This window comes from Neltuma alba, unplaced genomic scaffold, assembly GCF_004799145.2.
Source record: "Neltuma alba isolate B1F8T4 unplaced genomic scaffold, ASM479914v2 tig00010189_pilon, whole genome shotgun sequence".
Classification (NCBI taxonomy): Eukaryota; Viridiplantae; Streptophyta; class Magnoliopsida; order Fabales; family Fabaceae; genus Neltuma; species Neltuma alba.
The window spans coordinates 655,357-761,300 of NW_021635128.1; the positions used below are offsets into that span (position 1 = coordinate 655,357).

A 105,944-nucleotide genomic window follows, 5' to 3' on the forward strand; every position below is an offset into this window, starting at 1 on the left:
TCATTAAAAAGCTTGGTTAATCACAATTCACCCTCCTTGCCCAAACATTTCCAAACTTCAATAGGAATACCATCAAGCCCAATGGCTTTACCAATGTCCATTTTCTTGAGGGCTGCCTTAACCTCTCCAATGTAAATCCTGTGGTAAAAAGCCAAATTCCGATCATCTTCGCTAATTAGCAAATCCCGTAAGTCCTGAGCCGCACATTCGCTTCCCTCATTAAACAACTTGTAAAAGTAAGTTTCCCATATGTCTTTAATATCACCATCAGTAACTAGCACTTTACCATCTTCATCATTTATACACTTCATTTGGTCCAGATCTCTCTTTTATCTCTCCCTTTGCTTCACAATCTTGTAAATATTTCTTTCCCTTGCCTTTGTTTCTAACTCCCCATAAAACCCCTCATAAGCTTTAGTACATGCTTTGTTCACTGTTCTCTTCATCTCTTTTTTAGCCAAACGATATTTTTCCCAGTTTTCTGTACTATTGTACAAATATATGGCCTTAAAACAATCTCTTTTCTGTCTGACTTTCTCTTGCACACTCTTATCCCACCACCAAGTCTCCTTATTTCTTTGACCACGACCTTTGGATTCTCCTAAATTGCTTTAGCTACCATACGAACCCTTGTAGCAATCTCTTCCCACATCATTTTCGCATCTCCTTGCAACTCCCAGATCCCTTCCTCCAAAAGGGTCTTTTTGAATAACTCCTACTTCTTACCCTTTAACTGCCACCACTTAACCCCGGGTTTTACCACTTGATGATACTTTTGTCTGAAACTCTTAAAACGTACATCAAGAATAAGTAATCTATGTTGGGCAGTCACCCCATCTCCAGGAATCACTTTACAATTAGTACACAATCTTCTGTCCGGATTCTTAACCAAAAAGAAATCAGTCTGTGGTTTTGAGGCACCACTCTTGTACGTGATTAAATGCTCCTCTCATTTCTTAAAACAAGTGTTGACAATCTTGAGATTGTATGCAAGAAAAAAGTCAAGAATAGATTGTCCTTCATTATTAAGCTCCTCAAAACCAAACCACCATGAGTCCCACCAAATTGTCTTGCTTCCTTGCCGACATATCCATTAAGATCCCCACTGATAAAACTTTTTTTCTTTAAATGGTATGCTTTGAACCAACCCCTCTATATCTTCCCAAAACTTATCTTTAAGGTGTGCCGCTATCCCAACCTAAGGTGCATAGGTACTAATGATATTGATAGTATATTTTCTAACAAATACTCTTTAAAATATTACTATGTCCTCAAACCTTTTAACCTCCACCATATTCTTTTTCCATATTCCACCAACAATGATACCAACACCATACCTTGCACTTGCCTTTCTTGTGTACCAAAGTTTATACCCTCCAAGTTCTGCTGCAACTTCTCCACTCCATTTGGTCTCTTGGAGGCACAAAATATTAATCTTTCTGTCCCTCATAACTCCTACTACCTCTATGGATTTCTCATTCAACGTCCCAATATTCTAAGTGCCAAATCTAATTTTGTTCTCATGAACTAACTTCCTTAGTCGCCTTCGTCCAAGAGAGTGCGATAGCCCTTGTTCATTTAATACTATATCCGAGCAACAATGCAGCAGCTCTAGTTCAGTTATCACTGTACTCGAGCCATACAGCGCGTCACTTCTGGGCAACGACCTAGCATGAGCATAATTACTTCGTTGATCTATGTTCATGAGATTCAACGGGTTTTTACGTTGGCTGTCAAGGGCATAACACAACCCTTCTCTTTTATCTGGGCTTGTGACCGGCTATACAATATAGGCAGAGTTAAACATATATTATATTAAAATTATTTAAATTTAGAGCAAGATAAACATAAAGGATACAACTTAAGGGAAGTTCATTAAGTCATTTATGTCCATTGTTCCAAATATATTCGGTCTTTATTTTTATTTTTTTTTACTGTTGTTAAATTATACTATTCTAGTCCTTAATTTAAGATTTATTTAACAAGTTTGATTAGATTAAAAAATCAGTTTAATTAATTAATTATAATTCATATTGGTATATTTTTCCTAAAATATCCTTATTTATAATTTTTTAAAAGTGGCATTTGAAAAAAAGGTAGAATTGATGCATGTGCAGCATCAAGTAATAGGCATTACTTAACCCAATATGTTTGGTATGAGAGAAATTGAGAGAAAGAGAAGGGAGTAAAAATGTTAATGAGCTCGATTTAAAAAATTAAAAAAGTGAAATTTTAAGATTTTAATAAAATGAAATTATAAGATAAAAGAGTAATAAAAATTAATTAAAAGTTTTTAACTCTATTTTTAAAATTTTTTAAATTTGGCTCATTAAAACTTTTCCTCCCTCGCCTTTCCCTACATTCCCCGAACCCTAAATTTTGGGTCGGCTTCTTCCTTTGGGTTATTTGGGCTTTGCTCAAATAGATCTCATGATTCTCATGTAACTGGCCGGCCTCTTTAGTAGTGTAATTTTTTTATTTGGACTTCACATAAAATTCACTTTTTATCAAAAAGAAAAAAAGAAGCAACAAGCATCACTCATTTGATAAAATACAAAAGTGTGTTATTAAATTATTATTATTATAGTTGGAGTATCAATATTGCTAATTTAAAAAATTAATAAATATGAGAAATAAGTATTAGATTAAGTCTAATTAGACTTAAGAGCGAATGAATGGTTCGGTCTTTCTTTCTATTTATATATACACTTGGGGAATATATTAATTGGCTAAAGCTCCCTTTACTACCTATTTATGACATTATTTGTGCTTTGTTACAAGTTTTGGCTCTGATTAGTGTTACAGTTTTAAATTAGTCATGATTTAGTTGTATTTTTAAATTAAATTACACTATTATTGTTGTCATGGCCGGTTCCATTTTGATTTTTTACACTATAATGTGATAACTTCCCATTAAGGGTGTTCATGGGCTGAGCTGGACAGGACATGACTCCTGTTTGATGCCTAGTCTAAAGAATAAAATGCAGCTCGATGTCCTGTCCTGCCCAATAGAAGCCCTAACAACTTTGGGTAGGATATGAGCGAGTTGGGCAGGACAGGCTTCCCTACCTAGATAATAACACCTTGCTCATTAGTATGTTAAAAAAAAATCTCTAATTATATCTTATAAATACTATTGTGAATTTTAATTGCATTTCATAATTTCATACCTTGAAATATTTCAAAAAAAGCGTACATTTTGAGTCTTAAAATTTAAAACATAATGTAAGCTAAAATTGGAACAGTGAAAATGTTTATCACCTATACATTGAGGTTATTCGTGTATTTATGATGAATTTACTTGTATTGGCCAAAGAAACTATGATATATAGATTACATTGCATGTAAAAATATATAATTAAAAATTATTAAAATTGTGGATTAAAAACTACTACTTCCCCCGATATATATTAACTTCTAAGGCTTTGACAAGAAAATAACAAAGATTCAGTTTTGATTATCCTTACCCACAGTTCGTCACTTGCTGTCGCAATGGTTTGGCCTCAAGGTTCAATCAATTTGGTTAAATTAATGAGGAAGAGTTGGATAATACACTCTCATAATTTTTTTTTTTAAAAAAAAAGCTATCAATTCACTGAAGCAATAGACAAGTCAATGAACAAAAAATTGATATTATGGGAGAGTGCAAGCAGCAAAAGGAGATAATTTTTCTGGCCAAAATTAAAAGGGATAGTGGTTGAAAAATAATATCACACTATATATTATTATAATATATATAATTATTTTTTTTTTTTCAGGCAGGGCCAAATAGATAACGCATCTTGCTCAATACCCTGGCCTGCTCGTGATAAGCTCAACCTGAAAATGTCCATTTTTGTTCGGGCCTCTTTTTATTAGGGTGGACTGGGTATTTTTTCTGCGAGTTTGGACGGGTATAACTGGCATATGTACTTTATGAACACCCCTAATTCCCATTTTTAACATATTTCAAGAATATTTTGAGCATATTGAAAGAGTTATCAATATAAGTTCCAATGATTTTTAAGAATTTATTAGAGAAATAAATTAAAAAAATTTAATATTCTTTTGCCATTTTTTTAATGTAAATATCATAATTTTTAAATGAAAATATAAATAGTTTAGCTTAAAATAAAATAATAATAATAAGCCGGATAATTGAAGTCTCTAAAATGAAAAAAGAAGTTTATGTTTTATTTCATAGGGAATTCCACGAAAAGAAGCTTGATATTACTAAATCCTAAATAAAAGATTTCTAAAAAAATGTGTTGTTATTTGAAAGTATATTATTGTCAAAACTTATTAAAATATTGTTACCAAACATAATTTCAGATTTACTAATTTCAATCTTCTTTTTGTGAAATTCTCCTTTATTTTATACAGTACTACTCTCTTTGTTTCTTATTATAAGAAACAACTAATAAAATCACATGCTTCAAAAGTTAATTAAATTTAGTTAAAAATAATAAAAACATAAGATATGTATATATTTTTTCAATTATACCCTTATTTGTCAAAAGAGTAGATGAGTAATAATGAGCAAAAATTTATTGCAGAAAGATGATGATGATGATGATGATGATGATATATTTAATAGGATAAAAGTGAAAGAAGATAAGTTTAAAATTTCAAACAAAGAGCTTTTTCTTTTTATATTTAGGGATACTACAATGCGGAGAGTATGTTTCTTATAAATACATGAGGGAGGGAGTACTTGAAAAAATCACAAAAAAAGACTTTAAAAATTAAAAAAAATTATATAGAAAGATCCGTTTATAAAAATTATTGTTATTTATTTATTAATTATTGTCAAAACTAATAGTAATATTATAATAATTCTTATTTATGATTTTTCCTACTCTCTTCCTTTTTTCTTTTTTTTTTTTCCCCTGTTGTTTTCTTTTTCCCCTTTTTTCTTCGCGTTTGAGGAGATTCTGGCATCCAAGACTTGGAATTTGAGAATAGCTAAGCGACCGTGGTTTTTGGAACGAGAACTCCAAAAACCAAAGCTACTTGTTCTGTTGTCTTCGACGGATCTGGGAAGGAGACGGAGGAGCTGCACAGGACCGAGGCGCCGACACTGGAGAGCTCTTCTTCTGCTGTAAGGTGCGCCGTCTAAGGAGGGGAATTTAATTGCTGAGAACCTTCTTCGTGGATACGCGATTGGTTTCAGGGGAGAGCTGGGAGGACGCCGTTGACTTTGGGATACAGAGGAAGCAGCTGTTGAGTTCTTCTTCTTCTTGGACTGGGAGCAGCGCGAAGAAAGGTGGTGCTGTGTAGTTCGACTGTGTTGAATGTCTTCTTCGAGTCGGGAGCCGGAATCACGAGCTGGGAGGCGGCCTCCGTTCTGCTGAGCTTCTTCGACGAGCTGAGGGATAGAAGGTCGCCACTGTTATTCATCTCTCCATGAGATTGGCGAGGACAGAGACCCATGAGCTGGAGAAGCAGATTTAGTGCCGGTGACATTTTGGTTCAATTGATGGTGAGATTTGGAGGTAGGAAATGGTACACCACAGTGTTTATTATCCCTTTTCTTCTTCTTCTTTTCCATTATGCTATTTGAGGCTGAAATTATTGTAGTTGACATGGATTTGAGATGCGTGGCTGATTTTTCCTTTCAACGAACTATGAGCTTATGAGCTTATAGGTGGAATAGACTTTGTTTTCACTGGTTAGTTATGCCTAATGTTAATTTTGTTTACTTCATCTTGTTTATAATTATCTATTTGATGACTGGCCTGCACTGAATATGAATTTGAGCATTGGAATTTTCCTCTATGAAGGTGTTTTTAATTAGACTCTGAGATTAAGTAATATGGGATTAGGGTGTGATTTAATTTGTAATTAGGCTAGACATACCTAATTATTGTCCCATGTAATTGCTGATAAGCGAGTTAGAATTGTTTTGCCTCTTGCGTAATTAGGTTACCCATAACATTATATACTTGAGAGGGATTATAACAGGCACTTTTAGCTAATTATATTCTAGATTAACAAAATTGAGCTAATTAATTAAGTGAATACAAGTTTATGAAGCTAGTAAGGGATTAGTGACTCTAGATTGTTCAATTTAATATTTGCATTCATTAAGTTATTAAATTCTTCGCTTTTATTTAGTTTTAATTTCATTTCACTCATGTTGCATTCAATTTTGTTTGCTCAACTTAAATGAAACAAGGAGATTTAATGCCTAATCACCAATTATTTTGATTCTCTGTGGGATTGATCTTGACTTACGAATTATTATTTTATAGCCCATACACTTACAGTGCCTGTCAAAATTTTGGTAGCATCAACATGTTTTCGATACATAATGTGTAACATTTTTGGAGAGCCTGTTCTGAATGCCTAGCTTGTTTTCTTTAATTGAATCTCAAGAAAATTTTATCTCTTGTTTTTGCTTAGGTTGATCACAGTTATTTCAACTCAGGATCTTCCCCAGCACGGTAATTTTGGAAAGAAATGCAGCAATTAAAGGGTACATAAGATTTATTTTTTAGTCTCATTGAAGTAAGAAGACTTTTGATCTAAAGGATTCCGCAAACTGACATTTTTCTAATTAAATTTGCTAATGAATTTTTTGGTACTTTCAGTTGCGTACAATTTATTGCTATGGAGACTTGTAATTTTTATCGCTGCTAATGTAAATTTATCCTTAGAACTTACTGGTTTATGACAGGATTTATGCTGATGGAATTACTGGTATTCTGGTGAAACTAGAAAACCAGATGCATTGATCTGAATCATCAGTTGAAATCTTCATTTTCAGTTATTTCACTAATGTCTCTCAGAAAACCTCCACTCCCCCGTCTCCTACTCAACAATGTTTCCTGCATGAGAAATGCCCAACAAATTCTTCATCACGTGAATGTATCCCTTCATGATGGCAGTGCACTTGTTTTAACTGGCGCGAATGGCTCTGGTAAGACTACTTTCCTGCGCATGTTAGCTGGATTTTCTCGTCCTTCAGCTGGTGAAATCCTTTGGGATGGCCATGACATTACACAATCTGGAATATTTCATCAGTATAAACTTCAGCTCAACTGGCTTTCCCTCAAGGATGCCATTAAAGAGAAGTTTACAGTTCTTGACAATGTTCAATGGTTTGAAGTTCTTGAAGGCAAGCAAGGTAGGTCCCTGCCTGCCCTCGAGTTGATGGGTCTGGGAAGATTGGCTAATGAGAGGCCAAGTAGACTGTCAATGGGGCAGCGGAAAAGATTGCAACTCGCCAGATTGTTGGCGATCAATCGTCCGATTTGGTTGCTTGATGAGCCTTCAGTTGCATTAGATGATGAAGGGGTGAAGTTACTTGAGTACATAATTGCAGAACACAGAAAGAATGGTGGGATTGTGATTGTGGCAACTCATTTACCAATTAAGATTGAAGATGGTATGGTCTTAAGGCTGCCCCCAAGATTTCCCAGGAGGATGACTTTAGTGGATATGCTTGATCGTGCTGATATTTAGTCCCCCCCCCCCCCCCAAAATTTTTTTTTGGTAGTGGATAAATTCATGATATGATATTTTTTGAGTCAGGATTCAATGCTGAGTTGCCTTGAAGAAACATTGTTAAGAAATGCCTTCAAATGTTGCCATAGGCCCATTCACTGAGGTTTTGGAGAAGCAGCATGTCTGTCAAGGCTCGATTTGAGCTTTAGGGCCCTTTTTAAATTTGAAAAACAAGTGATTTATGTGTAGTTCAAAGATTCTTTTTTTTTTTTTTTTTTTTCAAAAAGTATGATCTAGCATAGTTATTTTGAAATTTGAATGAACACTTTCTAGGTATTGCATGGTTGGAGTGACAAGGTCAATAAACTAGTATTTGAACCCTAGAAAAGTGACGCCCGAAATGTAACTGGCAACGTAAAACAATTTAGGCTGTGTTTGGTTTAGTGTTGGTGAAAGTGATTTTTATCATCTGACTTTTATGAGTTTAGATAAAAGTTAGTTGGTGTAACATAATTTATATTTGGATTAATTTTTATAAAAATTATTTTGATAAATTGAAATTTGTTTGAATAAGTAATGGAAATGTAAATTTAAATATGAAATGATTGAAAAGGGTTTTGGTTTTGTTTTTTTTTATTTTTTCAAACTAATCTGCTTGATTTATAAATCAATTTATAATCTAGTGATACACGTAAATATTTTAGAAAGATAATGTAACGTGATATAATTAAATAATTTTTTTACTTTTTTGAATCTCTTCAAATTAATACATTAGGTTTTATATTAAGGACCAGAAGTAATATATTATATATAATTTGATAAATTTAATGAAAACAATAAATTAAAGTAATTAACTTTTATTTTTTTCTTATAAAATTTTTTATAAACATCAAATTATTATTGAAAAAAAATCAAATTATTGGGTTAAGATAGAATTTATTTAAATATTCTTATCTGTTTTTCATCCTCATTTTCTTTCTTTCTCCACGGCAGCAACTGAAAAAGCTCAAAATTTGAGCTTTTTTTTTTTTGGTCAAACAAAATTTGAGCTTTGAGTGCATCATGCTTTTTCTCCAAAAAATGCATTGGAGAAAAAGCCAACCCAAGCAAGCATAAGTGCCGAAGCAACCCTTCATTGCACGGCTTACACTGCCCAAGGCACGTTTCCTCCTGTATACACTGAACCAAACACGCGCTTGGACACTCTTATGCCCCGTTTGGTATGATGGAATTGGGAATCATGGAAATGGAATTAAAGGTGGAATTCAAATTTTAGCCTGTTTGGTATGCTAGATTTTAATTCCACATGGAGTCCAATTCCACCAAAAAGCCCAAAATTGGCTTCCATCACTTGGCCCATGGAATTCTAAAAAATTCCATGGAATTAAGATTTTTGACATTTCTGCCATTCATATTTTTTCAGTCATCCTTCGACTATAATCCCAACAGTAACCTTGACCTCCATTATCACCAGACAGATTGGAAAACAAAGGTGCCGTGATTGTGGATATGGGTCTTCAATCTTCATATTTGCCGGTAATGGTGCAAGCGAACGACGGCACCACCTCCACCATTCTCCATTGTGCGTCAGCATTAAAGTCACAGAAATCTCAAAATGAAGCTTCATTGATCTTCCGAAGCCGAATTCGCCGTCGACTCACCAATCATTGGCGGCAAACCACTTTCTTCTTCTAAATCGGGCTTCCATCAATCCTTATTGTCCAGTATTGTGCCCTTTTTTCTCTTCCTCCAAATACTTGGATAGATTCATAAGGGGCTTCTACATCTGCCTTTCATTTTTCTAGTGGAGATAGATGGCAATTTTAGACTTCTTTGTAAACACGATTCTTTTTTGGGTTCCTTCCTATGCTTTGATTTTTTAGCCCTCATTCTCCATAAAATCTAGCTTAGTGGATGATTTTTGTTGAGTGACAACCACCGGTGATGAGCAATGGTTGAAGTTCTTGAAATATTTGGCGATGGCTTGGCTAGATCTTCATAGATGTGAAATCTTGCTGAAAAATTTAACAGTGCAGGTTGATTGAAGTTGTGAACAAGACAAAGGATTAGGATTTTTTTTAAAATTTAATTTAAGAGGGTATTTTGATCTTTCTATATAAAAATTAGATCTCATTTCCACACCATACCAAACATACTTTTAAACCTCATTTCCATTTCCATATCTATCTCCATATCTATTTCTATTTCCATTTCCATTTCCATCGAAATCAATTCTAATGTACCAAACAGGCCCTTACATATTTACGGTTTTACTATTCATCAATATCCAATTTTATATTTAAATGTGCTTATGATTATAACAAGTATTAATAAATTTCAGTGAAATTCGTTTGCCCGATTTCTTATGATTTGATTGAATTAGATTATTGTATCAATTTATTATTAAAAAAAATACAACTTCATCATCCTAGGAAAAAAATGTCAAACTTCCTTTATTTGAAAACCCTTAAAAAAGGATTGTTCGGTCAAATAAAAATTATTGATACCAATTCAAAGAAAATATATGAAAACATCAGAGCAGGCATTATATTCTACATAATGTAAAACGTTATTAATTAATGATAAAATATCACAGATGATGAACAATATATAATATGAAATTTATAATTTTTATAATACTTTTCATGTCTTTAATATAAGACTTAATTAACTAATTTGAGTAGATTAAAATGTTAGTTAAATTAGTTAATCTCATTTTTTTTTCTAAAATACCTTAATTATTTTTCTTAATTCTCTCATCCTCTTTGGTACTTGGTTATTGTTGAGAAAATATCAATCGATTCAATTTAGAAAAATATTGATAAACATGTAAAATTGGTCTTATATATAAAATTAATATCAACTCTCAAATTAGGTCCTATATTAATAACTAGAGGAGTAATATCTTACTTAAAAGTCAAAACAAAATACTTATATCAATATTTCTTGGATATTATTTTTTGAATTAATTCACACTCAAGTTGCCAGACTTGATGTTCAACCGGTAAAATCGCGAGAACTCGAAGCATGAAATTACATGTGTACTTCCGACAGTATTCCGAGCCGTAAATTTTCATAGAGATCGGAGCCGCCGCTCTATCCTTACCATCCACTTCCCCTCTTCCACCCAAAACTACGCCATTTTGAGCGTCAAAATTAAAGGCTCTTCACTTTTTTTCTTTACCAAATCAACGTCTGTTACTTTGAAGTATTTTTTAGTAGCATCAATTATCTTAAAATAAATTTTAGTATATGTGACATTCAAAAATATTTTTCAATACTACCCAGTACTTAGCAAGCTACATTTTAAATTATTTTTTTAGTATCACTCAATATCCTAAACTAATTTCCAATACATCTACTACCCTATATTATTTTGTTGTAATAACACTATCCAAAAATTAGTTTAAAACAATCTGCGCTACTGAAAAAATAATGTATATCTAACTTGCTAAACAATGAGTGTTACTATAAAGATATTTTAAAGTGTTAAATGTACCAACAATTATTTTATGATACTGAATGCTACCCAAAAATACTTCAGTGACAGATATTGATCTGAGGATAAAAAGTCAGCCTTCATTTTCTGAATACTAGGTGCCACTGAAAAAATAGTTCAAAATATAGTTTGCTAGATACTGACTATTACTGAAAAATATTTTCAGGTGTACTAAAAATTATTTTAGAATTGATTTGGAAACCCAAAAAAATAGAACAGAGGTGAAGGGACTTGAATATTAACACCTAAAATGACAGTTTTGCGCAGAGGAGGAAAAATGAATGGTAAGGATGGAGGAGGACCGCTTCCGGATATAGGTCAACTATTCAAGAATCTACGGCATTAAAGAAACAATTCTAATGCATAATTTTTTTTAACTTTTTTTCCATAATATAAATCTGATTAGTTTTATAATTTTAAACGTCATAAAATTTGACATTTGCCGTAAATATTATAAACAAAACTATAGCTGCTTTCTCAACCATCACAGTTCCTATTCTACTGTAGCATGTTGGTATCAAATTCAAAATTTCTTCAATCAAAATTTTCTTGTGGGTCAAAGACTCATCAGCCATCACAGTTCCTATTCTACCACAGCAGTTTTCTCCCAACCCACAAAGCAAATAGAGAATGCTTAAGATGGAATGGCAACTATTGAACAGCCCTTTGTCTTTCAGCACCATCTTCCCCCTCAACCTGCAATCATATAACAATTCGAATGTAATTTGAGTTGCGACCAGGTGACAGAGATTGCATTTCATGCATATATGAACTTGGTCGTGAAGAATGATTTGACCCATGCAGCCACAGTTTAAGATGCAGTATAATGAGTTAACGAAACCGGTCTAACATTGCTTTGTGATTATTAAAAACTGCTTCCCAAAGTAAAATGATTTAATTGCAACAAAGCAACATTTTGGCATGTGTATGAAATACATCACTAGGACTTGCTTCTATTACCATAAACTTGTATCCGTTTAGAAATTAACTATTCCTTTTATTCTTCCAAGACAATACTTCCATAAACATGATTGACATGTTACATATTATAAAAAGTATAGTTAATACCAAGGACCAATTTTTGAAACCAACTTGGTGAAACCAGATACTATCAATTGAATAACAAAAGAAAAGGCGAGTGGGGATTTGCAGATGTGCATGAAGTACTTGGAAAACACACGCATGGCCGCAGAATTAGATTATTTACGAGACCTACTAAGTTAGCGGTGTTATTTAACAATTATGCATGCCGTTGCCATTAGTTTGCTTTCAAGAGCCATGATATTTAGTTGAATCATTTTATTGACATTTATATAAAAACACACCAGCACCAGTGGCAGCTACTGATTGATTATGTGGGTTAACACATCAAATCCTGCCACATGTCCAAATGCGTATTTTCATCCTCAAGTTTTACCGATAGGCACTTGTTATTTCTAGCATGAGGCATCAACTATTTAAAATCGATAATACTTCAGGCCAAAAAAAAAAAAAAATTCAATAGTAAACCTTCTTCCTAATATTTCAAGAACAAAGGCATACTGATTGGCAAACTAGCAGAGGTACCAGAAACTAGACTCGAAACGTCAACCATAAAAATGAATTCATCGAAGCAAAAATCCAGCATCATTTAGAAGAATTGAAGCACAGTAAGTCATTACCTCAACAAGGACTCTTGCTTTCTTTGATTTTTTGTCAAGTGCATTGTTCTCGGGTCGTCTATTCTTTGCTGACTTCTTGTGAACAACTACATGACCTTCTTCCTCGTCAGTTTCCGCTGCATCACCAAATACCGATTACATTGTGCTTTTCACGGTGAGTGTGCATTTCACACTTATATTGTCTAAAATTAAAAACAGAGTTTCCTCTGCTATTTCCAACAAATTTTAGATCATGACACAAACAAATTGATGTATCATGCAACATTGTATCTGAATGATAAAATATTTAGATGCATGCATTGTACACCAGTATTAATATACATAATTTATTTTCTTTGACCAATTCAAGAAGCTAGTTATTTAACTAACCATGTCTCCATCTATATTCCCCCATGATGTCAGTGCGTGTCGTATTTTACTCGGTGTAGTTATGATCTGTGTAAGAAGTTAGCATGTTCTGATCCGGAGAGTATTTGAGTTTAGATGTTTGTCACTGTTTTGTCCAATGAAAGTTAGATGTGATTCCCAATTACACCAGTAGTCTCGTGTGCTCCCTAAGCTATTTCTTGTAACATTACCAAGGGGTCACAACATCATGCAGAACTCATTAACTTTCAGGTTAAATCCACCTCAAAGGCCAAGAACATACGAATAGAAGGTTCTGTGATAGAAATATTAGGCACATCATATGCAAATTGCAAAGCTACTGGACCAAGCTATACCATTTTCATCATCATCACAATCATCTGGAGCCTCATGAGTCCCGAAGCCAGCAAAATCCTCCATATCATCTTCCTCTTCGAGCTCATCATAACCTTCTACATATTCAACCTCAGGTTCCTGTATTTTTAGAAAACAAAATTAAGACATCAAAACAGTGAGGCGTTTTATCAAGTCAAACTGCAACCTTGTGTGTTCAATATGTATGACGGTTGACAAAAAAGAAAGGATCTACGGAAGCATACTTCTTCGTCTTCCACTTCAGCTAGTTGAAGCTTCTCCATATCAAGGACACTATTGTACTCTTTTAGAGGATAATTGACTATGTCACCAGGTCCATAAACTCCTTTATGAAGGCGTTCCAAAAGCTCATTTTCAATAGCCTATATAAAATAGATTAGCACTAGTGAGGGAACATTAGATTTAATATGCATAAAAATGAAATCAAAGTAGGATTAAGTATAACCTTGTCTAGCAATGCTGCCTTTTCAGCCTTCTCTTCTCTTCTAGCTTCTCTCTTTTTTTCTTTCCTTGGGGTCGTCATTATTTTTTCCCTATCCAAAATAACATAACAACAATGTCATCTACATGATGAATCAGGTTACTATGGTGAGAAATGAAAATTCTAGTAATTCATTATGCATAACAATCCAAATACAGATCAAGGATATGTAGACTTCTTGATCTGTAGACTTCAAGCTTGTTATCTAGAAGTAGTATTTATTACAGGGTAGAAAAGAGGCCAATAAGCAAACGCAGCACGAATTTAACCAAGCAAAATTAATGGAGTATAAAAGATGTAGCAAAAAAAAAAAAAAAAAAATCTTAAATGATGAAAATCTCAAACACATACCAAGAATTTTCAAGAAGCAAGGTAACTATTATAAAACATCCATTATTTATAATTTATAACGGAAGAAACCAATGCAATAAGACCACAATCAACCAAATACGCCAGAAGACTATAGAGACTCTACAGTGAACACAGGTCGTCAAACAAGATATGGAAGTACGAAGATCTATATTTTTTTCTTGTTTCAAGCATTGATTATTCTCATCCTTAAGTGTTTCATGAACTAGCCCATTCAGATTAAAATACTGACATTGCTCAAGCATTTTAAGATAGTGACCAAATAGCCCACTAAAAGCTCCAATAAATTTGTATGATTGACAAAGGAAACGCCATAGAGATACTTTTAGGTCACACAAACCTCAAGTCTGTTTTATATCCCTGTAGTCTACAAATAGGGCTCCCTATATACTCGTTAGAGTAATAGGGAATTTTGCCCCTCATAATATTATCATAAAAGTGATTCATTCTAATCTCGGGCAAAAATTCTAAACCCTTCAAACTTCTGCCCATGAATAGGACTCTTCCATCATATATAACCCCTTCTATCGTTTTCCCCTCAATCTGCCAGTTTAAGTTGTCACTCTCTCTGAGTCATTATGTTGAAAAGCTCAAATTGCCAGTAAAGGCAGCATGCTTGAGGCAGCTCATGCATAACAATAAAAAACACACATGACACAAGCTATATTGATGTTTTGCTTCCAATCATAATTATTGGGTGAAATGGTCAGGTCCTGAAATTTTACTTCCGATCATAAAAATCTTGCATTTTTCCCTTTGCTGACAATCATACACAAAATTACAGTCACCTGATTCTGATATACGGGATTTCAGCATCTAAATTTCCGACAGGTAAAACAGGCATCACTTTATATAGAAAAAGATGGAAAATATGATATTCTAATTTCGACCTTGTTTTCAAACTAAGTTTCCTCATGCGTATCCGCATCTGGGTCATTTTGGTCAATCGCTGCTTTGCTTTGTGTACAAGAAACTTCGGCCAATACATCTGTCCAAGCAAAAAGTTCAGGCAGATCGACCAATTATGAAAATATTAGTTAAACTTGTAAAATTAAGCAGCTGAATAGACTATTTAGATCTTCGATACCAGATGCTTGTCAATGATTTCGAGTGCTTTTTCGTAATTCCTAGGAAGCTTCACTCTTTCCCAAAGATTGTTCGGCATATGAGCTCTTTCTATAGTTTTCATGTAAAGGTAGAATACTCCTGCAGTAGCCAATGCAACTTTATCATTATTTGCATGTTGTGAAAGCAGCATGACTTGCATCATTCTTTAAGCATGCATTCGTACAGTTGATGCGCTGAAGTAAATTGTTCAACATATACCCAGAGAAAAAAAAATAGAAGAAACAAATGGCGTAAAAGATTAAGTTCAGACAGATAACTATTAGATCTCTAATTCTTAACATGATTCTCAAAAGAGGGGGGAAAAACCTCAACTAGAGTAAATTGTTCAATATATACATAGAGAAAAAATAGCAGAAATAAACAGTGTAAAGATTAAGCTCGGTCAGATAACTATTTGGTCTCTAATTCTTAACATGATTCTCAAAAGAGAAAAAAAAAACAAAAAAAAACCCCTCAACTAGCAGTTTTATTGTGCAAGTTCATACAGGTAAAACAGTCGATAATCATAACCCACAAACTTTTACTGAATGACCACCAATTTCTCGTGAAAACCAACTTTATCAATAAAATCTAAAGACTTAAGTGCAGATAAAACATATAGAGTAAGAATAGAGAAAAGAAAGATTAAGTAGAAGGTACCATTATCGTCTCTAATAGTGGCATAGCGACTATTGGCCAAAGGGCACGAGCTTCTGTTGCAAATTCCTGTCACATTATACGGGTTTCTACAGAAATTCCCCGTCGTGATTCTACAAAACCCACCATAAAATTCAGTAAAAGAAATGGAACTATTCGTGATTTGTCAAAACTACAGAGAGAGAGAGAGAGAGAGCAGAATAGCAACAAAAATGAAGGCAAAAAAACGGTTACTTGGCCATGAAACTGCAGTGGTTGTGCCTGATAACTTGCCATATAACCTCATCATGCTGCATTTTTTGAGCAAGCTTTCAGAGAACTTCACAGTCTTCCTTGAAGACTAAAACCTCGCTATTCAAAGTCCAAGAGATTCAGAGAATATGCAGCAAGCAAATACAAGATTGAGATTCCGAGGTCCTTGGCCTCACCAGTAGACACCTGAGTCCCGATATAAAAGAAGGACCCGAAGTTCAGTTGAGGGAAGAGTTGGAAGATGGAGAAAATGCCTTCCTGTTCTTTTCTCGCCAACGACCCAAACATTCCGATGCATTTAGGGTTCGACTGAAAATGAAAAAAACAAAGATATATCGGGTCGGTCCCAGTAGCTAGTCCAACGCCCGAATTATAGACCCGGACAGGGGATTTCAAATTGAACAAGGATGGTAACCTCAATGTTTTTTCAGAGACTTTTCAGTTCATATCTTTGACACTATTATCTAACTAATAGAAAATGTTGGCAAAATAACCTTCAATACTCCATTTGATCATATATATTTAAGTAACATTATTTCGTACAGGATTGATTTTGTAACCAGCTTGTACAGCCTGCACAGAGAGATGCTCCTTATTTGTTTTTTTTAATTCTCAAAACAATTTTATGAAATTGTTTTTTGAACAAATTTTGGGAGAAACAAAATTACAAAATATGTAGTCAAGCAAATAAGTAATTATTAAATGAAACACTATAAGCCACAATTTAACTACAGTTATACCTCATCAAATGTTGTCCACATATCATGCTACTACCTTCAGTTCTTAATATAGAATTTCGTTTGACTTTTATTTTGATCCTAAATATAAGACCCCAATCTATTTTATCTCTCATATTTATATTTTTTTCTAAGGTAGTCCTTCTAATAATAGTAGTTCTAGCCAATACACTTGATTAGCAAAGATATTTAGAAAAGAAATTCTTATTTATCACAAATAACTAACTTAACTTATTTTCTTAATCTTATCAAATTAGTCAACTGGCTCTTATAATTAAGACTGGAGGTAATATTAGGTAAAAGAACACAAGACAAAACCGCATAGGAGGATTCATGAATTTATCAATTTAGGATCAGATACAAATCTAAAAGAAATTCTTAAATTTAGTTTTACCACTAAAGAGAACAAACATTTACTAACAGAATTAGCAACCAAATTCAATTCCATCATCAATCTTATCATTAAAATTAGTGCCAGTTTAGCAAAAAAAAATTTCGCTGCTAATTTTCAACGAAAAAAAATTTTGTTGCTAAATTTTTAGTAATGAAAGAAATTTTGTTGGTTGATAGTCATGGCCAGTAGTGGGGTGGTGATAATCGATGGGGTCATGTGGCAGGCGGCTGCTATCACCAATGGTCAGGTTTCATTTTTTTTATGGTAAAAAAATCATTTATACCCGTTGTTGGAAAAAAAAGAAAAGAAAAAAAACCGCGATTAATTGAATTCCAAGTATTGAATTTCACCAATAAAATACGAAGACTTACTTCAACATCTTTTTCTTTATTTCGAGTCTCTAACTCTAATTCAAGATATTTTGTTTCCATCGTCTAAAAATATTTATTTTTAGTGCCAATCTATGAGGGCACGTAGCTGGTGACGGATAACTGGAGAAGAAAGGGCTTCCCCAGTTTTCAGGAAGAAAAAAATACAAAAATAAAAACAAGAAAAAATCTAAACGTTATTTTGGTTTTTTAGTCTGTAAAAACATATCATTGTTTTTTTTTATAAAAAAAACATCTAATAAAACTAAATCACCAAACAAGTTTTTTTTTGTTTTTTGTTTTTAAAATAAAAAACTATTTTCAAATTAAGAAATCAAACAAAGCCTATATTATATGTTTTTATACTAATAAACTTATATTGATGGACTATTACATGACATCGAGGAATAAAAATATGTTAATCGCTAACTTCCATCATTCAATATATACATGTAATATGCACAGTTGCAAGCCAATGTGCGTGCACATGTTCTAACCATGACAAGCACAATACAATACTCATATGTCACTGCAAGTCTATGCATCGCACGGCTAATGAACTGATACTCATACGTCATGTCTTACACTTCACAATTTCATTGCAGGCCAAATTCATTACAGGTTGATAAATATCTCCTTATACACGACTGGGGTGAAGTAAGTGAGAAAATGGCCTTGTCAAATATATTCTTTTGCTCTAAATTTAGGGAATTCATAAGATTTTGAGCTTCTAATTGTAAAGAATATTGATCATGAGTCAACTCTTGTAACATGAGATGGTTCGCAACATTAATTGGAGCAGTTTCTTTAGGTAAAATGGCAGAGAAGGGAAGTCATGAAGACTCTTTCCAATTTTTTGCAGCAAAGAATCAATCTTTCTGAGTCAAGCTGGTTTCCTTTTAAAATGGCGGTACTTCCAAACTTGTAACAATCGTGTGATTTTATTAGTAATAAATTATCTATATCAAGAAAAAGGTTGAGTTTGTGATTGGGACTTGAGAGTAGATACTTTCTTGACGAAGTGTGATAATGGTGTGGTATGTATAACAAATCTTTAAACAACAATTTCAACAATTTTAATTTGAAGTATTCCTACAAACATTGTTAGGACTAGTTAGGCAACAACATACAATGCAAACATTTTTCTCAATGAAGTATTAGAATCCCAAATGGATGTTTCTTTTATTGCGCGCGCGCGCACACATATATATATATATTGTGATCGTTTAATAGTCTAAGCGCAAAACATGCAGCTTTAATAGTTGGATGGACATCCCATCAACTATTTTTATCTCACCAATGAATGAGGACCTCTTACTTTTGTCTGCAACACTTATAGATAGTAAAATTCTCTAGAAGATGGTGATACAAGTATAATTTTACCTAATCAAATCCATTATGTCTCCGTCTTCAGTTTCAGTTAGCTTTCACATAAACATAATGATCGCGAAACCCTATATATGTTAGTGCTGCAACAAATTCATCGTATTATTTATTTATAGAGTGTTTGGGTAGAAATCAAACCACGATTTAGAAAATAACTTTTAGAGGAAAGTGATAAAAAAATTATTTTGATAATACATTTTAAAAGAATAAAAATTTTGTGAAAAAAGTAATGTTGATGAAATAAAAATAGTTGGACAGTTATTATCAAAATCACTTTTTTATGTGCAAATTATTAAAAAAAGACATAAGTTAATTTGATAATTATATAAAGGACATATTTTAATTTATATATTTGTTTAAAGTAATAAATTAGTGAATAATGTATTTTTGTTTTACCAATATAATAAATGATAAATAAAAAATATAATTAATTAATAATTAATATGTGTGTATATATTTATAAAAGATAAGATTAAATATATTTTTAGATGAATGAGAATTCCATCTGAAAAAATTTAAACATCATGCGCCATAATATTTTTAGAAAATTTGAATAAAGATATTAGCTTTGATTTTTAATATAAGAGCTACATAACTAATTTGTGAATATTAAAAAAATTAGTTAAGTGAATCGTTTGTAATAAATATATGCTATCTTTTCTAAAATATCTGCATTAATCATATATATTAAAACTACCATGTATTAGTGATTAATTATATTAAAATATCTGCATTCATTGTAGGGATTACTTGGGCGCAAATGGATAAATATGAAAAATAAAATGGATTGAGGTCTTATATATTTATAACCAAGTTGAATTTGTAACTAATTTTTTATATTAAGGACTGGAAGTAGTATGTAAAACCAATTTATTATTTATATAATTAATCACTAATACATGTATATATATGTATCTATAAAATATAAAATTAAATATGTTTTTATTTCCCCAAACCATGTTTTATACCTCCAGAGGCAAAAAAAAAAAATCACATATGAAAAACCATGATTTTATACCTCCATATATGTTTAGATGATTTTTCTTCAAACCATGGTTTTCTTTACCAAATTATGGTTTGAAGAAGTACCCAAACACCCCATATCTAAATAAGAAATTATGATACAAAAACTCTTGATTTGTCTAACGGCTGAAAAACATCATCCCTATTAAAATAAATCACATGCTTTTGATTATATTTATTATCATAAATTATAGCAACAACTCTATTATTTTCTTTACTAATGTAGCAGTCAATTGATTGCATTTTTCAACATTAAAATGAGCTTGAAAAAACATGCATAGTAGGGTAGAATTGTAAGGCACAACAAAATAGTTGTCTATGAGAAAGACCTTTTATTTCAATTAATACTTATTGCAATGAATTTTTTTAGGACAAAAGTATTGTACTTCTTATCTTTCATACATGGTGATTTTGGGCTATGTACTGCTACCACAAGGTTTATGAATCATATATATATATATATATATATATATTTTAATAAACTCATATAACAAAAGAGAAGAGCTCTTGTATGTTATTTTAGGAGAGATGACTTCGTCAATATACTCTTGGTCTTTTATTTTGTCTATTGGATTAAGGAATAAGAGCATATGAGCATGTATAGCTCTATACACATGAAAATTGTAATAATGTAATGTATAAGATAATTTGATGTGTTAGTTAAATCTCTAAAAGCAATAAGTATATATGTTATAGTAGCAAGTCACAAAGTAAGATGTAAACGAAATATTAAATTTACAACCATAAATGCACACTAACCAACGCAAACGATTTCAAAAATCATTTTATCCTCTATTGCCTCCCCGGGAGTGATTGTAACTCCATTTTGAAAATCCCACACAATACATATGGTCTATTTGAGGGATTGAATGAACTGCATTCACAAAATCTTTTAACTTCTAGTCATACGGGGTTGCAAGCGAAGTAAAAAAAAATATGTGAATGTCCTGCCCAAAGACAAATCTTTGTTGTATCATGATAATTTTGAATCATATATCTTACTCCTCTAATGAAAAATGAAGCAATATGATGCATCTTCCGATGGATGAAATGCTTTTTTCCCATTGATTAAAGCATCAGACAATTCTTAATACAAGTCAACCGTGAGCTCTTTTTTATGTGTCCTAATCTAGAGCAACTTTTGGGACTCCATTATTATGTAATCATCAAACTATGTGTTGAAGTAACCTATCGATAGGTCTTATTTTCCTTCATCATCAATATGTAAGTGAAGTAATTTCTTGCATTTTGGGCCTTTTCTTGTTCTTAGTAGCACTATGAGTCTTTTCTAAATGCTCAATATCATTCCTGTATCCATCTTCCCTAAAAAGAAACAAGATAGAGTATTGAAGAGGTGGATCAGATGCATGCAATTCATTAATATATTGAGGTGAACCTAACAATTTCTCCACCATGATATCTCTTCTATTCAATGTCATATCATCCATGCTGCAACTTCCGAAGCATTTGGTAGATTGTAAGTTCGATCTTCATGTTCTCTTATGCTAATCAAGCGCAATTTGATCTCAGAATGATGGCAATTCATTGTCATTGAGAATGTTAAACGATATTGTTAAATGAAAGGATTGACTTGGTCCAAAATTCCTTTAAGTTGTTGAACAATGGTTGGATTAATGCTTGATTCTTGTTAATGTTTGCTGCATATATGCAAGATTATACATGATTAGTATAAGTAACAATATTAAATGAAGTATCTTCATGATATTCTTTTACATACCGAAATGCAAAACTTTGATTGCTCACTTCATTCTCCGCATCAAAGATATAGAGTTGTAAATATGTTGGTCTTAAACCTTTTAGTGGTAATAATTTGCTTATGTTACGGTAATTCATCTGTACAAGATAAAAGTGTAAGGACCTTCTCTATTATTTTGGTCTCTCAAGTTTCAAATCATAAGTTTTAGTCTCTCAAATTTTTTCCAACTAAAATATTAGTCCTTATAATTTAATAAAAATCTAGACAATTTTGTCTTTTGAGAGATCAAAACTCATAGTCTAAAACTCAAAGGACTAAAACTAAAATTTGTGTAAACTTAAGAAATCCAAGATAATACTAACCCTATTAAATTTTATGGTTAAGATACAAATTTGCTTCAGAAATTTTCACTTGGGAATGTTGGGTATCCAGAAGTTTTTTTAGAACTAATTTGTTCCAAAAGTTTAAAACTGTAATAATATTTCTTCTTACCATTAAAAATATTAATAGTCAACATCACTATTTTAACAGTCAACTTAAGTTCTTTTAATAATAAAGAGTAATATTGTTATGATTTTAAATTTTCAAAGTTAATTTGCTCCTAAAAAAACTTTCAAGTATCTAATACTCTCAAGTGAAAACTTTTAGAATAAACTTGTACTTTATTCCGAAATTTTATTGGATCATAAAAAGTTAAAAACCAATATATGCTCACCTAACGGATTGACGTACCGTAGTTGATCTTCTCACCCCCTTCCGTCCCCCACTTGTATTGATTATTTGACTGGACGCGGCGCTCTCCTTTCTCTCACCATCCGTTGCCATCTTTTTCCTCAAGACCGCAGCATTTTGAGTGAGAAACGAGAGTGAGTGCCTCCCCCACCCCCCCGAAAAAATATATATATATTTAGTAGGAAAAATTGCAAAAAAAAAAACTAGAAATTATGAAATTACGAAATGGGTACTTAAATTAACAAAATACTGTCAATGGCCGATTCCTAAATATAAATTATAAAATGTTGAAAAAATATCACAATATCCGCTTCTTTTCTTTCTTCCATCTATACCCTCCTTCTCTTTCCTACCAATCAACTCCACTCCCATTCTGTATCGACCTAGAAATCAAAGCTGTCCAAGAAAACAAGTTCTTATGCGGTACTCTATGAAACAATTCAATAGCATTTGATTGTTGTCCATTTTGAGCATACCTTTTTATTATAGTTAAAGCCAGTAATATGAGTTGAGTCCCTGGATTCAACCCCCTAACCCCTCATAAGGTGGTGGGTTGGGTTAAAGAAAATATAAATAATTCATATGTAGCCTATTTTAGCCCGCGCCCACCAACCTGCAACTCACCACAGGCTAGCCCACTAGCCCTTTTTTAAAATTTTATTTACAATTTTTATTTTGATTTTAATAAATTTTTTATTATTTTTGTTTAATTTACGTATAAGTTTTATTTTGTTAGAGACTTTGATTTTAAAGTTGATTTCTATTTTCTTTATTGTTTTACTATTTTTATACTAATAAAATAATTATTAACCATGAATTATATATTTATATTTCAACTTTTGAGATTAATTTAATTATATAATTATATGAAAATATAAGAATAAAAGAATTTGATCCACAATAATTTATAAGTTAATTTTAAAATTTTAAATATAAGTGTAAAAATTTTAAAAATATGAATGTTGGCGGGTTTGCCAACCCCCCTTGATGGGGCATGTTGGCCAAATATGAGCCCGCTAGGAGGTGGTCCTTTTAGAAGTGGCCTGCATCGTCTCAAGCTCACGGCAGGTTTGCTCATAACTACTAGTGCAACATCTCATTTTTTTTTTCAAATTTAGAGATTAATTCTAATTTAGAATATAAGAATGATATATATTATAGTTTCTGAGAAAGTTTATATGTTGTAAAATTAATTTTTATCCATTAGTACATAAAAAAAATATCAAATAAAATATTATTGAAACAATACTTTATATATATATATAGACCTAGGCACTATTTTACTTTATATATATATATATATAGACCTAGGCACTATTTTATGAAAAAATAAAATATTATATTGGGGTAATAATTACAAGATTGTTGAGATTTTTAAAAGATTCAGATAAGTTTAGTTATGAGATTATTAAGATATTATCTGATAGATTAAGAATTTTAAAATCAATGCACTCAAAATTTTATAAATTTTACCCATGAAATATAGTTGTCTCTATTTATATATATATATATATATATAAATATATATCTTTAATTAACCTAATGAAGAGAATCTAAAGATAGATCTACCGTGCGATAACTCTTTCCTCCCCTTGCAGCAACCTCCTCTTCTTCCTTTTATTTTCCTTCATATTCTTTTTTTTTCTTTGGTCAATTCAAGATTCTTTTCTTTTTCATCAAAGATGTGTGCGTATCCACCAAATACATCATTTTCTTTTCTCAATTATATATATTATTCATATCTTCTTCTTTTCTCTGTCAGCATTTTTTAGTTGCCTTCCAACAATAAATATAGGCATATACTAACCCTCTTTCATCTTATTTCACACCATCATTCCTTCTCTCTTTTGATCCATTCTTTTTCCTCATGTTTTTCTTCTTTCTTTTGGTCTTCACGCCATCAAAAAACCATAAGAATGTCATTCACGCATTAGTATGCATACTTTTCTCATGCTTCGATGTCGATCTTACTGAGGTAATTTATATATTCAGTTAATATTCTTTTAATATGAAACAATTTAATTTGAAATAGCTAATATGGATATTTACTCACACAAATGTGAGAGTGTGTAATGTTGACGTTATAATGAAATTTTAATCTTTCAAGGTAATTTTAAAGTTTCAAAGTAACTTTAGAATTGTTTTAAAAAAAAGTAGTAATATTCGCAGAATTTTAATTACAAAAAATGAATGATATTTATCTTGGATCCTCTAGAGTAGTAGTGAGACTATAGAATAATTTTTGAGTGACTTTAGAATAGCCTTGGCGGAGAGCTTCTGAATATGAGCAATGGAAATTCTCTGAACGGAGTAGTCTCTGCTGAGGAGGTTGGTGTACTGAAACGAAGTGGGAAAAAGGTTTATGTGGGAGAGAAGTCAGTCTCGAATTATCGTGCTATGGTGGCTAGGGTGGAGGATTGGATGTCGGATGATGGGGATGCATCCTAAAACTGCACAGCCTTCCCCAAAGTCCTACAATGCCCAGAAAACACACTGGCCGACTAGGTTGTGGAGGATGAGGGAGAATGGTGGAGAGGAGATGGGTGGAAGTCCAGAGTGCGTGTGGAAAGCATGGAGAAAGGGCCTAACATTGGTGTTTTACCGGAATATCAGAAGAAACTGGCTAAGAAGTGGGAAAAGTCCTTGTTTGTTCAGCTTCTCGGAAGGATGGTTTGGGAGGACTACATGGGTTCCAAACTCAAACAACTTTGGGGTTGGCGTGGTGAGGTTGAAACTCTGGAGATTGGTTTAGGCTTTTTGCTAGCTAAGAAGTGGGAAAAGTCCTTGTTTGTTCGGCTTCTTGGAAGGATGGTTCAGGAGGACTACCTTGGTTCCAAACTCAAACAACTTTGGGGTCGGCGTGGTGAGGTTGAAACTTTAGAGATTGGTTCAAGCTTTTTTTTTGGTTCGTCTTAGTAGTATGGAGGATTATGAATTTGCACTTACAGAGGGGCCTCGGTAATTTACGATCACTACCTGGCCATTCAATCGTGGAAGGCTGACTTTGATCCGGATGCGACAGAGGTTACCAAGATAGCAGCATGGGTACGCATGCTGAAACTTCCTATTGACTATTATGATGAAGGTGTTTTGCACATTGTGGGTAATCAGATTGGCAGGGTTCTCAAAGTCGATAGAAATACTCTACAGCACGTAAAAGGTCACTTTGCATGAATATGTGTAGAGTTGGACCTGGGGTCTCCTTTACTGCTGGTTATTTTCATTAATGGGAAAGAGAAGAAGATTGTTTATGAGGGGTTGCACTCGATTTTTTTTTCTTGTGGCAAATATGGCCATGTTGCATAACACTGTCACAAATATGTGGTTGTTCAACCAAGAACGGCGTTGATGGCATTAGAATCTCAAGTGAACCTGTCGAAGAGTGGTGACTGTGAGACACATGCTACATCGTCTAAGGTGAATACGCTGGACTGAGTATGGTGAGTGGATGGTGGCTCTGAGACGCCGTCAAATACAACAAGGGCCACAATCATCAAGCGAGAATCATGGTTATGAAAGACACCATGAGAATCGTGGAGGAATTGATGGGAGTGAAAACGGGTCACGATTTGAGCATTAAGTGAGTTTAATGTTGCAAATTTGGTTGCTTTAAATATGGTTGATATGGTGTGAGAATCTCTGCATGACAATAGCAAAACGGTTGATAATACAATGAAGACCTCAAAATCTCAAGATATTATTCTGATCAAGAAAATTGCAGAATCACAAAATGGTCTAGAAATGTTAGAGTGGGCCGTGGATCATTAGCGGCAAGCCCAATAGAGGCTTACTTGAGGGTTAAAGAGAAAATGAATGCCCAGGACCCACCCACGTTGCAAACCCCAAGTCAAGCAAATGATGTCAATACCATTAAGTGAGTTTAATGTTGCAAATGTGGTTGCTTTAAATATGGTTGATATGGTGTGAGAATCTCTGCATGACAATAGCAAAAGGGTTAATTAATCCGCAAGTCCTTATAGTTTTAACGAATTTTGAATCAAATCCCTATAGTTTTTTTTCTTTTTATCAGGTCCTTATACTTTTATCTTTTTTTAATTAGATCCTTGTATTTATTTTTCTTTTAATTAAGTCCTTATAATTTCACTAAATTTTTAATCAGGTCCATGTAGTTTTAATTTTTATTTATTAATTAAATATAAACTTAATTAAATAGATTAATACTGAAATATAAAATATTAATAATTAAATTAAATTAATAATTATGTAATAAAAAAGTAATAGAATTAATTAATTCAAGAAATTTTTTTAGAACAATTAATTTTTTTTCTGAAAAAATTAAAATCATTATAATAATTCAATATCTTTAGAATATTATTGTTTATAAACTAATATTAAATAATATATACTATTTTATGTTTATATAATAGTACTATTAGAATTTATAAAATAAAGAATAAAAAATTCAAGGACTTAATTTAACATAAGATGAACTTATAAGGACTTGATAAAAAGAAAAATAAATACAAGGACCTAATTAAAAACAGATAAAAGTATAAGGATCTAATAAAAAGAAAAAAAACTATAAGGACCTGATTCAAAATTAGTTAAAATTACAAGGAGTTGTGGATTAATTATCCCATAGCAAAACGGTTGATAATACAATGAAGACCTCAAAATCTCGAGATATTATTCTGATCAAGAAAATTGCAGAATCACAAAATGGTCTAGAAATGTTAGAGTGGGCCGTGGATCATTAGTGGCAAGCCCAATGGAGGCTTACTTGAGGGTTAAAGAGAAAATGAATGCCCATGACCCACCTACGTTGCAAACCCCAAGTCAAGCAAATGATGTCAATACCATTAATGTAGTAATGAATAATGGTCAGAATTTTGATGTTGTCCAGCTTGCCACGTCAACCCCCAAGGTTACTCATTTCACATCTAGCCATGCACATAATGCCTCCCACCGTGCAGAAACTATTTTGGTGCTAAGGTCAGACCTTGTGTCGAATATATCGTGCCAATAATCCTATGGATCCAGGTGATGCTGGGTAGTCTATTTTTTTGTCACTCATGATAATCCTCTATTATGCATACCGATGGGGCCACATATGTGGCAGATAATTTATAGGTGTTATTGTCATTCTCGATCTATTTTTATTTGTCCCTATGAATATACATATGTGACCGATGGCGCTGGTGGTTCATCCTTTCGTCATTTGCTCTGTGACATCAATGTTAGGAACGAAGTTAATCTTTTTGCCTTGTTAGAACCAAGACAAGCAGGCAAAAAAGCATTGTTTATTGCTCATAAGCTGAGTTGGCCAAATGTACATGTTGTGGAGGCGTGAGGATTTAGTGGAGGAATCTGGGTATTTTAGGATGCGTCTGTTGACTTCACTTTGCTTGCAACGGGGGATCAATTGGTTCATGGTGTAGTCAATGATAGTACGAGGGATGGTTGGTTCCTCACTATTGTTTAAGGGCATCCAAATATTACTAATCGAAGAGGTCTATGGATCTCTCTGAATGAAATAAGTCAGTCCATGACAGGTCTTTGGGCAATCGTGGGTGATTTTAACGTGGTTGCACATCAGGATGATCGTTGGGGTAGGTCTTCAAGCACGAGTGGTGGGGTGGATAGATTTTTCAAGGGCTGGTCCTATATGTCTTGTTCTCTCTCTTCTTCATAATTACCCCATTTTATTTTTAATTTTTTCCCTAAAAAACATTGCTTGCTCTTACTCTCCTCTCCTCTTCATTCTTATCCCTTTAGGCCTCTTCATACTGCCCCAGTTTCTCACCATTAGTCACGCCTCATAGAGGCAAGTGTTATTCTGACACTGATAAATCAAGTGATCTGCATCGAGAGCTTTCACAGGTGAGTGATGAGTATAAAGTCGATGAAGGTAGGTCAAAGATAGGATCAGCTTATTGATATTAATCAGCACATGGCCCATGCTAAACCATTTGATGTCATTGCTGGTGTCGAGGACCATGCGAGTTTGACTCGGCCGCTTGCCAATTCCGACTTGGCTGAAGTACTCACCTCTTCCTTAACTCATTCCAAAGACAATAGAGCCTTACGTTTCCTCTACACCAAACATGAACTTGTTTTCGCTGTCAGCTGGGCGAAGATCTAATGGGGTAATGTGTTTCAAGGCTAGATCTAAATGGGTTATCAATAATCTGACTTAGGCTGAATCACGCTCAAGTCAAGCCAGAGTGAGAGATTTGTAATCCCCATGTGATTTGCTAATTATTTGGTCATGCATTCTTGTCAGTCATCGGGGCTTAATTCCTATAGTTGAGGACATTTAAAGAGTCCATGGTTACAAAGATGGTTGATGTGAGTTTCTTGTGGTTACTTTTAGAGCATATTTTAGTTTAGATTTTGAGGGCAAATGTTGTTTGCTTTTCTAATTGTGAAATTTCAACCTACGTTTTAGAGTTAAATCTCTACCAAATCTCTACCCATTCTTCCATTAGTATGCTTTGCTTTTCTTATGATGAATGCATATTCTTCTAGAGAATATGTAATGGTAAAATGATGATGGAGGCCTTAGTGGATGATGGTGGAAAGGCATGGTCATGAGGAAAGGAAGAATCGGATGATGGTGGAAAGGTGGTGAGGAAGAATTTTGGCGATTGTTACATTTTCTTCCAGCTAGGATATTATTATGCCATGTATGCACCCACATTAGTATTTTTTTGTCAAAATATTCTCCTTAAATGGTCAACATTAAAAGAGTCAATGGCGTGGTCATTTTTTGTCTGTTTCCAAAAGTTAATATGCATTTTTGCACCCCAAATTTTTCTATGGTGGCTGGTACTCCTCTTTTATATTACAATGGGTAAACTTGTCCTTCACCAAAAAATATTATCAAAGTACCATGTTGTAGAAGCTATTTATCAAGATACTATACTTTCAAGCCAAACCAGCTCTAAAATTGTGAGAAACTTGTTCACACCAAGAATGAGTTTCTCTTGATTTTATTCTCCTCCTATCACATCAGCTAATATTTCTTTTTGGGTTAAGGTGTAGATTTATCCTGTAAATTTTTACTCGAGTGATGGGCATCCAAAAAATTTTTGGGGTGCTAATTTGCTTTGATAGTTTAAAATTGAAGCAATATTACCTCTTACCGTTAGAAATTTTAACTACTAATATCACTATTTTAACAGTCAACATAATTTTTTTACGATAGGTGTAATATCCCAAATTTTAGATCTGAAAGTGTACAAATTAGCCTAATATGGGGAGGCTATTAAGTCCTTTTGAGCAAGAGTCCCAAAAATGTGAGAGGAAAGTTAAAGGGTCTCCAGGGACTAAATTACAATTTGAAAAAGTTCTAGGGGCTGAAGTATAGATAAAGATAGAGATTCCGATAAAGTCTTAGGGCTCAGGAATGAGAAAAGGGGATAGTTTCAAACCAAAGGCTATGTTCAAGGCATCAATAAGGTGATTTATGAGATTTAGCCTAACTCAAGTAAAATCATAATTTTGAAAAGTTTCAGGCCAAAAAGAGTAAAGACATAAATTATACCCGAAAATTTTAAAAAAATCCCAAAAAATGAAAAATGGCATTTTAAGGCCTTTTGTGAAGAGAAATTATGAAAATACTCCTGAGATGACTTTAATGGAATTTTTAAGATTATGACTTATTTTGAAGTATACAACTAAAACTAATTATTTAAACCATACAGAGGCCTCAAAGAAATAAGTAAAAATGGAAATTTATGAGTCAAGAGGCTACAAAAAATTGTAAAATCTGTTTCGTCCTCAGAAGGATAGCAGAATGACTTTAAAAATATTAAAAGCCCGATTATGCCATTTAAAGGTATTTTATGGGAAATTCAAAATATATATATATGGGCTAAGTTATGGTATGAGAAAACTTAGAGAATTTTCTCAGAATTAAAGAAAGTTTATGATATGGATAAATGAATTTTTAGAGTTCTGGATTGAATAAAATGCTTCGGTCAAATATTAAATAATTAGTGTCCCTTAAATAGGAGACAAAGATATAAGATTCATTAATAACATGCTAACCCAATAAAATGCATTTATAATGCCGTTATAAAGGCTCTGAGTCATTGTCTAAGTCACCAAAAGATATTTAAGGATAGTAAAAAAAAAATTATAAAGCAGTAAGGGTAGGGTTTACATAGTCTTCTATCTACCCGGTATTGTAAAATCTTTACTACGTGACTCAATAAGGTTGACTAGCCTGTCAATAAAACTAATTATTTTCCTCTCTGCTCCTCTATGATAGCGACAAAATTGAAGATTTTTCATTGATTAGAAATTCTAAAAAAGCATGTGAAAAAAAGAAGACCCGTAAGAGACGAATGAGACCAGTAAATTAGAAGCTTGTTAAGGAAGCTTTCCAATTCTCTCTTCCCTTCTTCATTTCATGCCACCTAAGAGCTCTTCATTGGGGGAATTCTTTCTAGGCCATGTGATGAACACTTGACAAATGGATGATGACACATGGCAAGGTCATGAAATAAATTGCTTAATCAAGAAACACGTGGTAAGGCATATCAATCATATGGGAATTAAAACTTCTAGAAGCCAAGACACTTATCATCTTTGATGGACACTTGGCCAGATCATATGGAGGGTGATTTAAGCAAATGACATGTCTTATGGTAAAGTAAATTAAATACAACAAAGTAAATGGTAACTCTTGCATTTTAAATACCTTCCCTCTCCCATTTATATGAAGTTTTTGGCTAAAGAGAGAAGGGGGGGAGGTCGAAACTTTGAAGGGGAGAAGGAGAAGAGAAAGAGAAAGAAAAGCCATACAAGATCAAGCTCCAAAATAGGCATAATTATGGTTTTTGATGTAGTAGTTTATCTTGCTATTTGTTTTATTAAGCTTAGTCATGGTTTTGATAGATTTTGAAAGCTTGAAACCCTAGGTTGGAATGCTGTTAAATTATGTTTAAACCATAAAAAAGATTGATTGATGCTAGAATCATGTTTAAAGGTTTAAAAAGAATGAGAATCAAGTGATTTTGAGATGATTTATGAAAGATTTCATGGTTGTATATCTAGGGATATGTTTCGGCCAAGGCTTGTTCTTGAGGCTAGGGGTGGATTTTGATAATTTTGATAATTTTGATACTTCTAATGAGTTCAGAAAATGAAATTGTATTGGGTTATGTTGAGAAAATATATTTGGAAGCATTAGAATTGAAAATGAAAATTTTGGATTCCAAACCCTAACCTCTCAACCTTAAGTATTTAAAGGAGAAGGAATTGGATTTTATTAAATCCAAGCTCATATTTGGATTTCTCATGAAAAATTGAGTGGGAAATGGCGAACAAAATAACTTTAGAAGTAAAAAATAAGAAACAAAAAAATTTTAAGTTAAAGAGAAACAGGTTTGAGAATTAAGGGTTGTTAGTTATTTTCATGGTCTTGATGGATTGGCTATTAATGTACAATATGAATTTAGGGCTATCAGATACCAAGAAAGATGAACGGTAAGGTTGTCCAAGCAATCTTAGTGGTTAGAAGTAAAGGGAACAAGGGTTTCCCTAAAAGTTTCAAGGTAGTGAACTTACCTATTTTGTATGCTTGAAGTGTATGCTTGTGTTTTGATGTTGTTTGATGATGAATAAAAGTATAAATAGTTAAATGTTCCTCTAGCTTGAAGTGTATGCTTGTGTTTTGATATTGTTTGATGATGAATAAAAGTATAAATAGTTAAATGTTGCTCTATTTTTTATTTAATCCATGCCCATGTGTGTTTGAAATGTTAAGCATATGAACATAAAATTCTATAAGCATGACAGTATGTGTAACCAAGTATGTTATACACTTGCATCTATCTTACATGCATAATGATAATGTCTGTTACTGAATTCTCCTAAATCTCATTTACTCTTAACCAACCATAATAGATATCATGTGCAAAGAAAGAGGAATGCATGAAGAAAAACAAAGAAAGAAGAGAAGAAAGTGGTAATTGCACTTATGTATTTAATGTAACTTTTATTTTAATATATATATATATATATATATGAACATGCCTCTCAATGTTATGTAATATGAAATGATGTGATGGCATGTAAAGTTGAGTATGTTGATACATGAAAATGAATTATGCAATGCTAAAATGATTGTATGCAAAATATATATATGCATTATTAATGCAAGTAGGGGGTAAATAATCCCTAAATAAGCCATAAATTTGTGATAGAGTGAAAATGAGGAAAACAATTGAATTTGCCTATGAAATTTGGTATACTTAAAGTAGAGGTGAGAATCAGAGCCAGCCCTTCAGGGCTGGCGGGCTTAAAAGGGCCGGCCCTCCAGGGTTGAAATTTTAAAAATACTACAATTTACTAGGCCCAGCCCTTAAGCTAACAGGCTTAGGGCCGGCCCACGGGCTTTTGGCCAGTTTAAGAAAAAATATTATTTTTAATATTTCTCATTTTTTTTTCAAAAAAATAAAAATAAACCAATAAAATTGTTAATAAAAGACATAAATATGAATAAAATTAAGTCACAAATACGAAATATCATATATAAATATCCATCAACATCCAAGAACATTTAAAACATTCATTAACAAGATAACAGCATCCAAAAGTTTCATTTATAGTGCAATTGTGCACTAAATAAACATTATCATTAATCTTTTGAAACTTCATCATCACTATAATCAATTACTCTTCTTCATGGGTATGTTTTTTTTTCGTATATCAAGTTTTTCTTCTTTATAAGAATTTTACTTTTAAATTTTGCAATCTAACTATTATTTTACTTTAATATGAGAAACATTGTCGTTGAAACTCATGAATTTCTAATTCAAATTATAGAATCACAAGTTATATAAGTATAAAAATACTCTATTATCAAATATATATAGTTTAAAAATATCAACACATATAATATAAATCAAATCATTATTAAAGTCCAAATTAACCTATTTTTTAAAAATTTAATTGGATAAATTATTGTCTAAAACTAAATAAATCATATCATTCTGTAAAATTTAATTTTAAAATGATAATAATAACTAAATATTTGAAATATTATTAACAACGTAAAAATTTAATAATATTATAATAAAATTTAGAAAACAAAAAAAATTATAAAATGGTCTAAACGGGCCAGCCCTCAGTAAGCCCTCAGCCCTTTAGGGCTAGCCCTCCAGGGCCTATTTTCCATTTGAAGGGAAAAATTTCAAACCCAGCCTCATAATTTCAGGGCCTAAACGGGCCGACCTGACAGGCTCGACCCGTTTTCCCGGCTCTAACTTAAAGTGAACATTCTGACCTTTAAAACAAGTAGTAAATCACTTAAAATCGATGTATATACTAAAAAATATGATTGCTCAAATTTAGGGCAGAAAACTAGAAAGTATAATTTTTACCAGTTTGAATAGTAAACTTTCACGAATTAACTATACAAACTGAGAAGGGTTAGGCTCTTATTTATATTTTTTTTCCTATAGAGAATTGAAAAAGTTTCAAATGAAGATTTAAATCACCTTAATACAATTTTTTTTATAATTAGTTATGAATTTTTAAAGTTAAACAAAAAATCTGAAATTTTACTGGTGAATACTAACACCCAAGGAATTAAATACAAGTTTTTTGTACATGCTTATTTTATATTTCTGTTGAACCATAATGCTTCCACATGCGTATTAAAAAAAGGTAATTAGAAGGATGTTTTAATAAGAGACGATATTGCTATGATTTTAAACTTTTATGGCAAATTTGCTCTCAAAAAAACTTTCAAATATCTAGTGCTCTTGAGTAAAAACTTCTTAGACAAATTTGCATCTTAACCTTTTTTTAAAAAAAACAGAAAAACTGAAATTGTTCTTCACGTGAAAATTTTCACTTTTTCTCTCTCCTACTCCTATGTCACTTCATCCAAAACACCACTTAAACCATTTCTCATGTTCTTAATATAAGACATAGATAACTAATTTGCAAATATTAAAAAAATTAGTTAAATTAATTATTTATAATAAATATGTGTTATTTTTCTTAGATACTTTTACTGGTCATTTGCATTATAATAAAAACCCTTTAATATGTGTAATCATTATGGAGATTATTTTAGAAGAAAATGAATAAATATAGAAAACAATATTTATTTGGTTGTGGTGTTAAAATGAATTAAATATTTTTTTTCCCGGCAAAGAGGGAAAACTGATTTATTATTTGTAAGCATGTAATAATTATGTCTTTATTTTGTTTTTCTTTTGGAATGTGGGAGGCTAAATTACAATACTACCTTCAGTTGAGTTAATAGTTGAATTTTCAATTTGATTCTAAATATAAAATTTTAATTAATTTTGTCTCATAATTATTTATTTTCTTCCAAAACAAACTCATGATTGCACACTTTAAAGGGTTTTCATTCTAATTTTATGAAAAACAAAATATTTATTATCAATAATTAACTTGACTAATTTTCTTAATATTTACAAATTAGTTATATAAATCTTACATTAAAAATCGGAAGTAATAGTTTAATTGATGTCTTAAATGAAATGGCATCTGCATAGTGGTACATGCTTGGAGAGAGAAAAGGTGAAATCATTCGCCTCGAGAACTATTTCACCATTTTTGTTTTTAAAAAAAAAAAAGAGAAAATAAACAAGAAGTAATACAATAGCAGAAGATAAAAATTATTTGACGTAAATGATTTTAAGTGTAGTATCTTGATAGATAGTTCCCACCATGTCCTATTTCAATAAAAAAAAAAAAAATTTGAACTGTCTATAGCATCTTGACAAAAGTCCCGCTTAAAGATTATGAAGACAAGTGAGGACAAAAGAGTGGCACCTAGTGTGTGCGTGTGTTGGTAATGTGCGGGTTCGATCCCGGCCCTCATGTAACCAAAAAAAAGAGAGAGCAAGAGCATGGCAAAATTATGAAATATAAGTTTTTCTGCTGTCATCTAAGTAATTACATTTGAAATCCAATCATGAATAAGAATTAATAGATATTCTAAAAAATGGTGCTATGCTTTATGAAAGCATCCAAAGACGGCAAGAATCTGTTTGGTATGAAAACTATCAAATAATGAAAGTACGGATATTATAAATATTGCAAAAGCGAAAGAAAAAAAAATTCTCTTTCTGACTATCATACTAAACTCGTCGTCAAGTTTCAGGGCTAGCAATGAATAGATCGTCCAGTCAAAGAAGAACAATAATTGTCAAGCCAAGCAGAAGCAGATTTGAGAATGCGAAGCTCACCAACTAGGAGATCCCGAGCCATTTTCCTTCTAACAGCAAGTTTTGTTGAAAGGGAAGGAGCATTAGACAATTCCAATGACTGCAAGAACAATTAGGTCCTTTCAGTAGGAGAAACAACATGGAAGATTAATTTCCTTACCTCTTGAAATTCAAATTTATTAGCAAAACATTCACTAAAAATAGGCATTGTCCCAAAATCCTAGAATTTTGAGTAAACCTCATAACATCAATATATCAAGATATATAAACACGCAGTAAAATTTATAGCAAGCCATACTATTAATCAACCACAGATAATATGGTTCATTTTCGGTATTTCATATAACACACGTCGGGAGCCAATATAGTTTCAATATATATAGTCAGGAAATCTTTACCAGAATGGCTTCAGAGTGCTCGGCAATTAATTTGTTGAATAATGAAGACAACAGCAGGTGTGCTTCAATCTCTTTGCTGATATTGCGCAATGGCCGCCTAGCGAGCCTACCATCAGTTTGTGCGGCCTCCATGGCCAAATCGTCAAGTTCTGATATTTTGTCAGTACTATTTCCATTAGTGGATAATGTTAAGTGTAGATTATGTAACAGAAATCCATGACAAAGAAAACAAAGAAATATAAAAATGCACCTTGAGGAAAGGTGCACGAAAGGACGCGAGCAAACGCACGAAGAGATTGTGGAAGTCCCTTTCCTTTAGCAGATGTCACTTCCCTATATAAGATCATAGCTCTATCAGATAGACAGACATTGACAAGTATATTGGCAACATTTTACAGTGACATATTTTACCAATATTAACATCAGGTCTTGCAGTCCAATAATATTTATATCACCAACATGAGAAAAGATCAGCATTTTCTAACATCCAAATTCCAATCAGCAAGATATATCAGAGCCTAAGCATGCAGATTTTCAGCATAATTGTATTCAAGATTGAAAATTTTATGTCATGCAGTTTAGCTTACTAATAGTTTTTGGTGTGTACACACTAGATGTAGTCAATCACACCAACAAGGAAATGGAAAATTTTCAGATGTAGATCTTTTCGCATTTTTAGCTAATCTTCACTCCGCTAAACCATGAAATCAACAAAAATTAGTCTGGGATATTTAAATAGAATTACACAAGAATTGACAAGTCAAGCAACAATACAGACTTGATTATGAAAGAATTGACAGAGTTACTCAATCCCTTCACGTCTTTGTTTGGGCGCACAAAATATTGCCTCAAGAGTTCCATCTTCAGGTCACGCAGAGGATCATGCTTAGGTATATCAAGCTGGATCTGGACCTGGCAATAGTCAACATTATCATTCATGAACGGCAAATACGTCATCAAATACAGATGAAATCCAATCATCGCAACATTTAAAGGGAACTCAAACGTGCACGCTCGTTTCAATTAGATCCAACTGTTCCTCCTGACAGTTAAAAAACTATCAGGTTTGATGCGCAAAAAGAACTTTGATGTGAATGGAAAAAATGAAAAAGAATCTTGTAATGAGAACTATGCATAAAATGACAGAGAAAGGAAAGTAATGTTCATTGCTTTCCTGTTTATTTTTTTTTTCCCCCCCGGGTCAAGCTTTCCTGTGCTTAGACTGATAGAAGGAATGCATGTATGGAAAGAAAACTCTTATCAAATTTTCATGATATCCTGAGTGAAGAAATAACTAAATAATCATTTTTCATAATCAATAATAACAAAATAATTACATTAAGTTAACAATAATAATAAAGTACAACTTTTTAATTTTTAAAAAGAAATCAATATAACCAAACATTCAACAAAACCTGCAAAGTTCACATGCCTCTTCCCAGGCAAGATAATTTGCCTGTCCTTTGACCCAAATTATATGCAGCATACGCTTTCAAGAAATAAACTGAAGGTGTGTAGAAGAGAGCAGACCCCAACATACAAGGTGACAGAGACAAGTAAAAAGAAACAAATGACCTCAGAGATGCTGGAAACTTCAAATCTGCCAAAAGACAGTGACAAGACTTATCAAGCATTGCAATCCAACTTTGGTCTCACTCTTACGAATTAATGCATGAGTGAGACACAGTTTCTTACTCCAGTGGTCCTCCTCTGGTGTTGACACTCTATTTACAACCTTTTCCACATGGTATTCAGATGTTGGTGCTACGTTTGGCTTTACGTTTTGGTTGTACATGCCTTTTTGATCTATTTCAATTCTATCGGGTTGATTTCCGCCCCCAACTTGTCTGTTCTACGTGCAGGAGTTGTTTTATGTGGTTGTGTACTGTTTTAGGTTCTGCTTGACATGGTTGGACATAGTTTGTAGTTCTGTTTCAGTATTTTTTTCAGATCTTTGGTGCTTCAGTCACTTAACTGCAGAGAATGAAACAATGGCTCTGCTTGATGTCGTTCGTGTGATGTGGACAATCATGGACATAAGCTGAATTGATTGAATAATCTTAATTTGCACTAGGCAGTTTGGATTTACTTATGAAGCATCAAGAAGGATGATCATCTCATCAAAGATCCTCCTAAAATTGGCACAAAGCACGTGTGGTTAAGGAACTAGTGAGATCATTCTTACAAATTCAAAATCCCATTGCTGGTGAGATGATTCAGCTGGAATCATCATGAGCCTGTTAACACGCCGATAGCTTATTTGGATTTTCATGAAACAGTCATCAAGGAGGATGATCATCTCATCAGAGATCCTCCTAAAATTGGTAAAAAGCACGCGTGCTTAAGGAACCTTAAATCATTCTTACAAATTCAACACCCCATTGCTGTTGAGATGATTCAGCTGGAATCATCATGAGCCTGCTAACACACCGATAGATTATTTGGAATTTCTGTATTCTGGGAAAGGGGATCTTTCTGATGGGGATAAGGTATTTAGAGCTTTTATTATCAATACAAACGTGACAGAATATTTAGAATTTCTGTATTTTGGAAGGAAATCAAGTAGTAAAAGGGATGTCACAATTAATGTTAGACAAGGCCATTCGGTTAATCATTAAGCAAACTAGAGAGACAGTATCAACCCAGAATGGCTCAGGAACCTTTACTTGAAAGAGAAGTGTTCATGCAACTTCAAGAAAATGCATACCCTCATGTGCCAATGCAGACCTTCATGCGAGGCGTTAATCACTAAAATCAATGGCCCTGGATAATCCCAAGGTAGGTGTGAAAGCTAATGGTCATGGAAAAACTAAGTTGACCCCTACCAGTGAGCAATACACTCAAAAATGGAAGAAGCAATGCAGCAAAAATTTTGAGCGAGCGCAGATGCCATGTGAATCAAAGAATGGAAAAATGGTCCGAGATATGATTCAAAATAAAATTCTCTATTTACGAATGGTAGAGGCTCCAATCAATTAATTGCTAATAATGATAAATAACTAGAAATATTGCTATAATAATTACAAGGATCATATTAATTACAAAATCAAGTCAATCCTTGTTCTTTTTCATTTGTCATTTTGACAGGTTACAAACTACACAAGTAACCACTTTGAAAAGCAACAGAAATTCTCAAAATAAAACGAACATTCCAAAGTCTAAACACCTCACGACGAAGTGGAGGTTGGGAGTTCCCCCATGTGCATAGATAAGATAGATTGATAGAATATGCATAGGAAAGTAGATAGAGGGTAGCTAGGAGAATTGTGGGAAAGGATAGCACGTGAGATCAATTTAATGCTGAAATCATTTAAGTGTCAATATTAAACACCCATGTGATCATTCACAGAACATATGTAGTAATGGACATCAGGACATGCCAAGATGAGAAAAGAACCCCATCACCCTACAACAAACCCTTCCAAATAAGAGCAAACATTACTTGACATTCAGATACAAGAAATACCTCATCGTAATTGTTGTATGGAAGTGTAAAGCCAAAGTCCAGCATCAAGGTAGCATTAGAAAATTTTCCATATCTTATTAATACCTGAAAAAAAAAATCTAGTTAAGCCTCTTAGCTGCGGGCAGTTGGAATATCAATTAGTTACTCTTAATCTTAACAACCACTGCAAATTAACAGGAGGATTAGGGAAAAAGGATATAATTATTTCTCATCACTTTCACTGTCATTCTAATAAAGTTTTTATAGGCCTCTATCAACAAATATGGATTTGGACCTGTTCAAATTCCAGGATTTTCTTTTTGGGGAAAATGTGCGATTTTAAGATAAAGAAAGATTAATCAAGATTCCATAACAGAGCTGCTTCAGCTGGCCTTTCATAATTATTGTCTACAGAAGAGCAGTCTCATGTAGTCACCCCAACACGTGTACTTTCATAATTATTTTCTTATTCAGAGGTATTTCACTTTTAATCTTCTCATAGAAAATTTTGACAATGATAGCAACGCCACTAGATGTTTGAACAACATAACACAGGGAATCAGTTGGCAAATCTTCAATCATCTTCAAACACATTGATTCAGCCCTCCCAGTCAAAAACTTAGGCCATCCAAAACTTTTGGCATTTATACTGACCTGTTCACCAAGAGCATAGTCACGATCAGCAATAACCTGCATATATTAACATTGCAAAAAGGATTGAATCAAAAGATATAAAAGGATTGTGTGATAGAAGATAAAATGTAATAGAAAGAAATTAATCACATTCACTGATGCAATGTGGTTTTAATCAAATGATCGTTTAAATAGACTGAGGTAACCATTGATAAATTTAATGCATGATAGACAAAGGAAAAAGGAGGGGAAAATAAAAGTGGAAGGAGAGAGGAAGACAACTTCTGAGTACTGTTTGTCATCATCGCTCATTACAATTGAATCTGAATCTCCATCGTGATTCAAGAAATCTGCAAAAGGAATCTGCAAAGCAATCTTAAATAACTAATCAAGGGTTAAACATGAAAACAACTTAAAATGCTATACCAGAGATAAGCCCTTCATGCTTCCCCATGCTCGAGAACCAACTGTTGATTTGGCATATAAGATGTCAGATCTGAGGATTAAGGAGGAATACAAAATTGATAATCAATGGAATGTAATAGAGAATTACGTTTACTGTTGATTTGGCATATAAGATGTCAGATCTGAGGATTAAGGAGGAATACAAGTTTGACAATCAATGGAATGTAATAGAGAATTACGTTTACAAGTGACTTTCAAGACTTCGTTTTGCATAATGCACCCAGGCAATCATATTGAATTAGTCTGGTCAGGAAGGCCATATATCCCCATACCGGGGTGAAAAAAAACTAAAACTAGAACCAAAAAACAATGCAAAGAGGGGAGAAGAACTCAGACAAGCATGGCTCTGGAACCCGTGGTGCAGGGAAAAGGAGGGACAGAAGAGAAAAGAACAAGAAGCAGAAAATGGTAATGAATAATTAATCATTAAGTAAAAATAAAAACATAGATTTCCACATTTCAATATCTGTGACAAAATGATGACTGTAATAAAGATGAACAGAATTATCAGAATATCATGACAAGCATTGTCAGCTCCAAAGTCACGAATGGAGAGAAGGTTCAACAGAATAAAACTCCTCATTGACCCCTACTCAGAACACCGCATCAGACCCACTGGTTCAGCTGGACAAACAGTGAACCGGTCCTTCCATGCTTCAGGAAAGAACTGGCCAAAAATCAGTATGGACTTGACTGGTTCGAATGGTTCATGACATTTGTTCTTTTATCCCGTTATTGAGTATTGAACGCAACGTCATTTTGGCTCCTTTTTAGGTTTTGGAAAGTGAAAATTTTTTACTGTCCCTTAGGTTATAATATAAATGATAATTATGTATTTTCTTTATTTTTTGCAATTGAAATATTTGTTGTAATGATTATTAGCGACCATCAAATATGCTATCATGCACTAGCATGAACTTATTTTACATATCATAGAGCTAAGAAAAATCTACTTAAATATATTAAAATGTACATGTTAAAAACCCGGAGTTTTCCTTCGATTAGATTACATTTACAATAGAAACAGACCCATAAACAAGAAAACGATTTAGAAGAAGAAGAAGAAGAAAAAGAAAGACTCTAGGACTTCCAGGACGGACAACACGAATACCCAAACTCTGCCTCCCAATCAACCCAACCAACTTCTTCCATAACCTCTCTTGTCAACTTACACATGTTTCCTCACCATCACAATGCCCAATATGCCAAGCAAAAAGTCAGTAAATCCCTGCCGCCCAATTTCCACTAGCAGCCCCATACACCTCTCAATCCCATTGCTTACATCGTTTGGGTTCTATGTTACTAGGTTGTCATTTTCCATCTTCGATTACTCGTAAGTAACATATATGATAGATATTTTATCCACCAAGGTTAGAAAGTAGAACGGCAAACCACAACCACTACTACTGTTAGTTCAATGGACGGAACTAATATCAACTATGAACGATGGATATGAAGCACTCAAGAACATGGACACACAAAATTTACAACATAAAGCTTTCAATGTGTATCATTCATATCCTAATTTTTTATTTAGTGACCTACAACCATGAAATCCTGACCGGGAAGGGGGAAATCCTTTATTCTCAGTATCTTTATTTTTCAAAAAGATCAATTAAGGAGTAAATATTATTCAACTTTTTGTGCCGAACAAAAATATAAGGAAAAATTCTCCGTATCTTTATTTTTCAAATAGATCAATTGAGGAGTAAATATTATTCAACTTATTGTGTGGAACAAAAATACTGGAGAAAAACATTTATTATATCATCAAGATGGGTTTGCTAGACTCTCATTTATCTTTCTACTAGATCATTTTTCCTGTTTCCAGGACCAGCTGCACCCAGGCAACGTTCAACTTTCAGACCTTTTTATGCTAACATCTCGCATGTGTGTCAAAAATGCCACTGTGGACACATCAACAATCTGGAAACTAGATGTATTCATGCTTAATAACATGTAGACAACAAAAGGTATAGATGATCCTCCAATCAACATAAAATAAATCTTAGATACAAGCTTTTCCTTCCTTCTCTCATACATAGAAATCAATCACAAAACACTATGACTGGAACCATTACAGAAAAATAACACAGTCGAGCAGAACAGTTACTCAAGTGCATTGCTTACCAAGTGTGCAGGCGTGCATGAAATCCTTGAAAGTAAATTCTCCAAAACTTTTAAGAAGACTTTTGAAAACCTGAATTTGAAGAGGAACATTTCATCAAAGTCAGTCTCAGTAAACTGGTAGCATCAATAACTCTCACTTCCCAAACATTAAAACACACAAATACAAGTAAGATGTAAAATACTCTCTGAAAGTGCCCAAGTAAAAATGTCCCCACAATAAGAGAAACTTTGACCTAGTTTATATCCATCTGTCAAAGATTAGTTGGTGGGTTGTCTAATCATTCCAATGATACTGAGGAAAAATATTTCACAATATAAAACAAGTATATGAAAAAGCAAGTTATGTTTATTGTTCAATAACCTACCTAGTGGTCATTTGGTCTGAATGAATAACAAGAGAATTTGCAGATGAAAATGATTTTTTTACCCCTTAATTTATTAAAAAAAAAAATATAAGAGAGAATCACTTTTCAATTACTACTACTATTAAGTAATAAATGACGTCCTTTACTGCAGCACAGATAAAGAAAAAAATTGTCCTTGTTTCCAAGTCATCATGTCATGCAGAACCAAGACTTTTCTATCCATCACATGTTCATAATAATGAAGAAGCATTACCATACCATAAGACATAACACAAATTCAAACATGATTAATTGTTAGGAAAAACAACCAAAACGTTAAAAAGAAGCAAGTGAAATACTCACTGGTCTGATTGCCAAAAAGTCCTTCTCAATTTGAGACTTTTGATTGATAGTTTCCTGATACACTGAGCTTAGCCGAATCATGTCCAATTCACTTTCACTCCAAAATATCTAGAAAGATTTAACATCAATCATATTGAAGATCGTGGGGATTGCTTTTATCTGACAAGTACATATAAACATTCAAATCAGAACTCATTTATGATTCCTGCACAAAGTTCCTTTAAGCCGTAGTCCTTTTATTTTGGCTAATAGAGGAATGTGGATTTTGTTCCATTAGCCTAGTCTGGTCACTTTTTCTTCTGATTTTTCTCTAGTATTTTGTAGTTCAGAAGAATTTTAAAATAAGCCAGGATTAAACAATTTAAAAAATTAAAGTTGAGAGAAAAGGAAGGACGATGGTTTCTTGGTTTTAGCTGTAAACTGACTTCTGTTCCTCTGGCAATTGCAGAGTTGATTGGATTTATACAAGGTCTAAATTTATGTTGATCGAAGGGATACAGACAAGTGTGTAATTTGTATTACACACGAATTGTGCTGAAGCCCTCTATAGTGAGGCAAGTCACCCTTTCAAGGATATTATTGATGCAACGAGGCTATCGTGTCACACAGGGATTGGTCCATTCTTCCGTTTCATTTACCTAGAGAGTCTTCGTCTACCACTGATTACTTGGTGAAACACCCCCATTCGTTAGAGAGTAGCTTTCATATCCTAGATCAACCACCTTCCAATTTAGAGGGGGAGGTTGATAAAGGAAACTACGTTTTTTGGTTATTACGTCTAGGTTTTTTTGTCGTTTTCAGTTTCTATTCCCAAAAAAAATATTAATAAAAAAGTTGCATAATAAATAGGGAAACCGTTTTCTAATTTTAAGAAGTGGAATAGCCTTTTTAATGTAACACAGCATGCACATTTAATAAATGAGAGCGGCATGGCATCTGATACAAATGCAATTTGCATTCTTTCGGCCTGGTGCAAAAGCTTTAAAATAAATGGACTTTTACACACTTTTAAACTACATATGTACATGTATGAAGAATAGGAAACACTCAAGCGCATATTAAAATATCCTAACAACATTTACTTCTTCCATAATGTTGATTATAGAAAACTACAATTCCAAAATGTATTTTTGGAATATTAAAGCAGCTGATAATCTTGAAGCATCATAAGCTAATAATTTCTTGCCTAATCAGAAATGCAATCACAGTCAATTTCTCTGCAAGGATAGTAGACCGAAAATCAAGTATGAAATTCAAATATCATTTACAATTTCCAATATCTCATGTACTTTGGCAGTGGCACACATTGTACAGTAATATAGTCAAAAGTGCCCTGAACCTCATCTCTATCTGCAATCTGCAACTATTTTCTATAGACTCTCTACATTGTGTGATTGAGAAGGATAAACAATCATTTCATGCTTGAGGTGCATGCATTTATATTCCCTCCGGTCCATAATATATGTTGGTCAGGAAAAAAAAATGTGGTCCAAAATATAAGACATTATCAAGATAATTAATGTGATTTTTTCACTTTCACTCTTATTAAATATAAGAGAGAGGAGAGAGATGAGAGATAATAAAAGTATAACATTAAAGGCAACTTCATCATTTCTTAGGGATAAAATAGGAAAATTTTATGATTTTCGGACACATTTAATGACTAAACTTCTATTTATTGTTATGTAAGAAAAGTTAACCAACTTCTTATATTATGGACCAAAAGGAGTAGTTCTTTTTCCTCCAACTGCTATTAGTGCATCTTCTATGAACTTACAGATGAAAGTCAGAATCATTATTAGCAATGCTCTTCATGATTAAGAGAGCTGATTAGGAATGAAATTAAAATGTGGTCTAAATTAAGGAGATATTATTAGGTCTGGAAAGAGTCAATGGATTTTTTTTTTTTTGGCATCATGCCCTTTAATACTAGTACGAGTAAGAGCTTATTCTAACAGAAAAGGGTAAATAAATAAGAGCTTTAGATAAATTCCAAGAGAGATAAATCTTGAGCTTGAGTCCTTGACTATTCTAATGAAACTTCAATACTCTGAATGTATTATTCGATAGCTAAAGCTCCACGGATAAGCTCCAATGGAGGAATTACAGCAGAAGAACGAAACAGAAATGCTCACGGCACCCACCTAGAGTCACATGGACCCTCCTAAACCTCACTCAGTTTTTCCCATGCCCTCCCCGCCTAGCCTTCCCACACAATATACTCACCTCTTTCCATAACTAACTCGTAGGAATACCCAAAATTACCCTTGACACATAAGAAACACTAGTCATCCGAATTGGGCTTCTTCCTCTGTCTAACATACTTCAATTTCGGCCCGTGTTCAACAATACCCTGCCCATCAAGATGGACCTTATCCTCAAGGTGAAAAGTCAGAAATTGTTGATGAATAACGTCGTAATCTTCCCAAGTACTGTCACAGTCAGATAGATTAACCCACTTAATCAGAAGTTCTATACGACCATCTGTGAGTTTGCGATGCTTCAATACAGATTTAGGATAAACTTGGAGCTCCAGATCAGCAGTTAGTGTAGGCGGAACAGAGTGGGAAATGAGACCTGGAGAAAGTGATTTTTTGAGTTGAGACACATGAAACACCGGGTGGATTTTTGCCTCTGGGGGTAACTGCAACTTATAAGCAACACTGCCAATTCGCTCCAAAACTGAAAAAGGACCATAAAACCGCGGGGTGAGCTTCTCATTAGGGCGGACAGCAAGAGAACGTTGTCTGTACAGCTGGAGCTTAAGATAGACAGTATCACCAACATTAAAGTGGACATCGTGACGTTTCTTATCAGCATATTGCTTCATATATTGTTGGGCCCGCTGTAAATTCTGCTTTAATTCATCCAGAATAGCATTTCGAGCCTGGAGCTGAGTAGTAACAGCATCAACAGGGGAAGCAGATTCCTGGAAACGAAACAATGTAGGAGGATCCTGGCCATATAGAGCACGGAAAGGTGACATGCCAGTTGACCGATTGTAATTGGTATTAAACCAATACTCCACCCAACACAACCATTTAGCCCACGTCTGTGGAGTGTCACTGCAAAAACACCTTAAATATGTTTCCAGGCTCCTGTTAACCACTTCTGTTTGACCATCACTTTGAGGATGGTAACTAGAACTATAATTCAGGGAAGTTCCTGCAGCCTTAAACAAAGCCTTCCAGAAAGTGCTCAAAAAGAGTTTGTCCCTATCAGAAACAATAGAGCGCGGAAAACCATGGAGACGAACCACCTCCTTAACAAACAAGTCAACAACATCACTTGCGGTATAAGGATGATGAAGTGGTAGGAAATGTGCGTACTTTGTGAAATGGTCAACGACCACCAGAATAGTATCATAACGTTGCGATTTAGGGAGTCCAGAAATAAAATCCATAGAGATATCTGTCCACACCTGATCTGGAACAGGAAGGGGTTGGAGCAACCCTGCAAGACTTAATGCGAGATGTTTATTACGTTGACAGGTGTCACAAGCAGCCACATATTTTTGAATATCTCGACACATACCATCCCAGTAAAAAAGAGAAGCAAGCCTCTTGTAGGTCCGAAGATATCCAGAATGACCCCCAATAGGAGAGTCGTGGAACTCACGTAGCAACAGGGGAATTCGTGGCAATGACTTAGGTAAGACTAAGCTGCCTTTGAAAAATAGATGACCACCTTTTAGTGCATAGCCCGGGGTAGCAGGTTGACTAGTAGCTAATTGCTGGATAATTTGAGCCAGACTATCATCTTTTTGAACCTCGGTATCCCAAGTATTCACATCAACTGATTGAGCCATAGTAATGGCATTGAGCCCACATTGTTCATGCTGCCTCGACAAGGCATCAGCAGTGGAATTAGTCCTCCCCGGTTTGTATTGGATCTGGAAAGTATAGCCCATGAGTTTAGACACCCAGCCTTGCTGGGAATCATCAAGAATTCGCTGTTCCAACAAGAATTTCAGAGCTCTTTGGTCTGTCCGTATGATGAATGGTCGGCCCAAAAGATAATAACGCCATTTCCTTACTGCAAAGACAATGGCCATTAATTCTCTCTCATATACTGAACATGTCCGGCGCCTAGCTGAAAGGGAGTGACTAAAGTAAGCAATAGGATGTCCTGACTGCATCAAAACCGCCCCTAACCCAGTACCTGAGGCGTCGGTTTCCACAATAAAAGGCTGTGAAAAATCAAGGAGGGCCAAAACTGGAGTTGAGGACATGGCGTGCTTAAGTTTGTCAAATGCAAGCTGGGCCTCCTCAGTCCAATGAAAAGCATTCTTCTTGAGAAGGTCAGTCAAAGGTGCACCAATTAACTCATAATGGTGAACAAACCGGCGATAATACCCAGTCAAACCCAAAAACCCACGAAGACTCTTCAGATTGGTGGGAGTAGGCCAAGACTGCATGCTTGCTATCTTGGCAGGATCTGCATGAACTCCATCTCCAAAAATAATGTGACCAAGGTACTCAAGCCTAGGCTAGGCAAAAACACACTTCTTAACATTGATCACTAAGAAATGCTGTCGCAGCAGTTGCAGAGTTAAGCTCAAATGCTGAAAATGAGTGCTCTGATCGTCACTGTACACTAAGATGTCATCAAAGAAAACCAAGATGAATTTTTGCAGGTGCTGCCGGAAAACATCATTCATGAGTGATTGAAAGGTAGAAGGGGCATTCTTCAAGCCAAAAGGCATGACCATGTGTGAGTCGGGAGACCTGATTGTATAATTTCTGTATATTTTCTATTCACAGATTGTGGGTACACAGGTTTATATATAATTTACAGGGTAGGAAAAAAGGAAATATAATCAAACCTATAACAGCTATATTCAACGGTAAAGAATCAAGGAATAATGAATCATAAATGCCAAGATAATGAGATAGAATTAGGGAGTAATCAGCGAGCATTATATCTGGGATTTCACACTCCCCCTCAAGTTGGATCATAGATGTCACTCATGTCCAACTTGCATACTAAGTCTTCAAATTTCTCTTTGTGTAATCCTTTGGTGAAGATATCAACTATTTGATTCCAGGTAGGCACATGTATGAGGGTAACCAATCCTCCGTCTAATTTTTCTCGGATAAAATGTCTATCCACCTCAACATGTTTGGTTCTATCATGCTGAACTGGATTATGGGATAGATTTATAGCAGCCATACTGTCAGTATATAATTTCATAGGAAATTCCATGTCCATCTTTAGTTCTTCTAGGACCCTTTTTATCCAGATCAATTCACATATTCCTTGGGCAACTGCCCTGTACTCTGATTCAGCACTACTTCGAGATACTACGTTTTGTTTCTTGCTTCTCCATGTAACCAAATTTCCCCAAACGTAGGTGCAGTAACCAGTTGTGGATCTTCTGTCTCCCTGAGATCCTGCATAGTCTGCATCTGTAAAAATTTCCACACGTTGGTTGCTGTATTTTTTGTACAGTATGCCTTTCCCGGGGTACCCTTCAGATATTTCAAGATCTTGTAGACAGCTTTGAGATGTTTTTCTTTTGGTGCATGTGCATGTTGGCTAGCCACATTGACTGCAAATGCTATATCTGGTCTTGTGTGGGAGAGATAGATTAATTTTCCCACAAGTCTTTGATATCTACCTTTGTCAACATCATCACCTTCGTTTTCTTCCTCTTCTTCATTACTGTCCTCAGTTTCTTTTTTACCATCTGATTCTCCTTTCCTTTTCATTTTTCTTTTTGTGGTGACTTCAATTGGGGTAGAGCTAGGCTTGCAGCCTAGCATCCCAGTTTCTTTAAGTAAGTCTAGTACATACTTTCGTTGGGATATATAAATCCCTTTCTTTGACCGAGCCACTTCCATTCCAAGAAAGTACTTCATTTCTCCCAAATCTTTCACTTGGAATTCTTGTGCCATTGCTGCCTTTATCTTCTCAATTTCTTCCGAATCATCTCCTGTGAGAACTATATCATCTACATAGACACTTAAGATGGTTTTCTTATTGTCTTTATGTTTGAAGAATAGAGTATGATCACTCCGTCCTTGGGTGTAGCCCTCATTTTTAAGAACTTGAGTAAACCTTTCAAACCAAGCTCGTGGCGATTGTTTTAGACCGTACAGTGATTTTTTCAGCTTGCACACCGCTTTTGGTTGCTTGGTTGGAAAACCTGGTGGTGGTGTCATATACACTTCCTCCTTCAAGTCACCATTCAAAAAGGCATTTTTTACGTCTAATTGGTAGATCGGCCAATCTGAATTGGTGGCAAGGGACATCAAAACTCTGACAGTGTTGAGTTTGGCTACTGGAGCAAACGTTTCCGTATAATCTGTCCCGTAGATTTGTGAGAAACCTTTTGCTACAAGTCTTGCCTTGAACTTTTCAATGGTTCCATCAGCTTTGTACTTTATGGTGAAGACCCATTTGCATCCCACAGCTTTCTTTCCTTGTGGTAGGGTGGCCTCTTCCCATGTACCATTTTGCTTTAATGCATTCATCTCTTCTAGGACTGCGTTTCTCCAATCAGGGGATGACAGAGCTTCTTCAATGGTGTTAGGAATTCTTGTTGCATCCAAATTGCTTACAAACGCTCCATATTGTGAAGATAGAGCTTTGTAAGATATGTAGTTTTCAATTGGGTGTTGAGTGCAACTCCTCGGCTTCTTCCTTAGAGCAATTGGGAGATCCAGACTTGGTTCTATGTTATTTGTAGTAGCTAGATCTGGCTCTGTGCTACCTGTATGATCTGCATCATCTACACCAGATTCATTAGTTCCCTTATTGGCAGGATCTGTCAACTGTTCAATCTCTTGGTTCTGTTGGGAGTTTGATGGTCTATGAGAAGATTTCTTTTTTCTATTGTAAACTTTGTTAATGTTTTTGGTTTGATCCTCCCCCTTAGGTTGGCTTTGTCTTTCTTCCTCAGAATTTTGTTGTATGTTTTTGGAGTTTTCTTGATCAGTTGGGAGGATGAGAGGTGGCTCATATTCTAAGTAAGGTTGATTCTTATCAAAATCCTTTTCTAAAGGTTGCAATTCACCCAAATGCTCCCCCTGACTTGTGGTCTTAGGGTAAAAGGAGTCTGATTCGTGAAAGGTAACATCACAGGTGATAAAGAGTTGTTTCTTGATTGGGTCGTAGCACTTATAACCTTTGTGTGAGGCTGAGTAACCCAAAAAAATACACTTGATTGCCCGAGGATCCAATTTACCATGATGGTGAATGTGAACGAAAACAGTGCACCCAAATATTTTTAATGGAAGAGTATTTTGGAGATATGGAACATAGTGAGTGGATTGAAGAACTTCTAAGGGAGTTCTGAATGAAAGGGGTTTACTTGGCATTCTGTTGATGAGGAAGGTGGCAGTGAGGATGGCATCTCCCCAATAGAATTTAGGAACATTGTGTGTGAAAAGGAGGGTGCGTGCTACTTCAAGGATATGTCTATTTTTTCTTTCGACAATACCGTTTTGTTCAGGGCTATAAGGACAAGAGTTTTTGTGGATAATACCGTTTTCTTGAAGAAACTTGTTAAGATTTTTGTTAACGTATTCTGTACCATTATCGGTGTGTAAGACCTTTATGGAAGTTTGGAACTGATTTTTAATCATGTGATAAAAATTTGTAAAAATAGGGTAGACATCCGTTTTGTCTTTTAGTAAATATGTCCAGCAAACACGCGTATGGTCATCAATAAAAGTCATAAACCATTTTTGACAAGTTCGATTGGGGATCCGACTTGGCCCCCAAAGATCACTGTGAATAACTGAAAAAGGAGATGAGGGTTGGTAAATGTTTCGATGGAAAGTAGTACGTTGGTGCTTAGCAACTTCGCAAATATCACAATAAATGTCTGAAATTTCTTTATTCGAAAAATTGGAAGGAAACATTTGAAGCATGTATTGAAAATTTGGATGACCAAGACGCTTATGCCATAACAAAAGATCACTCGTTTTGGAAAAAGACACTTTATTTCCAATGCTTGGTTTTATTGAGGCTTCGTCAAAGTAGTAAAGACCATCAAACTCTTTAGCATAACCAATCGTCTTCCTTGTTGACAGGTCCTGAAATAAACAATATGTGTCATAAAAATCAGCATGGCAATTTTTTGTTTTGGTGAGTTTATGGACAGAAAGCAAGTTGCATTTTAGTTTTGGAACGTGAAGTACTGCATAAAGTGTTATTTGATCTAAGAGACAGATACTACCTATACCAATCACAGGAGATAAAGAAGCATCAGCAATTCTTACTTTAAGTGAGCCATCACAAGGAGTATAGGTAGTAAATAAAGCACGATTATCAGTCATGTGGTCTGAGGCACCAGAATCGATTATCCAGCATCTACTTGAGCACAAGCTTTGAATGGTAGTTAAGGCATATATAAAGTTACCTCTATGGACCACTGTAGCAGTGGGTTGTCCTCGTGCTGGTTGCCCAGAGGGTTGGAGATTGGTGAGTAACTCCGTCAATTTGGAGAATTGTTCGGTTGATATACTATGAGATGTGGAAGGTTTCTCTTCATTTTTCTCAGCAATATATCCACGGCCTTTTCTTCTTTTGGGCTTCCAGTCTGCTGGTTTCCCATGAATATCCCAGCAAGTATCCTTAGTGTGCCCTGTTTTCTTACAATGCTCACACACAAGCTTAGCTTTCTGACCTCTAGGGTCATTTCCACGAGAGACAAGAGCAGAGGATTCAGAAATATTAATTGGTTTATCTAAGATAGGTTGTAGCATAACCTTACGACGGGACTCCTCCCTTCTAACTTCTGCAAATGCCTCACGGACAGAAGGTAGAGGCACACGACTCAAGATTCGTCCTCTCACAGCATCCAAGTCTGAATTGATACCAGCCAGAAACTCAAATAAACGTTCCTTTTCAATTTTCTTTCTGTACTGGGCTGCATCTTCTGAGCACTTCCAGTTTTCTTCATTCTGCAGATCTAATTCCTGCCACAGAGCAGACATGTTTAGGTAGTATTCATTTAAACTACCAGTACCTTGTTTCATCTGCCACAATTTGGTTTTGATTTCAAACACTTGGGAGGTATTTTCTCCATCCGAGTAGGCCTCTCGAACAGCTTCCCAGATCTCCTTGGCAGTTGGGAAAAACATGAAGCTGCGTTTAATACTGGGGGTCATTGAGTTGATTAACCAAGATGCCACCAGTGAGTTTTCAATCTGCCAAACCCGTACAGCCTGTGAATTTGAGTTGGGAGGACACGCAATATCGCCGTTGAGATACCCGAGCTTTCCTCTGCCTTCAACAGCAAGGCGAATGGACTGGGCCCACTCTCTGTAGTTGTCACCGGTGAGCCTCTCAGGTACGATCAGCACTGCGTTCCCTTCAAAGTTCTGATTCGGTGCGACGGGCTTCGAGTTCGTGGAGGTGGAACCATCAGGTTCCGTAGTCGACTTAGTCGACTCATTTACGTTGTTCGGCATTGCGGAATATGGCAGAATAGTTAGATCTCCCCCTCCCGCTCTGATACCATGTGAGTCGGGAGACCTGATTGTATAATTTCTGTATATTTTCTATTCACAGATTGTGGGTACACAGGTTTATATATAATTTACAGGGTAGGAAAAAAGGAAATATAATAAAACCTATAACAGCTATATTCAACGGTAAAGAATCAAGGAATAATGAATCATAAATGCCAAGATAATGAGATAGAATTAGGGAGTAATCAGCGAGCATTATATCTGGGATTTCACACCATGAATTCATAGTGACCATCATGAGTACGAAAGGCTGTCTTCTGTTCTTCGCCCTCTTTCATTCTAATCTGGTGATAACCAGATTTCAAATCCAGTTTAGAAAAAATCTGGGCACCCCCTAATTCATCCAAGAGTTCCTCAATAGCTGGAATAGGAAACTTGTCCTGAATGGTAACCTTATTCAAAGCCCTATAATCAACACAAAATCGCCAACTACCATCTTTCTTTTTAACCAGAAGTACAGGGCTAGAGAAAGGGCTCTTACTAGGACGAATAATTCCTGCTGTGAGCATTTCTTGCACCAATCGCTCAATCTCTGACTTTTGGTAATGTGGGTACCGATACGGACGAATATTTGGCGGGGTGGAGCCTGGCTGTAAATCAATAGTATGATCAGCAGGTCTAGGCGGTGGTAACCTCGATAGAGGTGTTTGAACTTCAAGGAACTCCGCTACTAAGGTCTGAACCTCTCTGTCCATTGAAGTATACGTAAGCTCTGTCATCTTTAGTTCAGTAAATTCCACAAAGAACACCTCATCCTCGGGTTGTGTAGTCCTATAAAAAGAATTGAAAGACATTTGAGTCTTATGCAAAGTCGGATTGCCCTTGAGACAAATCCATTCATCACCCAGATCAATTTTGAGGGTAGAATGCTTCCAGCTAACCAACACCTCTCCAAGCGATGCTAACCAGTCAGCTCCAAGAATGATATCCGACCCTCCCAGCTTAAAGGGGTACAAGGAATGCGTAAGGTGGAGCCCTTGCACAAAGAAGGAAACATCTCGACATACCCCACGGCCCCTCACATTGCGGGAGTCCCCCACTTGAACAGTAAAAGCAAAATGGGAATCCGCCGGTAAAGAGAGGGCAAGAACCAAGTCGTGATGAATGAAACTGTGAGTAGCGCCACAGTCAATGAGGATCAATACGTCCCTGCCATGGAGAGTCCCCATTAGCTTAATCGTTTTACCACCTATGAAGCCTGCCAGAGCATTCAGAGACAAAGACATAAGTTGCCCAGTGTGCTTTTCGGTCTCAAAAAAAAGGTCTGGGTCAAGCTGCTCCCGGTGAGCTGGTTCGAAAGGAGATTCGTCCTCCTCAGTCGGTTCCTCTGACATAATTAGTACTTGCAATTGTTTCTTTTTACAGCGATGACCTGGACGATACTTCTCATCACATTTGAAACACAATCCTAATTCCCTTCGCCGCTCAATTTCCGCATCAGTATACTTCTTCGGAACTGCTTTGGAAGTGTAAGTAACGGGAATCATTGTCTTCTTACTGTCGTCAGCTGATTTGTTTTCTGCAACTCGGGCCGTACTGAGCATAGAGGATGTAGTGGAATTGCTGGAAGTGGTTTAATGACTCAATCGTGTGGACGAAGCTCTCGGCCCCTGAAACCTATCTTCGATCCAGTGCCTAGGCGGCCCGGATGATCGTGGGCTATAATATTGGGCCATCACACCGTTACATTCTTCCAATCGTAGAGCCATATCCATATACGCAGCTAAAGAGCCCAATTTCAGCAATCGCAAGTCTGCCTTAATCTCCGTCTTCAAGCCATTCAAGAATGCCACGATAAGGACTTCTTCATCACAATTTCCCAGCGTAGTAGAAATTGATTCGAAACGTTCAATATAATCTGCAACATGCTTGTCTTGTTGCAAAGCCATCAACATCTCATATGAGTTACCGCATTGCGATGGGTGAAACCGGAGTACTAAGTCACGTTTCAGCTCTAGCCAAGTCGAAACAGGGGCTCTGACCTCCTTCCATTGAAACCAATTAAGTGCACGTCCTTCAAAACACAAAACCGCAGCATCTAATTTCTCAGATTCAGCCACCCGATTGAACTTGAAATAACATTCCACTTTGAAAACCCAACCAAGGGGGTCGTCTCCCGAAAACAGAGGCATATCAAGCCTCCTGTAGTGTGAGCTATCGGTAACTACACTCGCTCCACGGTCCTCGATCTCAATCACCTGAGGTGTACCATTTGTATGATTTGCTGAGTCACCCCCAGTGTCACCACGCTTGCCCGCACGCCATTCACCCAGCAATTCATTCAACAAGGAAGTGACGGTGGCGACGTCGCACTTGACCGTGGTTAAATCGGATTTAATTGTCAACACATCCCCGCTCAAACGCTCTATGGAATGTTCAGCTTGCAGGACTCGAGAATCGACAGCATCCATGCGGGACTCCATACGGGTATTTACCATTCCCCAAGAAGGTACTACTCTAATACCTTTAATGAAACTTCAATACTCTGAATGTATTATTCGATAGCTAAAGCTCCACGGATAAGCTCCAATGGAGGAATTACAGCAGAAGAACGAAACAGAAATGCTCACGGCACCCACCTAGAGTCACACGGACCCTCCTAAACCTCACTCAGTTTTTCCCATGCCCTCCCCGCCTAGCCTTCCCACACAATATACTCACCCCTTTCCATAACTAACTCGTAGGAATACCCAAAATTACCCTTGACACATAAGAAACACTAGTCATCCGAATTGGGCTTCTTCCTCTGTCTAACATACTTCAATTTCGGCCCGTGTTCAACATATTCCCTCCCTGTAATGTTTCTCTCCTCCCTCTACTCACTATCTCATGCTATTTTTCCAGTCTTTTTAGATTTCATCACAAAATTATTGATACATAGGAATTAAGAGATAGGTCCAGTCGACACGGAATGCCATACATTGCGCAGATCTTATTGCTAAGCAGGCTTACTTCATACATGAAGACATGGTTATCTTGGAGCATCCTCCCTGGTAGTGCCAAGCCCAATTGCAGGAGGATTTGATGCAGACTAGTTAGTCTCTTGGGCGTTTTGTAACTGTTGGAGATTTAATCTTGCCATTGTACTCCAAAAAATAAACAGAGAGATAGGTCCAGTAGTGCCAGATATTCACATGGTCCCCTACTTCTGGTCCATTGCATCTTGGATTCCTCCTCAATTCCACTGCATCCTTTTTCCTAACCTTCTCCTTCCAGCTTCCTCTTCTGCCCATATCTGTCTTAAAGATTGGAAGGATACATCACACTGACAAGGGTGCTTGGATTGGTTCCCTTAGTGATTTGTTGGGTGTCTGATCAACGTCCTCTAATGAAGATTCTAATCACAGTAGACTCAGCTTTCTTTCTGGTAAGACTCTAATCACAGTAGACTCAGCTTTCATTCTGGTAGAAGAGCTTCAAATTTGTTCAGACAATCTCATACGGCGATTACTTGCCATGTTCATTACTCCCATATGGATCACATTTCTAGTGACAGACAAAGGCAACCGAAAGAAAGCTCTGATATTGTTATGTGGTAATGTAGAACAGAGAGAGAAATAACCAAAACACGTTGCATATCTTCAGACCCTATTTATATTATGCTAAATTCCTAAACTACCCTTCTTCCCCACAATTCTCCTAATCACCCCTAAATTTCTAGCAACTCCTTAACTATCCCCTAACTCCTATGTATCAATTATGAGAAAGACTAAGAAAAGAGGCAGTCACTCTGTGAGTAGGCAAGAAGAGCAAATTAACTCACCAAGAAAAAGTGCAACATTCTTAGCATGATGCCTTGCAGTTTAGCACAATAAAGATGCTTCAACGATAAAGGAACTCTGCTACAAATACCAAAACAAAGAACAGACACAAAAAGATAGAGCAACTAAAGAAAAGTAAGAACACTTACTGTATTATGCAGCTGTCCTTGCTGAGGAAGACAGCTAATATAAGGGTCCCACTCGGAGTCCTATCACACAGAAATAGATATTACATACAGACGCTGCGAAATTCCTCATTTTTCTACCAAACATAGTGAGGTCAAAAATATTGTCTTTTGAAATATGCAAGAGCAAAGTTCCTGAATTGAGATAAATTTTTATCATACAAATTTGATATTAAGGTTACCCGACCCAGTTTCTGCTCAACTAGAATAACAACAGCAAGTTTTGAAATACATCCAACTTCAGTGCTGATCAAAGATCTGATTTCTGGGAGTAAATTGTCCACAGTCATTTGCTGCAAAATCAATTAGGAACACGATGATGAGCAATTTATCATGATAACAGTGAAATAAAAGGCATGAATTTTAGTAAGATTTAATAAGTGAAGCATACCACAGCATAAGGAACCTGCAAAATGCATTCCCCAGTGTGTATAATCCTAGAGGCAAACAGAGCCCTACATCCACGTAAATTTCAAGGTTACATAAGAAGTCAACATTTGAGAGACAGACCTCATCTAAGGCCTGAAATAAGGAGATAACATATGATATTCCAATGTACAGAAACGTTTTAGAAAGTCTTGAGTGTGTATTATTCTAGAAGCAAAAAGAGAGCATGATGCATAGCACAGATTAAGAGATGATATAGGAAGAGGTAACATTTGAGACACCAATGTATAAAAGCATTTACCACAATCGTTCTTTTTAGGCAATTATTTTATTAATTGAATCCATAATAGCCTATACACACACCATATAAGTACAAGGCTGCATGCACTGATGAGCTATAGCATCCCTATGATAAAACAGCCACACGCACCGCATTGAAACTTGAATTTTATAAACTTGGAATTTTGATTGATGGGATGCCCTTTTTTATTTTTGCCAGATATGAAACGCCTTGAGTTAATCTAACCCTGTTTAACTTCTTTTTTTTTTTTGGCCAAAACCTCATTTAACAATTAAATTTAACTCTAAGGTATTGAAAATATCTAAATTAAATTAAATCACTTAATCAAAATGTTAGTTTTTGCAAATTCTACTTTTAATAACCTTTCTTTTGCTACAATAATATACACATTTACATTAGAAGTGTAGTATTATGTAAGAAAGGGATGGTAGAAGTGTATTCTGTAAGAAGGGATGGTTTTAAAGCGAAATGGGACATTACATCTTTTTTAGTTTTCTGTAAAATGTGCCATGACAGTGTCATCTTCAGAGACAAAGAAGACCAATGTAATTACAGTTTAAAGCATCTAAAAATTAATACATCAAAATAAAATATATAGCAAGTGGCGGTACATCTAGTTTCTGTAAGGGCAGTATCTGATATATCTAAACATTTACAATACACATTCATAGCCAAGACATTTATTGCAAAAGAATAAAATATTAGAACTGGAGCCAGTTACGGGATATAACTTCTTTGACAAAGACAAATACTAATTCAGTTCTTAGTTTACAAAATATGCCTTGAAACTAATATATATTTACATTGTAAAGATTCATTTCTGTTCCACGGTGCAAAGACTCCTACCATCAAAAAAACTAAACCCAAGACAGTAGGAACTCACGTCGGCTTACATTATCTGGCAAGAAGATGAAAGTTCAATAAACAATGACAGCCAGCCAGAAACTAGCATACAGAATTCTTTCTTCTCACAAAATTAGTCCCCGACAGTCAAAAACAATGAAGCAATTTAAATTCCACATTTAAAAACCATCCTAACACAATGAAATCAAATCATTCCCCAAAAAAAAAAAAAGACGAGAAAAAAAAGAAACTGGAGAACCTGCCACATGGAGCTTTCCCAATTGAAAGTGCTGATGAAATCTTAGAGACAGCTTTCCGCTCCAACCATGGCAAGAAACCATCGCAATCACCGTCCAATATGCCAGAAACCTATCACAAAAGAAGCAAAAGAAAAGAAGGTCCACATTGGGAAACTTGAAGGTTCAGTGAAAATAACGGTAGAAGAGAGAAATGGAGATGTGTTCTGAACCTGAGGATGGCTTGAAGAAGAAAGGCTGAGTTGGAAGGAGGAGGAAGGGTGAGGATACCGACGGGCGTTCGAAAGAGAACATAGAGACCACCAAAAGGCTGGAATGCGAAGCCGCAACAGCATGGCAGGGTCAGAGAAGCAATGGCAGATCTACGTGTAAGCTCAATTTTCTAAGAGAGCCTCCATTTATCTTCCAAATTCGAACAGAGTGAAGAAAGCTGATGCTCAATCTCTGTACTTAAATACTGGGGACCAGTGTTATTTTCACTTGGTCCGATTCAAAATGCTACCTCCAGTAATTAATCCTACATCAGTTGTATTGGTTGACTAATTTAAATTTTATTTAGTTATTGTAATAATTAAGTATTGTTAGTTAGTTAATGTAATAATTAAATAGGAAAATTACACACAGGTCCCACAAAAGAGAATTAATTTAGATAAAGTCTCTGGAAATCTCCAAATTCTTCCTAAATCCCTAGGGACCTATGGGTAATAAATTGCAATTGTAAAAAGTCTGTTATGCCCTTATTGATTAAAAAAGAAAAAACAGAGAGAAAGCTTTAGTTTGTGCACTGGTGCTGCATGTATGAAGAAGAGGAGCTTCTGAAAGAAGGAATGGAGGTCTGCGTTGATGCTCCATTATTCCAGGAAAGCTATATTTTTTCTTCATCCTCTTTGTAGGTCTCATCAATAACGAGATTTCTTTTCTTTCGTACACAACCAATCTCAAGTTTAATGTTGGTTTGAAAAGATGATTGGCTGTGGGTGTATGGATATTAAGGATGTGATTTAACTCACTTGAACTATCAAGGAAAGCTCATTTTAGTCATATATGGTTTTAATCATCTTAGGTGTGGTTTTGTTATGTGTGGCTAGGGTTATAAAACAATGCTCTGTTTTTGGGTGAATGATGCTCTGTTTTTTAGTGATTGATGCTGTGTTGCTGATGAAAAAGAATGAAAATGACATATTTTTACTGTTATAACTCCCTGTAATGCGATGGTTAAATGTCTTGTTAATGGGTACATCGAAGGTTGTTAATGTAACTGTATGACTTATTATTAATGAGTAATTGTGACAGGTTGATATGAAGGATGGAAACTTCAAGTGGGAAGCCTTTGTTTTGTTACCTCCATATAGGAGAACAATTTATTGATGGTGTAAAAGGTGACATGCAGTACGTTGGAGGTGGTGTGAGAACAAAAATGATAAAGAAAGGCACATCATATAAAGAATTTAGAACAATGGTAGCATCAATTATGGGAAAAGAAAGCAATGGAAGGGTTATCAAATTCACAGTAACCTTTGATGAGTTTACATTTGTGGACCTTATAGATAAAATGTAAATTTAGTGTAATTTCATTGTACATATATATCAAGTGGTAAATGACATCTGGTTGTAATTTAATTTGATATAATATCATATCCGTATTTTGATGTACTTGTTAATAAGCTGTAATAGACTTGTTATCAGACGCTGTGGAAGTTGTCATTAGCAGTCTAAATTATGTTACTAATATAAAGTGACAATTTCTCCTACTTGCAGTGGTCAGTGATTTCTTAACACATATGATATGATGAAAACGCTGAAAAGAATTGGTTTTGATAAACTGTCAATTAATGCCTGCTGATTACTTGTCATTCACTATTGTCAAGGTTGTTAATACCTGCTGATTACTTGTCATTCACTACCATCAAAGTTGTTCTTTTTTTTGTTTCCTTTTTGCAGAGAGATTATTTCTACCAAGTTCTTTGTAGAGTGAAGCTAGCATTATTTGACAAAAACAACAAAATTGACAAGGAAGTCACATGACTTGAAGATTGGATGCTTGTAGTGGATCATAATTCATAGGAACAACCTGCATAGTGATCAAGTACTGTCTTTGGTATGAGAAAACTCCCAAAGCAAGAGGAAGAAATAAAAAACCAACATATATTGTATTTAGTTTTTTCATTTGACAGTATAATGACAGCTGAATGTAAACATCAAATTTTGTTTTTTCATTTGACAGCATAATGACAGCTGAAAGTAAAGTTCAGATTTTGTTTTTTTATTTGACCATATAATGATAGCTGAATGTTAAGTTATGTTAATATGATTGGCATCATTTCCTAGTTATGAAGTTGTTGTAATGGCATTCATGTGTTTTGATAACCACAAAATTCCTTATTCAAAACCCGAACAATGTCTAGAAATGAAGACTTAATAAAAGTGGATAAACAAATGCTAATCATGATGACATGATAGGTATATATCACAGTTCTCTCTGCCAGATCCATTAACAACCTCAACGGCATTTATTGACAACCTGAAGGGAAGTGCTTAACAACCTTAGCAATGTCCCTGACAATTCACTATATGGGATGCCACGGCTTCTTAAAAAATTATATTATCAGCACATATGATGAACTTAACAATATAATGGGAGGCGTTTTGAAGTCATTAACAGCTTTAAGTAAACCCAGCAAGATTACAGTATATTTTTATTGCAGATATTCATTTACAACCTCAACGGCGATTGTTTACAACCTGGGGAGAAGTGGTTAACAACTTTAGCAGTGCCCCTAACAACTCACTCTATCGGATATCACAGCTTCTAAAAAATTGTATTATCAGCACACATTACGACCTTAACAATATAATGTGAGGCATTTTGAAGTCATTAACAACTGTAACTGAACCCAATAGGATTACAACAAATTTTTATTGTAGAGATTCATTTACAACCTTAATAGCGGCTGTTGACAACATAAGGAGAAGTAGTTAATAACCTCGACAGTGTCCTTGACAACTCACGCTGTGGGATATCACAGCCTCAACATAGCATCAAATTATAACCAAATGATATTATGTTACAACTTTAACTCAAAAATCATGTGTTAAGAAATCATTGAACATTGCAAGTAGGAGAAATTGTCACTTTATATCAGTAACATAATTCAGACTACTAATGACAACCTCCACAATGCCTAATAACAAGTTCATTACAGCCTATTGACAAGTACATCAAAATACAGATATGATATTATATTACATTACAACCAGATGTCATTTACCACTTGATATATCTGTACAATATAACCACATCAAATTTACAACCCATTTAAAAAAGCACACAAGTTACATGTGTGGATAATGATAGACAACTTGAGATGTGGGTTATGATATTTACAAAACAATTATGTCACAAGCATTCACAAAAAGAAATATAAACAAGCCACCAACAAATCTCAACTTGGATTGAAGTTCTGAAAAGTCTTTATAGTGTGGCCTGGCATATGACATCTTCCACAGTGGTAAAGTTTTTTTATTTTGAAATTGAGATTCAATTCTTCTTTTCTTTAGCCTTCCTAGAGGTCTTTTAGTGATTGGTGTGCTTTTCTTTATCATTCTTGTTCTCACACAACCTCTAACGTATTGCATTTCACCTCTACACTATTAATAAATTGTCCCCCTATATGGAGGTAACAGAACAAATGCTTCCCACTTGAAGTTGCCATCTTTCATATCAACCTGTCAGAATCACTTGTTAATAACAAGTCATACAGTTATATTAACAAACTTTGATGTACCCATTAACAAGACATTTAACAATCACATCACATGGCTTATAACAATAAAAACCTCTCATTTTCCTCTGCAACACAACGTCAATTACCGGAAAAACAAAGCATCACCTTATAACCCTAACCACACATAACAAAACCACACCTAAGATGATTAAGACCACATATGATAAAAATGAGCTTCCCTTAATAGTTCAAGTGAGTTCATTTCATTCTTAATACCTACACACCTACAGTAAATCAACTTTTCAAACCAACATTACATTGTCAATGGCTGTGGACGAAGAAGATAATGTTCTTAATGATGACACCTACAAAGAAGATGGGAAAAAAACACAGCTTGCCTGGAATAATGGACACAATGGCATCTGTTATAAACCTCCGTTCCTTCTTTTTTAAGCTTTTTCTTCTCATGCATACAGAGCACCCAACGTATCAGGAGAAGGCATTCCCCTCTTTTTTTTCTTTTTCAATCAATGAGGGCATAACAGACTTTTTACAATTGCAATTTATTACACACAAGTCCCTGAGGACTTAGGAAGAATTTGGGGATTTCCAAGGACTTTATCTGAATTAATTCTCCTCTATAGGACCTATGTGTAATTTTTCCTAATTAAATATTATTTTTCTTAAAATATCTTTACTAATTATATATATTAGCTAAAATTACCAAAAAATTTTAACATATGCAACTACTTCAAAAACTACTTTAAAAAAATGGATTAATATAAAGACCAAATCTAACATAAGTAATATAAGTGCTAGTTTGACATTCAATTTGATCATAAATATAAGAACCTAATTTATTTTGTTTCTCATATTTATTCATTTCTCTTAAAATAGAATAATAGTTCTAAATAATACACATGATTAGTAAGGTATATTAAAAAAGACAACACATATTTATTACAAATAACTAATTAAATTAATCTTATTAATCTACTCAAACAAGCTAACTTACTTTTATATTAAGAACTGGAAGTAGTATAAGCATAGAATCTTTGGGGAAATTGGTTTCTTCATAAGCTCCAATTTAAATTTGTCTTATCATTTAGGAAAAATGACAAATAAAGAAAACTGAAATTAGGATATTCCAATTTAGAAAGCTAAGGATTGGAAATGACAGAGAGAAAAGTTATTTCCAAATTGGAATTTTGAAATTCATTTGGGTCAACAAAAAAGAAGATGACCATTGAGCCACCAATGATTTGTTAACCTTATAATGTAAAAAAAAATATAAGTTGATCCTTTTACTATCCAGCCCATGACAACAATTTATCTAGGAATGACAAGTTTTAATTGAGAAATAATAAGTTTAAATTTGATATCAACAAAGTAACTTTTCTTGATACATAACAGGAAAAACATGCATATTAATTAAAAATGACAATAATTTATTTGAAAATAACAAGTCTAAACTTGATATTAACAATATCTTTTTTCCTGATATATAACAGGAAATAATATGCGCATTAATTAAAAATGACAATAATTTATTTGAGAATGATAAGTCTTGATTGTGAAATGACAAGTTTTGACTGTAACTAGACTAGCTGTGCTTATCACGCACATAAATAGGATTTTCAATATTCATACATAAATGACTGTGAGGGAAAAGATGCATCAAAATAAAGTCAGATATAGTCTTTTGTAGATAATTAAATAAATTTGACACTTGCAAATCATTTAGGGAGGAAAAAAGAAATAACGCAAATTCAAAACAAAAACTATAATCAAACAATTAAGACTTGTTATTTCCTAATTAAAACATGTCATTCCCAAATAAATTGTTATCATTTTTTATTAATGCACCTATTATTTCCTGTTATATATCAGGAAAAAAAATATATTATTAATCTCATGTTTAGGCTTATCATTTCCCAATCAAGACATGTTATTTCCAAATAAATTGTTGATATTTTCAATTAATGTACATGTTATGTCCTGTTATGTATCAGGAAAAATTGTTTTGTTAATATCAAATTTAGACTTGTCATTTCTTAATTAAGACTTATCATTCCTAGATAAATTGTTGTTACAGGTTGGAACCACAGTAAAAGAGTCAATTTATAATTTTTTTTGCATTATAAGGTTGATAAATATTGGTTGCTGAATGGTCATCTTTATTTTTGTTGGTCCAAATGACCAAAGAATAGAGGGATCAAATCCTAACCCCACCACTTTCTTTAAATAATTTCACACATGGCCAAGAAAAATGTCACAAAAAAAAAATTCACATGTAGCCACCACATCGGTGGTCAACGCCGATGATAACTTTCCTGAATTTCAAAGGGTATTTTTGTCGTTTCACAGAATTTTAAAATTCTAATTTGGGAATAACTTTCATCTCTGTCATTTCCAACCCTTAACTTCCCAAATTGGGATATCCTAATTTCAGCCTTCTTTATTTGTCATTTTCCCTATTATTTATTATATTTTTTATTTTTACTTTATATGTCTCACTCATCTCTTTTTTTTTTTCATTTATTCTCTTTCATTTTTTTGTCATTCTTTTTCTCTCACTTATTACTCTTGTGAATACCTAATTTTGTCTGAGTCCCCCAAGAAATATTAAATAAATATTTTTTATTTTTACTTTATATGTCTCACTCATCTCTTTTTTTTTTCATCTATTCTCTTTCATTTTTCCTCCTCGATTTTTTTTAGGAGACTAAGTTTGAGAAATCCACCATATGGCAAATCAAAAAAAAAATAAATAAGAATATCCTTCCTATAATAAATGGCAAATTAGGAAATATGGGGTGAACTCCTTAAAAAAAATTCAAAAAATCAAAATCAAAATTCCTTATTTAAGATGATTGACTCATCAATTTGGAAATATCTTTTAGAGTCGTAATTGTGAAAATTAAAAAAAAACAAGATAAAAATAAAAATCACAATTTGATGATGATTTAATGCTTAAATAAGAAGTTATGTTATGAGTCATAATTGTGGAAAATTAAAAAAAATTAGAAAACCCCAGTTGAGCCTATAAATAGGAGAGTAAGGGTTGAAGAAAGTCAGAATTTTCCAGTAGAAAAAGAGATAAGGTAGAGCTTTTCTATCATTTTATTTCATAACAATAACTTGGATTAAGGAAAGAAAGATGAGGTCTAACTAGAGAAAAATCCATTGTTTATCTTCTTCTTTTTTTCTATTCAAAAAAAGCCTATACTCTTATAGTTATTATCACATTTGTGAGTTTGAACATTAACAGCTAGATGGGTGAATCAAATGTGATTTGAGTTAATTCTCACTACTCCCCTTCTCTTTGATTTATTTAAAATATGCTCTTATTTATTATCCCCACACGTACTCACTCTTATACTTACTTTCTTTCTTCTTTTTTTAATTTTATTTTTGTCCATGTCATTTTGCTAATATATGTATATAGTTTTTCTTTATTATTGGCTTATTATTTAATGTCTTCTTTTTTTAGCCAAGTGATAAGCGAAGCATCGGATATGAATTTTCATTCCTATCTACTATGTTTAACTTGAATTTCATGTTAAATTATTTTTGGGTGTTCTTTCTTTTTATTTTGTAAAGCTCTTCTTTTTTTGAAATCTGTACCATGTGAGGTTTTTAAAACCTCCGTAAGTATATAGATTCATTGGTAAAACGTATGAGACTATGAAAATTTTTGCAGGAATACCAATATGGTTGCGCAAGTTTTCTTTTTTCAATAAAAAGGGAGAAAACAATTTTGGCCTAATGTTTACAAATAAATACTAAAATTAAAAAAAGTCCTTGTTAAATATATTTACATGTTTTTCAAAGCCGTGTGAAGTTTTTAGAACCTTCAAACGTTCGAACAATTATTCTCCCATGTGAGGTTATGAGAACTTTTGCATTGAGGGTAATCCAAAATTTCTTTCAAAAAATATTTCCTAAATAAAAATACAAAAATTCTTTTCACATATGAAAAAATACCAACCCAAAAAAAACTTTTTTAATTGAATTAATAAATATTTTCTAGAAAATACCAATCAAATAGCATGCATTTTTACCCCTAAACTATGTGGGTTTTGATCCCTCTAAAGTGTACATAGACTCTAAATTTTTATCCTAGGTCAAATCCACCTTTTTAAAGAATTTTTTTTGTAATTAAAAAGTTTCTTTTGTTTCTATCTTTATTTTTTTAGGGTAATTAAAACTTGTAGGTTGCCTAACACCTTCCCCACACACAATCGACTCTCAAATCCTATCCAGTTTTCTTGAACCATAATTTTTTTAGATTTTCAAAATTAACCTTTTTAAAATTTTGGTGGCGACTATTGTTTCTTTCTTTTTTATAGGATGACCAGGATTCGAATGCGACAACTCTCTTCATAAATAAAGATGTTTTAAGAAAATAAATTATATTTTCTATATATTTAACAAATTTTAGCCAACTTTTTAAGTTGTGTAACCTACTCCTCTGGTCTTATTTATAATGTAGAGAAAAAAAATTTTATATGAATGTAAAATTTTACCTTTTATTTATTACTATGTTGATTTTGTATTTATAGGATATAATGTATATTAAATAGAAATAAAATTAAAAATTTATTAAATTTTAAATGAAAACTAATAAAATTTAAATTTTTTTCAATCTATAAGAAAATATTAAAAGTGATTTATAAATAATATGGGACGAGTAAGTAACAAGGGTTGGGTCTAGTAGAAGGGGTTAGTCCCTTACAGCGTGACGAACCAAGGTTCGAATCCCCGCTGGGAGAGGTGTCCATATTTAGTACCCAATAGTATCTTGAATAGGATTGTTTCTAATAGAAGGATACTTATGTTTTAGTAATAGTAATAGTAGTACTAGTAGTAGTAATAATAATAATAATAATACGGGACGAGTACATTTTAAATGAGAGAGGGTACATGGTTTCGTTATGCGGGAATATTTATACTGGTTGGATACGACGACCTACGTTCAATCTTTCATTAATCTCAAGATTTTTCTCTTGCCTATGCACTAATCTCCAAGATTAAGCTGTGGGGTCTTGTGGTCCTGGTAAAGCTCGTAGTCTTTGAGTTTCAATAACTCATTGACTTCCCCTTATGTAATGTAAAAATTTAAGCCACTTTATGATTTGGGTCCGTTTGATATAAAGTATTAGAGACAAGGGGTAACAATTATGATTGGAAATTAAAAAAAAATCTATCAAAAGGGAGTTTAATTAGTATGAGCTATTGCGTGTTACTTAAGATTAGACAAATCTATATAAATGAGATTACAAAATATTATTATGGTGTTCCTAATCTCACAACCAATCATTCATGCTAAACATTTTTTAATAGGTTTTCTCAATCTTAATTACAATCGTTACCTTCCATTTTTAATGTTTCATACTAAATAAGATCTAAGATTTCCACAATGTTGAGCCTCTCAAAATCATTTTTCTAACAAAATTTATGTTTCTCAAAATTTATTTTCTAAAATCACTTTTATTACTTTTTTAGGAACTTCGAAAACTAATCCAAACACCTGAAATTTTTTTAAAAAAAAGTGACTTTAAAAAATTGAGAGTATTTGGATGGTTTTTACCATAATCACTTTCATGTGCAAATTCTAAAAAAACATATAAATAATAAATATAAATATGCATGAACATTTTATTATTTACATAATTAATTAAAAAAATTAATCTTTTAGTCCTTTAACTTGTAATATGATTATTATTCAGTATCTTGAATATAACTCAGTACAACTTAGTTTTTAATATTTTCATCATTTTAAAAATTAATCCTTGTCATTAATAATCCATTGTGAGTCATCATGTTGTCAGCTTACGTAGCAAAAGAGTTCAATGAAACTTGCTGTTGTGGCTTCCAAGTAAGCACCCATCCCTGATCCCTCTAGCCCTCCACAACCTCCTGAGAGTCTTTCTCAGTAATAGCCCCTTCATCGGTTCTTTTCCTCCTTCATCTTTTATAGGCTTTGCATGTTGGATCCTCAGTCCGCAGGCTCAGTGAGAGATGTGAGATTGGATGAAAGGTGATTGGTGCTGCTGGTGCAAAGAAAGGTATGCTTGGATGGCATTCTTTGCGGATCATTTCACTGCAGAGGCCTAGATTTTTAGAGGAGGGTCCCAAACAGACTAAAGTGGGCGTGACAGGAATGGACCCAAAAAATTATTACCAAAGACGTGAATGTTTCAAGAGCAGATTGATTGAAAGGAGGGATGAAGCCGTATTGGTTACATCTATTCCAGCTAAGATGGAGGTAGTGGAAATGGTCTGGCTTGGTTAAGTGGGTGGGGATTTGTCTTAAGAGATTATTTTCGTAAGTGAAGTATGACTGCGAAGGCTATAAAGGATGAGGTTGAAGGGGGAAAATAACCCAAGAGATGGTCGTTATTGAGGAAGACGCCCTTGAGGCTGTGGAGACCGGAGAGATAAGAAATGGGCCTAAAGAGAGATCTTATTTGGAAGCCACAACATCAAGTATCTTTGAGCTTTTTTGTCACCTAAGCTGACTGGATGATGACTCACAATGAATTATTGATGACCAAAATTTACTTTTAAAATGGTAAAAATATTAAAAACTAAATTATACTGAGTTATAGTTATATGGGAGAAGAAGCTTTCAAAGGAATTCCCAGAAATCATCAATTCTATCACCATTGAGAGAAAAAGAGATGATAGAAACCATCCTTAACCTTATGAGAGCCTAGTGAATTGCCACTCCAATATAACTTGTCAAAGGAATAATTTAGGATTAATACAATTTTTGGTTCTTCAAGTTTATTCTTATTTTGCTTTTAGTCCCTCAATTTTCTTTTAATTCTAAATATTGATCATTATAATCTAATAAAAATCCGGACCATTTTAGCCTTTGAGAAACTAAAACCAAAATAAAGACAAACTCAAGAGACTAAAGATTATATTAACTCAATAATTTAAAATGAAAATTGGTGTTGCAAGTATGGCATCAACATTTTCTAAAGAATGTAAGGTGCGAAGTAGCGAAGAATTCTATTTAGTGAAATTCCAAGAAAGAGGAACATGCACTAAAAGATTAGCTACAGGATGAGTATTCATCAAGGAAGCATAATCTTGTTATGTATGCCACCCAACAAAAGTGACAAGAAATTTAGTTTGATTAAAGAAATATATTTTTAAACAACATAAATGCCGGCCTACAGGTGGAAAATTAGCAAGTTCGAGTCATGGTGAGAGACATTGTGCTTAAAAGTTATTCCACCACATTAATTAAACTTAAACATGACACTTTCTAAAATTAAACAAATCTTTCTACAATAAGTTAGGTTCACAAACAATGAAAATGAAAATAAAAATAACTTGTGTAAGAGGAGGGAGGAAGAATTGCTCGAAAGCTCAAGAGTAACTTGTCTTGAACTACTAGCCTGGCTTCAAGTGCCTTGTGTAGCTCATGGATGACAAGATTTTTGGGCATGCCATAAACATGTTTGATGAAGATCAAGTCTTCTGAATGTTGGGTTCATAAACATGTCGGGTTTAGACTTTTAAAATTAAGGTTTTATTTAAAAAAACTCTTTAATTATAATTCATAAATTTATTAGCAAATAAAATATCAATTTCTTTTGGTTAATATTGGGGTGGTTAGCACTGGAACTGGCATTGGTATTACTCATTTTGTAACGTTTGGTATAAGGGATTGAGAATAACTAGGGATTGAGCGGTACCACATAAGTGGTAATGTTGCTCATGGGTGTACCCATCTCGGCTATCTTGTACCTATCCTGGTGGTTTAGGGATGAGACAGTCTCGTCTCAACTGAGACAAGGGTCAGGATAATAAAAGGGCTAGTAGGACGGGATGGGACTCGACTCAAAATGACCTTTGAGACGATCCATCCTGGCTCGACCCTTTTATTTTTTGTGTGTTTTATTCATATATTTCTTTGTTTATTTTGTTTCCCCCTTCCTGTTTATTTTCCCCCTTTATTGTGGTCTTTTACTCTCTCTCTCTCTCTCTCTCTCAGTTTCTCAAAAAATTTTACCCTAGAATTGGTCTACCTCTCCTCTTCTCCCTCTCTAGTTCTACCTCAGAGACGGCTGGTGCCTAGTGGCTCCTCTTGCTCGACATCAATTATTAGTTTCAATTTCTATTGTGAGTCGCGTCTGTCCGTAAGTTTATCCTCACCTTTCCATCTAATCATTTCTCTCGCCTCTTCTTCTTACTACAGAAGACGCCGATACTAGGAGAAATCAAAGATGAAGGAACAAAATCGGTGAACAATAGCAATTGTGATAGATAATGATATAGAAATTGAAGGTAAGCACAAATCTGATGGTGACTTCTTACATGTCCATATTGGCAAGCAAAGGTCGAGCAGAGACATGATGGAAGCTAAAAGGCATAGGAGAAAAGAAGAATTAAGGTCATGTAATGGAATTGTTCTTTGGTTTTTCCCATTCCTCTCTAGGTTCTTTGTCTTTCTCTCTTCTCAATCTCTTTATTCCTTCTTTCACTCCTCTTCTTTTATTATTAGATTTTTATTTCTACATCTTACTTGTTTAAATGTTCTTAGGATTATTTTGTAGAGTATTTTGCAAAATCTTAGTATTTGTTGTCATAAAAACGAAATATGATATAATGAATCTCTTGTAAAGTGAAAGTTTATCTTCAATTTGGCTGCTTGGCTTTGTTTTTCCCTGCCCCCCCAAAACATCCCAGTCTATTTGGAATGGGACAAGACACGGGATGGGGGTATCCTAATCCCATCCCTTCCTATGAGTACTCCTAATAAGTAGGATTGCTCAAACCCATCCATCCTTTTGGTATTGATGAAGCTATCTTATGATTGAAAAATTTTGGGACAAAGTTATCCCTATTTATGACAAATTTTAGACAAAAGTACCCTTTTGAGATTTTGTCAAACTTTTTAATTCTTATTTATCTCTATTTCTGCCAAAACTCTCAATTGCTCTCACTTAACCTCTCTAACTGCTTAACTGCCACTATGGCTCACTTTCTTCTCACTGTCATTTCCCTCTCTCAACGTCTTTCTTACCAGACATAAAGACCTCCTATTTAATGATGAGAAGGGATTGGAACCCGATTGATACATGGGAAGAGAACTTGCAAACTAGATCCATCAAATCATTGTAGCCTCCCAAGATCCCACCCTTTCTTTTTCTAATTTAATTATTTTTTATTAGATTTAGGTTATTAAGCTATTCTTTGCACATTTATTTTATTTTAAGGCACCTTCATGATCTTCCTTGAATGGCAGAGGAGGAATCAACTTCATCTCCTACCGTGTTGTGTAAGGAGGGTCTTGATAATGTGAAGGACTACGTTTTGATATGTTCTGTTAGCAGGAATGGTTCTCTAAAGAGTACAAGAAGAAGAGATGAAAAAAAAAGTGATGCACAGTGTCTTCAAGGTGTGAGTAGCACTTTTCTTTAGGCTTAATTCGCCTTTACCTATTCCTATCTTTATAGAGTACAAGTTGGGTTAACCGACGAATTTCCTTCCGGATGCAATAAAAACCTTTGAATATGGATTGCACTTCCAAGATTCAAACGAAAACAATGGCCTTTACAAAGTGATAATTTGACTCTAAAACAATGGCCTTTACAAAGTGATAATTTGACTATCTCTGCATGCACTCAAAGTTAAAGGCAATAGATTTGATCTTTGTGTTTGTGTTGTGTTATATCTAAATGAAGTAATCGTGAGGGGTTTATATAGATCATAAAATGATGGCTTAAAGGGATGCCTTTTAGAGTAATACTTTATTAAACAAAAAGTCACAACTATATATTGATTCATGAATCAACATAATTTAAATAAATAAAATATATTTAATATGTAAGGTCTTTTAGTATTGTAATTTTTTACACAACCCTTCATAGAAATATATTAATTTATATGAAGACACAACTTCTCATATAAATATATTAATTTATATGACAACACAGCCCTTCAAATAAATTTATTAATTTAATAAATTTATATAAGGACATGACTTTTCAAATACATCTCTTCATTTTGAAAATATCCCAACAATCCCCTATCATTTTTAAAATGAACCCAAACTCTTATTACTTTGGAAATCTCATTTTTTAGTAAAGGTATCTCAAAGATTTAAACATTTACCTAAACAGGACATGGTTTCACCCATTTAAAATAATCTGGTAGACTAAGCTTTGAACCAATCATTCCCTATGAACAAGTGTGCATGACTCACGCATAGGATCTCGAGCCACTGTGTGCCACTTAAAATGACATGTTTATGGCCTTGTGTCCATATCCTTTTCATGAAGAGTTTATAGAGTCAAGTCCTTAGATTCCTAGAAACGGCGTCACTCCACTCTTATATAGGTAGACTCTGTCAAGAGTACTGCCATGACTAATGCTCCAGTAAATATATGCTTACACATTCATTAAGAGCCAAATTAAAGCTCAACCTTTCCCTTTTTAAATCTCATGGTTACCAAGTACTTTTCAACATTAGGATGTATAAAAATGCCAAGTACTTGAAATCACTCTAATATCGTACTTTGACCATTGAACTCAAGACTTGATATGATGGTTAAATGTGAGTTGGGTTTTTAATATTAGTGATCAAGGTTTATAAGGCTTCAATCCCATTGCCTTTTGTTTTTTCAACATCATTTCCCTTGCTAGACCTTTCGTCAAAGGATCTGCAAGATCTAATTCATATTTTATATAACTTATAGAGATTACTCCATTCATTATCATATCCTTCACAGAACTATGTCTCAATCCAATATGTCATGACTTCCTATTATAAACTTAGCTATACGCCCTTGAAAGAGTAGACTAATTATCACAATGGACAGATATTGGTGCCATTGGCTTGGGCCATATAGAAATTCCAAGTAACAAGTTTCTAAGCTACTCTGATTCTTTGCTACTTGCAGCTAATGTGATAAACTTAGAATCTATGATAGAGTCTGCAATACAGGTTTGTTTTTTAGATCCCCAAGAAACATTACCCCCACCTAAAGTGAAAACCCATCCACCGGTGGAAGTATGATCCTCTGACTAACTTATCCAACTGGCATTTGTATATTCTTGTAAAATTGAAGGATTACCACTATAGGTCAAACTATAGTTGACTGATCCTTTCAAATACCTTAGTACTCTATCCACTGCATGCCAATGATTCTGACTTGAATTGCTTGTGTATCTATTTAACATTCCTATAGCATATGTTATATATAGTCTTGTACATGTCATAGCATACATCAAACATCCGATTACCTTTGAACAATCATGTTGTCTCACATGACAACTTTTGTTTGGTACTAACTACATACTAGAATCGAATGTAGTAGAAATAGGACAACAATCAAAACAATTAAAATTTTTTAATATTTTCTCAATGTAATGAAATTGGGAAAGACCAAGACAATTGTTATCCCTAATAATCTTGATTCCTAGTATGACATCTTCTTCTCCCATATCTTTTATGTCAAAATTTTCAGACAAGAATTTCTTTGTTTTATTTACTTTATTTAAATCAGTGCAAAAAATTAACATGTCATCTACATACAAACAAATCATGAAATCTTTCCCACCATGAAACTTACTATAAACACATTTGTCAGATTTATTGATTTTATATCTATTTGCTAAAACTACTTCATCAAATTTTTTATGACATTGCTTAAGGGCTTACTTAAGTCCGTAAAGAGATTTAATTAACTTACATACCTTGTGTTCTTGACTAGGACCCACAAATCCTTTTAGTTGTGTCATATATACCTCTTCTTCTAACTCTCCATTAAGAAAAGCTGTTTTAACATTCATTTGATGAATAACAAGATTGTATGTGAAAGCAAGTGCTATTAGCACTTTGATTACAGAAATCCTTGTAGCTAGTGCATATGTTTCAAAATAGCTTATTCCTTCTTTTTGTATAAAGCCCTTAACAACCATCCTAACTTTAAACTTATATATGATCTATCTACTTTTAATTTGTTTTTGAAAATCCATTTATAATTGATGGGTTTAGAGCTAGGTAGGAGGTCTACTAATTTCCAAGTTTTATTTCCCGTTATTGAATTCATTTCATCTTATATGACCTCTTTTCAAAAAGCTGTGTCTTGAGACTTTATAGTCTCCTCAAATGCTTCAAGATTATTTTCTAAATTAAAACAAACTGATGAAAAATTTTTAATTTCTTTTCCTAACCCCTCAACAAGAAACATGAAAAAAAAATCTGAATCATAAGTTTTTGCTTTTCTAGCCCTTTTACTTCTTTTAAGTTCTATTTCTTTTAAATCATCACCACTAGAAACATTCTTCTCTAGGTTTGTTTTCTCATTGGAATAAGAAATGTCATTGGGTTTGAGGATTGAGTTCAACCTTTCTTTTTGAAACATTGCATCCCTTGATTTAATGACTTTATTAACAGGGTATAAATCATTTGATTCAATAACCAAGAACTGATATGCCTTACTATTTTCAACATATCCTAAAAAGATACATTCAACTCCTCTTTCACCCAATTTCTTTCTTTTAGGTTCTGAAACTTTAACTATTGCCTTGCATCCCCAAACCTACAATAATTGAGATTGGGTTTTCTTTTCTTCCATAATTCATCTGAGGTTATTTTGTTCCTTTTATTAGGAACTCTATTTAATATATGACATGTAATTAGCAATGCTTCATCCCAATATCCATTAAATAAACCAGAACAAGATAACATGGCTTTCACCATTTCAACTAAAATCCCCCCTTTTTTTCCTTCCAGCTATGCTATTTTGTTGTGGAGAATAAGAGGCAGTTACTTGATAAATTATCCCAACAGACTCAAAATATTTTGAATCAAAATATTCTCCCCCTATCAATCCTTAAACATTTAATAAAGGTTTTACATTGGAGTTCTACTTCAGTTTTAAAGATCTTAAGTTTGTCTAAGACTTTATCTTTTGAGTGCAATAAATAGATATAACAGTATCTAGTGCAATCATCAATAAAAGTCACAAAATACTTTTTACCACCCAAAGTAGGCCAACCATGCAAATCACAAATATCAGAATGAATCAATTCTAATATTTTAGAACTTCTTTCTACTCTAGCAAAGGGTTTCCTTGTTATTTTTAGTCAACATGCAAGTAGTATAAAAGTCATGATCAATAACAGCCTTTGGAATCAATTTGAGTTTCATCATATCATTTAGTTTGCCAAAATTAACATAACCCAAATGATAATGCCATAAATCATAAGAGTCAACAATACAAGCAGAACTATAAATACTATTATTAACGTTAGCAACATTACATTTAAACATGATGTCACAAAGATAACCCTAGCCCACAAATGTTTCACCTTAGTAAGATTAAACTTGTCTCCCTCAAATACAGACTTAAACCCAAACTTATTAAGTATAGGTATAGAAATTAAATTCCTCCTAACTTTCGGTGCATAATAGACATATCTTAAAATAAGAGTTTTCCCAGAAGTGAATTCAATTTCCATGGTCCCTTTACTATTGACTTGGGCAATTGAAGCATTTCCCATATGAAGTATATCCCTATCTTCCTCTTTTAATATTTTGAAGAAGTTCTTGTTCTTGCATAGATGGCACATGGCACCAAAGTCCACCCACCATGATTCATCATTATCAATCATATGGATCTCAGAAATTACTGCCATGAAATTGTCTTTTTTTGCATATTACTTGTTTTCTTTCTCTTCCTTCTTTTCGAAGAAATAACACTCTTTCTTGAAATGACCACCCTTTCCACAAAACAAGCAATTATCTTTTTTTCTTCTTCTTATTCTTGTAACCATTTTGTGCTTGGCATTTGTCTTTATCCTTCCCTCTTTCCCTTAAGTTCCTATTGGATTGTCCTTCCACCACCATATGCACCTTCTCTTGAGTATTGTCTACTTTTTCATCATCTTGCTTTTTATATTCCTCTTCTAAATGAAGATGATTTTCTAATTGCTCAAGAGAGATATCTTCTTTTTTATGTCTGAAACTCTTTTTGAAGTCTTTCCATAAAGGAGGAAGTTTGTCTATGATTGAAGAGACAATAATGAATTCATTCATATACATTTTATGTAGTATGAAATTATTTAAAATATGTTCAATTTTATACATTTGCTCCATGATAAACTTTCCATCAACCATGTTATAACCATTACAACAAGTGGCAATAAATTTCTTACTTATAGCATCCTCTTGTATGTATCTTATCTCGAGTTTGTCCCAGAGATCCTTTGCAGAAATTGTATCTTGATAAACATCAAAGAGAGCATCACAAAGATCGTTGAGGATATGTCCATTGCAGATATAGTCATCATTTTTGCACTTTTGTCTCTCTTTGAATTCAGCACTGGTTTCATCTTCTTTTTCTTGAGGCTTAGGAGTAGTGAGGACATAGGCCACATTCAAAGTTGTGAGGAGAAATTTCATCTTTCTCTATTATCTCAGAAAGTTGCCTCCTTCAAATATGTTTAACTTTACAAAATTAGTAGTCAACTCCTTCACAAAAAAGTCATTTGTGCTTGCAGGATTAAGTCTAAAGATTGTTGGCTGGAATGATTCTTTGAAGAGTACAAAAAGAAGAGATGAAGAAGAAAGCACTGCACGATATCTTCAAGGCATGAGCAGCACTTTTCTTTAAGCTTAATTCGCCTTCACCTCTTTCTATCTTATAAGGTGCAAGTTGGGTTAACCGGCAAATTTCTTTTCGAATACAATGAAGACTCTTAAATGCGGATTGCACTCTAAGATTCAAGCGAAGACAACAATGGCCTTTACAAACTATCTCTGTGTGCACTCAAAGACAAAGACAATGTGAAAAGACCTCTTCTTAATACAAGATTGTAAAACTACTTTTAAGATGATAACCATAGTAGAAAAAGAATTGAGTTGGAATATTAAAATACTACTATGTTTATAAAGAGTTTCTCTTATTCCGAAAACATCCCAAGAGGCTCAGGATACATAAAACACCCATGAGTTTAACAAGACGTATACCCAGGACTCAGGGCATAGTAACCGCCTACAAGCCCAACATAAATATTCAGCTCACAAAGACTTAGGGCACAAGAAATACAGGGTGCTCAGCGCCACCCATAAGTCATACACATAAGAGTAATACATACAGCAGAGTTTATGGCCTTTAGTCATTCTAACAACACTCCATCAAATACAGTCATCCAACAACCAAACAAAAGAAAGTATATATCAACAAAATCATGGGCCCTAAGATTACATAATATTATATGCCCAAACCAAAAGAGGATCACTAGGCTATACTCACCTATGCCTCTAGTTACTTCCCTTTACACCAAGCCAAACTAGATGGCACTCTTGAAAAGCATTAATGAACAATGATGTGAGACATAAAGTCCCAGTAACCAGGTATTAATTTATGACATATACAAGTAGAATCACAAGTTGGTGAAGTAGTGCTTAAATATAATTTAAGTGATAAATGATGTTTTAATAGATACAATCACATGAAAGGAGTATGTCTCACCATCCACAATACTATTCATACAAAAGTATACATATGCAATAACACAATAAATTATACCCTCCCATCACCATACTCCTCCTTATGACTCTAACAAGGACCTGAGCTTTTTGTGCTGAGTAACCCAACCAAAGGTTACCCACTCACATCAAGTAATAGGACCTCTCCTACACCTACACTTCCCAAAAACGAACTATAATGCAAGAGGTGTCTACTCAAGATCTCGTTCTCAATTCCGGGTCAAGGAAAAGAAAAAACTATAGGGGTCTAACAAAAAAGCCAAACACTATGATCGGTAGTGTAGGCATGCCGCACGAGCTTCAAGAGCAATTATCCTCCAAGTAATAAAATCCCAACCTCCACATATAAACCCCATGTATAGTCATAATATAAATTAAAAATATCATAGTTCTTCAAAATAAGATGATATAATTTTAAACAAAATACAATACATTTTCATTTCATTTAATAACATAATATTAGTATATCAAATTCAGCACCACAAGAAAACATAATTTTTAATAAAACACAATCAGGCATAATTAAATCAACATACTTCCACTTCATTAAAATTTGTCATATGAAAAAATACATACTTTATTCATCGGCATATTTTCACAAATTAATTTGAGAAAATAAAAACATAATAAACACCTTACAATCCAAAGCATGTATATAAAATAAATTAACCCTGGTTACCTCTACTCCAAGCTTAATCTCATAGCTTGAGAAATAAGAACACAAATTACAGACTCCAAATAAATAAGAACACAAGTAAATAACTTAAATTACATAGAATTTTTACTACTACTACTACTACTACGACTACCACCACTACTACTACTACTACGACTACCACTACTACTACTACCACTACCACTACCACTACCACGACTACCACTACTACTACTACCACTACCACTACCACCACTACCACTACTACTACTACCACTACCACTACCACTACCACTACCACTACCACTACCACTACCACTACTACTACTACCACTACTACTACCACGACTACCACTACCACTACCACGACTACCACTACCACTACCACTACTACCACTACCACTACCACTACCACCACCACCACTACCACTACCACCACCACCACTCCACTACCACTACTACCACCACTACCACTACCACTACTACCACCACTACCACTACTACTACCACCACTACCACCACTACCACTACTCTTATACTACTACTACTACTACTACTCCTCTTACTACTGCTACTGCTGCTACTACTACTCTTACTACTGCTGCTGCTGCTGCTGCTCCTGTTGCTGCTGCTGCTGCTGCTCCTACTGCTGCTGCTGCTCCTGCTACTACTACTACGACCACCACCACCACTACCACTACCGCCACCACTACCGCCGCCACTACCGCCACTACCGCCACTACCACTACTACCGCTCCTGCCGCCGCTCCTGCTGCTGCTGCTCCTGCTCTTGCTGCCGCCGCCGCCGCCGCCGCTGCTCCTGCTGCTGCTGCTCCTGCTCACTTCAAATAACATTTTTCTTCCCCCTAAGATAACTCATTTAATATATAAATAAATATTAATTTTATTTAATTGTGTAAAATTTTTAATTTATAACTCAATTTTCCAACTTAAAAAAATTCTTCTAATAATATATCTTTAACCTATTACACATGTTAAATTGATTAAAATCTCAATAATATATTAAATAACATAAATAAATTATTTAAATTAAGTTTGATTGGTAAAAACATTCTATATGTCTTGAATAATATATTTTTCAATTAGAATCTTAGTTTAAAATTTTCAAAAAAATCAATAAATAAATATAAACTGATTAAAATTTTAATAATATATCAAACAGCCCAAATAAATTATTTAACTTAATTTTAGTCAGTATAAATATTATATATATATCATAAATGATAGATTTTTTTTAATAAAATAAATTTAATTTTAAATACTAAGGGTAACAAATGGACAAATTTAAACTGATTAAAATTAACTAATTATTTACCTCTAAATTTCTATAGTCATCTATTATCAAAACTCAATACTTATTATATACCCAAATCATAAAATTTTCTCTAAACATTATAATGATACAACTAATATAAAGCTCTAAATATATAGGAAATATTCATAAAAAATTTAATAAAAAGAAATATATTTATATATCTAAATGATTTCCAAAACTTATATTATCTTTCAAAATACTAATAATTCTTTGCCTCTCTCAATTTCTCTTTCTGTGCCTCTCACTCTCTCTTTTTCTTCTCTGTTGTCACCTCTCTCCTCCATATATCCTTTTAATTGCAAAGGTCCTCTCCCATTTTTCCTTCTTTCATTAATACACCTCCCCCGTTTTTCTTTCTTCATTAATCAACCCCAGCTTTTCCACCGAATTTCAGTGGAAAAGCTGGAGGTGTTTTTTTTTTTGGAATAAAATATTTTTATTTTATAATAATAAAATATTATTATTTTATATTATTTAATTATTTTTTATTTTTTTGAAATAATAATTTTTAAAAATAATATTTAGGATGTTACACAATGAGTTTGATCTTTGTATTTATGTTGTGTTATGTCCAAATAAAGTGATAGTAAGAGGTTTATATAGATTATAAAATAATGAATTGAAGAGATGCATTTTGAAATGATACTTTATTAAACAAAAAATCACAATCATATATTGATTCATGAACCAACGTAATTTAAATAAATCAAATATATTTAATACGTAGGGTCTTTTAGTATTGTAACTTTTTGTATAACCTTTCATATAAATATATTAATTTAATAAAGGCACACGTATCTTCATTTTAAAAATATTCCAACATGCTTTTCACTTTCTGATAGTTGTTTGTGTCGCTGATAAAATGTTGGAGAGAATGTTTCAATCCCTGAAACAAAAATAGAGATGAAAATGGGGAGGAAGAAGTAGAAGAGGAACTCTGCGAAGACGGGGACGACGGGGAGGGGGTGAAATGCGAGAGCTGGGGCTATTTTTTTTTTTAATAATAATGATATTGCTATCTTTTATTAATGTAAACATTCTCTCAAAATATTGATGCCTACCTAACATAATTTTAAAGCTCAAATTCCACTTCCAATTCCCATTCAAATCACATTCTCAATCCATCAAAATCCAATCTTGCGTATCAAAGAGGGCAATATGATTTACTAACCCCAATTCTTAATATAATGGTGGGATCTTGAATAATTAGGATTTTACGACAGAGAAACCATTTTCTATAATTTTATTACTGTTATTTTTTTGGTCACGTAATTATTATATCTTTTTTTGAGAAAATATTTGAATTATGATTTAGAATTTGTGATGGTTTCATCTGTTTGAAATTAATTAAATGCACTTTCTATTTATGTTAAAAACGTATTTGGCAAAAAACAAAAAGATCAGAACGAGTGGTTATAAACTTATAATTGTTAATATTTTAAATCCTAATTTTATATAATACCAATAATGGCCATTTATTAGTTTTCTTTGAAAATACGTGTCCGTTTGGATTAGCGATTGAAAAGGTAATTTATTGTCAATTTGACTTTTAAAAAGATAAAATTAAGTAAATATTAAATTAGATAAATTGAATTGTGTTTGAATTATAATTTAGAAAAATTAGTTTGTAAAAATAAGATTGGTAAAAAATTATTTAGATTATGATTGAATAAAAGTAAGTTTGGTTGTAAAATAATCAAAATAAGTATAAGTTTTAATAAATAATAAAATAAGATTAAAAAAATAATTTCACATAATATAATAAAATTAAAATAATTTAATACGAAGAAGTGAAATTAAATGAGTAAATTAAATTAAGAAGTCAAATTTCTAGCTGGCCTCTACCTCCTTCCCTGTGTTCTGCTCACTGTGAAAAATCAGAAGATGAACAGTGCCTAACCATTCTCGTCGATCACCAGAAAAAGATCCAATCAGTAAACTCTCCCTTTCCAATCAGAAAAAGACGATGATCACTGCTCCCAAAGTAGCCTTAAAAGCACGAATTCATAAGCCATAAGCTGGAGGATTCTACTTCTTCAATCGGGTTTAAAAATCACAGCTTTTGGCCATAAGTAAGATTGAACAAAAGCTGAGCCAAATATCTTACTAAGAAGCCAAAGCCAATCGTACCTATGCCTTTAAAAGCTACTTAATCAGTACTCAAACGCTGATCCAAACGGAGCCATATACGGTCCATCGCCCTGCTGCCCTCAGCCTCCGGATCCATCGTCACAGCGAGAGAAGCGTAAAAGCGATGCCGCATTAGAAATGGTGAAGTACGAAAATGGAAGCTAATTCTTTTTCAATTGTTTAACTTAAGTGCGATTCTTTTCTTTGTTTCCAACCCCTTACTTTAATTATTCTTTGCGGATCGATTTAATAAAGTGGGTTTAGTTTTTCTTTTTGCCAATGATATCAACAAGCAAAGCATCCAAGTTTACTTTCTAAAGATAAAAGCAGCATCTAAATCTAAATTTAGACTTATTTACAATGGAGCTCTTGACATTCGGTTTGCATCTAATTAAGTTATATCATAAAGTTAAATTGAAACAAAAAGAAGATATGTTCAAGTTTAATGTAAATGACACTCGGACAATTATTATTATTTTCTGTTGTAAATATAAAAAGAGCCAGTTCAACGTTTCAATTTACTTTGTTTTTAAAATTCTTAATTTTATTTTTTAAATTATCTTTATTATTACACGTATTAAAAGGAAGTTTTGATCACAGGATAATTCTAATACAAAAAATTAAAATAGTGTTATAAAAAAACAACACTTTTTTTTTTTTTTTACAAACAATGACTTAATTGATTTTGTTAATTTTTGTAATCTAGTTTGTACACATAAGACTTGAACTTGTATTTATTATAAACTTTATAATAATTATATTAAAAAGTTACAATTTAATTAACAAATCACTTACAAAAAATCAAAATGGATTAGAGTATTAGATTTATGATCAAATTTAATCTTTAGTTAACTCTTATATTGGCAATCAGATATAGTAGTATTGTATCAAAATAAATATGAATTGAGTTCAATCACCACAAATTCAAAAGAGGACAAGAAATTGATAAATTTGCAGCTCAAACACTACAAAATTATTTGGTTTGAAAAAAGAGGACAAGAAGTTGATAAATTTGGCGTTCAACACACTCCTGAATATTATTGTATTGGATCTAAATAAGGATGGATTTCATAAAAAAAAATATTTTATATTTATACATATTTGAATCCAAAATAATATTTTTAGTGCTCTAAAATTGCAGATTTTTTTTGGGAACTTAAATAATCATAATATATTGGAGAATACTCCTCTAATCCTATTTATAAAGTAGAGAGAGAATGTTTTTTTGAGCCATATTTATAAGTCACTTCATTAAATTTTCAACATAAATGTACTATTTTGTCCTTCATTTATTATAGTGTAAGTAGTTATTTCTTTTGAAAGGTGTATATATTAAATATGGGTAAAGTTAAAAAATTGTTATATTTTAATGGAAAGTTAATGCATTTTAAAGTTTTTCTTGGTCTGTGTAAAATATACTGGAAGTTTCTTATAAATAGAACTAGAAGAAAACATTAAAAAAAGTTAGGAAAAAAGACAATAAAATACTCTAAAAAATGTGAAAAAAGACAATAAAATACTCTAAAAAATGTTTTAAAAAAATTAGGATGGGTAAATTTTAAAATCCAAAATCAAATCCATTATATTATTTTGAAATTTTAAAATATTGTGAAAATGATATCATCACCCTTGTACTTCCGGTAACTACTTTTGAATAGCTACTGACTATTCTTGTATAGCTACTGATTATTTTTGTTTTTAAAGTTCTAATGATTACTTTTATATATTTGTTAATTATGTAAGAGTAGTAAGTAACTAAATAAGAGCAGTCACTATATCTCCAAGAATACTTAATATATCTTTTGAATTTTTGAAATAAAAGTAGTCAATAGTAAGACTAGAGTAGTTAATAACTAAACAAGAGTAGTCATCAAATTTTGTAGAATGAAAATAACCAATCGTTATATAAGAGTAGTCAATTGCTAAACAAGAATAGTCATCAAGTTCTAAAAACAAATGTAGTTAATAACAAAAAAAGAGTATTTAATACATAAGAAAAAGTTATCACCGGAACTCTGACGACTAATCACTAAAGGTCTGACGACATGCCGTTTGAGCTCTAGTGACCAGCCACAAGAGGATGCGTCGACATTGGAGCTATGGTGGTTAGAAACTAACTAAAGGTGCAGATGACAAATCTTTTTTTAAAAAAAAAACAGTAGTAAAGGGCATTTATGTCATTTTACAAAATTTAAAAACTTCAAAATAATACAAGAAATATGATTTGAGATTTTAAAATTCACCAACACTAATATGTTATTTATCAATTTTTAGGGTATTTTATTATGTTTTTAGAAAGTTATATTTTTTTCCAGCTATATTCTTAGTTATAGTTATAATGCAAGGAACTTTTTTTTTTGCCAGTTAATTATTAAGACTACGATTTAATTTTTAAAGTTTAAAAGCTGAACCTATTATATTAATGATAAATATTAAAATACATAATACATTGACCGCTGATTAGAAAGAGAGAAAATCCAAGGGCGCGCGTTGTTTCATACCTACCGCGCATACCGGATCTCAGAAAAAGAACAAAAGGACAAGGACTAGAATTTAAAAAATAAAAGTTGTATTGGACTATGAGTCGATTTTTTATTTTAATTTAAATAGGGAGTAATAATTAGACAAACGCGTTGCTTGCTCAAAAATACAAGAATTTGAAAAAAGATTACTTTCATTCAAATTTAATGTAAAACTTTAATTCACTTTATTTTTAAATTTATATTAATATTTTGGAAAAATTTTAATTATACATATTAAATTTTTTTTAGTAAATGAGTAATTTTCAATAAAAATAATTAAAATGAACTTTAAAAAAATTAATCAAGAATTTTTATAGATAATTAATTTAATTAAATTTGCTAAATTTTTATAAATTAGTTATATAACTGCCATATTTAAGATGAAAATATAGTTTTTAAATATCGTCATTTTCCATAAATTGTCAAATGTGTGCGTATGATTATTTATATTGATGATAATAATAATACTGATATACCATATTAATTTTATTTTTTAAAATATGTCTAAATTACATTAACTTTTATGACTTTGAAAATTAAGTTTAGAATATGATTTAGCCTTTGAGAAAAATAATAAAATTCTTTTTTGTCAGAGAAAAGTAATAAAATTCAAATTGAGTTTATGGAGATGAATTATGAATAACATAACATTTAAAAAATTCTTAAAATGTAAGTAATTGTGTGGGCAATATAGAATATAAATATTACCATAATACATATATAATTTGTTTTTATCTGATAAAAGTTGATTTTTCCTTTTACCCAGAAAAATAGATTATTCCCCGCCCTAACTGAATGGTCCCAATCCATGCCGATGGTAATTACCGTAAAATTAAATAAATAAAGGCAATATGCATGGGTTTACCTTTTAAAGAAAAAAGATCCTTTCTTTGAATTTAAAGAATAGCTTAATTTTAACTTTACCAAAGTCATAGCTCTAATGAGTTTTGAAATTGAACTCACTTAAATTTTTTATCCTATTAAAAAAAAAAAAAAAGTTTCTTTTCTCCTACCTTGGCCCGCAAGGGGTGGCTGCCAGCTATTGGGTGAAGTTGGAATTTTTTTTTGTCTGCAGGGACAATTTTGTTATTTTAAAAAATTTAATTTCTGAATAGTGGTAGGAATTTCAGTCTCGTGAGCTTTTCCATTCTTTCTAGAGGGATCTATTTGACTTTTTCCAAAGCCAAAATTATGACAACATTTTCAATTTAATCTTTTTGTAAAAACGAAATCGAGGCGGTCCACGTCACATCAGATTCTAGAGATAATGGACACCTGTACACGTGTCAGCTGATGGACGTCATGTCGGTGGAGGAGAATATAGAACAGCAAAGATAAGCATCGGCCCCGGACGGGAAAATGACATTTCAGGACTATGAATATGAATCACTAACTACGATTTTTGTTTTTTACACAATTGGAAGGAAATTACTGCAATAATTCTTAATATAAAATTTAGTTAACCATTTTAAAAAAATTAAAAAAAATAAAAAATTATTTGATGATAATGTATGTTATATAATTTTTTTGAATTATTTATATATATCATCAGATTATACTATTTCTTGTAATAAATATAAAAACTAGTTGAGGATTTTAAATATAAGACATTTAATTTACTTTATCTCTCCTAATTGATTATAAGGTATTTCATTTAAATGTAGTTTCAATGTATATGATTGAGTGAGGATAATTTAGAAAAGTCGATACATGTTTGTTACACATGAATAACTTAACTAATTTTTTTATTTTTCCTAAATTACTTATCTAATTTTTATATTAAGTACTAGATATATTATATCAGTTTTTAAGTTAGAAAGATTATTTTGCAAAAAACGACAACCATAAAATCTTTGAAGTAATTTTTTAAATTTCTTTAAATTAGTCAACTGAATATTATACTAAGGACATGTAAAACAAAATAATTAGGGGTGTGTATAAGTAGAGCTGGGCAGAGCAAAACCTCTGCCTGATACCCAGCCCGAAGGATGAATGAGCTGCAAAATACAGCCCGTTGCCTGGTAAAAGTTCTATCAATTTTGGGCTGGGCTAATATGAGTAGGGCAAGACGGGCTTTCCTTGCCCAAATTTACAACTTGAGTCATGAAATTTAAAATATTACCATATGTTTTAACAAATATCCATGGTTCAAGAATTAAACAACATCCATAATTATTAAAAACAAGACAATAAAAAATTATAGTTAAAACCTTAAAGATCAAATGATTTGCATCAATTTCTACAAACTTGAGAAAAATGACAAAGCATATAAAAAGAATACAAGCTATATTAACATATTCAATTATATTATTAACTTATGGTTTAATATAATTTATAGAGATTTATATATTACATTCAAATTAGTATAATTAGTATCATTTCATGGCATATGAAGTAATATTAACTTGAAAAGGTTAAAAGACAGTTATAATACACAGCAAAATAAGAAAAGTTAAAATATGTGGTAGATTTTAAAAAAAATTAGAACTCTAAAAATGTAAAGTCTAATAATACAAGGGAGTAATGTTTGTTTTTGGGTATTAGAATATAATAAAATAAAATATATTAATATTACACTATATATATTATAATTCTAAAAAAATATTATAATATAAATAATTATATATATATTTCAAACAAGGCCAAATGGGCAGGGCTGCATACCTTGTCTATGGCCCTAACTTGGAATCTAATTATTAAGTTGATTTTGGTCTAAAAATAAAACCTATTTTTCGTATTTATCAATTTTTTTAAATTAACCTTATTGATTTTCTTTCAACAATAATCAAGTAAGAGAGAGAGAAAGGATATTAAAAAAGATAATTATAGTATTTTAAGAAAAATATATCATATTTTTTATGATTAATTAGTTTACCTAATTTTTAAAATCTAATTAAATTGGTTAAATGTATATTCCCCCGACTTGAAACGTCATTTTCCCTTAATGAAATGAGATTCGGCCCCCCTAAAGTCAATAATTAAATCCCGTCCTTATTAAAAAAAAAGGCGAAATAAAATCAAATAATATCTATCTATTAGCAAATTAAACCCTGGCTTTCTCTCTCTAGATTGATTCCTTTTTCTCGCTCCTCCGCGGTCGCCCACTTGTTTATATCTTGTGTTTGGGTCCATGTTCTCATCAACCTCCACTTCCTTTCCTCGAAGTTGCAGAGCTTGACCAAAATTTCCTTTCAGCCTTGTCTTTCCTGCTTGGTAATTCTTTTGCCTTCGTCTGCGGCGCCTTCTCCTTTTTCTTCATCCTCAATCGGGATCGGAAAAATTCCTGATTCTGTTCTTTTGTTTCTTGTAGCCTGTGATTTTAGGTATTTCTTTCCGATAAATAACCATTCATACTAAGCTCTGTCTCCGTTTTTCGCCCTCCTCCTTTGTGTATAGCTTCAGATTTGATTTCCTCTCTTTTGGGTTGTTTTTTCTTGGTATCCACACTGCTGTTATTGGGAACCCTTCTTGTTTTTGTTTTCCTCCTGCGACGGTTTTTATTTGCCACTTAGGTTTTACAATTCTGTGTGGTTTCGTAAGATTTGATGGTGTCCAATGATATCCAGATGTTTTTCTCCTTTTGGTGGTGATTTGTGTCTTCAATTACTTTTTGGTCTCCTTGCTATCGAGGAAAACTTTACTCTTTTCTCAGTCAGTTTGATATCCTCCTTTAATTTGTGATCAGTTTACTCCGCATGCACGGTTTTAAGATTCTTCGATGTATAAGTATTCACTGATCTGGCGGTCTGTTTTAATTGTGTGGTCGTTTAGCTTTGGATCTAATAGATTTTGCTCTCATCCCTGCTCTTAGATTTGTCGGTGCTGTACTTGGCTTGCTCTTATGTTTAATTTGGTTTTGATTTTTCAGTGCTGCGATTTTCTGATATAGCATTTTCTTGTTTTGTGTTTTGCAGGTTCTCGTGACTACCGGTTTGTTATTTGCTTTTTTGGCACTTCGAAGTGTGTCTAACGCTAGAAAATTAATCTAGTTGTCTAGGAGGAGCCTTTAGAAGAAAGATATGTCTACCAACATTATATTCAGTTCAGAATACTAATCTACTTGAAAAGTTGTGTTGAAAGTTCTTTTGCTATTGATTTATGATATTGCCCTGAGAAAGAAGGGTTGTGATATTTTGGCAAGCTTTGGAATCATGCCTATTTCAGGACGTGAAGAGGTGTTTATTTCCTTTCTGATTTACCGCTCACTACGATTAGAGAACCATATCAATTTGTTCTTTTTTGGATATTGATTACTTGATCTTCTATTGACAGACTGGGGTTAAATCCTATGATGGGCAGTTTAGTGGTTTAATTGCAGCTGTGCCTATCAAGAAAAGGAGGTTCCCCTTGATTCCAACAGTTTCACCTTTGTCTGGAGAACAAGGTTCACCCACTGAAGAAACTGAATCACTACAGAAAGAACATTTAAGTACTCCTCAAGGATCAACTGTATCAAATGCCAGTGTTGCAGATGCGCCAATTAAGAAAAGAAGGCTCCCTTCTGTTCAAGCTTCATCTCCTTTGGGAGAACTTCCTTCACCACCAGAAGAAAACAATGCATCGGATACCAATAAAGACCTTGCATTTGAAGAAAAGAATGCAACTTCTGATGTTACAAATGCTAACTTCGCCCAAAGGAATCCCAGTTACGTGAGCCCCAAAATTGAGAAACCAGATCTTGCAAGGCACTCAAGAACTTTGGATGAGGCGGACAGCAAACAGAAGTTGACTGCTAGTGAAATTTATGAAGAGAAATTGGGAGCCCAAGTGAAGAAGGAGAATTCACAACCCTTGTTGGCTGACTTTGCACTTAATATAGGATCCAAGATTACCGAGCAAAGTGTTGAAGAGAAATATAAACAGGAGAGTCGTGCCAGTACTAATTTATCTTTAGGTTTTAAGGAGCACTTATCTCCAGCTGTGACAAGCCTTGATATTGGTGAGGGTTTTCAGAAAACTGAGAAAGCAGAGTCTGTTTCATTGAAATTATCTCTGAGCAAGGAAGAAGGTAGTTCAAAGAGTTTTAATGATGATGCTAAAACTAGTAGGGCAAACTGGGATCTGAATACTACAATGGATGCATGGGAGGAACCTGGAAGTGATGCCACTTCAGGTAAAACATCAACTTCTAGCTCTGGGCTGCAAATAGCTGGCAGTGCACTTGATGCTAATAATGTTATGTGCTTCACTGGGATGGAGCCTACCAGCAAAGCCTCCCAAAAGCACACCGCTACTGAGGATCTAAACAAAACTTTCATGATTTCATCCAGACTGTATGGCCAACAGTATAAATATGTTAACCCTCGTAATCTTTGCATTGCTTCATGTCCTCAGAAATACACTGGAGAACCTTCTAGATTATCCGTTATACAAAAATCAGACTGTGCTATTCCTACTTTGAGCTTGGCAAATGTGTCAGCTTCTGCTGCTGATGGAAACAAAACTAGTGTTAGAACAGTAAAATCAGAGCCCTTAGATGAGAACTCGAAACAGGATTTGAAGGAGGCTAAAACTAGTCCTGTGAGATCATTAGATGGAGTCATTGTCAAGGATGAATTACTTGAGCGTTCCAGTGTTGATTCTGTCAAGACTTCTTCAGAAGGTAGCAATCTTAAGTTACTTGGTCCTAAATTTGTTAAATCTGAACCAGGTCATTCAAATAATCAGGAAAGACCCATGACAATGGAGAGTGTATCGGATCAAATTGGTGCAGGGTTGCTACAGGCATCAGATAACTGTTCTTCCATTGAAAAGCCAGGGACTTTAGAATCAGTGCCATTTTCTGCAGGGGGAGCTTGTCCTCCAGTGGAAGCCATATGTACAGAACAGTTGACCACCAGCGCAAGGATAGTTAACCATTTAGAAAATCATGCTTCTACAGATAAAGCCTCTATTGATGAAGAAGCAGCTCAGGGAGATTGTTCAGGTGACCAGCAGGCTCCTCCAGAAACCGTTGTCACAGCCATGGTTGATAATGCAGTATCAAGTGGTCCTCCCGTAGAGGATTGTGCAAGAAGAAATGAGGAAAATGCAGATGATACTGGGGGATGCAGGTTGAGACTCATGAATGAGGTCCCCTCAGATCCACAGTGCAGTGGCGAAGATGGTGTGAGTGATGATGAAAAGATAACCTTATCAGCTGATATGCTAGAGGATGATTCTTATGGTTATGATTATGAATCGGATGGCACTCATTCTTTAACTGTTGCCATGGATATAGAGCAGCATGGTGAAGAGGATGATGATTATGAAGATGGCGAGGTTCGTGAACCATTAAAGCATTCTGTAGCAGAAAAATCTGTTTGTGAGGTAAGAGAAGTAGAACGTATTGTTTCCGGTAATTGTGATGATGGCAAAGGGATTGAGAAAGAAGTGTCAAGTGGTGATTGTCCCATATCATCTCGCAGAGAAGAAAACGACAATAGAACTGTTACTTGTAGCAAAATTAATTGTGGTAAAGATGGTATTGACAGTGAATCTATCAATATGTCTGATAATGTCACTGACAAAACTGTGTGTCTACAAGAGTCATTGGATGCTGAAAAGCCAACTGTTGGCCCTCAAATAAGGTCGTCGGATCATTCTGAAAGGAATAAAATCCTTAATGCTGCAGAGAGCAAATTATTATTGGACCAAGGCAATAATGGAAGCAATGAAGTAGGTGTTGCTCAGTGTGCAGATGAGGTTGTCAAGAATCTGGACATGGTTAGAAAAACTGACTCAGATTTGCCAAAGATGGAAGTATCTGTAACTATTGATGATGCAAGCAAGGATGTAACTAATGGTGGTAATCAAGGAAGGATTATAAATTTGGCCCAAGCTGCTGGTTCTTTGTCCCCTAAATCCAGCTCCATTCCAGGCAGGGGACTGTCATCACAAGCTGGAAGGGATGTATTACCTGATGAATTCCATCATCAGAAATTACATGGATTAAGGTATATGCTGCATTGATAGTTGAATGTTTTACAAACTCTTTTGTCTTCCTCCTTTTCCTAACACTGTTAATATGTCTGCATTGATAGTTGAATGTTTTACTAACTCTTTTGTCTTCCTCCTTTTCTTAACACTATTAACAGTGGAATACTTTTCCTTAACACTTTCCCTTACCCCTTAACGCTTCTACCTTTCTGTTTTGATTTTCAGAGATGATGTTTATATTGATGGTCCTTGCAAATTTTCAAGGGAAAGGCATCAAGATATTTCACCTAGAAACTCAAGACTAAGTTTTGTGCGTGGTAGAGGGAGGATTAATAGTCGGATTGACACATGGAAGTCTGACCGTGACTTTGCTGGTGAATTTTATAATGGTCCAAGTCATTTTCGTGGTCCTAGGCATAAATTTGTATCTGCTATTCATGATGCCGAATCAGAGTACAATAATGTTCCACATGATAGTTCGTTTGTTGGTAACAATCGGTTAGGTAGGAAGCCCTTGAATGATGAGAGGCAAGTTGGTCGCCATATCACTTTGAGGAGACGGTCTCCAAGGGGTAGAGAGGGAATGCAAATGGGGCAGAGAATTCCTAGAAATATGAGCCCAAGTAGATGTGTTGGAGATGATGGTTCTGAGTTTGTTAATGTGAGGCATGGTGACAAATTTTTGAGACGGTACCCTGATGATACTCTAGACCCTATGTTTTCACGTCCCCAGCCATTTGAGAGAGGAGATGGCCGATTTACGCGGGGAACTAGGAACTTCATTCAGAGAAGGGGTCCTCCTCGAATTCATTCCAAGTCTCCTATCAGATCTAGGAGTCGCTCACCTGGTCCATGGTCATCTCCTCGGAGAAGATCTCCTAGAGGATCACCAGATGGGTACAGTGGACATCCTGAATTGGCCTATCAACGATACAGGGTTGACAGAATGAGATCACCTGATGGTCCCATTTTCTCTGGGGAGAGAAGAGTAGTTAGGAGGCATGTCTCTCCTTCATATATGTCTCGTCCTTCTAATGATACCAGGGATTTTGATTCTGGAAGGGGTCGTGGTCATCCCAGGTCTATCATATCCAACCGGGGTACATCTGGTCGAATTTTGTTTAGAAATAGAAGATTTGATGGTGTAGATCCCCAAGATAGGGCGGATAATGACGAGTACTTTGGAGGTCCTATGCATTCTGGACGACAATTTGAACTAAATGGTGAAGGAAATGGTGATGAGAGGAGAAGATATGAGAGGCGGGGACCAGTTAGATCATTTAGGCCTCCTTATAATGGTAGTGTTGGTGAGAATTTTGATCTTGATGCAGAGGATGGAGCTAGACACTACAGATTTTGTGCACCTGATTCAGAATTCCAAGAACGAAGCAGTGTGAGAGAGAGGGAATTTGACAGGCGCATCAAGAGTAGGCCAGCAAATATGCCACCTAGAAGAACAAGAAATATAGATGAGCAGGAAGCAAATTTCAGGAATAGTGGACAGGAAGTTTGGAGTGATGACGGCTTCGATGATATTTTTAGAGTGAAGAGAAAAAGATTTTAATTCTGTAGCTAGAAAATCTGATGCTTAATGCTGCAGGATAATTAGGTAATCTGTACTGCAAATTTTCGTCTAGAAAATTATATTAGATTATTTTGATTTATAGATATTATCTTATGTTGGAAGACTTCTTGACGTGTCACACTAATTCAACCGAAAGGGCAGAATGGCCTCAGCAGTGGATAAAGTGATGGATGTAGGATTCATAAAAATGTGCAATTGAAAAACCCCCCGAAGCAAAAAAAGGGCCCAAAGAGAGAGAAAAATAGAAGGGTGGAGCCATGTGTGAAATAGAGGCCGCGAGTTGCAGCATTGTAATTCATCTGAACACAAACTAATGCCAGCGAACTGGGGATATAATTTTTCGGTAGTGTCTGCCTCTTTGAGAAGCCTGGCGACTGACATTTTTGGGATATTAGTGAACGATTGTTATTATAATTACGTTGGCAAATTATCTTACCGTATTTCGTCAGTCTGCTCCACTTTGTTGTTAATCCCGAGGGAAAATGCTATTCAATGGCAATTTAGTAATTCCATGCTTTCAGTGACGCGTTGAAGGCGAAACTGTTGTTTTTCCTTTTTTTTTTTTTTCGGTAGGCTCTTAGCTAGCCCATAAGCTATGTTCTGATGGGGCCTACACTGTGAAAATTGGAAACTTGAAAATACCCTACAGGATTTGTGAAAGATTTGTCGAGGAGCTCCTCTTTTCTCTCTGATATCGTCTAGAAAAGCATCGTTCCAAGTGTTTTCTAAACAAGAGTTGGTAAGATAAGTATATTTGCAAGTACTTTCTCAGTCTGGAAGTACATCTTGATTTCGGTGAGTTTTTGCGATCAAATTCACCTAAACTTTTTCTTTTTCTGACAAAAAAAAATCATTCCTAGTTAATGAAATCAGATGTGTTTTTCTGGAAAGCATGCGCATACGCATTGGCGTACTGTTTGTAGCATATTGCTTTGTTTGGCAGAAGAGGCCTAACAAGATGGGCCCTGAAGGTCAGTTTGGTCATTGATTTCCACGAAGTGATTGGATTCAGATCACTGCTTTAACGTCTTTTCTACGTTTTCTTTTGAAATGGTGCGGTCAAGAGGCATAAACTTTTTGGTAGCGTCTTGGTGGCTTCTCCAAGTATCGGATCAAGACCTTGGATACACAAATTTGAGATTCATAAAAAGAAATAATGATGACAATAATAAGGAATCAACTATCAACTGTTAGCCAATGTTTCTAAAATCACTTATATTATGACTTTTTTTTTTTGAAGACTAAAGTCTATGTTTAGTCCTCTAAGTTTACATTAAATTTTTAGTTCCTTAATAATAATACTGGTAAGGCTGCACATGGGTCGGCCAGAGGCCCAGCCCAAAGTATGCGTAGGCTGTATTGTTCAGCTTGCTGTCTAGCCCTGCCATCAAAAGTCCTAACTATTTTTGGGCTGGGTATGGGTGGGTTGGGCAGGACGGGCTTCGTTGCCCAAAAGGTGATGCCCTGCTCATATCATATGGGGAAATTTTTTTTATCCATATCTAAAAATTACATTTTATAATTCTACATTTTGACACATTGAAATCATCTAGAAATAATCCAAATTAAGTCTTAACAAATATCCAATTAAATAACATCCATAATCAATTTAAAACAAGACAACTCTCAATATTATAATTGAGGCCTTGAAATTCAAACGGTTTGCATCGATCCCACAATTTTGAGAAAAAGATGGAACATCTGAAAAAATACGAAAAAAATGATTATAAATTTAATATATTAGCAAGTAATTAATAAAAAAAATGCACTTCTAAATTTTAAAGGATGCATAGATACAGCTAACCAACTTGGGTAGTCATGCTTATAAAATGACTCTTCAATCACCAATAGCCATTAAATTCTCTCCTCCAGGTGTAGCAGCATCTAGGGGAAAATAAAATAAAAAACAATTATGTACCAAATTATGAAATAACATAAATATATACATGAGTTATTGAGGTTTGGGGGGAAAAAGATTACTAGCAAGTTGAAGGACGTTTTCTATCTTGTCAAAATTATCGAATTCGCGAAGCTTGTTAATAAATTCAGATATTGATTGCCCAAGTTGTAGCCAGTTTTGACTACAAATTATTGCTTCTGTCATTTTAGGAGACAAAGAACTCTTATAATGATCAACTACACATCCTCCAGTGCTAAATGTAGACTCAGAAGCCACTATAGAAACTGGCATAGTCAATACATCTCGTGCCATATGAGAGAGAATTTTATATTTTTCTAAATTAGCTTTCCACCATAACAGTATGTCAAACACAGCTGGAGAAAGGATTTCATCTCTCGAGTCTGTTGCTATATATCTATCTAACTCGGTTTGAGGATCTGTTGAGGTTCTTTGTTTCATAGATTCTAACCACTTATGACTTGGATCCTCTTCACCACTACCACCATCATCATCAAAAGAAGGCAATGAAGTTGGACCTACTGTACTTGTAGAGATAGTCCCTGATTCAATAGAAATCCCAACAGAGTACTTAATAAACAATCGATACAAAAAATCTTTGACCCTCTCCATAATTAAACATACTTCAGGATCAATGTAAAGAAGATCAAACATACGATTCACATATGCTAGTTTACATCAAGGATCCAAAATGACAACGACAAATAGCAATGGATTCATATTATCTGCTTGACCCCAATACTTTTCATACTTCACCTGCATGTTAATGCTCATTTCTCTCAAGAAGTTATTAGTATTATTCATGACATTCTTTTGTAGTATTTTCTGAACATGACCATTCTGGCGGATACACTCATTTAATGATACAGAAAGGGAGCTTGAAAATTTCAATGTTATGTCATAAAAGACCTTCAAGAATTTGATGAAAATTCGAGTATTATTCCAATAATCAATAACAGGACCAGAAAAGTTATCTTGGTCATGTCTAATATCATCACGCTTATGCCTAGCTGAACTAGAAGCATCACGCCTAGAGCTTGAAGTGCCTAAGCTGAAGTATGAAATATAGTCATCATCTTTGTCACGCATTCACTCAAATGCTTTTTGAAACTTCATTGCAGCTTCAGCCCAAGTTTTGAATTCCATCGAGTGGATACATCAAGGCAGACAAGGCTCTTGGTGTCTATTTTTTCAGCTTCAGCCCAAGTTTTGAATCTTAGAAAGCATGAAAGGGAAGAATGAACATATCTAATAGCACTTCAAATGGCTTCAAAGCCGTCTTTCACTTCTTTAATACTTTTATTGACCACCAAATTTAAGATGTGTGCACAACACCTTAATTGTAGATAATCACTTTCACAAAGTAAGCCCTTTCAACTCCTCAAACGCCTTTTAAGATATTTCAAAGTTGAGCCATTAGTTGCGGCATTTTCTACAGCTATGATGAATACTTTCTCAATCTTCCAATCCAACAAGCATTGCTCAATGGTCCTCCCTATAGTATCACCTCTATGATTTTCAATCATAACAAAATTTAGAATCCTTTTGTGAAGCTTCCATTCATCATCAATAAAATGTGCTATCAAACATAAGTAGTTAAAATTCTAATTTGATGTCCAACAATCTGTGGTGAAACATACACGTTTTGCACTTTGCTTCAAGAATTTCTTTAATATTTTAACTTCTCCAAGGTATAATTGCCACACATCTCTTCTAATTGTTGTTCTTGAAGGGATTGGAAAGTGAGGTTCAAACTCATTTAACAATTTCCTAAATACAGGCTTATCCACAATTATGAATGGTTGCTCATCACAGATAATAAATTCAGCTAAAGCTCTTATACATCTCTTCTCATCATATACATGTGAAACTAAAGATTTTCCTTGCCCAATTGTCCTACCTAACAACAGAGTTAACATAGATTATTTTTTTATCTGTAGTGTCCTTATGTGGATTCTTTGAACACTTTGAGATATGCTTTAGCAAAGAATTTGTCTCATGGTGGCTTAGACTAGCTTTATAAGTAGTATGACAATACTTACAAGCTGCTAAATGCACTCCATTAGTTTCTTCTATTGGCAATCTCATGAAGTATTCCCACACCTCTGATGTGTGCTTAGGTTCTCATTCCTTTCTCTTTGTACCCCTTCCTTCAACATTTGTTTCTTGTCTCACAGTATTTGTTTGTGTGGGAGTGGGAGTGGGAGTAGGAGAAGGAAGGACAGGATGAGACAGTTGAACATGAAGAGTTGGGCTAGGGTTAAGAGCTTCACTGGCCCTATTAGGATTTGGTGTTTCATAAGGTCCTAGAAGGGTTGGTGTTTGAAAAAGGGTTAAAGCACCTTGAGACATTCCACCAACTGGCTGGGATGGTGATGTAATAGAAGCTTCATCATCCATTAAAGCTGCAAAATTATATAATTCAACAAACCATGTATTAAAGATATATTAGTACAAAATTACTTTCACAATTGAATTAATATGTGATACAATAATACTGATACGAAATACAATTCATAATAGACCATTTAATATAATTGATTCATTTTAGACAACTCGGTCAAATCTATCCATGAAATTCAATTTTCTCTGCCAACATACCATCATAACATGCGCCAATGTTGAACGGCAATCAAGATCAAAGAATTCACTTTAGAGTGCAATCAATTATGGGGGGGAGAATTCAGAAAATGATTGAATAGAAAAACGATGAAACAGAGTGCAATAAACTAAACCCATGATGAAACAGATTGAATTCAGGGTGCAATAAACTAAAATGATCATAGCAAAATTCAGAGTTGCATTTGAGTAAATTCATCACATGAGGATTAGATGAAACATAAAACAACAAAAGGAATTTAAAATTGGTATGCAAATCGGGTGAAGATTGATAATATAACTATGCAAAATTGGTATGCAAAATTGCAAATTGGGCAACTGAAATGGAATTCAAAATTGTAAATAGACAAACCCCAACAGACAAATCAACATGGAAAAATAGGGCAACTAAAATAGAAATGAAGACTGACATGAGATGCGAGAGATAGATTGATGGAGTTGGAGGCTGCCTCCCTGTGAGCTGCCGAATTGGTCGTTGGCTTGCTGCTTCACTAGTCAGTGATCGTTGCTTCGCTGTCGATGGAGGAAGATGAAGACAGATCTGGTAGTTGCTTGCACCTTACTGCTTTGCTGTTGTTGGTCAGAATGAAGACTGGATCAAGTGGCGAGGAGTCGATCTCAGTGAGTTGAGACCATGAGATTGAGGCATGACCGGACTAACTGAGAGGGAGACTGAGACCCAGAGAGAGTCGCCGGGGGGTTGGGGCTGGGAAATGGGACTTAATTTGAAAGAATTAAAAAAATAAAAACTGAAAATATAAATATACTTTTATAATATAATATATATTATTATATTATATATTATATATTATTTCAATATATAATTACAAATATCTCGAGCAGGACTAAACGAGCAAGGCAGGGTACCTTGCTCGTGGCCTAGCCTTGCTTGTGATCAGCCTTGTCTAAAAGTGTCCCTTTTTTGGGCTTCAATTTTTCGGGTTGAGCTGGGCTTTTTTTTTTTTTAAGGGCTCGGGTGGACACACCGAGCTAATGAGCATTGTGAATACCCCTAAATAATACCATTAGTATCATCAACAAAAAAAAAAAAAGCTTTCTCTGCAATTAAATGTTGACAAAGAAGACTTTGAATTTTAATTCTTTAATATAATATTTTCAAATTTCAAATATTTAAATTCGCTGAATCGGTATTTTTTAATAAAACTATTATTGAAACTTAAATTTTAGTCTCTTTTTTAATTTTATAGAATTAATGAAAATTCACATCTAGATATTGATATTTATATGACAATAAAATTTCTTTCTAAATACCAAGCATCTCCTTCTGTTGATTCAAGTAGTGAAGACCGATTGTGGTGTGAGTAGCCAATAGGGGTTTAAAGTTGGAATCCTTCATATATATTAAAAGAAGTATAATTTGAAGAGATTGTGATATGATGATGCTAGTCGGATGAAATCACTTAATTTTTCATTAATAAAAGTATCAATAATGTGATGGTTGCAAAAGCATAAAAACATGGGCAGATTTGAGAGTTTGTGCCATTGATGTGGTTGCAGTAATAGAAACTTAAGAAATGGAACAAGAAATAGTTTTTGAACATTTATTTAATGCTAATCAGAAAGAACTAAAAAGTTGAATAAATATTAATAGATACTTTTTGACATTTATATTTGAACATTTTTAAATAACTCTATAACACACCTCTATATTATATTAAAAACAAAAATTACGGCATACTTTTGTTTGTCTTTAGTTTATTGGCCAATGCCAATGTTCAACATCAATAAGTTTTATCCAGCTCATGAATAATATAGATGAAAACAATATTTGATGTACAGAATAAAATATGAAAATAAACAACGAAGTCTACCACAGTCAACACTTAGTTGGGTTCTTTAAGCATCTAATTAGGGGTTCTATCCCTTGACAGTATGTATAAAAAGGATCCTGTGACACTAAAGTTCCTTTAGAAAGTTTATGGTGCGATAGTGATAGTCACTGCTACCAGTGGTAGATGCCTTATGTTAAAAAAAATGAAATATTAATTGAAAATAAAATGTTGGTTTTATAAATAAAAAATTTAAGAGAAAATATCACTGAATAATGATTATAAAGTTTGCCATAGTGCACTGGTGTTAATTATTCTATGTACATATTAACTCTTGATTGGTAAAAATGTTTGTGGTCGGTTTAGGACATACTAAGTTGGATGCAACTCTTGAGGGATCCTATAACAAGTTAATAAAATGCACTCATGTTTTTTAAAAAAAATATTTGTTTGTTACGATCAGATGTAAAAATGAAAGAATATAGAGTTAATATAATTTTGGTCTCTAAAATTTGATCTCATTTTAATTTTGGTCTCTCAAATTTTAAACTTCTAATTTTAGTCCCTAGAATTTAGTCTGTCTTAGAATATTAGTCCTTAAAGGTATAATGTAACATCCCAGATTTTGGGCATAGAAGTATAAGAATTAGCCTGAAATGAGTAGGCTACTAGACTCCTTGTGGCAGCAGTCCCATAAGTTTCCTAAAAGAATAGAAGGATTCTTAGAGACCAAATTGCAAAGTGAAGAGAAAGAGATTGTGATAAAGTCTCAAGGATTCAAGTAAGAGAATTGAGATATTAAGGGTCAAAGGTTATGCTAAAAGTGAAACCTCAGTGAGAGGATTCCTGAGGCTAAACCTGAGTAGGTACTTGATCGTAAAGTGAAAAATTTCGGACCGAAGGACAGTGATAGAAAGTACTCCTGAAAATCTCAAAAAATTCTAGAAAAATAGGAAATGAGGTTTTGAGGCTTGTATGAGGTTAAGTATCAAAGGCTAGATTGATGAAATTCTCAAGGTTTTGGTTAATTACCAATATTAGCTGAAATTGAATTATTTAAAACATGAGAATGCTTCAGATAATTGGAGAAAAATGAAAAATAATACTTGAGGAATTATCATGGGTTTTAAAAATAATTCTGTCCCCAGAAAGCGAAGAGGTTGGCTTTAATAGAATTTAAAGCCTAATTATATCTTGGGAAAAGTCAAAACAAACCGTTTAGAGGTTGACTTTTGACTTAATAAAAATTAAAAAAATTTCCCGTGATAAAATGATAGTGTCGGTACCCAGAGACATTCTCGGAATTATGGACCAATAGAAAGAATTCAATCAAATTTACTCCAAAATAAATATTATTAAATATTTTAATGGAAGAATAAGGGAACAGTATCACTTCCTCTTTGAAACCATATATATTTTTGTACAATTGGATTCCAAGACATATTAAAAATATTAATACACCTCATTTTTAAATCATGATCATTTATTGATGAATCAAATCTCCCATTGCAATTGATTGTTCTCCCATTGCAATGAGTTGGTTACTTGGCAATCAGGAAAATAAATATAATTCCTTGCACAACGTAACTTTTTACACTCTCTTTGTAATGACAAACTTTTTTGTTGTTAAAACCATAAGGTCGGTCTGTGCTCCAAGATATGAAATTAGGACTAATAATAAGTTCATTCCAATATTTACAAATGATGGAGCATTGAAATAGGTTTTTGGATATCTCGCCTGAGCAGAATTTCTTCAACAACATGGAGGGGAATAAAAGGAATGATGTCATTTGAAGCTGTGACTTTTGCTTGCATGGGAGTGAGTCCGAGAATGGTGATAAGAAGAAGGGGAAATACAGAATAACAATATCAAATGTCAACATATTAGAGTCTGTTTGGGATAACGCTTAAAAATACTTAGAAGCATGTTTTATGCAAGTCAAGACAAAACTTTTCTTATACAAATTTCCTTATATTCTGTAAATCACAACTGAAAAGTAACTTATAAGATATTTCAAACAAATTCATATCAGGCTGATGAGTAGGCGTTGGAATTTGGGCTTGGGTGAAGTCTAGAATTGGGCTATATATAAATATAAATATAAAAATATATATATAGAGTTACTATTAATATTAACGCATATCACTTTGAATTTCAACTGAATGTAAACTGCGGATAACAAGTTATATATATTTTTATTACAAGATAGATATTTTTAGCCAATTGGATAAAATATGATTTAGTATATTTTATCCCTTATTTGTTCATAACATTGACAACGCTATTTCATTTACTTTTTATGACCAAAACATCAACTTTTTTTTCTTCACAAAAATCATATTATATAATTTTCAATTCAAATTTTTTATTTTTAAATAAAATGAGATTGATCAATTTTAGAGTTCGAAGAAACATTTCAAATTAAAATTCAAATTAATTTTAAATATTTTGGTTTAATAAACACATTTATTTTTATGATTGTATAATATTAAAAAAGCAAAATATATGCACCCAACAAATGATTTTTTCCCCCAACATATTATACATATCAAGATAATTTTTAATTATTTTATCAACAATACTTGAATTAGATCACTTCATTGATCTTTGATTAACAAACTAAAATAAATTATTTTAATCACCATTAAATCTTTGAAATGTATGTCTTTTTTGGATTAATTTAAATTAAATAGTGGGTAGGTCAAATAAGGAAAAATTAAACCCTAAGTCCTTGTAGTTACAGTGAGTTTTGAATTAGGTCCTTACACTATTTTTTATTTCTAGGCGCTCCTTATAATTTTAGCTGTTAGTCACATTGATCCTTCCGTCTTTCAAAAGGCCAAAAGATGTAACGACATTAACTTGCTAAAGAGGGTGATGGTTGACTGACCAGCTGTTTCGCTAAAGAGCATCTCGTGGTCTCTCTTGCCAAATACTTCTCAAATCCTTAATATAAGACCTAATTATTAAGTTGGTTTTGGTTCTAAATATAAGATCAATTTCTCATATTTATCAATTTTCTCTAAATTACCCCTATGAATACTTCCTCAACCATAATCAAATAAAAGAGGAAGAGGGGTATTAAGAAAGATAATTATGGTATTTTAGGAAAAACATGTTATATTGCTTATAATTAACTAACTTACTTCACTTTCTTAATCTTATCAAATTAGTTAAATGGGTCTTATATTAAGGACCGAAGGAGTAGATCGCTGATCCCTCCCACCTATTCATTTAAAATAGAGGCTAGTTTACTCTCGTCTTATCTAGTGATAAAATAGGATGTTGAAAAATCAACATATATATTTCAGTTTTCTGAAGTCCCAACATACACGTACCCAAATATTAACAAGTTCAAGCCACAACTATACATTTGCCATTGTAGACTTTTGTATGGAGATAAATGTCTCTTTTTCATTCTTTTGGGATAAAACGAAATAGGAGAAATCCATCTTGGGTGAATTAATAGACCAAAATAAAAATAAAAGTTTCAATTTTCCAATTGACACCATGGCCAAGTTATTACCTAATCAGTGAAGTTTGCATACCAGCTATCAAAAAGTAGAAGTTTTTTCCATTCTATCTCTACCCGTATTGATATGAAAGGTTTATAAACAAAATAACAGCAAAAAATAAAGGAGACAGATAAATGTTAATCAAAATCTTTAACCCATATGCAGTACAAAAATTCTGGTCTCCAATAACTTAACAGCACTATCAAGGTATTGGTCTCTGTAGACTACATGTATCTCATAACATTCAACTATAATAATGCCAAGCTACAACTCTGTGTGTCCCGGTTTTTGGGGTCAAAAACAGAGCAAATAAAACAACATTCTGGCATAATCTTTTTTAACAGATTACAAAAAGTAGAGGTAAAAATATTAAGTTTTCACTTTAATATATTCATTGTGAATATTGGTTTTGCATTTTTGATTGCCTTGCAATGTTAAAATCTTTTTCACCTCACAAAAGCAATCAGAGTCATCCTCTTGTTTGCCACCATTGATTTGGATACAAACCACCTCCTTGCCCATGACGCCCCATATCCAACACACATAGGATCAAATTTTTGGAATTTAGTGTGTTGATCATTTCTCATGCGCATATGTTACTCCTTCCACTGACACGTGTTACACCTCTCTTTAATATTCATTATAAGTCAATTGAAACTATTATAAATCATTTTGTAACATTTCTGGATGAGAAATTTTAAATTTTAGGATTTCACTATTCATCATGTCCGTACACTGTTCATATGAAAATAAGCTAACTTTAAAAATTCATAACTAATTTTAGAGAAATCAAAACGAGGTGGTTCTAATTTTCACACGAAGCTTGCTAAGAGTTCTATGAAGAAAAAATAATCATTAGGTCCAATTCCATCCAGAATAATTCCAGAAAATTCGTCAAAATGTACTGTTTATTTGGAAATTTTTGAATTTCCAGTATTTTTATCCAACTTTGAAAGGGCATAACTCTTAGCACACAACTCCAAATTTAATGAATTATCACTTGTTTCAAAGCTAAAAATGAGATCTGTTTGCTTGTAAAATTTCATGTCCAAACTCCAACAATTAATTATTATTTTATGTGCCACAAGTTTGACACATTTTAGGAAATTTCTATCCCCTAATTACCATTTTCTTGATTTATTTCCCCTTTTTCCTTCAACCACAATCCTTCCACAATGCCTCAAGCATAATTCCAACATTGAAACATGAAATAGAAATATAAATTATATCAAAATGTCATCCATAACTTATTACAAAATCCATGTAAGGTTCATTATACATTGCAAAAATTTCTAACATAACATAATATTCATAAAGTCATTTCATGCCAAGGCCAATTCTTTCCCTTGCCCCATGCTTGGTCCACTTCCTAATTAGGGCATAAAATAACGTAGGAGGAATGAGATTTCAAAAAAATCTCAGTAGCATATGAATTATAATTATCATGTAAATAAATGCAAGTTTAATTGTGAAGTGTCGTGCAATCCAAATCATTTCCAACTCATAGGAATTCATACCACATATCATGCAAGGAGAGGAACATTATGTTATCTACATTGACATACCACAAAGCATTTGGCCAAAGCATAACCAATGTCAATCAAACAATCAAGGTCACTACAAAGTTCTTCCAATCCAAGCAATAACAATCACAAAAAACAAGCAAGATAAATAATCAAATTATAATTCAAAGCTACCTCTGCAAAGCTTGTCCAATTAATTCCTCCAAGGAGCAATGCTTCTCCTTAATTCCTCTTCTCAATGCCTATTAAACCAAGCATAATCATATGCCATATTAATCACAAGATAACTTAGTTCCAACACTTTAACATTACTTAACAATTTTCCCCATTTTTTCTTTGATTTTTAACAAATTGATTCCTTCTTTAGAATCAATTACCTCATGACTCAATCCTATACAATATTTCATGAGGAATCCAATGGTGCAATCATATTTTTGAAAATCATACTCCTTTCCCATGAACCTGGTTTGGCCAAATAGGGGTCCTTAATTTTTTAAAAATTCTATTTTTGATTCCAATGATTTTAAACACTTTCCAACAACATATCCCTACACAAAAACATGTTTTAAAGCCATTGGAATAATCAAATCAAGCAAAATCCAATTGGTTCTGCATGAACAGTGCTGGATGAAAATTCTCCCTTTAAACCCTAACTTTGATTTCATCCAAAAATCAATCCATACACCACTTAATCTTTCTTATTCCACTTGATTATTAAGGTTTCTATCCTTCTCTAAGCATCACACATCTCAACCGAATTTTTCAGATTTTTCCAGCATTTTCCCAAGCAAAAATCCTTGTTCAATCAATGTAAAACTTAGGGATATTGATGCTTAGACATACCTTAGTGTTTCCTTGAAGCAAGTTGGATGATTCCTTGCCTAAAACTCCTCAAGAATTTCGTGCAACAGGGCTTGATTAACAGTGACAGAGTTTCCCCTTATTTTTCCTAATTTTCTAATATTTTCTTTGTATTTTCAAGGGGTATTTATAGATCAAAAATTCTGCCACTTCCCCCCCTAATTAGCACTCCCAAATGACAGATAAGAAGGTGTGTTGGCATCCATCAAGTGCCTCAAACCTTCAGATCTCACAATGTGGCATTTTTCTAGACTTTTCCACACAAATATCCTTTAATTTTGCATTTTATTTAATAAAAATGGTGGAATCTGAAAATTGCACAAAATTGAGCCTTTAATGGATCCATTTTGGGCCCCAAAAATTGTTTGAGCTGGCCCAAAAATATGGCCCACAAACCAAATCATTATCCCAACCCAATTTGAAACTTTATCGGTTACTATTCACTAGTAACATTTTATAATTTTTTCAGATCTCCAAAAATTCATTTCTATCCATAATAATTCACCTTTTAATATGATAATATGATATAAAAAATTTTAGGATTTTTTGCCACCTATAGGTATTTATTTTGAATTTTCTTTGATTAGGCCTTTATCGGT

At 33.7% G+C, this 105,944-nt stretch overlaps 6 protein-coding genes across 15 annotated transcripts; 2 read left to right on the forward strand and 4 right to left on the reverse strand.

The window, feature by feature from the left end:
- Window positions 1-1,495: 1,495 nt before the first annotated feature.
- LOC114754782 (uncharacterized) lies at window positions 1,496-5,468 on the reverse strand. The gene is made up of 3 exons (XM_028943610.1): window positions 5,153-5,468; window positions 4,919-5,102; window positions 1,496-1,780 (listed from the first exon to the last, which is right to left on the reverse strand). The coding sequence occupies exons 1-3, from the start codon at window positions 5,443-5,445 to the stop codon at window positions 1,496-1,498; spliced, it is 762 nt and encodes a 253-aa protein (XP_028799443.1). The 5' UTR covers window positions 5,446-5,468.
- On the forward strand, window positions 5,386-7,676 carry LOC114754755 (ABC transporter I family member 1). Of its 4 annotated transcripts, XM_028943573.1 has the most exons (4): window positions 5,386-5,474; window positions 5,560-5,650; window positions 6,385-6,457; window positions 6,659-7,676. In XM_028943573.1, the coding sequence occupies exon 4, from the start codon at window positions 6,760-6,762 to the stop codon at window positions 7,444-7,446; it is 687 nt and encodes a 228-aa protein (XP_028799406.1). In that variant the 5' UTR covers window positions 5,386-5,474; window positions 5,560-5,650; window positions 6,385-6,457; window positions 6,659-6,759; the 3' UTR covers window positions 7,447-7,676. The 4 variants fall into 4 exon arrangements, with proteins under 4 accessions (XP_028799406.1, XP_028799408.1, XP_028799405.1 ...); XM_028943572.1 differs by lacking the exon at window positions 5,560-5,650 and having other exon boundaries at window positions 5,391-5,474; XM_028943574.1 differs by lacking the exon at window positions 5,560-5,650 and having other exon boundaries at window positions 5,391-5,474; window positions 6,385-6,425.
- A 3,608-nt stretch (window positions 7,677-11,284) lies between these two features.
- Window positions 11,285-16,466, reverse strand: LOC114754794 (protein MAK16 homolog). The gene is made up of 9 exons (XM_028943623.1): window positions 16,178-16,466; window positions 15,947-16,056; window positions 15,267-15,385; window positions 15,070-15,167; window positions 13,775-13,862; window positions 13,554-13,691; window positions 13,311-13,428; window positions 12,589-12,704; window positions 11,285-11,623 (listed from the first exon to the last, which is right to left on the reverse strand). Exons 1-9 carry the CDS (start codon window positions 16,237-16,239, stop codon window positions 11,579-11,581), a joined length of 894 nt encoding a protein of 297 aa, XP_028799456.1. The 5' UTR covers window positions 16,240-16,466; the 3' UTR covers window positions 11,285-11,578.
- An 18,955-nt stretch (window positions 16,467-35,421) lies between these two features.
- LOC114754789 (ribulose-1,5 bisphosphate carboxylase/oxygenase large subunit N-methyltransferase, chloroplastic) lies at window positions 35,422-59,094 on the reverse strand. 6 transcript variants are annotated; one of them, XM_028943616.1, is made up of 15 exons: window positions 58,937-59,094; window positions 58,727-58,836; window positions 57,328-57,391; window positions 57,119-57,229; window positions 56,901-56,960; window positions 43,509-43,616; window positions 42,802-42,871; window positions 40,633-40,673; window positions 40,489-40,569; window positions 40,228-40,263; window positions 39,595-39,678; window positions 36,907-37,040; window positions 36,379-36,461; window positions 36,129-36,277; window positions 35,422-35,830 (listed from the first exon to the last, which is right to left on the reverse strand). In XM_028943616.1, the coding sequence occupies exons 1-15, from the start codon at window positions 59,057-59,059 to the stop codon at window positions 35,669-35,671; spliced, it is 1,416 nt and encodes a 471-aa protein (XP_028799449.1). In that variant the 5' UTR covers window positions 59,060-59,094; the 3' UTR covers window positions 35,422-35,668. The 6 variants fall into 6 exon arrangements, 4 of the variants coding, with proteins under 4 accessions (XP_028799449.1, XP_028799451.1, XP_028799450.1 ...); XM_028943618.1 differs by lacking the exon at window positions 40,489-40,569; XM_028943617.1 differs by lacking the exon at window positions 40,228-40,263.
- Window positions 59,095-78,653: 19,559 nt separating this feature from the next.
- Window positions 78,654-79,482, reverse strand: LOC114754783 (sericin-1-like). The gene is made up of 3 exons (XM_028943611.1): window positions 79,153-79,482; window positions 78,782-79,076; window positions 78,654-78,676 (listed from the first exon to the last, which is right to left on the reverse strand). Exons 1-3 carry the CDS (start codon window positions 79,480-79,482, stop codon window positions 78,654-78,656), a joined length of 648 nt encoding a protein of 215 aa, XP_028799444.1.
- Window positions 79,483-87,751: 8,269 nt separating this feature from the next.
- On the forward strand, window positions 87,752-93,306 carry LOC114754763 (uncharacterized). Of its 2 annotated transcripts, none has more exons than XM_028943585.1 (4): window positions 87,752-87,828; window positions 88,530-88,790; window positions 88,888-91,550; window positions 91,759-93,306. In XM_028943585.1, the coding sequence occupies exons 2-4, from the start codon at window positions 88,767-88,769 to the stop codon at window positions 93,095-93,097; spliced, it is 4,026 nt and encodes a 1,341-aa protein (XP_028799418.1). In that variant the 5' UTR covers window positions 87,752-87,828; window positions 88,530-88,766; the 3' UTR covers window positions 93,098-93,306. The 2 variants fall into 2 exon arrangements, with proteins under 2 accessions (XP_028799418.1, XP_028799417.1); XM_028943584.1 differs by having other exon boundaries at window positions 87,796-87,938.
- Window positions 93,307-105,944: the final 12,638 nt, after the last annotated feature.

What these genes read in the sequence shown, in the direction of transcription:
- LOC114754782 (XM_028943610.1), bottom strand. Translation starts at nt 5,445, where the DNA reads ATGTCACCGGCACTAAATCTGCTTCTCCAGCTCATGGGTCTCTGTCCT. An exon ending in GGCGTCCTCCCAGCTCTCCC is followed by an intron (nt 5,103 to 5,152) that starts CTGAAACCAATC and finishes AATTAAATTCCC; the next exon opens with CTCCTTAGACGGCGCACCTT. An exon ending in TCAAATTCCAAGTCTTGGAT is followed by an intron (nt 1,781 to 4,918) that starts GCCAGAATCTCC and finishes TATATTGTATAG; the next exon opens with CCGGTCACAAGCCCAGATAA.
- LOC114754755 (XM_028943573.1), top strand. Translation starts at nt 6,760, where the DNA reads ATGTCTCTCAGAAAACCTCCACTCCCCCGTCTCCTACTCAACAATGTT.
- LOC114754794 (XM_028943623.1), bottom strand. Translation starts at nt 16,239, where the DNA reads ATGCAGCATGATGAGGTTATATGGCAAGTTATCAGGCACAACCACTGC. An exon ending in CACTATTAGAGACGATAATG is followed by an intron (nt 15,386 to 15,946) that starts GTACCTTCTACT and finishes TGGCTACTGCAG; the next exon opens with GAGTATTCTACCTTTACATG. An exon ending in CTGAAGTGGAAGACGAAGAA is followed by an intron (nt 13,429 to 13,553) that starts GTATGCTTCCGT and finishes CTAAAAATACAG; the next exon opens with GAACCTGAGGTTGAATATGT.
- LOC114754789 (XM_028943616.1), bottom strand. Translation starts at nt 59,059, where the DNA reads ATGCTGTTGCGGCTTCGCATTCCAGCCTTTTGGTGGTCTCTATGTTCT. An exon ending in TTCGTGCACCTTTCCTCAAG is followed by an intron (nt 36,278 to 36,378) that starts GTGCATTTTTAT and finishes ACAAAATATCAG; the next exon opens with AACTTGACGATTTGGCCATG. An exon ending in AGCACTCTGAAGCCATTCTG is followed by an intron (nt 35,831 to 36,128) that starts GTAAAGATTTCC and finishes TTGTTCTTGCAG; the next exon opens with TCATTGGAATTGTCTAATGC.
- LOC114754783 (XM_028943611.1), bottom strand. Translation starts at nt 79,482, where the DNA reads ATGTTATTTGAAGTGAGCAGGAGCAGCAGCAGCAGGAGCAGCGGCGGC. An exon ending in GTAGTAGTATAAGAGTAGTG is followed by an intron (nt 79,077 to 79,152) that starts GTAGTGGTGGTA and finishes TAGTAGTGGTAG; the next exon opens with TGGAGTGGTGGTGGTGGTAG. An exon ending in TAGTAGTAGTAGTAGTGGTG is followed by an intron (nt 78,677 to 78,781) that starts GTAGTCGTAGTA and finishes TTATTTCTCAAG; the next exon opens with CTATGAGATTAAGCTTGGAG.
- LOC114754763 (XM_028943585.1), top strand. Translation starts at nt 88,767, where the DNA reads ATGCCTATTTCAGGACGTGAAGAG. An exon ending in CTATTTCAGGACGTGAAGAG is followed by an intron (nt 88,791 to 88,887) that starts GTGTTTATTTCC and finishes TTCTATTGACAG; the next exon opens with ACTGGGGTTAAATCCTATGA. An exon ending in CAGAAATTACATGGATTAAG is followed by an intron (nt 91,551 to 91,758) that starts GTATATGCTGCA and finishes TTTGATTTTCAG; the next exon opens with AGATGATGTTTATATTGATG.